General features: G+C 42.4%; 1 protein-coding gene, 2 long non-coding RNA genes and 1 other non-coding gene across 13 annotated transcripts; 2 read left to right on the forward strand and 2 right to left on the reverse strand.

Moving 5' to 3' along the window:
* Positions 1-12,558: 12,558 nt before the first annotated feature.
* LOC110493952 (uncharacterized) lies at positions 12,559-15,949 on the reverse strand. The gene is made up of 4 exons (XR_002469220.3): positions 15,015-15,949; positions 14,602-14,698; positions 14,245-14,464; positions 12,559-13,791 (listed from the first exon to the last, which is right to left on the reverse strand). It is a non-coding gene; the product is annotated as an uncharacterized LOC110493952 (long non-coding RNA).
* Positions 15,950-25,359: 9,410 nt separating this feature from the next.
* trnaq-uug (transfer RNA glutamine (anticodon UUG)) lies at positions 25,360-25,431 on the forward strand. Its single transcript has one exon. It is a non-coding gene; the product is annotated as a tRNA-Gln (tRNA).
* A 2,255-nt stretch (positions 25,432-27,686) lies between these two features.
* Positions 27,687-109,432, reverse strand: LOC110493953 (tensin-2). Of its 10 annotated transcripts, none has more exons than XM_036949970.2 (26): positions 108,662-109,432; positions 92,913-93,021; positions 92,801-92,838; positions 70,217-70,266; positions 61,115-61,298; positions 59,966-60,016; positions 59,689-59,811; positions 59,496-59,560; positions 59,293-59,376; positions 59,002-59,117; positions 58,590-58,650; positions 58,261-58,336; positions 57,810-57,939; positions 48,930-48,995; positions 48,726-48,842; positions 47,138-48,604; positions 46,835-47,000; positions 44,219-45,342; positions 43,878-44,006; positions 43,445-43,537; positions 34,912-34,989; positions 34,604-34,681; positions 34,019-34,187; positions 30,585-30,653; positions 29,952-29,978; positions 27,687-29,539 (listed from the first exon to the last, which is right to left on the reverse strand). In XM_036949970.2, the coding sequence occupies exons 1-26, from the start codon at positions 108,776-108,778 to the stop codon at positions 29,392-29,394; spliced, it is 4,935 nt and encodes a 1,644-aa protein (XP_036805865.2). In that variant the 5' UTR covers positions 108,779-109,432; the 3' UTR covers positions 27,687-29,391. The 10 variants fall into 10 exon arrangements, with proteins under 10 accessions (XP_036805865.2, XP_036805866.2, XP_036805867.2 ...); XM_036949971.2 differs by having other exon boundaries at positions 70,217-70,263; positions 108,662-109,397; XM_036949972.2 differs by lacking the exon at positions 29,952-29,978.
* LOC149975893 (uncharacterized) lies at positions 50,950-57,160 on the forward strand. Its single transcript, XR_016487864.1, has 2 exons — positions 50,950-51,587; positions 56,868-57,160. It is a non-coding gene; the product is annotated as an uncharacterized LOC149975893 (long non-coding RNA).
* Positions 109,433-113,196: the final 3,764 nt, after the last annotated feature.

Consider the following 113,196-nt stretch of genomic DNA (forward strand, 5'->3'; position numbering starts at 1 on the left):
GGTAAGTGGTGATATTAAGTGGTGATATATTGGTGATATTGATAGTTTACATAGGTGGTTTCAGTTCGGTTCACATGTTTTTGCATGATTTATTAAAGGATTAGTGCATATTGTATGTTGGGTCAGTGACATACACGTTGTGTTGGAATTCATGCCATGGTGTGTGTGTGTGTGTGACAGGATTGGGGGATGGGGGTTCGGGTGAAGGGCAGGGGTGTGTCGACAGTGTAAACATAGTAAATGCGACAGAAATGAAGGAAAGATGGAGAGAGGGGCTCCATCCCTGCCCATACAAAGTCACGGGAAAGGGCATGGAATAGGGGGCTGCATATTTATTTTGGAATGTTGATTATGTTGCCTTTCAATGACAATTCATTTCTTAAATGCCTGGTCAATGTCACAATAGTAATACATTGAAGCTTTCGTGGCCTAATCAATCTGATTTAATCTTTCTATTCTGGGGGCTATTTTATTGACCTATTCGCATATTCTGTTAAATAATCTAATGTATCTTCCTATTGTGTGTTTAGAAATAAAATTCCATTTATTTTAAGATGTATATTTTTTTTAAACGCTCAAATTCACTATGCTTGAAGCCAGTGGTAGGGGTTTTTTTTCCTCCAGAGAGAACAAAATGCAACGATATCTCCTTTCAAATCTACTCATACCATGTTGTGTTTATCAAACGTATATTGCAGTCTCATCACCTCTCCAGTTATCCCTGGATCGATCCAGCCATCAGCACAAGGTTAGCACAATGCTGGGGGCCGCTGTCTGTCCCCTCCTCTTCTTCTCCCCCTTGCTGTTTCGGCACGACTGACTGAAGGTTCCACTTCCACCCGGAACCTGGAATATTTTCTGCAACATAACAAATTCCATTAGGTTCCACAGTTTCAGCCCCTCGTCTGTGTGGTTTAAGTGACGAGACACCACATCAATTCAAGTCATACAATAGAATAACTATATTGATAAATTCAATTTACCATATGCCACGTGCAAAATGCCTGTTACAAATAGGAACCGTGTCTAGGCTTACCTATGAATGCATATTATTTTTACCTCATCCAAAACCCTAGAAATACTGCATCTGAGTGTGTTGATATATTGGATTTTATCTCATAATTAAGTGTGAGAGTTAACTTTAGAAGCCATGGCTGTGTGTAGTGGAGAGTTGATCCTTGTCCTGAGGCTTGGGTTGCCTTCAAACTGGCTCCAACTCAGGATCAAGCTGTTCTGTTAATGAGGATTTATTTGGCTCCCTGACACCTCTGTCAGATCCGTTTTCCGGCGCGGCCATTTTGTGTCCTCAAATGCTCACCCAGTAGCCAGGTTGGACGGTAACCAGGTTGGCAGGGAGTGATGAAATAAGCACTAGCTAGCCAGAGTTGAGTGAGTGAGTGGGTGGGGATAGGGCCGGGGCACGTGTGGAGGGGGAAATATAGGCAACGTCAAGAAGTCCGTTTCTTTAACTCACTTCAGGATCACTTCAGACATCTACAAACATTTGTATAAATGATTCACAGAAAGTAGAAAAAAAGGTTTCAAAGAGCGGTAAGCATGTGACCACATTAACCATTTTATATCATGTTTTGTTTTCTTCTTATTTTAAAGCCCGTCTAGGGGCTGATGCTGGAAAGTAACATATGCTCATTTTAGAACGTAATTTTAATCTAGGGACTGAAAAATGTGTATAAAAGCTTGGTGATATGCTATGTTATTATTCAACGTGTCAATGTTTTAATTGTATCTGTTCCTATTCAAATACACATTGTAAATAAATACAGTATTAGGCCTATAGAAGTCATAATATGACATAATAATATAGAGTTATTCGTTAACATAGGACATGGCAAGTATGAGAATATAGAGCTCTGTGATGTGTTGAGTCTCGTTTCTATAGGTTTACCAATCATACAGAATTGTAAAGCTACAGTACAACCTCGGTCTTGAATTGAACGTTGTCAGACCCTCGGAAGAGGGGAATAATTATTACATTGATGAACTGTATGATTTTAAAATCTCTATCCTCCTTGGCAAGAACAAAGAACATTGATCTGAGCACTTGCGAAAAACATGAGCACATTACTAGGTATCTCTCTAGGCTAATATCATTATGATATATGGATATCTTTCGGGGGGAAAATATTTAAAATGTGACAGCAGAATGGTAAACGCATACACTGTGTACAAAACATTAGGAACACCTGCTCTTTCCTTGACGTAGACTGGACAGTAGAGGTCGACCGATTAAGATTTTTCAACGGCGATACCGATTATTGGAGGACCCAAAAAAAAGCCGATACCGATTCAACGGCCGATTAAAAAAAATATGTATTTGTAATAATGACAATTACAACAATACTGAATGAACACTTATTTTAACTTAATATAATACATCAATAAATCAATTTAGCCTCAAATAAATAATGAAACATGTTCAATTTGGTTTAAATCATGCAAAAACAAAGTGTTGGAGAAGAAAGTAAAAGTGCAATATGTGCCATGTAAGAAAGCTAACGTTTAAGTTCCTTGCTCAGAACATGAGAACATATGAAAGCTGGTGGTTCCTTTTAACATGAGTCTTCAATATTCCCAGGTAAGAAGTTTTAGGTTGTAGTTATTATAGGAATTATAGGACTATTTCTCTCTATACCATTTGTATTTCATTAACCTTTGACTATTGGATGTTCTTATAGGCACTTTAGTATTGCCAGTGTAACAGTATAGCTTCCGTCCCTCTCCTCACTCCTACCTGGGCTCAAACCAGGAACACATCGACAACAGCCACCCTCAAAGCAGCATTACCCATGCAGAGCAAGGGGAACAACCACTCCAAGTCTCAGAGCGAGTGATGTTTCAAACGCTATTAGCGCGCATCGGTTCACATCGGTTACACCAGCCTAATCTCGGGAGTTGATAGGCTTGAAGTCATAAACAGCTACTGGCAAACGCACAAAAGTGCTGTTTGAATGAATGCTTACGAGCCTGCTGCCTACCATCGCTCAGTCAGCCTGCTCTATCAAATCAAACATTCCCCCGAGATGACAAGGTAAAAATCTGTCGTTCTGCCCCTGAACGTGGCAGTTAACCAACCGTTCCTGACTTGCCTAGTTAAATAAAGATTAGATAAATGTGTAAAAAATATTGTAATTTATTTTTTATTCACTTCAATCAGTGTAGATGAAGGGGAGGAGACAGGTTAAAGAAGGATTTTTAAGCCTTGAGACAATTGAGACACGGATTGTGTATGTGTGCCATTCAGAGGGTGAATGGGCAAGACAAAATATTTAAGTGCTTTTGAACGGAGTACGGTAGTAGGTGCCAGGCGCACCGGTTTGAGTGAACTGCAATGCTAATGGGTTTTTCACTTTCAAGAGTTTCCCATGTGTATCAAGAATGGTCCACCACCCAAAGGACATCCAGCAAACTTGACAACTGTGGGAAGCACTGGAGTCAACATTGTTCAACAGGGATGCTGGCCTCTTTCAACACTTTTTAGTCCATGCCCCGATGAATTGAGGCTGTTCTGATGGCAGAAGGGGGTGCAACTCAATATTAGGAAGGTATTCCAACTATACAGAACAAAAATATAATTGCAACATGCAACAATTTCATTGATTTTACAGTTTATACGAGTAAATCACTCAATTGAAATAAATTCATTAGGTCCTAATCTATGGATTTCACATGACAGAATACAGAAATGCATCTGTTGGCCATAGATACCTAAAAATAAAAGGGTCTCACAATGGGCCTCTGGATCACATCACAGTATTTTTGTTTATTCAAATTGCCATCGATAAAATGCAATTGTGTTCATTGTCCATAGCTCATTACTACCCATATCATATTCCCACTGCCACCATGGGGAACTCTGTTCACAACGTTGACATCAGCAAATTGCTCGGCCACACAACGCCATACAGACGAACCATCAAACAGGAAAAGCGTCAATACAGGACTAAGATTGAATCCTACTACACCGGCTCTGACGCTCTATTACAGACTACAAAGAGAAACACAGCTGCGAACTACCCAGTGGCGCGAGCCTACCAGACGAGCTAAATACTTTTTATTGTCGCTTCGCGGCAAGCAACACTGAAGCATGCATGAGAGCACCAGCTGTTCCGGACAACTGTGTGAGCAAGACCTTTAAACAGGTCAACATTCACAAAGCCGTGGGGCCAGACAGATTACCAGCATGTGTACTCAAAGTATGCGCGGACCAACTGGCAAGTGTCTTTACTGACATTTTCAACTTCTCCCTGATCGAGTCTGTAATACCTAAATGTTTCAAGCAGACCACCATAGTCCCTGTGCCCAATGAAGCGAAGGTAACCTGCCTAAATGATTACCACCCCTTAGCACTCACATCGGTAGCCATGAAGTGCTTTGAAAGGCTAGTCATGGCTCACATTAACAGCATCATATCCTAGACCCACTCCAATTCGCATACCGCCTCGACAGATCCACAGATGACGTACTCTCAAACGCACTCCACACTGCCCTTTCCCACCTCGACAAAAGGAACACCTATGTGAGACTGATGCTCATTGACTACAGCTCAGCGTGCAACACCATAGTGCCCACAAAGCTCATAACTAAGCTAAGGACCCTGGATCCTGGACTTCCTGACGGGCATGTGGTAAGGGTAGGCGGGTGGTAAGGGTAGGCGGTAAGGATAGGTGACAACATGTCTGCCACGCTTATCCTCAACACTGGGACCTCTCAGGGGTGCGTGCTTAGTCCCCTCCTGTACTCCCTGTTCACCCACGATTGCATGGCCAAACACAACTCCAACACCATCATTAAGTTTGCTGACGACACAACAGTGATCACGACAACAATGAGACAGCCTATAGGGAGGAGGTCAGAGACCTGGCAGTGTGGTGCCAGGACAACAACTTCTTCCTCAATGTGAGCAAGACAAAGGTGATCGTGGACTACAGGAAAAAGAGGACCGTACATGCCCCCATTCTCATCGATGGGGCTTTAGTGGAGCGGGTCGAGAGTTTCAAGTTCCTTGGTGTCCACTTCACCAACAAACTAACATGGCCCAAGCACACCAGGACACTCGTGAAGAGGGCACAACAAAACCGATTCCCCCTCAGGAGACAAACGACTTGGTATGGGTCCTCAGATCCTCAAAAGGTTCTACAGCTGCACCATCGAGAGCATGGTTGCTTCACTGCCTGGTATTGCAACTGCTCGGCCTCTGACCGCAAGGCACTACAGAGGGTAGTGCAAATGGCCCAGTACATCACTGGAGCCAAGCTTCCTGCCACCCAAGACCTATAAACTAGGCGGTGTCAGAGGAAAGCTCCAAAAATTGTTGAAGACTCCAGTCACACAAGACATCGACTGTTCTCTCTACTACCACACGACAAGTGGTATCGGAACGCGAAGTCTAGGACCAATAGGCCCCTTAACAGCTTCTACCCCCAAGCCATTAGACTGCTGAACAATTAATCAAATGGCCACCCGGACTATTTACATTGACCCCCCCCTCCTTGTTTTTACACTGCTGCTACCCGCTGTTTATTATCAATGCATAGTCACTTTACAAATTACCTCGATTAACCTGTACCCTCGCACATTGACTCTGTACCGACTCTGTATTTGATTCAAATTTTTTTTAACTTTAGTTTATTTAGTAAATATTTTCTTAACCCTATTTCTTGAACTGCATTGTTGGTTAAGCGCTTTTTGTACTTGGCGCATGTGACAAATACAATTTGATTTGATGGTCTGCGGTTGTGAGGCCGGTTGGACGTACTGCCAAATTCTCTAAAACAACATTGCAGGTGGCTTAAGGTAGAGAAATGAACATTCAGTTCTCTGGCAACAGATCTGGTGGACATTCCTGCAGTCAGCATGCCAATTGCACACTCCCTCAACTTGAGACATCTGTGGCATTGTGTTGTGTGACAAAACTGCACATTTTATAGTGGCCTTTTATTGTCCCCAGCCAAAGGTGCACCTGTTTAATCAGCTTCTTGATATGCCACACCTGTCAGGTGGATGGATTATCTTGGCAAAGGATAAATGCTCACTAACAGGGATAAACACATTTGTGAACAAAATGAGAGAAATAAGCTTTTTGTGCAATTTCTGAGACATTTTGTTTCAGCTCATGAAACATGGGACCAACACTTTAAATGTTGCATTTATATATATGAAAAAAAAACTGCCAGTTGTGGAACCCTGACATATAGACTTCACAGAAAGGCATAGTCTTCCCTTTCAACATAAAAATGAATTAACACAGCCACAATATAATACCTCCTTTATTGTGTTGCATGTGTTTAAGTGAACTTGGGAGTGAAGAAACTTCACCCGCAGATGGAGACAGGAAGGATGTATCTGTAGCCTATTAAGTTTCTCGTTAACTCCTTACATTGGATTGGAACTTGAATTTAGAGTGAAAGCAAAGAGACATCTATTTTGTCATAAACTGTCATAACTTCTTTCTTTTTTTTACCTCACTCTGGCAATATCATTAGATTTTTTTTACATTTAGCTGTTGAATTAATAATGATTTGTAATATGCAGTGGTGTAAAGTACTTAAGTAAAAATACTTATGTAGTTTTTTCGGGTATCTGTACTTTACTATCTATATTTTGGACAACTTCTACTTTTACTTCATTACATTCCTAAAGAAAATAATGTACTTTTTACTCCATACATATTACCTGACACCCAAAAGTACTTGTTACATTTTGAATGCTTTGCAGGAATGGAAAATTGTCCAATTCAAGAGAACATCCCCTGTCATTCCTACTGCCTCTGATCTGGCAGACTCACTAAACACACATGCTTTGTTTGTAAATTATGTCTGAGTGTTGGACTGTGTCCCCGGCTATCCGTAAATTTAAAAAAAGACCAGAAAATGGTTCCGTCTGGCTTGTTTAACATAAGGAATTTGAAATGATTTATAGTTTTTCTTTTGATACTTAAGTATATTTTAGCTATTACATTTACTTTTGATGCTTAAGTATATTTAAAACAAAATACTTTGACTCAATTAGGATTTTACTGGGTGACTTACTTTTACTTGAGTAATTTTCTATCAAGGTATCTTTACTTTTACTCAAGTATGACAAATAAGTACTTTTTCAACCATTGGTAATATGATACAATTAGTAAATGTACTATCCATTTTCATACTAGAAAGACAGACCCTTATTGTCTTATGCAATTGTTTGCATCAAATCCTTAACATTGTTGAGATTCTTCAACTTGGAGAATGTATATATTGACCACATGATAGAAAACCATAAATGGGTTTAGCACAGCAGTAATCAAAGCTTTTGGCTCTGACCCCTGGCCTGCGACTCCATCTACATAATGTACCTACAACACAGCACTTCTGAAGAAACATCGTATGCTTGCAACAGTTCTGTTTCACTATTGAGAGAACATTAAATAATGGGGTTGTCATAGTGGGTTAGGATTGTAGGTTGATGTGATGCTTTGGTAAGACACATGACCATATACTGCTGTTCCATTGATAGGCGGAAGACATTTTAGCATGAAGTTCAAATGAATAAAACTACTAAGAGACATTATCTGCTCTTTGTGCTGTTATTTTATAGAGGCCATGGCAAGATCTTTAGAGGCTGGCATTCACAGACATGAGAAAAGCAGGGAAAGACAGTCTCAGTTAAAGTTTCTGTGAATGTGTGTTTTTAATAGGGTCTTTCTTCTGTCCCTGTCCAGCTGCACTCTGATCCTCTGTGGTGTCTGTCTGGCTTTGACGGGGATTCTTCTGAGTAGTCAGAAAAAGCTCCATTATAATATAAACACGAATCCACTGGGTATGACTCCTTTCCTCGGGGCAGACTCTGTGATCACACCCAGGAACCAGCATATACTGTCCCCAACCTCAACATCTCAGTTGTTTGTCCCTGAATTAAAGCCCTCAGTGCCCAGAACCATTCTGCATTGTCAAGAAGCTGATATGTCCCATGCCCAAGTCTCACACTGGTCAAATCCTAAGACAAATTCAGAGATGGGTGGCCCGTCTTGGAGTCCAGAACAGTAGCGGTGTGTGGGTAAAATCACTGGGGAAGAAAAAAAAAGCCATATTACAACTTATGTGTTGTGATAATTGCGTTATTTTCTCTATAACTTGTTAGTTCATTTGCCTTGCAACCGGGATATATATAAAGGCCTCAAGCTGAGACAATAAGAAGACAGTGGCAGAATACATTCAACCACACTTTTGTTTTAAAACAAAACTGGATAGCAACCTCTGTCCAAAGCATATTGCATGCAACAAAGAACCGGACAAGCTTTTTTCAACTACAGTAGGTGTAATTGATACACACCCACTACTATATAATACATGTTGAATTTGTTGGGTATTGGGTAACAACTGGTTTGGACAACAGCTAGTGAGCTAGTAAGTTCCCTCCATGTGTAACCAAGAACAAACAAATGGGGGGGGGGGGTTCACTGGACCAACAAAGGGATGGAGCCCATCTCAAAAGCATACTATAGTCCTTCTACAGATTAAGACCTTTGGGGACTAAAATATCTAAGGAATGGATCCAGAACGTCTCTCTGGATCTTTGGTGTTTGTCAACATCACCACCGCGTCAGTTGGTCCATCGCCACCGCATCAATACCACCACAAGTCAATTGGCCCTTTCCTAAATAAGCCATGGGTGGCAATAGGGATTTGGACTTGTGTTTTTACTTAATTCTCCTTACTGGCCAATGATAATAATAATAATAATGTTTACACATGGAGGGAACTTACTAGCTCACTAGCTGTTGTCCAAACCAGTTGTTACCCAATACCCAACAAATTCAACATGTATTATAGTAGTGGGTGTGTATCAATTACACCTACTGTAGTTGAAAAAAGCTTGTCCGGTTTTCCAATTGTTGTTTATTGGTTTCACTCCTGTATTTTATCACTAGATGGAGACATTGACCACAGCACACCAGTACTATCCTGTATGGTCTCTCATTAGCACCACCAGCTGAAGAGTTCTCCCCAATTATCTTCCCCATGCCCTATATGAACTTGTCCATTCCCTTTGATTATTCTGAAGAAGGCCATTGAAGGCCGAAACGTCAATCTTTTAAACTTGTCTAATAAAACAATGTATTTTTAATGTTGAGTGAGTTCTGCACCATTTCCTGTCCAATGATGTCTACACATTTTTAGGTTGCACCTCTCACGTCTGGCGGACATTCCTGCAGTCAGCATTCCAATTGCATGCTCCCTCAAAACTTGAGACATCTGTGGAATTGTGTTGTGTGACAAAACTGTACATTTTAGTGGCCTTTTATTGTCCCCAGCATAAGGTGCACCTGTTTCATGATCACGCTGTTCAATCAGCTTCTTGATATGCCACACCTGTCAGGTGGATGGATTGTCTTGGCAAAAGTGAAATGCTCACTAATAGGGATGTAAACAAATTTGTCTATAACATTTTAGAGAAATAAGCTTTTTGTGCGTATGAAAAATGTATGGGATCTTTTATTTCATCTCATGAAACATTGGTTCGACACTTTATATGTTGAGTTTGGAGTTGATTTGGCGATCACTCACATATTTTTAGCTAGCGGTGGCTAAAGTCAGTACATTTTATATACACATGTATGTGGACACCCCTTTAAAATGAATGGATTCGGCTATTTCAGCCACACCCGTTGCTGACAGGTGTATTAAAGCTAACACACAGCCATGCAATCGCCATAGACAAACATTGGCAGTAGAATGGCCTTACTGAAGAGCTCAGTGACTTTCAATGTGGCACCGTCATAGGATGCCTCCTTTCCAACAAGTCAGTTCATCTAATTTCTGCCCTGCTAGAGCTGCCCCGGTCAACTGTAGGTGCTGTTATTTTGAAGTGGAAACGTCTAGGAGCAACAAGCTCACAGAACGGGACTGCAGAGTGCTGAAGCACATAGCACATAACAATCTTCTGTCTTCGGTTGCAACACTTACTACAGAGTTCCAAATTTCCTCTGGAAGCAACATCAGCACAATAACTGTTCGTTAGGGGGCTTCATGAAATGGGTTTCCATGGCTGAGCAGCTGCACACAAGCCTAAGATCACCATGCGCAATGCCAAGTGTCGGCTGGAGAGGTTTAAAGCTCACCGCCATTAGACTCTGGAGCAGTGGAAACTAAAAATTATATACTTTTCACTCCATACATTTTCCCTGACACCCAAAAGTACTCGTTACATTTTGAATGCTAAGCAGGACAGGAAAATTGTCTGATTCACATTCTTATCAAGAGAACATCCCTGGTCATCCCTACTGCCTCTGATCTGTCAGACTCACTAAACACATGCTTTGTTTGTAAAGGATGTATGAGTGTTGGAGTGTGTCCCTGGCAATCCGTAAATAAATAAATAAACACGAAATTGGTGCCGTCTGGTTTGCTTAATATAAGGAATTTGAAATTATTTATATTTTTACTTTTGATACTTAAGTATATTTTAAACCAAATACTTTTAGACTTATACTCAAGTAGGATTTTACTGGGTGACTTTCACTTTTACTTGAGTCATGCCCATGAATTTGGAATGAGATGATCGACGAGCAGGTGTCCACACTTTTGGTCATTTAGTGTAAGTTATACTAACCCACTGAGCACAGACGTCAGTTCAACGCCTAGTTTTGATATGCATTTGGTTGTCGACTAACGTGAATTCAACGTGAAATCACCATGTCTTTGGATTTACTGTAGGTTAAAAGTTGGATGAAAAAAAGATGAAATGCCCTTACAAGTATGACTTTTTGCAAATCCAATCAGTTTTCCACCTTGATTCAACATCACAGCTGTTTAAAGAAAACCGAGCCATGGATTACAGTTCCTCCTGGTCAATATACTACGTTCAGGGTGAGCAACCATCTAACATAATGTTGTCAAATTCTGAACTTACCCTTTAATGTTGTCCTTTAACTATGCTCAATCAAGGTTTATGTTTATGCCCTTGTTTTTCGATTTTTGGGGGGGTAAATTAATGTACTATCTTAAGTTAGTAAATTAACATGTTCATTGTAACATAAGAATCATGCTCACTGTATTGAGCAAACACACACTTTTCCCACAGAATCAGGTTGTCAAGGTGCTTGGCCACATGGATCAGTGCTCCTGAAACTCTCTCTGGATCCAGCAGTGTGCACTGGGCTCTGGAAGAATATTCAGGAGTCAGTTCAAATGTGGGGTTGGGTTAAGAATAACCTAGGTCAAAAACCAGGGATAAGAGACAGACAAGTGGCAGATCACTTACCTTGCTTTCACTGTAGGTGAAAGATTAGTGGAATCTGTGTGGGTCGCTGGACAGGTAGGATTACTGACAGAAAAGGTGAACAGGTGGTCAGGTGACAGAGGAACGGATGAGACTGAGGCAGGATTTCCTTTAACCATAAAGTGGTATATTTACCGAGTAGTCTGTGCTGCTTCACAAAGGAAACAAATAACATGTATCCAATCAAATTCATAATCAAAGATCAAATCATATCATTCATTATTAACATAATTTAGGGAATTCAACAGTCCAGTTCATTAAGAAGTCAATAGTAATCATCCGTGAGTCATTTAGGCTCGTAAACTATTTATCATAAATCATGAAATAATACAAACAGTGAATGGTTATTCAATCTATAGTCCCCATTAGTTTGATATCAAAGTCGATCAGTTCAGCAAACAATGACGTTTCTCATTTCACCCTTTCAATTGTCTTCATGTGTACATATAATTAATTTCATTACATATTAACATTATCGATTGCATAATTGGCCTATGAGGATCCGTAGGGCCATGATCATTGATAATTCACATTACACAATATGTTTGAAGCGTGCGCTCCAAGCCGCGCTCCGCGGTAATGACTATAAGCAATAACTGATGGCCCACTCCCCCGATCGCCACAGATATTTCAGATGAAAGGTAACAGAGTCGGTGGATTCATGGACGCACAAAACTTCTTGATCAGACGGAGTTAAGGAAGAGAAAGCAGCGAGATCAGGCTCTGACAATTTCCTCCTTTTATGGAGTTGAGATCTGTCGGACATTTCCACCTGACCTAATTAAAGCGCCCCTGGCCCAGCTGAGTAAATGGCAATGAATTAAGGGATTATTCCACCAACTCCATGGGCCTTTTCTACAGTAGGCCTTATAGTTCTGTAGGAGCACAAAGACCAACTGAGTAATATATCCTCATAATACATGAGATGAAATCAGTTCATCGATAAATATCTCAAATAATGTCTTCTTGTCACAGAACTGTCGGTTCTTACCTGCAAGAATGAGATCCCTTCTGCTTTCAGCTCCTCTACAGCTCTGATTGTGTCTGAAGGGAGCAGTATACTTCAGTCTTGTTTAGCCAGGTGTGCTTTCAAATCTCATATTGATGCAGTTGTATCTTTCTATTAGGAGTTGCTATCTTGTAGTCATAAAAAAAAAGGTTAGAATAACTTTGATTCCTATATCGTATCCAATGTCGAACACAGCAGGTAAATTACACCTGCAGCTAATACAAGCTGAATTCTACAGTGTGAGAGCCTTTACCCAGGACAGAATTCACAGTTCTACAAAGCATGTACAAAGAATGTATTTGGTTGAATCATGTAATAGGGAATGACAGTTACAGTATGGCTTTGTGTTTCCATGCAATTGGTCATATACTTAAGGCAAGAAGAGCAAATAATTAACAAATCAATCTTATATAATACAAATAAGAAACATGATTATACTCGACTACATTTGGACTAGGTGTCAGTTTTACTCTCGTGCTTTATCAACAGTTTAAGCATTAAGTTCAAATCAGTCAAGTCTTTATAATATCAGTAGGTGCTCGATTTAAAGGCGCAAAGTGCAGAAATGTCCTGGTTGCCAAAATTCTAATATTTCGCCTAATTTCAGTTTATGTGACAAAACAAGCAATGTACAGTGTAGAGAATAATTGTACCATCTCAACCGCTGTGAAACATCTTTTCATAACCAAAAAGATTGTCTTTTCAGCTGTTTGAAGCTGGTGTACAAGACCGAAAGTAAAAGATACAAAAACAAAACTTAGGAACGGGAAGCATAGAAGTAGCGCACAAAGAACAGCTCTTCCGCTTCTTAGACTTTCTTTCAATGAGAATTGCAGATCTAACACTTACCATTCTATGTGAAGTTGGTCAGGTCGCCCAATAGGTTACATATTTCACCTTCAAAGTTGTGATATGAGACATTATAACTTCCTTATCAGCTCTAACTGTGCTGTTCCTAGACAAGAGGCCTATCAGCTCTAACTATGTTGTTCCACTGTTACAGAGGCCATGGCAAGGTCTTTAGAGGCTGGTGTTCACATCGATTACCAAGGCAGGGAAAAACTCTCTCAGCGAAAGTGTGTGTGAATGTGTGTAGGTGTGAGTTATTTAAAGGGTCATGGAATGACAGCTTTCCTCTTTCACCAGTCCAGCTGCACTGGATCCTCTGGGGTCTCTGGCCCAACGTGAAGGGAATGGTTGAATTTGGTAGGGAATATGACCTGATTTATAATTTAGACCCCAGAGTCCACTGCGTATTCCTCCCTTCCTCCGGACAGTCTCTGTAACCACACCCAGGGTCCAGTCTACACTGTTCCCAACATCAACATCCCAGATGTGTGTCCCTGAGTTAAAGCCGTCAGAGCCCAGGACCATTCTATTGTTATCAAACCTCTCTGGGTTGTCAGGATGCTTCTGCATCCCATCACCAAGTCTCAAAGTGGTCAGATCATCAGACAAGATGAGAGATGGGTGGGCAGTCTTGGGATCCAGAGTCACGGCAGCTAAACAAAGAGAACAGAGATTGTGTATGGGGATTTGCAAACTGCACACTTGGGGCTTAGACCAGGGCAGTCCTCATGCCTCCTTGCAGCATGCCTAAGGCACGTTCACACTGATGAGCAGGGACCCTGGGCATCTTTCTTTCTGTGTTTTTCAGAGTCAGCAGAAAGGCCTCTTTAATGTCTTACGTTTTCATAACTGTGACCTTAATTGCCTACCGTCTGTAAGCTGTTAGTGTCTTAACGACCGTTCCACAGGTGCATGTTCATTAATTGTTTATGGTTCATTGAACAAGGGGAAACAGTGTTTAAACCCTTTACAATGAAGATCTGTTTATTTATTTGGATTTGTACGAATAATCTTTGAAAGACAGGGTCCTGAAAAGGGACGTTTCTTTTTTTGCTAAGTTTATATCTCAAATCATTTCTGCTTATTATTGAGTTATTGGTTTTTACCTGAAGGAATGAGATATCTTCTGCTTTCAGCTCCTCCTCTATTGCTTTGATTGTGTCTGAAAGTGATGATAACCCTCCGATCATCTCATCAATCTTCTTCTTCATCAATTGACTCTTCTTCCTTCAGAGTAGCTAACCTGGCCTCCTCGTCCTCTCGAAGCAACTGGTGTATCTTCTCAAACTCCCCTTTAATCTGCCTTTCTGTGTCCTCTGCTTGTAGCTGCAGACAGCGGGAGGAATATGTGAAATGCTGTTATTACCACAGCAATTCTCACAATTGATCCTCAAATGCACAAAGCCATTCAGCTACAGTTAAATTGCACTGTGGCATTAGACAACATAAGTCAACATTCTCACCTTTAATATGGGTTACTGTTTGATGGCAGGCTAGTTTCACTTTATGGAAGATCTCAAACTTCTTCTGTAAGGGCTTCAATAAAGTCTTGAGTTCCTCCTAGAATATGAAAATTGACACTGCAATGAAGACGGTCAACCTGCTATTATTACTTTGTATGAATCGGATTACTGATTATTAGTGTGTAGTTACTTTCAACAGCATTAAAAGTCACATAAGAGCTTAGAACAGACGTGCAATATACACCTACAGGAGTGGGGAATGAAACACTCACCAATTCTACAATGCAAACATGCTGTCCATAAGGACACCAGAGTTTGTAGGTATGATGAGAAAGTAAACACTAACATTGCTTTTCTTCTGGTGTAAAATGTCAGCAAAATTATGTTGTGGTAATGTTATTATAAGCCCCTACCTTCAAATCCTGTGCAGCTTCATCCATGGGACAGAAATTGTGGTTGGCATGTTTTTTTAGAAGTATGACACACAAAACACACTGGTTGTTTATCATTCAGACGGAAGAGTTTGAGTTTCTCGTGGTGCAGAAAGCAGAGCCCCTCAGGCCCTGCTGAATCTCTCCGATTCTTCTCCTCTAAGAAGGCCTCACACAGTTCCTTTAAAATTAGGTTATGAGGAGGTTCTTCATTTGAGGATATTCTGCTGCAAATTGGACATTCCAGAGAATCATTTTGTTTCCAGAATGCACTGAGACAGACTTTACAAAAGCTGTGGCTACATGACAGGATTACAGGATCCTGGAAGATTACTGCACACTGGACAGGAGAAATCCTTTTCTTGGAGAGAATGTTTGGAAGCCATTTTCTTTAAGAAATCGCTGTCACGATCTTCTGTCATGGCTTCTGAAGGGAGCAGCATACTTCAGTTGTGTTTGGTCAGATGTGCTTTCAAAATCTGAGGATGCAGTTTCCTCCTGCTCTTCGGAGCTGCGATCTTGCAGTTGTAGAAAGTTAGAACAAGTTTGAGTCCTATATTTTATCCAATGTCGAACACAGCAGGTAAATTACACCTGTAGCTGATACAAGCAGAATACTAGTGTGATGGACTTTACCCAGGACAGAGTTATAAAAAAATCCAGTCTCTCACTCACTCACTCTCCCACACACACACAAAGGAGTGTTATCAAGTTCCATATTAGCCAGTGAGCTGGTCTTCTGTCTCCTGTTCAACCCCTTATGTATTTATACAAGGGCCAACAGCTTTTTCCCCCCCAAATCCCAGCTTTAAAAAATATTTTCATACTGACCATATAAAAAGAAGCACTGTGTATTTATTTAATAAATATTCCTCTTTGGTTGAGCATTAAAATGATTATTGGTGACCCTGGCCCTTGACTCTCTATCGCCCTCTGCAGGCTGTAACCACTTACCTACAACACCAGGATAAACTGGAAAAGTTTGTCGCCTATAGTGAGATTGATTGTCTATTTGAAAAATGTAAAAGTAAATGCTACAGCCCACCTTTAGTGGTTTCATGTGACAGAGATGAAAATATTGACTTGAAATTTAGAGGAGAAATGTAATATTACTATTATGCCTTTGGCTACTGGACAATGAAAGGAAGTGGAATCGCAATAGAACATGAGAGAAATGTTGGTTTCAATGGCATATGAGGAAGTCTTTATAAAATAAATATGGTCAGATTTTTCTGAGGTAACGTTGAAACAAAGAAAGACTTGGCTCATAAAATGAAAAAAACAAACAACATCCAGGTAAAAAATAAAATAAAACAATGTTTGTTTACATGCTGACTGCCTCTGCTCAGATTGCAAGGTGTGTGATGTTAATGTTAATTATCCTACATTATATCTGTGAAACATGACTGGCGTTTGGCCTATATGTATATATATATATAATTAAACGTCTCATTAAAGTTTGGCTACATTTTCTATCGCCTCTCATGTCAGCATCGGTGTGGTATGGACATGAAAGGCTGTAGCTAATATACATAGTCTAGCACTTACACTTTGATATGTATGCTAATTATTTATATACATTTACATCGCTTGTGTTTTTCTAAACAGAATAGCTTGTGTTTTTTGGTTTTCTAATCAATTTAATTGTGTATTTTGATTAATGGCCTTGGTGCCCTGGCAGATGATCTTGGTGCCCTGGCAGATGATCTTGGTGCCCTGGCAGATTGGGCACCACTTGAAGGCTAAATGTCTGTGCCCTTAAAATCACGAAATTCCAGTGCTGCCTGGAACATATCCCATTCTGTACATATCCCATTCTGTACAAATCCCATTCTGTACAAATCCCATTCTGTACATAACCCATTCTGTACATATCCCATTCTGTACATATCCCATTCTGTACATATCCCATTCTTTACATACCCCATTCTGTACATATCCCATTCTGTACATATCCCATTCTGTACATATCCCATTCTGTACATATCCCATTCTGTACATACCCCATTCTGTACATACCCCATTCTGTACATATCCCATTCTGTACATATCCCATTCTGTACATATCCCATTCTGTACATATCCCATTCTGTACATATCCCATTCTGTACATACCCCATTCTGTACATACCCCATTCTGTACATACCCCATTCTGTATATACCCCATTCTGTACATATCCCATTCTGTACATATCCCATTCTGTACATACCCCATTCTGTACATACCCCATTCTGTACATACCCCATTCTGTACATACCCCATTCTGTACTTCATCGGACTACTTCCATTCTGAGTGATTCACTGGTACTTACTGTTTGAGCTTTTGTTTGTAATCAGGAAGCAGGAGGATAGAGTCTTGGTCTGATTTGCCGAAGGGAGGTCGAGGGAGGACCTTGTATGTGTTTCTGTGGGAAGAACAAAAGTGGTCCATAGTTTTGGCGCCCCTTGTGGCACATGGAGACATGTTGGTAGAAGTTAGGTAGAACGGATCTTAGTCTTTCCTCGTTAAAATTTCTGCTGCCCACAAGAAACGCCACCTCTGGGTGTGCGGTTTCTTGTTTGTTTATGGGCCCATGCAGTTCATTTAATGACAGGTGGTGTTTGCTTTTTGTGGGATGTAGACAGCAGTGATAATTACGGATGATATCGATCTTGGTAGATAAAAAGTTCTGCAGTTTACCATGAGGTACTCTATGTCAAGTGAGAAAAAGCTTGAGATTTCCTTCTCACTGGAAGCCGCGCACCAGTTATTGTAAACAAAGAGGCACACCTCTCCCCCTTTGGACTTGCCCAAAGCCACCATCTGATCATGATGCTGCATGGAGAAACCACTGAGTTGTATATCCATAGATTCAGTCAGTTAAGACTCTGTAAAGCACAGAATATTGCAGCTTTCAAGCCTTTTTAATAGGAGACTCCCGAATGAAGCTCATCCATCTTATTCTCGAGTGACTGGACATTTGCCAATTAAACGTAGGGGAGTGCCGTTCGATTTTCTCCATCTCAGTCTCACCAGGATGCCAGCATGCCTTCTGCATCTATGCCTACGGCGCTTAGGTATCCCAAACAATTGGGTAAGATCCGGTGTAAGTTTGTACTTCAGGAAGATCACCGGATGGACCACCGCCAGGTAGCGCTCGACAGATACAGGACTGGAACACGTGCCGGCCAGTGTAGATGAGACGTGATGAAAACTTAGTCATGTATCGAAGAACATGTCCCAGAACATATTGGTCCAGATAGTACAAGGCTGTACAGAGGCAGTAGAGGATTTCAGACACGCACAGATTGAGAGCGGAGAAGTTCTGAGGCCCCAAGGCCTTCCCCTCCTGTCACTACCGGCCAAAGGAAATAGACATTGTTTGGGACACTTAGAATGATGTTGGTTACTGCAGGCACAAGGTAGAGCAATGTGATTCATGCAAAAGCAGGATCCAAAGGGACAGGTGGAAGCAGTAGTGAAGTTATTTGCTTTGGATGTATTAATTTCCTTGATATGTCTGTGGTTTCAGTGGACACTGCAAAAAGAGACAAAATAAAAATAATAGTCAGGATTTTCCGTTGTAGAGGGAGCAGTTTCGGTACCGGATGACCAAAAAACGAAATAGAAAATGTTCAATTAATTTCCCAAAGTGACTGAATCAGGCTGGAATTGACATCAACCCTTCAAAGCATACAAAAGAGACCATAATGTTTGAAATCCCAAAATTGGACGTTTGTAAAATGCAAAGTATTCAGGCTAAAAGAACACTTCACTACATCTGATGGTTGATAACAAATGTTACAATTGCCTAACTTATAAAAAGCCATACCTTGGTTGAAGGAGTTCTGTCTGCATTCATGGGGTGGATGTTGTGTGTCAGTCTGAAGAATCAGTGCTTGATGAATCTAAACTTCCATAAACAAATTTTGCAAACAAATACAGCCTCTCATCTGGAGCACGGTATGCTCATGTAGAGGAAAATCAGCACTCATTGTTCCATCCCTGGTTAAAGGGAGCGGGTTATTTTTGCTCTTGGAAGGAACACGACAGTGTATAGGAGTGCATCATGAATAAGACGGTTTATTTTAATATTGAAAGAGGAGAAGACATGGCTGTTTCCAGAGATCTCTCCATCTGCCTGGTCAAAGGATGGTATTATTACACAGGCCATCCACCAACGAGGACCATCAATTGAGATGTTATTAACCAATGAGGAGGATGGATTATGTGATCGTGCACTGAACAAGTGCACGCACCTTTAAACAAAGGCATTGTGTGCATAATAACATTATGCTGTCTATTCTCATACACAACATTCATGACAACTCATCAGTCCATTATTACATTTTACATTCTGTTCACACTCAGGTTGTACATTGTCTAGCTAAGGATTCTCCAACCCTGTTCCTGGAGAGCCACTGTCCTGTTGATTTTCACTCCAACCCTAATCTAGCGCACCTGATTCTAATAAATAGCTTGTTGATGAACTGAATCAGGTTAGTTACAACTGGGGTTGGAGCAAAAACCTATAGGAGGGTAGTTCTCCAGGAACAGGGATGGAGAACCCTGGTCTAGCTCATCATGTTCTTAATAAATAGATTGCCAAGATACGTTGTAAGTAAACAAAAGTCTATGAGCTAAATTATGTTGAAAATATACAAGGATAGAACAGCGGCCTCTGGTAAGACTAAGGGTGACGGTCTATGTATATTTGTAAACAACAGCTGGTGCACGAAATCTAAGGAAGTCTCAAGGTTTTGCTCGCCTGAGGTAGAGTATCTCATGATAAGCTGTAGACCACACTATTTACCAAGAGAGTTTTCATCTGTATTAGCTGGTGGTGATATGTAGCTGTCTACATACCATCAAAAAACGATGCTGGTACTAAGACCACATTCAATAAGCTGCATAGGGCCATAAGTAAACAGGAAAATGCTCACCCAGAGGCGGCGCTCCTAGTGGCCGGGGACTTTAATGCAGGAAAACTGAAATAAGTTTTACCTAATTTCTGACACGGACAAAGCTCTCCCTCGCCCTCCATTTGGCAAATCTGGCCATAATTCTATCCTCCTTTATTCCAGTTTACAAGTAAAAACTAAAGCAGGAAGCACCAGTGACTCAGTCAGTAAAAAAGTGGTCAGATGAAGCAGATGCTAAACTACAGGACTGTTTTGCTAGCACAGACTGGAATATGTTCCGGGATTCTTCTGATGGCGTTGAGGAGTACACCACATCAGTCACTGGCTTCATCAATAAGTGCATCAATGACGTTGTTCCCACAGTGACAGTACGTACATACCCCAACCAGAAGCCATGGATTAAAGGCAAAATCTACAATGAGCTAAAAGGTAGAGATTCTAACCCGCTATGCCCTCCGATGAACCATCAAACAGGCAATGCATCAATACAGGACTAAGATTGAATCGTACTACACTGGCTCCGACACTTGTCGGATGTGGCAGAGCTTGCAAACTATTACAGACTACAAAGGGAAACAGCCGTGAGCTGCCCAGTGACACAAGCCTACCACACTAGCTAAATTACTTCTATGGTCGCTTTGAGACAAGCAACAATGAAGCATGCATGAGAGCACCAGCTGTTCCGGACAACTGTGTGATCACGCACTCCGCAGCCGATGTGAGTAAGGCCTTTGAACAAGTCAACATTCACAAGGCTGCAGGGTCAGTTGGATTACCAGGACGTGCACTCCGAGCTTGCGCTGACCAACAAGCAAGTGTCTTCACTGACATTTTCAACCTCTCCCTGTCTGAGTCTGTAATACCAACATGTTTCAAGCAGACAACCATAGTCCCTGTGCCCAAGAACACTAAGGTAACCTGCCTAAATGACTACCGACCCATAGCACTCACGTCTGTAGCCATGAAGTGCTTCGCGGACATCAACGTCTTGGACTTTCTGACGGGTTGCCCCTAGGTGGTGAGGGTTGGAAACATCATCACCACCCAGCTGATCCTCCACACTGGGGGGTCCCACAAGGGTGCATTCTCAGCCCCTTCCTGTACTCCCTGTTCACCCATGACTGCGTGGCCATGCACACCTCCAACTCAATCATGAAGTTTGCAGACGACACTACAGTGGTAGTCTTGATTACCAACAACGACGAGACGGCCAACAGGGAGGTGGTGAGGGCCCTCGGAGTGTGGTGTCAGGAAAACAACCTCAAACACCCCCCTATCCCCATTGACGGTATAGTACTAGAGAAGGTGGAAAGTTTTAAATTCCTCAGCGTACACATCACAGACAAACTAAAATGGTCCACCCACACAGACAGCGTGGTGAAGAAGGTGCAATAGCGCCTCTTCAACCTCAGGAGGCTGAAGAAATTTGGCTTGTCGCCTATAACACTTAAACTTTTACAGATGCACAATCGAGAGCATCCAGTCGGGCTATATCACCGCCTGGTACGGCAACTGCTCCGCCCACAACCGCAAGGCTCTCCAGAGGGTAGTGCGGTCTACACAATGCAGCACCAGAGGCAAACTACCTGCCCTCTTGGACACCTACAGCACCCGATGTCACAGGAAGGCCAAAAAGATCATCAAGGACAACAACCACCCGAGCCACTGCCTGTTCACCCTGCTATCATCCAGAAGGCGAGGTCAGTACAGGTGCATCAAAGCTGGGACCAAGAGACTCAAAAAAAAGCTTATATCTCAAAGCCATCAGACTGTTAAACAGCCACCACTAACATTGAGTGGCTGCTGCCAACATACAGACTCAAATCTCTGGCCACATTAATAAATGTAATAAACTGATTTAATAAAAGGTATAACTAGTCAATTTAAATAATGCCACTTTAATAATGTCCACATATCCTACATTACTCATCTAATTTGTATTTACTGTATTCTATACCATCTACTGCATCTTGCCTATGCCGCACGTTCGTCGCTCATCCATATATTTATATGCACATATTCTTATTCCTCCCTTTACATTTGTGTGTATAATGTAGTCGTTGTGAATTTGTTAGATTACTTGTTAGATATTACTGCACTGTCGGAACTAGAAGCACAAGCATTGCTACACTCGCCATAACATCTACTAATCATGTGTGTGTGACAAATAAAATTTGATTTGATTTGAAATATTTGGCATGGGTCCTCAGATTCTCAAAGGTTTCTACAGCTCCACCATCGAGAGCATCCTGACTGGTTGCATCACTTCCTGGTATTGCAACTGCTCGGCCTCCGACCGTAAGGCACTACAGAGGGTTGTGTGTACAGCCCAGTACATCACTGGGGCCAACCTTTCTGTCATCCAGAATCTCTATACCAGGCGGTGTCAGAGGAAGGCCCTAAAAATGGTCAAAGACTCCAGCCACCCTAGTCATAGACTGTTCTCTCTGCTACTGCACAGCATACAGTACCAGAACGCCAAGTCTAGGTCCAAGAGACTTCTATACAGCTTCTAACCCCAAGTCATAAGACTCCTGAACATCTAATCACATGGCTACCCAGACTATTTCCATTGTCCCGCTCCCTTTTTACACTGCTGCTACTCTCTGTTTGTTATCTATGAATAGTCACTTCAATAACTCTACCTACATATACATATTACTTCAATTATCTCGACAAACTGGTGCCCCCGCACATTGACTCTGTACCAGTACCCCCTGTATATAGCCTCGCTATTGTTATTTTACTGTTGCTCTTTAATTATTAGTTGAAATTATTTTTAAATTTTTTAAAGATATTTGTATTTATTTTTTTATGTATTTTTCTTCACACCTTGTTGTTTAAGGGCTTGTAAGCATTTACCTGTTGTATTCAACGCATTTGACACATTTTTATTTGATTTGAAATCAAAGATATTCAGTGCCTGTCCGACAATGCAAATAGTCTGAGTAGATGTTCTTGGGGTCTTATAGCTTGGGGGTAGAAGATGTTGAATAAACACCAAGAGGTCAACTAAAAGGTTTCAGCATTCTATACATCATTTTGTAAACAAATACAGGCACAATCTGGCATATGGCCCAAATTACATAATTAGAGTACATTAAGCTTTTAAGCTCTTTTCACACTCAGGTTGTACAATGTATTTGACACAACAAGATACATCTGATATTTGTCTGCACAAACATGTTCAACTGATGCAACTGATGTTTATTGTCAGTTAGAAAAACAATCTGTTAAAGTATCGAAAGAAGGCAACATCGTAAGGAAGAAATACTTTTTTTCCCCACACACGACTGTATACAAAGGTGTTTAGCAGACAACTTTACTCTGCTCACTGATTGGACATTGCATAGTCAGTTGAAAAAAATATTGATTTCTATCTCGTACTATGCAATGCAACTGAGATCCAGGCAATTTTTTGGGGTTGACATACAAATCAACTCAGAAAGAACTTTGTTGCGAGTAACTGAAAGTTTAAGGGCTCCTTCAATGTAGCCTTGAGTTCCTCCATGGAATGAAACATGACACTTACATTTGAGGAAAGTCTCTCTATTCCTGCTTTTATTACTTTTGATATTTATACTGCTGTAAAATGTATAAGTTTCAGCAAAATTAGGTCGTAGTCATAGATTTATTACCGGTATGTCTTATAAGAGTGGGCTTTGCTTATACCTTATAATCCTGTGCAGCTTCATCTATGGGACAGAACTTGTGGTTTGCATGTTTTTTGTTGTTGTTTGACAACTCACAGGCTGTTTATCATTTGGACAGTACAGTTTGAGTTTTACTCTGTGTAGAATACAGAGCACCCCAGACCTGCTGAAGCTCTCTGACTCCTCCCGTGAAAAAGCCTCACACAGTTTCTTTAAAATCAGATTACAAGGAGGTTGTCCTGTTGAGGATCTTCTAGAAATGGGACTGTCCAGAATTCATTGAGACAGGCTTTACAGAAGCTATGGCTACCTGACAGGTGGTCAGGATCCCTTAAGATGTCACAGCACACAGGACAGGATAAATCCTTTTCTTGGAGATAATGTTTGGAAGACATAAAAAAAAAACAATCCTATTCACAATCCTCTGTAATGGCCTCTGAAGTGAGGAGAAATGCCTAACATTAGGCTACTTCACGTTTGTTTAGTCAGACGTGCTTTCAAATCTCAGTATTGATGCCATTTCCTCCTACTCTTCGGGGGTTGATTTCTTGTAGTCGTTGGAGTACGTTTGAGACCTGTATCGTATTCTATGTCGAACATAGATAGCAGGTAAATTACACCTGTAGCTGATACAAGATTAATGTTAGTGTGAGCCGGGGGACTTTATCCTGGAAAGTTGTCACGAGTTCACATGAGTCAGTCACATGAATTGTTAAGTATTTTATGTCTTGATAATGACGTATCACTGGCCAGAACCCTCCCCCAACTCTCTCTCACACACACACACACACATAAAGCACATACACATATTATGGGATTTTACAGTCAGAACATACATTTCTGTCAATGGGAAAGGATGCAATTTGTTTTGTTTGGAATGTTCACAAGTCCCAACAAGTATTTTTATTCACAATTCCCAGCTTTAACAAATCCATAAATACTGCCCATATAAAATATAAGTAGTTTGTAGGCCTAATTAGACCCAAAGATGTATTATTTACTGAATATTCCTCTGGTTGAGCATTATATTACTGGTGACCCAGGCTAACCCTGGGCCGTAACTCTCTAGCCCCCTCTACAGACTATTTACAATTTAAGCCGCAATATTATAGCCAGGGCTAAGAAAGCAGTGCCATCATGTGCATGCAGCAAAACCACACTTACAGCAGAGCTAGCTAGCTAAGCTAATGGGACGAAAAGGACGGCGATTAGAACGTTTTGCCTGCTATAGTATGTCATGCAGAATCCGAGATTCGTCTTCTACATTTAGGGACCTGCTTGTGGGATTGCCTTTTTTGGTTACATTTAGCTAACAGCCAGCATAAATATGCTAGCGTTAGCTGGCTAGCTAATAGCTAGCTAGTGACTTTTGCTAGTTAGGACGAATATCAACACCCTCAGCTAGCTGTTGAAAGCAGAAGCGAAAACGACAAATACATGCCTATTATCGGATGTATTATTTGTTAGCAAGCTACGTAGGAAAGCACTTCGGGAAAAGCTAGCTGCCATGCTTCTCTAATATATGCAGTACGCTAGCTGTTCAACTAAGCTAGCTGATTAATTAGCTTGTTTGGTAGCAATGTCTTTATTTTGCCTAGCATTTCGGCATGCATGTTTTTGCAATTCCACGTTTAATATGTCTGTTGGCAAAATTGCTACTGAATTGCATTACCGACGCACGAGTAGCTAATAACAACATATTGTAAAGAGTTTGACGGCACGTGCATGTACCGGATAAGAACCCAGGTTTTAGCTATTTCTCATGCGAGTGGTCCTATGGTGTAATGGTTAGCACTCTGGACTTTGAATCCAGCGATCCGAGTTCAAATCTCGGTAGGACCTCGTCATTTTGATTGAAAATATCCTAACAGTTACACAAATATTATGGACAGTGAAATTACTGATAGATATCTCAGATGTGGATTTGTTGTCTCCTGTCAAAATTTAAATCTGTACTAGGGCCCCCAAGTTTTCTAAGCAAAAAAAATAGAAAAACTACTTTTTTAAATCATTTGTATTTTCATTGTTGGACGTAAGACTGTAAAAAAGGCAATCTGCTCCAATTGATTTTATTTTAATAAATCTTCTAAAGTATTCCCAAACATAATAGACGTGATCGTATACAAACGTAAACAAGGTTTGAAATTATGTTTTAGTCAAGCATATTTTGGGTTTGCGGTCAAATTTGCAGTCTCCAAATTATTTGTTATTATATTCCAGCCCCCGTCCATCCCCTCAAGAAAAAATAGGCCCGCAGCTGAATCTAGTTGATGATCCCTGCCATAGATACAGTGCCTTCAGAAAGTATTCATACCCCTTGATTTATTCCACATTTTGTGTTACAGCCTGGATTAAATGTATATTTTTTCCTCACCCATCAACACACAATACCCCATAATGATTAAAGTAAAAAAGCATGTTTTAAGAAATCTTAAATACAGAAGTATCTATTTTAAGTAGATGTTCACACCCCAAGTCAATACATGTTAGAATCATCTTTGGCAGCAATTACAGCTGTGAGTTTCTGGGTAAGTCTAAGAAATTTGCACATCTGGATTGTACAATATTTGTACATTATAATTTTTACAATTCTAATAAGCCATTTTCAAGTCTTGCCATAGATTTTCAGGCTGATTTAAGTCAAAACTGTAACTAGGCCACTCTGGAACATGGGTAAGCAATTCCAGTGTATTTGGCCTCATTTTAAGTTATTGTCCTGCTGAAATTTGAATTTGTAACCGTGTCTGTTGGAAAGCAGACAACCACGTTTTCCTCTAGGATCTTGTCTGTGCTTAGCTCTATTCCATAGTTTTTGTAATCCTTAACTCCCTAGTCCTTCCTGATGACAAGCATACCCATAACATTGTGGCCACCACCATGCTTGAAAATATGAAAAGTGGTACTCAGTTATGTGTACCCAACAACTCTTAACTCTTTGTATTCAGGACAAAGTTCATTGCTTTGGCACATTTTTTTCCCAGTTTTACTTTAGTGCTTTATTGCAAACAGGATGCATGTGTTGGAATATTTTTATTCTGTACAGGCTTCCTTCTTTTCACTGTCATTTAGGTTAGTATTGTGGAGTAAATACAATGTTATTGATCCATCCTGTTTTTTCCTATCACAGCCATTAATCTTTGTGAATGTTTTAAAATCACCTTTGGCCTCATGGTGAATTCCCTGAGCGGTTTCCTTCCTCTCTGGCAATTGAGTGAAGACGCCTGTATCTTTGATGGGACTGGATGTATTGATACACCATCCAACTTTAAGAACCAGCTATCTGAGCAGCTTACCGATCGCTGCAGCTGTACACAGCCCATCTGTAAATAGCCCATCCAACTAAATAACTTATCCCCATATTGTTTTTTTATGTTTTTTTTTAAACTTTTTTTGCTCATTTGCACACCAGTATTTCTATTTGCACATTATCATCTGCACATCTATCACTCCAGTGTTAATTTGACAAATTGTAATTACTTCGCTACTATTGACCTATTCATTGCCTTACCTCCTTACCACATTTGCATACACTGTATACAGATTTTTCTATTGTGTTGTTGACTATACTTTTGTTTATCCCATGTGTAACTGTGTTTTTTGTTGCACTGCTTTGCTTTATCTTGGCGAGGTCGCTGCTGTAAATGAGAACTGGTTCTCAACTGGCCTACCTGATTAAATAAAGGTGAAATTATTTTTAAAAATTATGTGACTTGTTGAAAAAATCTCTACTCTTAAACTTATTTAGGCTTTCCTTAACAAAGGGGTGAATACTTATTGACAAGACGCTTTTGATTAATTCGTCAACATTTCTAAAAACATAATTCCACCTTGACATTATGGGGTATTGTGTGTAGGACAGTGACACAAAATCTTTATTGAATCCATTTGAAATTCAGGCTGTAATAAAATGTGGAAAAATTCAAAGGGTGTGAATGCTTTCTGTAGGCACTGTAAATGGTTTACCACCTCTTAACATAGCTCTAGTATGTTTTTATTGGTTCTGAAGGCCTATTAGTATTTAGGTGGATCTACTAAAATCCCTTGGAAATATCACAACATTTTTGTGAGGTAATTGCAATTAAGGCAGACAGAACACATTTTTCCCCAACCCTTTATTTACTACATTTTCAGTTTAAAATATCAATGTTTTTCTTATACTGCTTTGTTATAAACTTTATCAGAGACTGAAAATATATCATAAACTCCATATGAAAAATACAAACAATAAATCATTAATCTAAATACTGCAACGATTGTCATGTAAAACACTCGATAACAAAACAGCACAAAAAAGGTATACGGGAATCAAACCTCAATAATAAAATATTCCTTTACGAAACAAAATATGAGTGCTTGGTTGTCTATGGCTTCAGCGTTATATATGGCTATACAGTATGTTTGGTTTAATACAAAGCAAATTGCAGGTCCAGGAAATTGGATCATTAAACATGTGGCCCAAGATAATCTCTAGTTCAATCTATTCTGTCATAGTTTTCTTTTATCTTGCTGTAGGATGTTCAGCTACGACTCATCTTACAGTTGACTGCAAGGTTCACTAGCAAGTTGATTTAGTTTACATACAGTATTAAATATATTTAGATGTTTGAAAAATACATTTTAGGGGGGAAAATAAGAGTATTTTCTGATTCTTAATGCAAGGCCCATATCACTTTGGACATGGTGAGCTATGCTCACATTTATTAATCGCTACATTGAAGTGCATAACGCACCATTGTTAAATAAATACATAAACATAGTGTAGGAAAGTTCTTCTATGGTTTGGAAAATATTCTTTGGGATATGGTGTGTAAATTTAAACTTTAATTTAAAAACATCAGAGTTCATCATATCAATATAGCATTTAATCAACTCTTCAAATAGCCCTCTTCATATTCCTCTCCATGGGATCACTTTCTTTTCCTCTCTTTGGCATGCCAGCCCAATGTAACCACCTCAGTACTGGCATGATAGAAAAAAACATAAAGACCATGGTCATGCTCATTAGGGCACACAAGGGAAAACATTTTAAAAAGGTTTCGTAACAGAAAATGAAAATGAGTAAGTCCAGGTTATCCTTTGTTTCAATACATAATGAACACGACCCAGGATATGTTGCCATTCCAGTTCAACTATAAATGCAATAAAAATGACTCCGATTCCATTTCTGACATTCCATTACACTCACACATTTACTATAACCAGCTTCTGTGCTGTTTTGTCCAACTCGTCAAAGAGGTTGACTATACAGAAATAACATAATACTGACCAATAAAAAGTGATCTTCCAAATCTGCTTGTGTGCAAACTGGGTAGTCATTGACATTGTACAGGCTTTTTTATAAGGCTTGCCTATTTAAAATTACACATACTTCATAGTCATACAAACATGATTAAATGAAAGGTGATGGCAAACAGTAACTGAATGGACCCCCCAAAATAATATACAGTATATAAAGCTCACCCGGTAGAGGTGGTGTTAATCGACTCACTTAACTGTAGAGGAAAAGCTTAACTCTGTATAACCTCAAAATATATACTCTAACATACCGTCTTGATGGACATGATTCATGTCCAATCCTGTTCCTCTCCTGGACCAGTGGACAGCTATCTTCAATCATGAACACACACAAACACACACCAATTTGCAGACCCATACCCACCACTTTGTACACACATTCACCAATTTGTACACACAAACACCGACAAATTTGCAGAAACACATACCCAACCATTATCGCCCACCAGTTTACACACTGGGACCCACACACTGTTATCCCCTGTTGTGGCTCTGAGGGGCCCTAGCTCATCTGCGTTGCTGCTGGGGCCCCAGCATGACCTTGTTGATAAAGTTGACGATGGCCACAGCTGGCTGCTCCGGGTCCATCTCAGCGAACAGGTGACACACGTTCTCGGATGCGCTGCCCGTCCGCCTGGCCACAAAACCAAACACCCTACAGGAGAGAGGGATGATGAGAGAGAAAGAGGGGGGGGGGGGGGGGGTGAAAGGAGGTGATGAAAGGGGACCAGAAAAAGGATGGCGTAGGAGATTAGTTCAACAGACAGGTGAATCAAAGAGAACAGGTTTTCTGGTTGTTGTTTTAAGATCTATGATGGTAGCAGAGTTCCCTTTTTCAGTGCGCTCATTGTGTTCTTCTAATGAGAATCACAGATATGAGAAGAACCGTGGCGCATCACTTGACTTTAATTCACTTTAAATGATATTTTAAGGATCATTCAATGTAAGGATCAATTTGATAAAAAGTAATATTTTCTAAAAGAGGATACTGTTTGATAAATTGCCATGCACACACACAATGCTATCCACACACACAGACAAGCAGAGAGACACACACATGCACTTACTTGCTTGACTTATCAAAATTAGTCCACCTGAAGCAGACAGACAGGCAGAGAGACAGGGACATAAAGACAAGGCTTAGATAATCACATGGATGCACGAGACAGCTAGAGCTTCTCAAATACACCAAAAAGAGCAGTCATAAAGTTACAGCTGTTGTACTTAACCAGAAAAAAAGTATACTATAGTTGCACATTGCACAAACAGGTTTATACTGTACCAGTATTTAGAAACATTAATAGAAGCCTTCAAGCTGTAGCAGTCATAATAGCTCAATACAGGGTTAATACTGTTATTAACCCTACAACATTTAGCCAGGGTTGGGATCAATTAGATTTGAAATAACAATGAACGAGATGAATTGACCCCAACCCTAAACTACATTGCAACATCTGTTTACCAAATTAAGCAGTGTTTAGAAATGACAAAACACAAGGTCAACTTCGTTACATAGCTAAAGACCCTTATGGTCTGTATTTGCTCAAACACATCATTTGTTACTGTTCGTTCGGTGGTATTCACATAGAAACACGATCTATGTAACAGTGGTTGCATATAGGCATAAAGCCAGTGTCAGAACCTATCGTTCCATGTGTTGTCTAAAGGTTACTCTAACGTTTGCCTGACGTTGGGCCCACCTCTGGTCCTGAGGCTCCACGCTGCTGAAGGTCACACTGTTGATGGGGTAGTGTCTCCTGAAAAAGAGTCTGCATAGAGGAAAAGATAGGAAAGGTGGGTAAAAAGAGATGGGGGGGGGGGGGGGGGGAGAGACAGTCAGAGGATGATAGTGTGCATACCTAAACAAGAAGATTAGATTACATTAAAAATAAATATAAAGAATTTGGTTAGTTATGAGAATGTGCCAGCAATGATAAACATAAGTTATTCTGTACACTCAAAGAAATTCCATGTGACAGAAATATATCATGTAAAAGTATTTTGACACTGTTTAAAATCACTTTAAATTGTTTCAAACTTTTAAAAAGTTGGATAAGATTTGAAACACAGGAATCAAGACATCTATCTACATACGATAGCCATAGGACCTGGAATGGTGTTGGATGGAATAGTGGTCGTTTTACAGGCTCGAGACTATCTTATCAACGTGATCTGAATAACTGATACGTCAGGGAAACTCAAGGGAGGGTGTGTGTGTATGTTAATAACAAGCTGGTGCGCGATCTCTAATCTGAAGGATGTCTTGAAGCTCTGCTCTCCTGAGTTAGAATAGCTCATGATAAGCTGTAGACCATGCTATTTACCAAGAGAGTTTTCATCTATTTTTTGGAGCCGTCTATTTAACACCACAAACCGATTCTGGCACTAAGACCACACTCAACGAGCTGTATAGTGCCATATGCAAACAAGAAAATGCTCACGCAGAGGTGGTGCTCATACTGGCCGGTGATTTTAATGCAGGAAAAATGAAAAACGTTTTACCTAGTTTCTACCAGCATGCCACCTGTGCAACAAGAGGTGAAAAAACTCTAGACCACCTTCACTCCACACAAAAAGACACATACAAAGTTCTCCCTCACCCTCCATTTGGCAAATCTGACAATAAATCTATCCTCCTGATTCCTGCTCACAAGCAAAAATTCAAACAGGAAGTAACAGTGACGTGCTCAATAAGGAAGTGGTCCGATGAAGCGGATGCTAAGCTACAGGACTGTTTTTCTAGCACAGAATGGAATATGTTCCAGGATTCATCCGATGGCATTGAGGTTTGAGTTGAGTTTACCACATCAGTCACCGGCTTCATTAATAAGTGCATTGATGACGTTGTCCCCACAGTGACCATACGTACATATCCCAACTAGAAGCCATGGATTACAGGCAACATCCGCAATGAGCTAAATGCTAGAGCTGCCGCTTTCAAGGAACAGGACACTAACACGGATGCTTATAAGAAATCCCGCTATGCCTTGCGACGAACCATCAAACAGGCAAAGCGTCAATACAGGACCAAGATTGAATCCTACTACATCGGCTTTGACACTCGTCGGATGTGGCAGGGCTAGCAAACTACCAGATTACAAAGGGAAACCCAGCCATGAGTTTTCCAGTGAAGGGAGCCTACAATACGAGCCCTCCCTTCTATGCTCGTTTCCAGGCTAGCAACACTGAACCATGCATGAGAGCACCAGCTGTTACGGACGACTGCATGATCAGCCAATGTGAGTAAGTCCTTTAAACAGGTTAACATTTACAAGCCCGCAGACGGATTACCAGGACGCGTACTCAGAGCATGCGCTGGCCAGCTGGCAAGTGTCTTCAACATTTTCAACCTCTCACTGACCCAGTCTAATACCTACATGTTTCAAGCAGACCACCATAGTCCCTGTGCCCAATAATTCCAAAGTACCCTGTCTAAATGACTATCGTCCCATAGCACTCACATCTGTAGCCATGAAATGCTTTGAAAGGCTGGCCGTGGCTCAAATCAACACCATCATCCCAGACACTCTGGACCCACTCCAATTTGCATACCGCCCCTTTTCAGGTTCACGCTTCTAACCCAAGTCATAAGACTGCTAAATAGTTGGTTAAATAGTTAACCAATAGCTACCTGGAATATATGTATTGACCCTTTTTCACTAACTCTTGACTCATCACATAATCTGCTGTTACTGTGGACACCCCATCAAATTAGTGGATTCGGCTATTTCAGCCACACCTGTGCAATCGCCATAGACAAACATTGGCAGAATGGCCTTACTGAAGAGCTCAGTGAAGAGCTCACTTTCAATGTGGTACCGTCATAGGATGCCACCTTTCCAACAAGTTAGTTCATCAAATTTCTGCCCTGCTAGAGCTGCTCTGGTCAACTGTAAGTGCTGTTGTGAAGAGGAAACATCTAAGAGCAAGAACAAGCTCACAGAATGGGATCGCAGAGTGCTGAAGCGCGCAGGACGTAAAAATTGTCCTTCCTCAGTTGCAACACTCACTATCAAGTTCCAAACTACCTCTGGAAGCAACGTCTGCACAATAAACTGTTCGTTGGGAGCTTCATGTTATGGGTTTCTATGGCCGAGCAGCCGCACACAAGCCTAAGATCACCATGTGCAATTTCAAGCGTCGGCTGGAGTGGTGTAAAGAACTCCGCCATTGGACTCTGGAGCAGTGGACAAGTTCTCTCTGGAGTGATGAATGAAGCTTCACCCTCTGGCAGTCGGACGGGTGAATCTGGGTTTGGCAGATGCCAGGATAATGCTACCTGCCCCAAAGCATAGTGCCAACTGTAAAGTTTGGTCGAGGAGGAATAATGGTCTGGGACTGTTTTTCATGGTTCGGTCTAGTTCCCTTAATTCTATTGAAGGGAAAACGCTACAGCACACAATGAAATTCTAGACGATTCTGTGCTTCCAACTTTGTGGCAACAGTTTGGGGAAGGCTCTTTCCTGTTTCAGCATGACAATGCCCCCATGCACAAAGCGAGGTCCATACAGAAATTGTTTGCCGAGATCGGTGTGGAAGACCTTGACTGGCCTGCAGAGCCCTGACCTTAACCCCAATGAACACCTTTGGGATGAATTGGAATGCCGACTGTGAGCCAGGCCCAATTACCCAACATCGGTGCCTGACCTCACTAATGCTCTAGTGGCTAAATGGAAGCAAGCCCCCACAGCAATACTCCATCTAGTGGAAAGCCTTCCCAGAAGAGTGGAGGCTGTTGTGGCAGCAAAGAGGGGATCAACTCCATGTTAATGCCCGTGATTTTGTAATGAGATGTTTGAGAAGCAGGTGCCCACATACTTTTGGTCATGTAGTGTATGTACTTATCTACCTAAATTACTTCGTACCCCTGCACGTCAGTACTGGTCCCCCGTGTATATAGCAAAGTTATAGGTACTAATTTTGTATTTATTCCTTGTGTTATTATTTTTCTAATTTTCTATTACTTATATATGTTTTTCTCTGCATTGCTGGTAAGGACGCCTTAGTAAGCATTTCACTGTTAGTCTACATCTGTTGTTTCCAAATCATGTGACAAAAAACTTTACTTGATTTTGGATGTAAACAGACAAGGTTAGGCAGGTGTAGGCCTAATCTTAAGCCAGGTAGTACACACCTTCTCTGGCTGTCGGTCAGCGTGATACCCTGAGTGGACACTTTGAAGTGGACCACTGTGGCTGTGGGCCGAGGACTCTGGGTCAGAGTGCACCTGGTCGCCTTGGAGACAGCTTGAGGCCCGGTCAGTGACTCTGTCTCCACAGAGTTCAGGTAGAGTACGTTACAGGCTGGAGGGAGATGGGGATGGAGAGAGGGAGAGAGAAAGAGAGGGGGAGTGAGAGAGATGGGGGGGGGGTGAGAGATGGAGGGAGGGAGAGGTTAGGGAGAGAGAAAGAGAGAGAGGGAGGGAGATTAGGAATGATGGATTTCCATGGATTAACATGAGCAGTATTTAGAGATGGAATTAGGTCATGTCACACCTACACAAGGCAAACCTAACTTGAGAGGAGCTTGCAGAGCTTAATGCAATGATAGACAGTTAGTGTGGATTGACGTAAATGGGATGGGTATATTTGCTAAATCATGCTAGCATTCCACACTGTTTTCCTATCTCTCTGTGGTGATTCAGGTACCTAGAGCCACCACTACTGGCGAAAGCCTGCATTGCAGCTGTATTTGACCCTTGAACTTTTAACTATCTCACCTGCGCCCTGTTTGAGGAGGTCTGCTGCAGTACTGGTGTTGCTGGCACTATGCATCTCCTGCAGCTCTCCAACCAGATCTGGAAAACAGTGATGTTAGGACAACATTCTCCCATGACTCACCTTAAAACCATGCAAACACTGTGTACGTACATACACAACACAAACAAACACACTTCACATGCACTTTCTGTAAATTGTATATTGTGTATTGCACACATATAGTTTATGCACTATTGATATACACATGTAGTATCTGCCCCATATTGTTAGATAAAAAGTGACTCCTTTGAAACATATAGGGATTTACCTTTCTCTGGGATGCACAAGGCACATGGCAGGGAGATAGGAGTGATGGAGTGCTGGTACACTAAGGCAGATAAACTTCCTAAAACACATACGCATATCAGATCAGCACAAGTAGAGGAGACGAGGAAGGGAAGTTCCCATTTTCACAATAAATCAAATAAAATTTGTCACATGCTCCGAATACAGCAGGTGTAGACCTTACCGTGAAATGCATACTTACAAGCCATTATCCAACCATGCAGTTCAAGAAAGAGTTAAGAAAATATTTACTAAATAAACTAAAGTAAATATAAAATAAAAAGTGACAATAAAAATGAGCCTGTATACAGGGGGTACCGATACCGAGTCATTCTGCGGGGGTACAGGTTAGTCAAGTTATTTTGTACATTTAGGTAGGGGTAAAGTGACTATGCATAGATAATAAACAGCGAGTAGCAGCACTGTAAAAACAAAGGGAGGAGGCGGGTGTCAATGTAAATGGGCGGATGATCCATTTGATGAATTGTTCTGCAGTCTATTTAGCTTGGGGGAAGGAGCTGTTAAAACGTCTTGACGTACCCATCCCGTTAGCGGGATCATTTTCATCAATACCCGCTGAATTGCAGCACACCAAATTCAAATTAAATTACTAAACATATTTAATTTTCATGAAATCACAAGTGCAATATAGCAAAACACAGCTTAGCTTGTTGTTAATCCACCTGGTGTGTCAGATTTCAATACAGCTTTTCGGCGAAAGCATAACAAGCGTTTATGTAAGAACATCTCTCTCAGTAGACAAAATATTACAAACACCAAGCAGCCATGTAGATTGGTCACGAAAGTCAGAAAAGCAATAGATTAAATAGCTTACCTTTGATGATCTTCGGATGTTTGCACTCACGAGACTCCCAGTTACACAATAAATGTTCCTTTTGTTTCATAAAGATTATTTTTATATACAAAATACCTCCATTTGTTTGGTGCATTATGTTCAGAAATCCACAGGCTCAAGCGGTCACGACATTCCAAATAATAATATCCGTAATGTCCACAGAAACATGTCAAACGTTTTTTATAATCAATCCTCAGGTTGTTTTTAAAATATATAATCGATAATATATAAACCGTGACTGTCGCTTTTTCAATAGGAGAGGGAGAGACAATGCCTGCCCCACTCTGTTGCGCAAGCAAAACTCTGCGAACACCCAAGTATCCACTGACAGGATGTTATCTTTCTCGCTCATTTTTCAAAATAAAAGCCTGAAACTATGTTTAAAGACTGTTGACACCTTGAGGAAGCCATAGGAAAAGGAATCTGGTTGATATCCCTTTAAAAATGGAGGCAAGGCATCCAATGGAACAGAGAGCTTTCAGGAAATACAGCACTTCCTGGTTTGATTTTCCTCAGGTTTTCGCCTGCAATATCAGTTCTGTTATACTCACAGACAATATTTTGACCGTTTTGGACACTTTAGAGTGTTTTCTATCCTAATCTGACAATTATATGCATATTCTAGTTTCTGGGCCTGAGAAATAGGCAGTTTCAAATGGGTATGTTTTTTAGCCAAAAACAAAAATCCTGCCCCCTACACTCAAGAAGTTTTTAAGGAGCCTATTGGTCCTTACTTGGCGCTCCGGTACCGCTTGCCGTGCGGTAGCAGAGATTACAGTCTATAGCTGTGTTCAAATACCCATACTAATATACTGTATACTACATACTTAATGAGTATATACTACATATCATTAGTTCATTTTAGTATACTGTAAACGGAACAGTATCCTTTCAATTGAGCGTACAAGCTTTTCGGCAGTCTCCCGGAAGTTGATGCTGTTGCTATGCAACCTCTTGCTAGCTAATTAGCATAACACATTACTAGTTAGACATTTTACGACTTCGTGTGTGTTCTTAAATTCAATCTGGAGTGCCAGAGTGCGCTCGTTGTCAGATTGTCCGTTTGTAAATTCAGAGCGCACACTGGACGCTCGGGCCGAGGAGTAGGGTTGATTTGAGCATTCTGACCTTACAACGGCAGTCAAGCACCCAAGCCAACGTTGGCTAGAGTGACCACTTTGACCATTTTACTCGCCTTAGCAGAGCTGGTTAGGCTGTTTTCATGTTATACAGAGCTTTAGTGACTGTTGCTGGCAACAATTTAATTACGCATTTTTGCCGACGTTAACTGAACACCAGCCATATCCAACCGGTGTTGGGCGCGCGTAAATTCATTAATCTGGCTCTGGTACACTCAGACAAGAGTGCTCTGAAATCGGAGAAGATAGCCAAAGCGAATTTATGAAAGCACCCGAATGTCCATTGAGAACCCACAACGACTACACAATTTAGCTAAACTAAGAATAAAGGGAATAATAAAGTTAATAAATGTTGGATAGTTAGATAGCATATAGTTTATATACTGGCAAGTTTGATTTTAAGTGGCCAATTTACGTTAGGTAACTAGCTAACATACCGGTACATACTGCTGTAATGATATGCTGTGGTTCGTAAGGACAGCGATTGTCAGCAAGGTAACTTATTTTAAAAGTAATTACTTGATTACATTGCTCAACATTTGGTTAAAATTTGTCATAATGAGTTAAAGCAATGAATTTGTAAACACTATCGTTGGCTGCATTTTTACCACTATTTTCTTAAAATCTGAAACGATGTGAAGCCACGCCCATTTCCTGAATAATTGCATTATTTATTTTTTGTATTTCACCTTTATTTAACCAGGTAGGCAAGTTGAGAACAAGTTCTCATTTACAAGTGCGACCTGGCCAAGATAAAGCAAAGCAGTTGACACATACAACGACACAGAGTTACACATGGAGAAAAAACAAACATACAGTCAATAATACAGTAGAAAAATAAGTATATATACAATGTGAGCAAATTAGGTGAGATAAGGGAGTAAAAGGTCATGGTGGTGAAGTAAATAAAATATAGCAAGTAAAACACTGGAATTGAAGATTTGCAGTGGAAGAATGTGCAAAGTAGAGATAGAAATAATGGGGTGCAAATGAGCTAACAAAATAAATACAGTAGTGGGAGAGGTAGTTGGTTTGGGCTAAATTATAGATGGGCTATGTACAGGTGCAGTAATCTGTGAGCTGCTCTGACAGCTGGTGCTTAAAGCTAGTGAGGGAGATAAGTGTTTCCAGTTTCAGAGATTTTTGTAGTTTGTTCCAGTCATTGGCAGCAGAGAACTGGAAGGAGAGGCGGCCAAAGGAAGAATTGGTTTTGGGGGTGACCAGAGAGATATACCTACTGGAGCGCGTGCTACAGGTGGGTGCAGCTATGGTGACCAGCGAGCTGAGATAATGGGGGACTTTACCTAGGAGGGTCTTGTAGATGACATGGAGCCAGTGGGTTTGGCAACGAGTATGAAGCGAGGGCCAGCCAACGAGAGCGTACAGGTCGCAGTGGTGGGTAGTATATGGGGTTTTGGTGACAAAACGGATGGCACTGCGATAGACTGCATCCAATTTATTGAGTAGGGTATTGGAGGCTATTTTGTAAATGACATCGCCGAAGTCGAGGATCGGTAGGATGGTCAGTTTTACAAGTGTATGTTTGGCAGCATGAGTGAAGGGTGCTTTGTTGCGAAATATGAAAACAATTCTAGATTCAACTTTGGATTGGAGATGTTTGATGTGAGTCTGGAAGGAGAGTTTACAGTCTGACCAGACACCTAGGTATTTGTAGTTGTCCACATATTCTAACTCAGAACCGTCCAGAGTAGTGAAGTTGGACGGGCGGGCAGGTGCAGGCAGCGATCGGTTGAAGAGCTTGCATTTAATTTTACTTGTATTTAAGAGCAATTGGAGGCCACGGGAGGAGAGTTGTATGGCATTGAAGATCGTCTGGAGGGTTGTTAACACAGTGTCCAAAGAAGGGCCAGAAGTATACAGAATGGTGTCGTCTGCGTAGAGGTGGACTCACCAGCAGCAAGAGCGACATCATTGATGTATACAGAGAAGAGAGTCGGTCCAAGAATTGAACCCTGTGGCACCCACATAGAGACTGCCAGAGACCCGGACAACAGGCCCTCCGATTTGACACACTGAACTCTATCAGAGAAGTTGTTGGTGAACCAGGCGAGGCAATCATTTGAGAAACCAAGGCTATCAGGTCTGCCGATGAGGATGTGGTGATTGACAGAGTCGAAAGCCTTGGCCAGGTCAATGAATACGGCTGCACAGTATTGTTTCTTATCGATGGTGGTTAAGATATCATTTAGGACCTTGAGCGTGGCTGAGGTGCACCCATGATCAGCTCTGAAACCAGATTGCATAGTGGAGAAGGTATGGTGGGATTCGAAATGGTCTGTAATCTGTTTGTTGACTTGGCTTTTGAAGACCTTAGAAAGGCATGGTAGGATAGATATAGGTCTGTAGCAGTTTGGGTCAAGAGTGTCTCCCCTTTTGAAGAGGGGGATGACCGCAGCTGCTTTCCAATCTTTGGGAATCTCAGACGACACGAAAGAGAGGTTGACCAAGCTAGTAATAGGGGTTGCAACAAATTTGGCAGATCATTTTAGAAAGAAAGGGTCCAGATTGGCTAGCCCGGCTGATTTGTAGGGGTCCAGATTTTGCAGCTCTTTCAGATCATCAGCTGACTGGATTTGGGAGAAGGAGAAATGGGAAAGGCTTGGGCAAGTTGCTGTGGGGGGTGCAGTGCTGTTGACCGGGGTAAGGGTAACCAGGTGGAAAGCATGGCCAGCCGTAGAAAAATGCTTATTGAAAATTCTCAATTATAGTGGATTTATCGGTGGTGACAGTGTTTCCTATCCTCAGTGCAGTGGGCAGCTGGGAGGAGGTGGTGTTATTCTCCATGGACTTTAGTGTCCCAGAACTTTTTGAGTTTTTGTTGCAGGAAGCAAATTTCTGCTTGAAAAAGCTATCCTTGGTTTTTCTAACTGCCTGTGTATATTGGTTTCTAGCTTCCATGAAAAGTTGCATATCAAGGGGGCTGTTCGATGCTAATGCAGAACGCCATATGAAGTTTTTGTGTTGGTTAAGGGCAGTCAGGTCTGGACAGAACCAAGGGATATATCTGTTCCTGGTTCTAAATTTCTTGAATGGGGCATGCTTATGGGGAGGAAGGCATTTTTTTTAAATAACCAGGCATCCTCTACTGACGGGATGAGATCAATATCCTTCCAGGATACCCTGGCCAGGTCGATTAGAAAGGCCTGCTTGCTGAAGTGTTTCAGGGAGCGTTTGACAGTGATGAGTGGAGGTCGTTTGACCGCTGACCCATTACGGATGCAGGCAATGAGGCAGTGATCGCTGAGATCTTGGTTGAAAACAGCAGAGGTGTATTTAGAGGGCAAGTTGGTTAGGATGATATCTATGAGGGTGCACGTGTTTACGGCTTTGGGGTGGTACCTGGTCATTGATCATTTGTGTGAGATTGAGGGCATCAAGCTTAGATTGTAGGATGGCTGGGGTGTTAAGCACGTTCCAGTTTAGGTCGCCTAGCTGCACGAGCTCTGAAGATAGATGGGGGGCAATCAGTTCATATATGGTATCCAGAGCACAGCTGGGGGCAGAGACTGGTCTATAGCATTATGGGCCCTAAAGTATGGGAAACTGCGTGTGTACTTCATATTTTGCCGAATGACATCCAGGAACTTTTGGCATACTACATACATACGTTTGGCATACTATATCCATACTGTGACCAATATGCATAATATATACTAAATTCACGTTACAAATAGTACAGGTAATAGGAGTATTCAAACACAGATTATGATTTGGTTGACAGAATTTTTTGGCCTTCCTAGGAAGCTTGGCCCCAGTGATATATTCTGGGCCGTACACACTACCCTCTGTAGCGCCTTACGGTCAGATGCCGAGCAGTTTCCATACCAGGCGGTGATGCAACCGGTCAGGATGCTCTCGATGGTGCACTCTGTAGAACTTTTTGAGGATCTGGGGAGCCATGCCAAATCTTTTAAATCTCCTGAGGAGGAAAAGGTGTTGTCATGCCCTCTTCACGACTGTCTTGGGTTGTGGTTGGACCATGATAGTTCGTTGGTTGACACCAAGGAACTTGAAACCCCCTCCACTGCAGCCCGCCAATGTTAATGGGGGCCTGTTTGGCCCGCATTTTCCTGTAGTCCATGATCAGCTCCTTTGTCTTGCTCACATTGAGGGAGAGGTTGTTGTCCTGGCACCACTGCCAGGTCTCTGACCTCCTCCCTATAGGCTGTCTCATCGTTGACAATGATCAGGCCTACCACTGTTGTGTCGTCAGAAAACGTATTGATGGTGTTGGCTACACAGTTATGGGTGAAAAGGGAGTACAGGCGGGGACTAAGCACGCAACCCTGAGGGGTCCCGGTGTTGAGGATCAGCATGGCAGATGTGTTGTTGCCTACCTGTCAGGAAGTCCTGGATCCAGTTGCAGAGGGAGGTGTTTAGTCACATGGTCCTTAGCTTAGTGATGAGCTTTGTGGGCACTATGGTGTTGAACGCTGAGCTTTAGTCAATGAATAGCATTCTCACGTAGGTGTTCCTTTTGTCCAGTTGGAAAAGGGCAGTGTGGAGTGCAATTGAGATTGCATCATCTGTGGATCTGTTGGGGTGGTATGTGAATTGGAGTGGGTCTAGGGTTTCCTGGATGATGGTGTCAAAGCACTTCATGGTTACCTTGGGCACAGAGACTATGGTGGTCTGCTTGAAACATATAGGTATTACAGACTCGGTCAGGGAGAGGTGGAAAATGTTGGTGAAGACACTCCACGCATGCTTTGAGTAAACGTACCTGGTAGTCTGTCTGGTCCCGCGGCTTTGTGAATGTCTACCTGTTTTAAGGTCTTGCTCACATCGACTACCGAGAGCATGATCAAGCAGTCGTCCGGAATGGCTGGTGCTCTCATGCATGCTTCAGAGTTGCTTGCCTCGAAGCGAGCATAAAAGGCCTTTAGCTCGTCTGGTAGGCTCCCGTCACTGGGCAGCTTGCGTCTGGGGTTCCCTTTGTAGTCTAATAATTTGCAAGTCCTGCCACATCCAACGAGTGTCAGAGCCGGTGTAGTAGGATTCAATCTTAGTCCTGTATTGATGCTTTGCCTTTGATGGTGTAGTGGTATTTCTTCTATAAGCGTCCAGATTAGTGTCTCTAGCCTAAAGCTCGGAGCGGATGTTCCCTGTAATCCATGGCTTCTGGTTGGGATATGAACGTACGGTCACTGTGGGGACAATGTCGTCGATGCACTTATTAATGAAGCCGGTGACTGAGGTAGTATACTCCTCAGTGCCATTGGATGAATCCCGGAACATATTCCGGTCTTGGTTAGCAAAACAGTCCTGTAGCGTAGCATCCGCGTCATCTGACCACTTCCGTATTGAGCGAGTCACTGGTACTTCCTGCTTTAGTTTTTGCTTATAATCAGGAATAGGGGTGGATGGAATTATGGTCAGATTTGCCAAATGGAGGGTGAGGGAGAGCTTTGTATGTGTCTCGGTGTGTGGAGTAAAGGTAGTCTTGAGTTTTTTTCCCCCTCTGGTTGCACATGTGACATGCTGGTAGAAATTTGGTAAAACGGATTTAAGTTTGCCTGCATTAAAGTCCCCGGCCACTAGGACCGCAGCTTCTGGATGAGCATTTTCTTGTTTGCTTATGGCCTTATACAGCTCGTTGAGTGCCGTCTTAGTGCCAGCATCGGTTTGTGGTGGCAAATAGACGGCTACGAATAATAGATGATAACTCTCTTGTAGATAGTGTGGTCTACATCATGAAGTACTCTACCTCAGGCGGGCAATATCGCAAGACATCTTTTATTTTAGAAATAGCGCACCAGCTGTTATTTACAAATAGACACACACCCTGGCCGATGCTCAGAATACCCAGTCAGCTCTATAGTGTCGTCGTTCAGGCACGACTCTGTGAAACGTAGGATATTCTTAATCGTAGATTATCCATTTTATTTCCCAGTGATTGCATGTTGGACAATAGTACTGATGGTAGTGGAAGTTTACTCACTCGCCTACGAATTCTCAGAAGGCAGCTCGACCTCCCACCCCCCTTTTCTCCATTCTTCACGCAAATGACGGGGATTTGGGCCTGGTCTCGAGAAAGCAGTATATCCTTTGCATCGGACTCATTAAAGTACAAATCTTTGTCCAGTTTGAGGTGAGTAATCGCTGTTCTGATGTCCAGAAGCTCTTATTGGTCATAGGAAACGGTAGCGGCAACATTATGTACAAAATAAATTTTAAAAATCCGTTTTCAAACAATGCAACAAAAAAAAAACAAGGAAAATAGCACAGTTGGTTAGGAGCCCGTAAAACATCAGCCATCCCCTCCAGCACCATTATACACTAGAGTCGAGTAGAGCTGTAATGCGCTGGCCTGGTTATGCAGCCACCATAGTTGCTGGAACCGTGCTGTGAAGACAATGTCAACTGAAAATATCTGAGCCAGCTCAGTAGCTCTACAGTTTGGCTCTGCAGTGTATGGTAGTGTGAACAGGGAATTAGAGCAATGATTGACATAAATGTGAGGCCAACAGCGACATCTGCAGGATGGAAATAGGACTCACCGAAATAGGACTCGTTCTGACAGCCCTTTATCTTGACCCCCCGCGAGCCCGTCTCTATGAGGAAATGTCTGACTAGCTGCGCCTGAGAATCGACTGAGACAGAGAATAGGAGGGAGGAAGGACGAGAAAGGGGGGGATAGGGAGGAAGAGAGAGGCAGAATGCGAGGAGGGAGAGAGAAGAGAGAGAAGGAGACCTCAATGAATGCTAGGTAGTTGTAGAAGGCAACCTTGCCATAGTATCAAGAAAAACTATGCTGGTCATAGTAGTGAACAATTGGCATTGCCCAATAAGAACGATCACCCTTTCTTTCGCTTAATCTTCCAACAAAATTAAATGATGATAAAGCAAAACAGTACAAAGTTAGTAAACTGTTACATGAACCAAAATCATGACCTTTGCCTTTTGGGAACAATAAATATGAATTGAATTTACGGCAAGCGTTGTTGACGTTGTTTGAAGGATGGCTGGCCACCTTGAGGGCCAGGCCGTAGGCCCCTTGGAAGGAGTTACTGTCCCGGATCAGGAAGGACCCTGGCTCCTTGTCCTTCAACACAGCGATGGCTACATGGAGGGAGAAGAAACACGTAATATGGAAGAAATTAGTTACTAAGACTTTAATTTAGAAAATATACACTACAACAGTGTTTCTCAACTCAATACGGTACCAGATGTTTCCATATAAACACAGTTGCAATTGACATTAGATCATGTGTTGGGGACTATCCAAATAAAGTGAGACCCTTCAAAACCTCAGAAGAGGCCTGTGCCCTTACCTTGGTCTCTTGAGATGCTAGGCTTGTACCAGAACTTGGAGCTGTCCTGGACAAACTTGGCATTGACCTTGCTGCTCTCCACCACCTCCTCTCTGACACCAGGGTGTGCCAGTCCTCGTCTGACAGATGGGGGCAGCTCCCCCACTGAGGGTGAGAAAGTGACCTGGAGGAGGCTGGACTGAGGAGAGACCCCCATGGGTCCTATGGCACCCAGAGAGGCCCTGAGAAGAGACTGTGAGCCGTAACCATTGGGGGACCCTGGCATGGAGGACAGGCGCCTCTTTTCGGGGAGGGGGGGCTGGGCGGTGGGGATGGTGACGGCGGTGTAGCCCGTGTAGGGGACGTGTGGCACGTTGAGTAAAGGGTAGTAATAGGACGCCAGGGGAAAGGTTGGGGTGTTGTACCCATCCAGGACAGGCGATGGGGGTTTGGGGTCGCTGTCACTCACATGGGTCAGTCTTCGGCCAGCTGGGTCCGTGGCCAATGGAGAGGGCTGAGGGGAGGGGCGTCGCTCTGGGGAGCCAAAGTAAAGGTGCGGAGAGGGAGGGACAGAGCTGGGGCTGGAACAAGGGATCAGGGATGTGCCACTGCCCTTTTTTGACAGGAGGGAGTCACTAGGGAGAGCGGTGCCATTGAGTTGCACTTGGACTGGGCTGAATGAATTCTTTGGGCTCGGGACGGAGGCGGCCTGAGTGGACATCTCAGTTCCGCTAGACCCCTTTGTTTCACTCTCTACGACCTTCAATTCTCCATCTTCAGCTGTAGTTGGAGGTGGATGTACACTTACAGTGTGCACTTGCGTTGAGCCAGTAGGGTTTACGCGTTCATTCGGCATCTGTATGTTCTCTTTAGAAGAAGAGATGTCATCTTGGTTTTGTGTCTCCACCAACGTTGGTGGTGTCGTGGAGTGTCCATTCGGCAGTGTCCATTCGGTTTCTGGTGTGCTACTGTTGCTGTTAGGCTCCCGCGTGGTGGAGTGGGAGGCTGAGGCTTCAGACATTGGGGCCACACTGAGGGACTCTATCAGCTGGGGCCCATGACTTGGCTCCCGGGGGCCTGCTGGAGGACTCCGGTTGGAACCCTCGGTGGGGTCACACATCTTCTCTTCATCTGGCTTCTTCTCACTAGAGCAGAGACATTAGAATGTTAGTTTCTACTCATTGACACATTTAAAAAGCACTAAAGCCAACGTAGAAGAGGTACGTGATGACACAGAACAGGGAAATGCCAACAGTACAGGGAACATAGTATTTGTAAATACAAAAAATGTGTTTTGTGATAAAACCGAATTTAAAGAGAAAGACTGATATCCAAAAGGTTTGTATTCTTTAATTATTATATAAGGTGAAATGTATTTCAAGGAAAAGTGGCATTGCCAGTTGTAATGTATTGACTTCAAAGTCACAGTAATCATTAAATACCCGTTCAGCATACAGTACATCACGTTATCACATAACAGTCAGTTCAAAATATATTGGCACCCTTGATAAAGATGAGTCAAAAATACTGTACAAAATAAATAAAATACTGGCCTTTTTTGTATGGTCAAAAACATTTGGAAATTGTTGTTTTATACTAATACAATTGCACAGAGAAAGAGATTGTGTTTAACAAGTAATATTTATTTTCTCTCAAAAACATGTGGGTAAAAATTATTGGCACCCCTGTTTTCAACACCTCACCTTGAGAGGATAACACAGAGTATTTTTCTCAAATGTTGTATGAGATTGGAGGACACTTTGGGAGGGATCTTAGACCATTCCTCCATACAGAATCTTCCCAGATCTTCCACCTGTGCTTATGGACTGCCCGCTTCAATTCAAACCACAGGGTTTCAATGGGGTTCCAGTCCAGAGACATTGCAAAATGTTTATTTTGTAGTCAATTTCTTTGTGGCTTTTGATGTGTGCTTGGGGCTATTGTCTTGCTGGAAGATCCACTTGTGGCCAAGTTTTAGCCTCTTGGCAGAGGCAACCAGATTTTGGGGCGAAAATGTCCTGGTACTGGACATGATTCCATTGACCTTAACAAGGGCCCCAGGACCAGTGAAGTAAATTAAAATAGAGCTCTTTAGCCACGTACACCAGTGGTGGGTTTTGCATCGAAAGAAAGATGCATATGCAGGAAATAACCCAATCCCTACTGTAAAATTTGGTGGTGGATCTTTGATGTTATGGGGCGATTTTTCATCCACTGTTCCTTGGGTCCTTGTTAACCCAGTATCAGACATTTTTGCTAAAAATCTCCCGCTACCATAACATTTCATTTTTTTTTGACAGCTGAAGAAAGAGCACACATTTCCTTCAGAAAATGTACCTGTTGTGGTTTAGTCATTTATCTTAGATGTAAGTGTTCACTGCAGGCTGACTAGCATCTATTAAGTTACAAATGTCGAACAAATTAAATGCCCAAATCAACTTAAAAAACAACAACCGTTTTGTAGATACTTTAAGAATAGCTGTAAAATAAAATGTTTTGGTTGGTGATTTTTTTTAAAAATGTGAAATAAAATGTGTATGGCCTTTGTAGGGAAAATGCTAAACTGACCAAAGATCAGCAACTAGAGGCAACTTCAGCCTATACCTGGATACATAACAGGAGGTTAAGGCTACCCACCTGTCTTCACTGTGTGCAGGGCTGCTGGTGATAGTTGTGTAGTCTGGATCAGAGTCTGATAAGGGGGTGGGGCAAGCGGGCTGTCCATCAATCTCTGCTTGCCCCAATGACCCCTGGGAAGAAGAGTCCTCCATACCCACACTGTTCTGCACCACCTCTGACACACCTATAATGAGTGAGAGAGAGAAAATGAGGGAGGGAGAGTAAACGAGAGAGGGGAGAGTAAGAGAAAGAACGTCCAGTTAGATCTGATCCATCTAGTGTAAACAGGTGCATAACACAGTACATGTATTATGCACTTACCAGTGTGTCCATCAGTCTGTTGCTGCCGGTCGATGGGTGGTTCCGAGGGGGAGGCACCAGAGTTTGTGCCACCAGGGGGCAGGGGCGAGGCAGACCCGGACTGGTACCCCGAGGCGTACCCCCGGCTCCCGTGGCTCTCCGAGGGGGAGACCTGCTGGTAGGGCTCGCAGGGGCAGGAGTGTAGGGGGGGTTGAGGGGTGTGGTACCCACTACTGCCACGGGGGCTGTCCAGGAGGGGGTGGGGGCTGGGATATCTAGGCAGGTTAGGGCCTAGCAGGAAAACAGAAGGGTCGTGACATTGACCCAGAGGGGAGTGATGGCCTCTATAGGACGACATCCCTCCCACTGAACGCTGCCAAATCTCTGCCTCTCGCTCCGCCTCCCATAGATTCTCGGCCTCCCAAAGCTGAGAAGGCCCCTCCCTCCCCCGCCTCAACCCGGCCTCCCTGTCCCACAGCTCAGAGTCCCGCCCTCGAGCCCAGTGTGGGCTCTGTGGTTGGTCCTGGCGCAGCGGGTGGAAGGCTCTGGCTGAAGCCGATTGGTGCCCTCGCCTGCAGGTGCAGTCCCGACATGGGCAGCCACCAGGGGGAGGAGCCGCCGGTCTGAAAAACATCTCCCTATATGGACTGGAGGGCAGCGATTGGTGGGAGACACGAGCGGAAAGGGGGGCGTGGGCGGGGTAATGAAAGAGCTGACATTCCTCCCCGCCGCAGAAGACCCTATTGGAGGCTGGGAGAGTGTGGGCGTGTGGGTGGATGTGTTCAGGGGCGGGGTAGGGGTAGCAGGGGTGATGGAGACAGGGTAAGGGGGGCGGGGGGGGTTCCCACGGCAACTCGGGCAGGGGATGGGCGCTATGGCGATGGCACAAGTCCAGGTGGGGCGAGAGAGGGCGAGGAGACGCAGGCTGCTGGGAGGGTAAGGCGGGAAGCGTTCGGCTCTTTGGATTCCCCTTGGTTCTGTTACAGCGGTCCATGTAATGTCCATTTGCAAGGCATGGCTCCCTCTCTCTCACCCTCTCCCAACTCGGTGCCTCCCCACACCTCTGACATCTCGGACAGTGGCCAGCTTGAACGCAACATGACCGCTGCTCCCGCCTTGACCCTCCATCCGGCACAGACTCTCTGTCATCCAAAATGGCCGTCTCCCTGTCCCTCTGCCTCACCCATTCCCTCTCTTCACCTTCCCCCTCTATCCTCCTCAGAGGACAGTCCATCTCTTCCTTCTCTTTCTCCAGACGGGGCAGGGGGCGAGGGGGGGGTTCCTCGAGGGTGGAGGAGTGCCCCGAGTCGGAGCTGAGGGAAAGGGGCTGGGTTTGAGGCTGGGCCTGGGAAGGGGGCTTGTTTGTGGAGCTGCTTGGGGGGCATCCGTTGGGAGAGGCCCCAGAGGCACCGACAGAGCACGGTCCCCGACGCTTCTTCACCTGGGCGTACAGACTGCCATCCAGGGGGCCCCGCGTGTGGGAGATGTCTGACAATTAGAGAATGATACAGGATTAGCTGTGAGTGTGTGTGTTCTCTCTGAGGTGTCCTGGTGGTATAGGTTTATGTGTGTGTGTGATATAGTGTGTGCACGCGTGTTTCACCCTTACCCTCAATGCTATCCTGGTGGTGAAGGTTGAAGTTCTCATATGAGTCCCAGCGCACCACAGGGTCTGAAGTGCTGTAGTCCACTGTAACAGAGGGGTCATTCTTACGGTACTCTCGCCCTGTGAAGAGAGAGAAATAAGATATAACACACACGCACGCACGTATAAAAACAATAAGTATGTTGTGTGCACACAAATGAGCAGTACCTTTCATTTTCTCTGGGCAGTAGGAGAAGATAAATTCCACTGTGGCATCTGGAGGGAACCGGTCATCTACAGAGAGATAAACATCACAGAAATCTCTCTCATTTCAGGGTTTTAGTGGCATGGGAAACATATGTTAACATTGTCAAAGCAAGTGAACTAGAAAATAAACAAAAGTGAAATTAACAAAAATGTACAGTAAACATTACAAAGAATCCAGACATTACAAATGTTATGGTATGTGCAAATAGTTAAAGTAGAAAAAGGAAAATAAATAAACATAAATATGCGTTGTATTTACAATGTTGTTTGTTCACTGGTTGCCCTTTTATTGTGGCAACAGGTCACAAATCTTGCTGCTGTGATGGCACACTGGTATTTCACCCAATAGATATGGGAGTTTATCTAAATTGGGTTTGTTTTCAAATTCGTTGTGGATCTGTGTAATCTGAGGGAAATGTGTCTCTGATATGGTCATACATTTGGCAGGAGGTTAGAAAGTGCATCTCAGTTTACACTTCATTTTGTGGGCAGTGTGCACATAGCATGTCTTCTCTTGAGAGCCAGGTCTGCCTATGGTGGCCTTTCTCAATAGCAAGGCTATGCTCACTGAGTCTGTACATAGTCAAAGCTTTCCTTAAGTTTGGGTCAGTCACAGTGGTCAGGTATTCTGTCACTGTGTGTTCTGTTTTTTTGTTAATTCTTTCCAATGTGTCAAGTAATTATCTTTTTGTTTTGTCATGATTTGGTTGGGTCTAATTGTGTTGCTGTCCTGGGGCTCTGTGGGGTCTGTTTGTGAACAGAGCCCCAGTACCAGCTTGCTTAGGGAACTCTTCTCAAGGTTCATCTCTCTGTAGGTGATGGCTTTGTTATGGAAGGTTTGAGAATCACTTCCTTTTAGGTGGTTGTAGAATTTAACGGTCTCTTTTCTGGATTTTGATCATTAGTGGGTATCGGCTTGCATTATTTGATGTTTTACGTTGTACACAGTCTCAATTTGGTGTTTGTCCCATTTCTTTATTCTTCGTTTTAGCCAGATCCTAATTGGTATGTCGAATTTTATGTTCCTTTTGATGGCATAGAAGTCTCTTCTTGCCTTGTTTTTCAGCTCGTTCACAGCTTTGTGGAAGTTATCTGTGGCGCTGATGTTTAGGCCGAGGTATTTATAGTTTATGTGCTCTAGGGCAACGGTGTCTAGATAGAATTTGTATTTGTGGTCGTTTCAACTGGACCTTGTTTAGAACACCATTATTTTTGTCTTACTGTGATTTACTGTCAGGGCCCAACTCTGACAGAATCTGTGCAGAATATCTTGCTCCCGAGTGGCGCAGCGGTCTAAGGCACTGCATCTCAGTGCTAGCGGCGTCATTACACACCCTGGTTCGACCCCAGGCTGTATCACAACCGGCCGTGATCGGGAGTTCAGCGGCGCACAATTGGCCCAGCGTCGTCCGGGTTAGGGGAGAGTTTTGTTCTTAACTAACTTGCCTAGTTAAATAAAGTAAAATATAAAATAAAAAATCTAAATGCTGCTGTAGGCCCTCATTGGTTGGGGACAGAAGCACCAGATCATCAGCAGACTTTTGACTTCAGATTCTAGCAGTGATGGGCCGTCAGGGCCAGCAAGGCCTTCTCTGCTGGCCTAAACATCATCATAATATATACATATTTTAAAAATATATTTTCCCACAAATATGTATTAAATTATTCCCCAGAGTAAGAGTTATACTCTTCATTTCATAGCTTTCCTCTTGGTTGCACTGCTTCCAGCCCCAGGTTGAGATTTGGAGGGCTGGTCTTTATGTTAGATCTTTTATCCAATCATATTCAGCCATCATGTGTTGCCAGGAGTCTAAAATCTGCCCTCAGGCCTTCAGAATCAACAGTGCGGGCGCTTGTAGCTTAAAGTGAATGGAAATTAAAATGTAGTGTCAACCAATCAGTTTTAGAGTTGACTATTGTACGCCAGCTAGCAGGCGTAGTGCGTGCTCGTCTTTTGATTGGATTACCAATATTGAGAGGCAGGTCCTATGGGCAGGTCTACGCAGAACCTCAGAACTAGGAAACTGAATTTGATAAACAAATTAATTTGCGTACTACTAAGCTGTTTTTTCAACCCACAATTGCGGAAGGAGGAGAAGATATCGATTTGGTCGAGGATATAATTATAACGCCATTCTCAAGACGAACTTTTCAAGAAAAGTTAGACATTGTAAGGAGAGGTCGCCCGACGCCGACGCTACAAAGCCTGTCACAGGCAGGAAAGGGGTTCGTTTGCCACTTTCAAAGTTCCAACTACGAGCGCTATCAATGGCTCACAGGCTCCGAGAAGCCCTGCAAACTGCACTGCTGGGAATGCCTATTATTACAATTGAGCGAGAGAGGCGCGGGTTCAGTCAAATCTACGATGACACAGCACGCATCTCAAGTTCACCCAGCGCACGCAGAGACCCAGCACAAGGAGACCCTCGCACATACTACCCAACTCCACAGGCATATTCTGGACAACATTCTTTGCCAGATACGAAACAGATTTCAAGACCACGAAAAATGTATGTTTCTCTCCCTCCTAGACCCCCAGCACGTTCAGACCTACCGGAAAAGAATCCCGCAAACAGCCTTCTCCAGAAAAACAGAGAGTCACGGAACACTATTAAATGTGTATGTATGTTTCGCATTTTATCTCGTTAATATTAAATAGCCTATATATTAACAAAATAAAATGGCAAATAGCCTATGTTGCAAATTATTTGTTTTCTTTCTTTTATTTTCAGTGAATAGTTGTCTTTATCATCACGGTGAAACTGCTTTGGGTGCGACGCAACGCCTGGTTATACTGCGTTTCTGTCTAAATGTATAGTGTCCAGAGCAGTGGCATCATAATGATGGTAATAAGAGGTGGATTAATTCGGGTGGGACTGTGTAGGACCTCACTGAAGGCCCAGGCCCGCCACTGGATTCTAGTAGGGTGAGGCTCGGGTGCTGCAGACTGTTCTAGTGCCCTTGACAATTTGTTGATTTATATGTTGACGAGGGTGGGGCTTAAGCTGCATCCCGGTCTCATCCCATGGCCCTGTTGAAAGACATTTTTGTTTTTTTGTTGCCAATTTTAACCGCACACTTGTTGTTCGTGTAGATGGATTTTATAAGACTTTGCCTTTATTTTGGTTTGTATGTTTTTTAATTCGAGTTTGCAGGGTGAATACATGGTCTGTCGTGTGGTAATTTGGTAAAAAGCCATTTGAAATTTGCCTAGTACATTGTTTTCACTGAGGAAATGTATGAGTCTGCTGTTAATGGTAATGCAGAGGATTTTCCCTATGTTGCTGTTGACACATATCCCACGGTAGTTATTGGGGTCAAATTTGTCTCCACTTTTGTGGATTGGGGTGATCAGTCCTTGGTTCCAAATATTGGGGAAGATGCCAGAGCTAAAGGTTGACGTTAAAGAGTTTAAGTATAGCCAACTGGCATTTGTGGTCTGTATATTTTATCATTTCATTTAGGATACCATCAACCCCACAGGCCTTTTTGGGTTGGAGGGTTTGTATTTTGTCCTGTAGTTCATTCAATGTAATTGGATAATCCAGTAGTTCTGGTAGTCTTTAATTGTTGATTCTAAAATGTGTATTTGATCATGTATATTTTTTTGCTGTTTGTTCTTTGTTATAGGGCCAAAAAGATTGGAGAAGTGGTTTATCCATACGTGTCCGTTTTGGATAGATAACTCAAACTGATAACTGTATCATAAAGTGTCCAATGTTGTTAGTCGTGTGGTTTGGCCTCAGACCACTAAGTGTGAGCAGGGGCTAGCTTGGGCTAGTGGAAGAGTGGGGGTTGGGCCTGTTTGCCTGCTCACGGCCTGGGCTTCAGCAGGCTATAGCCTATGTCATGTATGCTTTTCTTTTAATCTTATATGCATGCATGATGATTTCATTAATCTGTGTCTATATTTCATGTCTATCTATTTTTGTAGCATAACTTAGTGCATTAGCGTGGCTTGGCGGAGCTCTTGAATTTTTTGGAGGTAGACGATGTGAATTGAACCATTTCAAGGAAACAGATTCTGGCGTAACGCAGATATATTTATCATTATTTTATCTGTTGGAATAAACAGCATGTTACAAGATAAAAAAATGTTTTGAAATGTGTACTCTTGAATTATATTTAAAATACATTAACTTGAAATGAAAACAGGGCTTGCTTTAAAAAATCTGTAATGGCTAATGACAAATTGAATTGTAATGTTAGAATGTTAAGACATCATAATCAAAGATGGCAGCTCAAGCCATTTTATTTCGATTTGAAAGTCCATGCCCATTCTATTTCATTGAATCAATCATTTTTTCCCCACATTTCATTTTCTCCATTTAGTTTTTCCTGGCTTCCGTTTTTCCCAGTTTTCACTCTTAAAATCACACATTTTTAACAGAAACTTTTAATTACCAGTCAAAGGTTTGGACACACCTACTCATTCAAGGGGTTTTCTTTATTTTTACTATTTTCTTTATTGTAGAATAATAGTGAAGATATTAAAATCATGAAATGACACAAATAGAATCATGTAGTAATAAAAATAAAATGTTAATCATATCAAATTATATTTTACATTCTTCAAAGCAGCCACCCTTTGCCTTGATGACATCTTTGCACACTCTTGGCATTCTCTCAACCAGCTTCAAGAGGAATGCTATTCCAACAGTCTTGAAGGAGTTCTCACATATGCTGAGCACTTGTTGGCTGCTTTTCCTTCACTCTGCAGTCCAACTCATCCTAAACCATTTCAATTGGGTTGAGATTGGGTGATTGTGGAGGCCAGGTCATCTGATGCAGCACTCCATCACTTGGTCAAATAGCCCTTACATAGCCTGGAAGTGTGTTGGGTCAATGCCCTGTTGAAAAACAAATGACAGTCCCACTAAGCGCAAACCAGATGGGATGGCGCATCGCTGCAGAATGCTGTGGTAGCCATGCTGGTAAGTTGCCTTGAATTCTAAATATATCATTGACAGTGTCACCAGCAAAGCACCCCCACACCAACTCCTCCATGCTTCACGGTGGGAACTACACATGCAGAGATAATCCGTTCACCTACTCTGCGTCTCATAAAGACACAGCGGTTCGAACCAAAAATCTCAAATTTGGACTGATCAGACCAAAAAGGACAGATTTTCACCGGTCTAATGTCCATTGCTCATCTTGGCCCAAGCAAGACTCTTTTTCTTATTGGTGTCCTTTAGTAGTGGTTTCTTTGCAGCAATTCAACCATGAAGGCCTGATTCACACAGTCTCCTCTGAACAGTTGATGTTGAGATGTGTTTGTACTTGAACTCTATGAAGCATTTATTTTGGCTGCAATCTGAGTTGCAGTTAACTCTAATGAACTTATCCTCTGCAGTAGAGGTAACTCTGGGTCTTCCTTTCCTGTGGCGGTCCTCATGAGAGCCAGTTTCATCATAGCGCTTGATGGTTTTTGCGACTGCACTTGAAGAAACGTTCAAAGTTCATGAAACTTTCCGGATTGACTGACCTTCATGTCTTAAAATAATGATGGACTGTCATTTCTCTTTGCTTATTTGTGCTGTTCTTGCCATAATATGGTCTTTTACCAAAAAGGGCTATCTTCTGTATACCACCCCTACCTTGTCACAACACAACTGATTGGCTCAAATGCATTAATTTCACAAATACACTTTTTACAAGGCACACCTGTTATTTAATTGAAATGAATTCCAGGTGACTACCTCATGAAGGTGGTTGAGAGAATGCCAAGAGTGTGCAAAGCGATCATCAAGGCAAAGGGTGGCTACCCTTTGGAAGAATCTCAAATATAACACTGTTTTGGTTGCTACATGATTCCATTTATGCCTTTTCTATTATTCGACATTGTAGAAAACAGTAAAAATAAAGAAAAACCCTTGAATGAGTAGGTATGTCCAAACTTTTGACTGGTACTGTACATTGGGATGATTCACCCACCTGCTGCCTCAGATGTTGAGGAGGTCTCATATCTACAGTACAGACCTTCAGTCTCCCTTCTATCCCCAGGCCCCCGCCGAGTCCAGTCCAGACAGTCTTTGCTGCATGGGAGGGAGACTGTTGTGCAACTCAGCACGTGTTCAACAGCTCAGTTAGTGCATCCAGCTACCTCTCCCTTGCTCTATTCTGTACCAGTGCAGGCAGCCGCCCCCAGTCTCCCAGGGTTTTACATGGAGCAGTACCAGGACTTCTGGTACACATACAGTTGAAGTATGACTTATACATACACTTAGGCGTGAGTCATTAAAACTCGTTTTTCAACCACTCCACAGATTTCTTGTTAACAAAGTTTTGGCAAGTCGGTTATGACATCTACTTTGTGCATGACACGTCATTTTTCAAACAATTGTTTACAGACAGACTATTTCACTTATAATTCACTGTATCACAATTCCAGTGGGTCAGAAGTTTACATACACTAAGCTGACTGTGCCTTTAAACAGCTTGGAAAATTCCAGAAAAGGACGTCATGGCATTAGAAGGTTCTGATAGGCTAATTGACCTCATTTGAGTCAATTGGAGGTGTACCTGTGGATGTATTTCAAGGCCTACCTTCAAACTCAGTGCCTCTTTGCTTGACATCATGGGAAAATCAAAAGAAATCAGCCAAGACCAAGAATTGTAGACCTCCACAAGTCTGGTTCATCCTTGGGAGCAATTTCCAAATGCCTGAAGGTACCATGTACATCTGTACAAACAATAGTACTCAAGTATAAACACCATGGGACCACGCAGCCGTCATACCGCTCAGGAAGGAGACGCGTTCTGTCTCCTAGAGATGAACACACTATGGTGCGAAAAGTGCAAATCAATCCCAGAACAACAGCAAAGGACCTTGTGAAGATGCTGGAAGAAACAGGTACAAAAGTATCTATATCCACAGTAAAACGAGTCCTATATCGACATAACCCGAAAGGCCGCTCAGCAAGGAAGAAGCCACAGCTCCAAAACCGCCATAAAAAAAGCCAGACTACGGTTTGCAAGTGCACATAGGGACAAAGATCATACTATTTGGAGAAATGTCCTCTTGTCTGATGAAACAAAAATAGAACTGTTTGGCCATAATGACCATTGTACTGTTTGAAGGATAAAAGGGGAGGCTTGCAAGCCATAGAACACCATCCCAACCGTGAAGCACAGGGGTGGCTGCATCATGTTGTGGGGGTGCTTTGCTGCAGGAGGGACTGGTGCACTTCACAAAATAGATGGCATCATGAGGCAGGAAAATTATGTGGATATATTGAAGCAACATCTCAAGAAATCAGTCAGGAAGTTAAAGCTTGGTCGCAAATGGGACTTCCAAATGGACAATGACCCCAAGCATACTTCCAAAGTTGTGGCAAAATGGCTTAAGGACAACAAAGTCAAGGTATTGGAGTGGCCATCACAAAGCCCTGACCTCATACTGTAGAAAAGTTGTGGGCAGAACTGAAAAAGCGTGTGCGAGCAAGGAAGCCTACAACCCTGATTCAGTTACACCAGCTCTGTCAGGAAGAATGGGCCAAAATTCACCCAACTTATTGTGGGAAGCATGTGGAAGGCTACCTGAAATGTTTGACCCATGTTAAACAATTTAAAGGCAATGCTACCAAATACTAATTGAGTGTATGTAAACTACTGACCCACTGGGAATGGGATGAAAGAAATAAAAGCTTAAATAATGATTCTCTACTATTATTCTGACATTTCACACTCTTAAAATAAAGTGGTGATCCTAACTGACCTAAGCCAGGGAATAATTTTTTTTACAAGAATTCAATGTCAGGATTTGTGAAAAAAATAGTTTAAATGTATTTGGCTAAGGTGTATGTAAACTTCCGACTTCAGCAGTATCCACATACTCCAGTACAACATCCAGTGCTTTTACGAGTACTTCTGACGGTGTCAATCCTTCTACTACAGGGAGCTGAGGCCTGACTTGGAGGCCCCTTGTCTGACTGAGGAAGAAGTAGTAGTGGAAGAGGCAGCATGGGAGCTTTGACGAGCAGTGGCTCTTTTCTGATGAGGAGATGGAGAAACTGGAGGCCATACTTGGAGTTGAAGTTGGAGTTGGCAGTGGAGATGGGCTTCCTCTCTGCTTCTGAAGTATAAGTTAGAATATTGGTAGGTATATGTTTGCTGTTACATTGTTAATTTTTATGGCAATATGCTATTAGAAAATATTTGTTAAATAATGTAATCCTAACAATTTCGCATTTTCTGAGTCAGATTTCTGTGTGGGTGTGTCTGTGTGAGTGTGCGAGCTAGTGAGAATCTGCGCTTACGTGTCTGTCTGACTGGTTCGGATAATGAGCGATTGTACTTCGTCCTGAAACACAACCATTCCCTTCTCTCTAAACTCCCAGACGTTCACCTCTTATTTTATTTACTTTCATTGAAATCTTATTTTACCAGGTAAGATGAATGAGACTACATTCTTATTTGCAGCAACAACCTGGGGAATAGTTACAGGGGAGAGGAAAGGGGATGAATGAGCCAATTGGAAGCTGGGGATGATTAAGTGGCCATGATGGTATGAGGGCCAGATTGGGAATTTAGCCAGGACACCCTACACTTACAAGTGCCATTGGATCTTTAGTGACCACAGAGAGTCAGGACACCTGTTTAATGTCCCATCCAAAAGACGGCACCCTACACAGGGCAATGTCCCCAATCACTGCCCTGGGGCATTGGTATATTTTTTTAAACCAGATTGCCTCTTACTGGCCCCCCAACACCACTTCCAGAAGCATCTGGTCTTCCATCCAGGGACAGACCAGGACCAACCCTGCTTACCTTCAGAGGAAAGCCATCAGTGGGATTCTGGGTGGTATACTGCTGACCAATCCAACCCCTGGTACCTACCTGCACAGGCCAGGTCTAGCTCTCCTTTGCCAAACCACAGCTGAGCTCCGTGCACCGTACAGGTGTGGAACTGCAGCCTGAACACGGCCTCCCTCTCTGAGCCACGTGGCCGCCGGTGATAGCACTTCACCTGGAGAAAGAGACAAGGAAGAGAAACACAGAGAGCGATCAAGTGGCCACACTATTATTTACACAGACTCTGTGTTTGAGACTTAGGACTTAGGCAATCACATTCTAGTTCAAATCACGTTATTGTCATGGAATATTTGGTGGCAACATGGAGGATAATATGCCTGAAAGTGGATCCATGGCTGAAGCTTTACAGATTCTGGCTGTTGAAAGGGTCAAAGAGAAAAGGAGACGGGACTGGTAGATGAAGACGGAGAGGAGTTGAGTTGGCTAGTTGACTAGTTGAGTGATGACTAGTTTGTCCATTTTGTTAAACACTCACCACGATGTCCCCCTTCAGCAGTAGTGCCGGCTCGAGTGTCACACACAGCTTTCTCGCCCTGGAGCCCTGGGGGTCGCTACACAGAGAGACATGAACATAGTCAAAACACATTCAATCATCTGTAAAACACACCCCCCAAGGTAGTAAAACACAGGCAAACAATGTTCAGTTGGAATAAACACAGACCAGCACACATGTAAACACAAGCGGTAGCACATATGAATAAAGTCCCAACAAAGGTACCCAAGTACCTACTGTGTCTGAAGGTGGAAAGGGAGCACAGTGAGAAATATACTGACCATATGGTATTAACAACATAATTAACTCACTAGATGCCTGATGTGTAGACCAGCTGTAGAGACTGGTAGATCTTCAGGAAAGGATAGTAACCTGCACAGAAAGCGAGTAGGCGTAGGAATGAAGGATAGGAGAGACCGCCGGGGGAGAAAGATTATGCTGATGTGAGGTCATTAAAAGAAGAAGTGGAGGTAATCTAACTCCCCCCATTCAGTGAGAGACGACAAGTTCATGCACATTTCTTTTGTTGAGAAATAATGCACCCAACATCTTAGTTGGATGTAAAATCGCAGGACGGCAAAATTACCTTGGCAAAATTAATGACAGATTTCTTGAGTTTCTTAATCTTAGATTATTTTGAGGAAGTGTATACTGGCTACAGAGTTGAAACAACTCAGATTTGACAGTGTAGTGAACACTGCTACATCACATTGGGACACTGACCTCCTCCTGCTGCCTGGAAGTTGGGCAGGCTGGGGATGAGGACCTGGTGGAGGAACAGAGGCCTGCTGTTCATCCTGATCGCCCCCGACAGCAGACCCCCAAAGTAGTAGATATACCTGGGGAGGAAAAAAGAGAGAGAGAGAGAGATTGGGGCATTTACAATTAAGAGGGATGGTGCATACTCAAACAGGTGACAACCTAGCTGCAACATACAAGGTGAAGGAGAAAAGTTGGGAAGATGGCATGACATAAAAGTGGCGTGACATTAAAAAAAAAGAGCGATTCTCCTGCCTGTTTTGAGAGGGCTGCAGCGAGGAGGACACTTTGTCTTCGCAGAACTTCCTCATGGCCAGAGTGGTCAGGGCCTGGTCCACCCTGCATAGACACAAACATAGCATCAAGAACTCTCTGTACAAGTGTACACACGTGCGGCATCAACATGACTGACAGTATGCATGTGCACACAAACGCCCGCGCACACAGTCATCGCATACCCTGCGGAGATCTTGCTGTAGTGCATGTAGGCCGCCACGATGACCCCCGTCCTCCCCTTGTTTCCCTGTGAGAGAGAAGGAGGAGGAAAGATAAAAAAGAGAGCTATGTAGGGCAACTGGACATATTTGAACAGAACAAACAATACAAACAATGCAAACAGCAGCAACGCAACAGTACAGCCTCTCCTCTGACCTTGCAGTGCAGGACGACCACGTTGCAGGGGTCAGAGGTGAGCCAGGTCTCCATGGCCTTACACATGGCACAGATCTTGTCCAGGGGTGGGGCGTGCAGGTCTGGCCAACCAAAGTCTTCAACCTGAGTTTGGCACACACAGTGAAGTTATCCATCTCTGGATAAACCTTCTATGGGAAGCAGTGATCGTAACCAGGATTTGAGAGCACTATACTAGTGACACTCAATTACAGGTATATTGCACAAATATATTGCATCTCTATGGTGGTCATCCTACCTTGGGGTTGAGTCTGGTGATGTCATGACGCTTCTCAGAAAGGTTTAAGAGCTGGGAGAAGCAGACATTGAGACAAAGAGAAGGGGAAATCACAATGTCACACCCAGTAAGCACACAACCACCACACACCGTTGTCTCAACATTGACCGCAAGTTGTCTGACATAATATGCACAAAACATTACATTAAAGTGCTGGGTGGAACAAAACAATGACCTTTTGTTACAAAAAAACAATATACTGTTTGTATTGCTTCTTTATAACACCATACAGTAACATAGTTAATATACCCGACCGGGCCCTAAGAATGAACAATCGTCACTTGCTAACTATATGAAAGAGTAATGGAAGATGGCGCACCACGAACAAAAATCTTTGTTTTCGTTTTATTAACATTTAGGGGAGAAACAAGTCTTGGCAACAGATTATTATTTTTTTAAACTTTATCATTCAACAAATTGTCTCCTTTCATCGCCATTCAGACCAGGGCCCATACTCAGAGCAGTGAGTGCTGATCTAGGATCAGTTTTGCCTTTTGGATCATAATGAATAAGATTACATGGACAGGGGGGCCCGGGTCCTAGATCAGCACTCCTACTCTGAGACACTCTGTGAATATGTGCCCGGATGTGGACAACCTTAACTTGCGAGGGCCAGTGTGGGTGCAGGTTTTAGCTCCAGTCCAGCAGTAACCTAATTTTAAAACTCAAAGCCTTGATTGAGGACTATGATTAGTTGTAAGTTGTGTAAGGTGTGTTACTGTTTGGCTGGAGCAACAGCCTGCACCTACTGTACATCGAGCCTCGAAGGTTATGTCATCCCACCCCTGGCTGACCGACAATTAACTAACTTTTGGTAGCCACAATAATATACAGGCTTCTTGTTAGTCATATGTATCAATTGATGTACCCAGCACCAAAATCATGTACATTAATACACGCAATGGAAAAAGTACATTAGCACACGCAATGGAAAAAGTTTTAAAACGTTTTGTTAACGGAAAATAAAAATGAGTGTTTCTCATTGGACAAATCCCCAGGTAGTCCTTACCTGTTTCGGTCTACTTTGTTATGTTTTGTGCCTGAACGTTCACATTTTGGACGTGTGAATTGCCTTTCTCCACGTACAGTACTCATTCCCCCCCAACTCACCAGGAACTTGTCTTGGTGTTTGGACTTGAGCATGGCAGCCACTTCCTGTAAGTTGCCACGGTAACATTGTTCTTCCAGATCGGGCAGGAAGAAAACAGAGATGATCCTCTCAGTGATGTAGGTGAGGTCAAAATCATAGTGCCTCGCCATCACTCTCTCCATCGCACACTCCCCACTCTTACTCCTGGAGGAGAGGAGAGGAGAGGAGAGGAGAGGAGAGGAGAGGAGAGGAGAGGAGAGGAGAGGAGAGGAGAGGAGAGGAGAGGAGAGGAGAGGAGAGGAGAGGAGAGGAGAGGAGAGGAGAGGAGAGGAGAGGAGAGGAGAGGAGAGGAGAGGAGAGGAGAGGAGAGGAGAGGAGAGGAGAGGAGAGGAGAGGAGAGGAGAGGAGAGGAGAGGAGAGGAGAGGAGAGGAGAGGAGAGGAGAGGAGAGGAGAGGAGAGGAGAGAGAGAGAGAGAGAGAGAGAGAGAGAGAGAGAGAGAGAGAGAGAGAAACAGTCAGTTCATCTCTATAATGTATTCTATTCTGTGGTTAGCAAAAACTTCAGTCTTAGATCAATTGTCTGGGGCCAATTTAACCTCACCTTTCACGTTAAAAAAAATCATAACCATCATGCTTTTAGGGAATGAGGATCATTTTGTAAATGTGAATTTGACCATTTCCAGTCCCCTTTCTTAGTGGGTCCAGGGTCCATCCCAGAATAATTTATACGTAGAAGGACTAAGGAGCTCACTTCAGGTACCTTTTTAAAAGAACATTCTACTCCAAAATGAATGAAAATAAAATTTAGCTGACACCATCTAAAATATAATATCCACCTCCATAATGACCCCAAAATTATTTTAACATATTGGACCATGCATATAGCCTATGCATGGTTTGCATTATCAGATGTGCCATTAGCAATAAGCATTATCACCTGCAGCCCAACAGATGCAGCATAGGGGCTATAAATACATATGTTGAAGCATGGTGCTTTTCCATCTGCATTTATCCCATTACCCCCATTCGGACATCCTGATTGATATTAGAATGAATCATGATTAAAAAATATATTATTAATAATTATTGTATTACAAAGTATGTCATTGCCCTTTTAAGATGCCATTGCCCCTTCAAGAGCTCTGTTGCTCAGCTGCGCCTAAACCATCACAAACCATCCTAAACCATGCTTGAAACTCTGGTTGTGTGGTTGTAACTGCATTTTTTAAATGATGTCACGTGTGCAATTGTAGGCGTAAAGAAATAAACAAATTAACAATGGAAAGCTGGGATCCCCCTCCAAAAGACAAAAGTGTTCTTCCTGTGATTGCATTAAGACATTTTGTGCATTGACTGCTTGCATAGGCGGAGCATTAGTTTCAAGTTAGGGGGAAGCTAAACAATTAAAAAAATATATATATATAAAAAAAAAAAAAAACACATTTATGATAAAATACTATTCCTAACATGATGAGTAGATTGGAGAGTCATAAATTAGGTTAATAATATAACCCACTGGGCACACCACCACCATTTCAACATGGATAATTGGGTAATATTTGGTTGAGACGTTGATCAATGAGATTAAAACCCATATACATCCACTCAAAAAGAAAGCCAAAAGCTAGCTGAATTTCCAATGTGTTATCACTATGCTTTCAACCATCTAAATGCACAACCAAATTCCACTGGAAAAACAATGTCGGATTTTTGGTTTGGCTGTCACCCAGATGTCTATCTCTGCACTTCCAACCATTTAAAAGCACAGCAAAGTTAAAATGGGACTACAATGTAAGATATTATGTTTATTTATACAACAGATGAATGAATGTAATGATCACTGTGCTTCATCTAATAGCAGAACCAAATGACTTGGATTGCAGTTAAAACTACAGTGCTTTCAGAAAGTATTCACACCCTTCTTCCATATTTTGTTGCGTTACAGCCTGTATTTAACATGATTCAATTGAGATTTTTGTCGTCATAGGCCCCATTATGTCAAAGTGGAATGATGTTTTTTTTTTTTAATGACAAATTAATTCAATTATGAAAAGCTGAAATGTCTCGAGTCAATAGGTCTTCAACCCCCTTGTTTTTCAAAGCCTAAATAAGTTCAGGAGTAAAACCTTTGCTTAACAAGTCATTTAATAAATTACATGGACTCACCCGGTGTGCAATAATAGTGTTTTGAATGACTACCGCAATCTCTGTACCCCACACATACTACTATCTGTAAGGTCCCTCAGCCGAGCAGTGAATTTCAGACAGATTCAACCACAAATACCAGGGAGGTTTTCCAATGCCTAGCAAAGGGCACCTATTGGTAGATGGGTGAAAACATTGAATATCCCTTTTGAGCATGGTGAAGGTTTTAATTACACTTTGGACGGTGTATCAATACACCCAGTCACTACAAAGATACAGGTGTCCTTCCTAACTCAGTTGCAAGAGGAATGACTTTAAAACAGTTAGAGTTTGATGGCTGTGAAAGGGTCAAATGGAGGAAGTCCAGGTCTGGCCAACCAAAGTCTACAACCTAATACATCTCCTTCGAATGTTCAAATGTTGTTGCTTTGACAACCAAACACAATTCAATATCATTACATTTGAAATGAACCAGAGCTGGAAACCCTAGGCCTATTGTATTGTCTATTTTTAGTTGAATTCTGGGTTGAATTGGAACAATGGCTGTTGATGACTGCAAAAGATATCTAGGCCTAAAGAGAATTATTGATGATATGACTGTATGGTCACATTTCATTTGCACTGTTAAACCTACCCTTTGGAATGACTTCGATAACAACAGTGAATCTATTTAGTTTTTAAGAGGAGATCTTTATGGTAGCACATTGGTAATAGTCAGTGACAAATATCATGGCTGGGCTTGGTTAAAACCTTGGGTGGGAGGCCAAAGGGTAGCTGTAGATAGATCAAATTCTCCACTAGGAGGTACTTCCCAGTCTAGTTTTTTTTCTGACGTTGGATAGAACGTTGAAGATCTGACGTTGTTTTGAAGGTACAAATTCACCATATTTCGTACAAGGTTTTTCTATGTTGAACTTTCACCCTCAAAACAAGTTTATTTTAATTACACTTTTTCAAAATCCAATATATTTTGCACATAGATTCCACATCACAATACGTTGACAGATTACATCGAAACAACCTTGATTCAACCAGTTGTGCCCAGTGGGAACTGACTCACTGTTAGCAAAAAAAAATACCGTTCTGCTTTTCCTCTCCTTTCTTAGCACACATCCAGAGCTCAGCCCCAGCTCGAGGGAAATGTTTTAGGAGGAGCCAAGAGAAATATGAGAAAAAAACATGGCCTTTTATAAACATATTTCATGCAATTCCATGCCACTTTTATTCCATGACTGAAGACAATAGCAGAACTTTAATAGCACAAAAGTGACAGGGTAGGCTACTCTGCTAACACGGACAAACTAAGATCAACAAAAAACTGCCTCGTCTTTGAACGCAACCATCTAATCAAGACCTATGAAAATGGGATACATGTTGTAGACTATGATGTCCATCTACCCTGGAGGAGGAAATTATTGTCCCAAAAAAAGCTTTCCAGGAGCACGGACTCGCCCAATGATAGACAGTGAATATGCGCACTCACCGGTGATATGGCCGATGCCATCGGCTATAGTGCCAATACGATAAGCTACTGTTAGCTCAATAACCTATTGCGAGTTCAGGATTTTGATAGCCTAACTAAAGACCAGTTCGTTTTTTCTTTGTCTCCTCTTTTTTCCCCAGCCACAGTATCTTGAAATACTACGATAGGCTTAGGCTTATTTTAGATGCTTTTCACCAACAGCCGCAAATCAACAATCAGCTATTTACCCAAATTGCGTGCTTATACCTTGGCGATTTAAAACAATCCACAGCTATTTAAAAAAGCTATAAAAAAAAAGAAGCTAATGATCTTCTGTGCCTAAATCATGCTCTCTGGTGGATTTAATGTATTTTTGTATAAACAGGAGTAATTATATGGCAAGTTAAATTCCATTTAGCCTATTGGACACGACACCTGTGACTGCTTGGACCTCAGAATACATGTTTCCCTTCCTATCCGGAGTGGGACAGAAAAATAACCTCTACCTCATCAAAACAAAGGAGCTGATCGTGGACTTCAGGAGACAGCAAAGGGAGCACGCCCCCATACACAGACGAGGCCGCAGTGGAGAAAGTGAAAAGGTTCAAGTTCCTTGGCGTACACATCACTGATAATCTGAAATGGTCCACCCGCACAGACAGTGTGGTCAAGAAGGCGCCTCTTCAACCTCAGGAGGCTGAAGAAATTCGACTTGGCCCCTAAGACCCTAAGAAACCTTTACAGATGCACCATTGAGAGCATCCTGTCGGGCTGTATCACCGCTTGGTACGGCAACTGCACCGTCCGCAAACGCAGGGCTCTCCAGAGGGTGGTGCGGTCTGCCCAACGCTTCACTGGGGTCATACTGCCCTCCGGGACACCTACAGCACCCGGTGTCACGCGAAGGCCAAGAAGATCATCAACGACCTCAGCCACCCGAGGTCAGTATATGTGCATCAAATCTTGTACCGAGAGACTGAAAAACAGCTTCTATCTCAAGGCCATCAGACTGCTAAATAGTCACCACTAGCCGGCCTCCGCCCGGTACTCTGCCCACAACTTCAGTCATTGTCACTAGGCGGCTACCTCCTGGTTACGCTAACATGCACCTTAGAGGCTGTTACTCTATGTACATAGTCATGGAACACTGGTCCCTTAAATAATGTTTCCATACTGTTTTTACCCACTTCATACATACAGTGCCTTGCGAAAGTATTTGGCCCCCTTGAACTTTGTGACCTTTTGCCACATTTCAGGATTCAAACATAAAGATATAAAACTGTATTTTTTTGTGAAGAATCAACAACAAGTGGGACACAATCATGAATTGGAACGATATTTATTGGATATTTCAAACTTTTTTAACAAATCAAAAACTGAAAAATTGGGCGTGCAAAATTATTCAGCCCCTTTACTTTCAGTGCAGCAAACTCTCTCCAGAAGTTCATTGAGGATCTCTGAATGATCCAATGTTGACCTAAATGACTAATGATGATAAATACAATCCACCTGTGTGTAATCAAGTCTCCGTATAAATGCACCTGCACTCTGATAGTCTCAGAGGTCCGTTAAAAGCGCAGAGAGCATCATGAAGAACAAGGAACACACCAGGCAGGTCCGAGATACTGTTGTGAAGAAGTTTAAAGCCGGATTTGGATACAAAAAGATTTCCCAAGCTTTAAACATCCCAAGGAGCACTGTGCATGCGATAATATTGAAATGGAAGTAGTGTCAGACCACTGCAAATCTACCAAGACCTGGCCGTCTCTCTAAACTTTCAGCTCATACAAGGAGAAGACTGATCAGAGATGCAGCCAAGAGGCCCATGATCACTCTGGATGAACTGCAGAGATCTACAGCTGAGGTGGGAGACTCTGTCCATAGGACAACAATCATTCGTATATTGCACAAATCTGGTCTTTATGGAAGAGTGGCAAGAAGAAAGCCATTTCTTAAAGATATCCATAAAAAGTGTTGTTTAAAGTTTGCCACAAGCCACCTGGGAGACACACCAAACATGTGGAAGAAGGTGCTCTGGTCAGATGAAACCAAAATTGAACTTTTGGCAACAATGCAAAACGTTATGTTTGGCGTAAAAGCAACACAGCTGAACACACCATCCCCACTGTCAAACATGGTGGTGGCAGCATCATGGTTTGGGCCTGCTTTTCTTCAGCAGGGACAGGGAAGATGGTTAAAATTGATGGGAAGATGGATGGAGCCAAATACAGGACCATTCTGGAAGAAAACCTGATGGAGTCTGCAAAAGACCTGAGACTGGGACGGAGATTTGTCTTCCAACAAGACAATGATCCAAAACATAAAGCAAAATCTACATTGGAATGGTTCAAAAATAAACATATCCAGGTGTTAGAATGGCCAAGTCAAAGTCCAGACCTGAATCCAATCGAGAATCTGTGAAAAGAACTGAAAACTGCTGTTCACAAATGCTCTCCATCCAACCTCACTGAGCTCGAGCTGTTTTGCAAGGAGGAATGGGAAAAAATGTCAGTCTCTCGATGTGCAAAACTGAGAGACATACCCCAAGCGACTTACAGCTGTAATCGCAGCAACAGGTGGCGCTACAAAGTATTAACTTAAGGGGGCTGAATAATTTTGCACGCCCAATTTTTGATTTGTTAAAAAAGTTTGAAATATCCAATAAATGTCGTTCCACTTTATGATTGTGTCCCACTTGTTGTTGATTCTTCACAAAAAAATACAGTTTTATATCTTTATGTTTGAAGCCTGAAATGTGGCAAAAGGTCGCAAAGTTCAAGGGGGCCGAATACTTTCGCAAGGCACTGTATATACTGTATTCTAGTCAAGGCCTATCCTATTTAACCATTGCAATACTACTCTTCAGATATACTACATATTCTATCCATATCCTGTCTATACATCCCATCGCGCACACACATACATATTCAAGGATTTTTCTTTTTCCTATTTTCTACTTTATAGAATAATAGTGAAGACATCAAAACTATGAAATAACACGTAGTAACCAAGTGATGAACAAATCAAAATATATTTTATATTTGAGATTCTTCAACGTATGTGTCAGGAATTCCCCAGGGTAGCTGTTTAGGCCCCTTGTTTTTTAAATCTTTACTAACGACATGCCACTGGCTTTGAGTAAGGTCAGTGTGTCTATGTATGCGGTCGACTCAACACGTCAGCTGCTACAGCGACAGAAATGACAGCAACACTTAAAGAGCTGCAGTTAGTATCGGAATGGGTAGCAAAGAATAAGATAGTCCTAAAAATGTACAAAACTAAAAGCATTGTATTTGGGATAAATCATTCACTAAACCCTAAACCTCAACTACGTCTCGTAACGAATGATGTGGAAATTGAGCAAGTTGAGGTGACTAAACTGCTTGGCTGTGCTGGTTTGGCAGAAGCTAATGGGGATCCCTAATAAATACATTGCATCCGGGAAGTATTCAGACCCCTTCACTTTTTCCACATTTTGTTAATTTACAGCCTTACTATAAAATTGTTTTCCCTCCTCATCAATCTACACACAATACCCCATAATGACAAAGCAAAAACAAGTTCAAACTACATTTTTAACTGAAATATCACGTTTCCGTAAGTATTCAGACCCTTTACTCCGTACTTTGTTGAAGCACTTTTGGCAGCGATTACAGCCTCGAGTCTTCAGGGGTATGCCTGGCAAACCTGTATTTGGGGAGTTTCTCCCATTCTTCTCCGCTGATCCTCTCAAGCCCCGTCAGGTTGGATGTGGAGCGTCGCTGCACAGGTGTTTTCAGGTCTCTCCAGAGATGTTCGATCTGGTTCAAGTCCGGGCTCTGCCTGGACCACTCAAGGACATTCAGAGACTTGTCCCCAAGCCACTCATGCATTGTCTTGGTTCATGCATTGTCATTGACCCCCAGTCTGAGGTCCTGAGCGCTCTGGAGCAGGTTTTCATCAAGGATCTCATCAAGGATCAAGGATCTCTCTGTACGTTGATGACGGAGGCCACTGTTTTCTTGGGGACCTTCAATTCTTCAGAAATGTGTTGGTACCACAGGTAACACAATCCTGTCTCAGAGCTCTACAGATCATTTCTTTAACGTCATGGCTTGGTTTTTGCTCTGACATGCGCTGTAAACTGTGGGACTGAGGTGGGTGCCTTTCCAATCAATTGAATTTACCACAGGTGCACTCCAACAAGTTGAAGAATCATCACAAGGATGATCAATGGAAACAGGATGCACATAATGGCAATTTCAAATCTCATAGCAAAGGGTCTGAATTTGCTTTGTCATTATAGGATAGATGTCTTTTTTCTTCTACCCCATTTCTTCTCCTTTCATTTCATGGTATCCAATTAGTAGTAGTTACAGTCTTTTCTCATCGCTGAGTCCATACGGACTCGGGAGAGGTGAACGTCGAGAGCCACGCATCCTCCGAAACACAACCCAACCTAGCCGCACTGCTTCTTGAAGCCAGCCACACCAATATGTCGGAGGAAACACCGTACACCTGGCGCCCTGGTCAGAGTGCACTGCGCCCGGGCCGCCACAGGAGTCGTGAGTGCACGATGAGACAAGGATATCCCTGCCGGCCAAACCCGGACGACGCTGGGCCAATTGTGCGTCGCCCCATGGGCCATCCCGGTCGCGGCCAGCTGCGACAGAGCCTGGGCTCGAACCCAGAATCTCTGGTGGCACTGTATGTTTTGCGACCAATAAAACTGTATTTGATTTCATAGATCTTGTAAATTGGATGTGCCTCAAGATGAATATTGATCTCTCATAGAACACACAACAAGCTGTGAGTGCACGATGAGACAAGGATATCCCTGCCGGCCAAACCCGGACGACGCTGGGCCAATTGTGCGTCGCCCCATGGGCCTCCCGGTCGCGGCCAGCTGTGACAGAGCCTGGGCTCGAACCCAGAATCTCTGGTGGCACTGTATGTTTTGCGACCAATAAAACTGTATTTGATTTCATAGATCTTGTAAATTGGATGTGCCTCAAGATGAATATTGATCTCTCATAGAACACACAACAACAAGCTGTGTAGGTAAATAGGTAAACTATTCCACTATGGGGTTGTCTGATTTTGTTTTAATAACATTACAAAAATAGCAGCACTGGAAAGTTAAATCTTAACTAATAAAGTATAAACTTTGAATTACTTTGCTAGTAGCTACAGTAGGCTACACCGCTATTTGAGTTGAGCGCCCTAGTGGTGCGTGTTATATAATATTTAGTTCCCTTCAGCTGAACATCGGAGTGTCAGCATAAATCATGCATGTCAGTGCAGTACACACAATGTAACAGATGTGTATTTATTTGAGAATACAATTATTTTGACATTTATTTCGCAGAACAGACATGCTTCTGTTTGAAGCGGACATCTCCAAAACGTCCATATGATGGAAATCTGTCGGAGAGACAGACAACTTTAACCAGATTATATCACTGGCCTCATTTATCACTCTCTGCTATTGATTGAATCAAGTCCTTTACTACAGAATATAAAAAGCATTTGGTACCTGGGAAGGAAGATCCTCTTCTTATGGGACAGGGACTTAGTAGACCCCTGCTGAGAAAAAGGCATAAAGAGAGAGAACACATTACTAAAGTTGTACAGTTCAAAACCATAGAAATAAGAATGATACAGTGCCTTCGGAAAGTATTCAGACCCTTTCACTTTTTTCCACTTTGTTACATTATAGGATTATTCTAAAATTTTGTAAATAGTCCCCCCCCCCTCATCAATCTACACACAATACCACATAATGACAAACCAAAAACAGGATAAGAAATGTAAAAAATTAAACGGAAATATCACATTTACATAATTATTCAGAGTCTTCTTGGGTATGACGCTACAAGCTTGGCACCCCTGTATTTGGGGCGTTTCTGCCATTTGTCTCTGCAAATCCTCTCAAGCTCTGTCAGGTTGGATGGGAAGCGTCGCTGCACAGTTTTTTTCAGGTCTCTCCAGAGATGTTCGATCTGGTTCAAGTCCGGGCTCTTGCTGGGCCACTCAAGGACATTCAGGGACTTGTCCCCAGCCACTCCTGCATTGTCTTGGCTGTGTGCTTAGGGTCGTTGTACTGTCGGCCTGAGGTCCTAAGCGCTCTGGAGCAGGTTTTCATCAAGGATCTCTCTGTTCTTTGCTCCGTTAGCTAATTTTAGCTAATTTTTCCGAACATATTTTCTTATTTTGTTGCTTGTTTTGTCTCCCATTCAGCATTTCAGTTTTCCTTTCTTTTCTTTTCAATGTAAAACATGTACATTTAAATATTTGTAGGATACATTTTTTTCAGCAGCTTCTGCTAAATTTTTGAACTCTTTCTTACCCTTTTCAAACATGTGGAATGTGCCACCTTGAAAGAGTCTTGGTTAAGGCATGTTTGACCGTAAGGGTTCACAAAACCTTCTCTGGAGCCAGTGAACAAGCATTTTACATGTCTGTAAAGGAATGCCGCTTCTGAAGTGGGACTAACATCCATCACTACCATAAACACAACACAGCACATCAATAAGCAACATGTATTGTCATCAGGGAAACAGTACAGAACCTTCTATGCTGTAGCAGAATTCTGCTGTCTGAAAGGGTACAGACGCGGGCGGCACTCATTAAAATTGTCTGAAGGTTATCAAATGTCACTATCGACACGTTACTGTAGTGGTGTTCTATGTCTGTAAAGCAGTGGTCACCAACCGGTCGATCGCGATGACTAGAGAGAGATTCAATGAATACAGCAAAGAGCTGCTATGTTATGAGTTATGGTTTAAGTTATTCGGAACTGTCAACACTTTGTTCAACACTTTTATAAGCCCCAAAATGCGCGTTCTCCCTACTTCCACTCACGCCACAACCAGCGACTGCAATAAATAAGTATAGCTACTTGAGTTTTTTTTTAAATCAACCGGAAGACTGCCCCCTTTTTCTCAGAGGAGGGAGAGTGGAGAAACAATGAGTCGGGTGCAGAGCATGTGAGCGGTGTGGTTGGAAATTCCGCTCATGGAGCAGTGAGTCCATTCCTACCGCTCTGCTAAAACCTTTCTGCGCTCACAGGAAAGAAATATGCCTTCGATTTATTCATTAAAATCACAATTTAACCAACGCCCATATAAACTCGTAAAAAAAAGAAACGTCCTCTCACTGTGAGCTGCGTTTAGTTTCAGCAAACTTAACATGTGTAAATATTTGTATGAACATAAAATTAAACGACAGACAAACTGAACAAGTTCCACAGACATGTGACGAACAGAAATTGAATAATGTGTCCCTGAACAAAGGGGGGGGGGGGGGGGGGGGGGGGTAAAAATCAAAAGCTCCCAAGTGGCGCAGTGGTCTATGGCACTGCATCTCAGCTAGAGGCGTCACTACAGACAACCTGATTCGAATCCAGACTGTATCACAACCGGCTGTGATTGGGAGTCCCATAGGGCGGCGCACAATTGGCCCAGCGTCGTCTGAGTTTGGCCGGTGTAGGCCGTCATTGTAAATAAAAATGTGTTCTCAACTGACTTGCCTCGTTAAAGGTTAAATAAATGCAATTTTTTAAAAGTAACAGTCAGTATCTGGTGTGGCCACCAGCTGCATTAAGTACTGCAGTGCATCTCCTCCTCATGGACTGCACCAGATTTGCCCGTTCTTGCTGTGAGATGTTACCCCACTCTTCCAACAAGGCACCTGCAAGTTCCCGGACAATTCTGGGGGGAATGTCCCTAGCCCTCACCCTCCGATCCAACAGATGTGCTCAATGGGATTGAAATCAGTGCTCTTCACTGGCCATGGCAGAACACTGACATTCCTGTCTTACAGAAAATCAGCCATACTGCTCGTTCTGTGCGTGGTGGCATTGTCATGCTGGAGGGTCATGTCAGGATGAGCCTGCAGGAAGGGTACCACATAAGGGAGGAGGATGTCTTCCCTGTAACGCACAGCGTTGAGATTGCCTGCAATGACAACAAGCTCAGTCCGATGATGCTGTGACACACTGCCCCAGACCACGACGGACCCTCCACCTCCCGCTCCAGAGTACAGGCCTCAGTGTAACGCTCATTCCTTTGACGATAAACGCGAATCCGACCATCACCTCTGGTGAGACAAAACCGTGACTCGTCAGTGAGGAGCACTTTTTGCCAGTCCTGTCTGGTCCAGCGACGGTGTTTTTTTCCCCATAGGCTACGTTGTTGCCAGTGATGTCTGGTGAGGACCTGCCTTACAACAGGCCTACAAGCCCTCAGTCCAGCATCTCTCAGCCTATTGCAGACAGTAAGGCGCACTGATGGAGGAATTGTGCGTTCCTGGTGCGTTCAGGCAGTTGTTGTTGCCATCTGTACCTGTCCCGCAGGTGTGATGTTCGGATGTACCGATCCTTTGCAGGTGTTGTTACACGTGGTCTGCCACTGTGAGGACGATCAGCTGTCCGTCCTGTCTCCCTGTAGCGCTGTCTTAGGCGTCTCACAGTAAGGACATCGCAATTTATTGCCCTGGCCACATCTGCAGTGCTCATGCCTCCTTGCAGCATGCCTAAGGCATGTTCACGCAGATGAGCAGGGACCCTGGGCAACTTTCTTTCAGTGTTTTTCAGAGTCAGTAAAATGGCCTCTTTAGTGTCCTAAGTTGCTAGCATCAAAGCTATCACCGCTGCTCTTTCCCTCCCTCTGACTGACCATCAGATGCAGGCCCTCAGCTAATTATGCTCACTCAACTGTGCCTCACTAGTAATAAAACAAATGTATAATTTTTTTAATGGTCTGAGAAAAATAACATAGACAGGGCAATTCAGTCATAGCCAATATGCAGTGATAATGTATTGGGCCTATAGCCTACTGCACAAACCTCATTGCTACAGAACTATTAAGGCCTAGGCTTACGTTTTTTTAAGTCATGTTTAAAATTAAATCTGAGTGGTAAATCTCGGGCTTGGATTTTGACTCAAAGTAATCTCGACTCAGAAAAGGTTGGTGACCACTGCTGAAAAGGGTCTCTCTCTCTCTCTCGATCTCGCTCAACAGCTGGACAGGAAATACTGCTGCATTCATGCTGTCATCACAGATTTCGCCTTCCACATGACAGACCAGTGGGGAATGACGCCAGACTGTCACACACACAGATATATGCACTGCACGGATATACAAACTGCATCATGTCCCAGAGAGGCAGAAATTAATCTGTCGAAACTGCTTTGTAGTCCTACACTGAAATGTGCCGTATACTATACTTCACAACCTGTGATAATACAGAATGTATGTAGTCATCGATGTTCAATGAATGAGGCGCAGTAAGTGAGCAAGTGCGCACTGCACACATTGGAGAGAATTACAGCCCTTATGTCATAATTGATTCTGTTTGGTATTTCACACTTGTTAAGCCTGTTTAAGACTAACAATCTATTAACATTTTTCAATTCGATCTGTTTATTGTTACAACTAGAGGGTACACTGCCACACCATCCCTCCTCATCTGAGGGAGGGAGGGGGGAGTACAGGGGTAGAGTTGGGCCAAAATAAACACCAGATTACGTCTCTCTCCCTAGCTGGCAATTAGACAGGCGTTTACTGAATGCACAAAGGCCTCCTCTTCATTCCTTATACGTATGACCAAATGTGAAGATAGAAAACACAAGCCAATATACATTTACAAAAGCACCAAGCACAAAATGCACACTGTCCCATACAGACACACACACACATATACAATACCAGTACACTGGTATTGTACTGGACTCCCTTTTGCCTCCAGAACAGCCTAAATTCTACTGATAGGAGTGGAACCCAGGGTGGTCTCTGCTGCAATAGCCCATCCGTGACAATGGCCGATGAGTTGTGCGTTCAGATGCCGCTATTTGCCTGTTTGTAGGCAACCTGATAGCTTGCACGATTCTTGCCATTCTCCATCAACAAGCTGTTTTCACCCACAGTACTCCCACTGACTAGATCTCAACCCTAATCGCTTGTTTTGCCCATTCTAACATTCAAACAGTATCTGAATGCATCAATGCATGTCTGCCTGCTTTATATAGCAAGCCACTGCCACGTGACTCACTGTCTGTAGAAGCGAACCATTTTTGTGAACGGGTTGCGTACCTAATCAACTGGCCACTGAATGTATGTTCATGTGTGTACAGTCTTCGTCTTTGTCATCTTTGTGTGTGTGTGTGTGTTTTCTTCTGTGTGTGTGTCCTTGTGAATCTGGAATGAAGAGGCCTCAGTCACACGCACATAAGCTGTGTACCAGTTTTAAGAAATCAATACCATATGGTTAAGCGCTGTTGTTTTACAGACTACTGCACACACGTCAATATCAGTGGACCACAATGTACAGTAAAAAGGAGCCACAGTAACATACTGACCCTAACTGAGTACAGGGGAATGATATTATACCCATATAAACTCATCTCTGCCGTTTTGTGATTAGACTAAATCTAAATTAGACTAACTCTAATCTTAGTTTTAGACACAATGCAGATGACTGGAATGAAAACATGTCAGGGAAAAATGTGAAGAGGGGTGATATGAAACTAAACGGAGTCGGAAAGAGAAGACCAGAAACAAGAACAGGGAGGGGGACAGGGAGTGAGGGATGGAAAGAGAGATGGAGGGGAAGGTAGAGAGAGAGAACGCAATAGAGGATATGGAGATATTAATAGAGAGATGTATACAGTGCATTCGAAAAGTATTCAGACACCTTGACTTTCCCCCCATTTTGTTACGTTACAGCCTTATTCTAAAATAAATTACATGTAAAAAATACATCCAAATACCTCATCAATCTACACACATTACCTCATAATGACAAAGCGAAAACAGGTTTAGACATTTTTGTATTTAGACCCTTTGCTATGAAACTCGAAATTTGATCATCCTTGAGATGTTTCTACAACTTGGAGTCCACCTGTGGTAAATTCAATTGATTGGACATCATGACTTGGAAAGGCACAAACTTGTCTATATAAGGTCCCACAGTTGACAGTGCACATCAGAGCACTTCAACCCTATACTATAGGGCTGTATCACAGCCTGGCACAGCAACTGCAGAGCTTGCAACTGCAGGGCTCTCCAGAGGGTGGTGCGGTCTGCCAAACGCATCACCGGGTGCAAACTACCTACCCTCCAGGACACATACAGCACCGGATGTCACAGGAAGGCCTTCCACCCGGGTAGCAATATATGGCAGCACAATAGAGGCTGCTGCGCTATATACCTAGACTTGGAATCACTGGCCACTTGAATAATGGAACACTAGTCACTTTAACAATGTATAAATATTGTTTACATACTGCTTTACTCATCTCAGATGTATATACTGTATTCTAGTCAATGCCACTACGACATTGCACAATCTAATATTTATATATTTATTTTAGATGTATTGTTGTTAATTGTTAGATACTAATGCATTATTGGAGCTAGGAACACAAGCATTTTGCTACACCAGCAATAACATCTGCTAAATATGTGTTTGTGACCAATAAAATTTGATTTGTCCATAGCGCTCCAAGACAGGATTGTGTCGTGGCACATATCTGGGGAAGGGTACCAAAACATTTCTGCAGCATTGACGGTCCCCAAGAACACAGTGGCCTCCATCATTCTTAACTGGAAGAAGTTTGGAAACACCAAGAATCTTTCTAGAGCTGGCCGCCCGGCCAAACTGAGCAGGGAGGGCCTTGGTCAGGGAGGTGACCAAGAACCTGATGGTCACTCTGACAGAGCTCCATAGTTCCTATGTGGAGATGGGAAAACCTTCCAGAAGGACAACCATATCTGCAGCACTCCACCAATTAGGCCTGTATCGTAGAGTGACCAGACAGAAGGCTCTCCTCAGTAAAAGGCACAGGACAGCCCACTTGGAGTTTGCCAAAATGGCACCTAAAAACTCTCAGACCATAAGAAACATTCTCTGTTCTGATGAAACCAAGATTGAACTGTTTGGCCTGAATGCCAAGTGTCATGTCTGGAGGAAACCTGGCACCATCCCTACAGTGAAGCATGGGTAGCAGCATCATGCTGTGTGGATGTTTTCAGAGGCAGGGACTGGGAGACTTGTCAGGATCGAGGGAAAGATGAACAGAGCAAAGTACAGAGAGATCCTTGATGAAAACCTGCTCCAGAGTGCTCAGGACCTCAGACCGGGGCGAAGGTTCACCTTCCAACAGGACAACGACCCTAAGCACACAGCCAAGAGAACGCAGGAGTCCCTTTGGGACAAGTCTATGAATGTCCGGACTTGATCCCGATCGAACATCTCTGGAGAGACCTGAAAAAAGCTGTGCAGCGACACTCCACATCCAACCTGTCAGAGGATTTCTTTATTTAATCTTTATTTAACTAGGCAAGTCAGTTAAGAACACATTCTTATTTACAATGACGGCCTACCCCAGCCAAACTCCGACAACGCTGGGCCAATTGTGTGCCCCCCTATGGGACTCCCAATCACGTCCGGATGTGATACAGCCTGGATTCGAACCAAGGACTGTAGTGATGAATCTTGCACTGAGATGCAGTGGCTTAGACTGCTGTGCCACTTGGGAACTTGAGAAGATCTGCAGAGAAGAATGGGAGAAATTCCCCAAATACAGGTGTGCCAAGCTTGTAGTGTCATACCCAAGAAGACTTCAAGGCTGTAATCGCTGCCAAAGGTGCTTCAACAAAGTACTGAGTAAAAGGTCTGAATACTTTTGTAAATTTAATATTTCAGCTTTTTCTTTTTAATAACCATTTTTGGCTTTGTCGTTATGGGGTATTGTGTGTAGAATGATGAGGGGAAAACATATTTTATCCATTATACACTGCCTCCAGAAAGTATTCTTACTCGACGTTTTCACATTTTGTTGTGCAACAGTCTGAATTCAAAATGGATGATTTTTCTCACCCATCTACACACAATACCCCATAAGGGCAAAGTGAAAACATGTTTTAATGTTTTGCACATTTATTGAAAATGAAATGTATTTACGTAAGTATTCACATTCCTGAGTAAATACTTTGTAGAAGTACCTTTGGCGGCAATTACAGCTGTGAGTCTTTCTGGGTAAGTCTAAGAGCTTTTCACACCCGGGTTGGTTGTCAAATTGGTTGTTGGATCATTGTTAGACAACCACTTTCAGGTCTTGCCATAGACTTTCAAGTAGATTTTAATCAAACTAACTCGGCCACTCAGGTACATTCACTGTCTTCTTGGTAAGCAACTCCAAGGTTGATTTGGATTTGTGTTTTTAGGTTATTGGTTTTAGGTTATTGTCCTGTTGAAAGGTGAATTAATCTCCCAGTGTCTGGTGGAAAGCAGACAACCACGTTTTCCTCTAGGATTTTGCCTGTGCTTAGCTCCATTCTGTTTCTTATTTTTTTTTACACTGAAAAACTCCCCAGTCCTTAATAATTACAAGCATACCCAAAACTTAAAATACATTTAAAATGTTAGTCACATGCTACCGAATAAAACAGGTGTAGACCTTAGTGAAATGCTTACATACAAGCCCTTAACCAACAATGCAGTTAAGAAAAAATACCTAAAAAAAAGAAGAAATAAAAAATAAAAGAGCAGCTGTAAAATAAAAACAGTGAAGCTATATACAGGGAGTACCGTTCCAGAGTCAATGTGCAGGGCACTGGTTAGTCGAGGTAACTGAGGTAATATGTACATGTAGGTAGAGTTATTAAAGTGACTTTGCATAGATAATAAAACAGAGCATAGCAACAGCGTAAAATACGGGGGGGGGTGGGGCAATGCAAATAGTCTGGGTAGCCATTGGATAAGAAGTTCAGGAGTCTATGGCTTGGGGGTAGAAGCTGTTTAGAACCCTCTTGGACCTAGACTTGGCGCTCCGGTACCACATGATGTGGACACCTAGGAACTTAAAGCTCTCAACCTGCTCCTCCACAGCCTCGTCGATGAGAATGGGGGTGTGCTCGGTCCTCCTTTTCCTGTAGTCCACAATCATCTCCTTTGTCTTGATCTGAATTCCTCCCTATAGGCTGTCCTGTCATTGTCGGTGATCAGGCCTACCACTGTTGTGTCATCGGCAAACTTAATGACGGTGTTGGAGTCATGCCTGGCCATGTACTCATGAGTGAACAGGGAGTACAGGAGGGGACTGAGCACGCACCCCTGAGGGGCCCCCGTGTTGAGGATCAGCGTGGCGGATGTGTTGTTACCTACCCTTACCACCTGGGGGCTTCCCGTCAGGAATTCCAGCATCCAGTTGCAGAGGGAGGTGTTTAGTCCCAGGGTCCTTAGCTTAGTGATGAGCTTTGAGGGCACTATGGTGTTGAATGCTGAGCTTTTGTCAATGAATGGCATTCTCACATAGGTGTTCCTTTTGTCCAGGTGTGAAAGGACAGTGTGGAGTGCATTAGAGATTGCATCATCTGTGGATCTGTTGGGGCGGTATTGGAGTGGGTCTAGGGTAGTGGTGTTGATGTGAGCCATGACCAGCCTTTCAAAGCACTTCATGGCTACAGATGTGAGTGCTACCTTATTGTTTTTGGGCACAGGGACTATGGTGGTCGGATTGGAACATGTTGGTGTTACAGACTCGGACAGGTTGAAAATGTGAGTGAAGATACTTGCCAGTTGGTCAGCGCATGCGAGGAGTACATGTCTTGGTAATCTGTCTGGCCCTGAGGCCTTGTTAATTTTGACCTGTTTAAAGGTCTTACTCGCATCGGCACCGGAGAGCGTGATCACACAGTCGTCTGGAACAGCTGATGCTCTCATGCACGCTTCAGTGTTACTTGTCTCGAACCGATCATAGAAGTAATTTAGCTCGTCTGGTAGGCTTGTGTCACTGGGCAGCTCTCGGCTGTGCTTCCCTTTGTAGTCATATAGTAGTTTGCAAGCCCTGCCACATCCAACAAGCGTCGGAGCCGGTGTAGTACGATTCAATCTTAGTCCAGTATTGACGCTTTGCCTGTTTGATGGTTCGTCGGAGGGCAGAGCAGGATTTCATATAAGCTTCTGGGTTAGAGTCACACTCCTTGAAAGCAGAAGCTCTACCCTTTAGCTCAGTGTGGATGTTGCCTGTAATCCATGGCTTCTGGTTGGGGTTTGTACAGTTGAAGTCAGAAGTTTACATACACTTAGGTTGGAGTCATTAAAACTACTTTTTCAACCACTCCACAAATCTCTTGTTAACATACGTTAGTTTTGGAAAGTCGGTTAGGGCATCTACAGTGGGCTCCAAAATTACTGGCAATTCTCAAATACTTAAAAAAAATAACAATATAATTATAGAGATACATTCAAAATACCAACATGTGAGAAATACTGTACTTTATTCATGTTTCAATGGATCCCGCCAAAATCATACAATTATTTAATACAAAATACATTTCACCAAAATCAATTTTCATAATTATAGGCACTCCTCATTTAGTACTTGGTGCCACCACCTCTGGCAAGGATAACAGCGTGGTCTTTTCCTGTAATGTTTTTCAAGGTTAAGGAACACATTTGGTGGGATTTTGGACCATTCCTCTATGCAGATCCTTTCAAGATCCTTCACATTCTTGGGATTGCGCTTATCAACTGCCCTCTTCAACTCAGCCCACAGGTTTTTGATTGGATTTAGGTCCAGCGACTGAGATGGCCATGGCAGAACATTGATTTTGTTGTCACAGAACCATTTCTGTGTGGATCTTGAGGTATATTTTTGGTCATTGTCTTGTTGGAAAGTCCACATATGGCCAAGTCCCAGCCTTCTGGCAGAGGCAACCAGATTGTCAGCCAAAATTGCCTGGTACTTGGTGGAATTCTTTACGCCATCAATCTTAACCAGTGCCCCTGGACCTCTGGAATTAAATCAGCCCCAACACATCACTGACCCACCACCATATTTCACCGTGAGTATGAGGTGCCTGTCCTTGTATGCATCTGTTTCGAAGCCAAACATGCCGATGCTGTATCGTTCAATTTTGGTCTCATCTGACCAGAGCACCTTCTTCCAATCATAATTTAAATTACACTTGGCTAACTCCAAGCGCTTGAGTCTGTGTCTTGGGGTCATTAAGGGCTTTCTTTTGGCAACCCTTCCAAAGAGCCTGTGGTTGTGGAGGTGGCGTCTGATGGGGTCACCAGGTTTAAAAAAGCACCAAGACGCCACCAAGGCCTGGAATTCTTTCACGGTGATTCTTGTGGATTTTGTTGCTTCTCACCATCCTCCTCCCTATCCTGGACGCAAAATGCATTTGCGTCCTCTACCCGTGAGGTTTTCAAATGTTCCATATCTTTTGAATTTATTTAAATTTGCCCTGACAGTGTAATCGTTTGTGGATCTTCTTGTAGCCATTACCAGATTTATGAAGGGTTACGAACATCTGTCCCTTCTGAATTGCCAGTTCTATTCTTTTGTTCATGGTGTTGGATGACAAAAGGATATTGCATGCGTTACCCCATTTTTTTACCCTAGTGGAAAAGGAAGTGATGTAATGGCTCAATATAGTTTCTTAACACTTAGATAAACTTAAGTGGAATTTACAGTGCCTTGCGAAAGTATTCGGCCCCCTTGAACTTTGCGGCCTTTTGCCACATTTCAGGCTTCAAACATAAAGATATAAAACTGTATTTTTTTGTGAAGAATCAACAAGTGGGACACAATCATGAAGTAGAACGACATTTATTGGATATTTCAAACTTTTTTAACAAATCAAAAACTGAAAGATTGGGCGTGCAAAATTATTCAGCAGCCCCTTTTACTTTCAGTGCAGCAAACTCTCTCCAGAAGTTCAGTGAGGATCTCTGAATGATCCAATGTTGACCTAAATGACTAATGATGATAAATACAATCCACCTGTGTGTAATCAAGTCTCCGTATAAATGCACCTGCACTGTGATAGTCTCAGAGGTCCATTAAAAGCGCAGAGAGCATCATGAAGAACAAGGAACACACCAGGCAGGTCCGAGATACTGTTATGAAGAAGTTTAAAGCTGGATTTGGATACAAAAAGATTACCCAAGCTTTAAACATCCCAAGGAGCACTGTGCAAGCGATAATATTGAAATGGAAGGAGTATCAGACCACTGCAAATCTACCAAGACCTGGCCGTCCCTCTAAACTTTCAGCTCATACAAGGAGAAGACTGATCAGAGATGCAGCCAAGAGGCCCATGATCACTCTGGATGAACTGCAGAGATCTACACCTGAGGTGGGAGACTCTGTCCATAGGACAACAATCAGCCGTATATTGCACAAATCTGGCCTTTATGGAAGAGTGGCAAGAAGAAAGCCATATCTTAAAGATATCAATAAAAAGTGTTGTTTAAAGTTTGCCACAAGCCACCTGGGAGACACACCAAACATGTGGAAGAAGGTGCTCTGGTCAGATGAAACCAAAATGGAACTTTTTGGCAACAATGCAAAACGTTATGTTTGGCGTAAAAGCAACACAGCTCATCACCCTGAACACACCATCCCCACTGTCAAACATGGTGGTGGCAGCATCATGGTTTGGGCCTGCTTTTCTTCAGCAGGGACAGGGAAGATGGTTAAAATTGATTGGAAGATGGATGGAGCCAAACACAGGACCATTCTGGAAGAAAACCTGATGGAGTCTGCAAAAGACCTGAGACTGGGACGGAGATTTGTCTTCCAACAAGACAATGATCCAAAACATAAAGCAAAATCTACAATGGAATGGTTCAAAAATAAGCATATCCAGGTGTTAGAATGGCCAAGTCAAAGTCCAGACCTGAATCCAATCGAGAATCTGTGGAAAGAACTGAAAACTGCTGTTCACAAATGCTCTCCATCCAACCTCACTGAGCTCGAGCTGTTTTGCAAGGAGGAATGGGAAAAAATTTCAGTCTCTCGATGTGCAAAACTGATAGAGATATACCCCAAGCGACTTACAGCTGTAATTGCAGCAAAAGGTGGCGCTACAAAGTATTAACTTAAGGGGGCTGAATAATTTTGCACGGACAATTTTTCAGTTTTTGATTTGTTAAAAAAGTTTGAAATATCCAATAAATGTCGTTCCACTTCATGATTGTGTCCCACTTGTTGTTGATTCTTCACAAAAAATACAGTTTTATATCTTTATGTTAAAAGCCTGAAATGTGGCAAAAGGTCGCAAAGTTCAAGGGGGCCGAATACTTTCGCAAGGCACTGTAATTCCTGGTTCAATTTTGGTAGATGTTATTTACAATAATATTTAAGGATGCCATTAATTGTGAAACCTTGATATGGAGGACATTGATTTTTAATTAAATCAATAAATTATTTTGTTGGGTTCCATTTAAACATTAATAAAGTAAGGTATTTTTCACATCTCCATAATTATATTGTTTAAGTATTGTTTGTGCATTGCCAGTCAGGGGTGCCAGTAATTTTAGAGCCCACTGTACTTTGTGCATGACAGGTAATTTTTCAAACAATTGTTTACATATTATTTCACTTATATGTCACTATAATCACTATTCCAGTGTGTCAGAATATTACATATGCTAAGTTGACTGTGCCTTTAAACGGATTGGAAAATTTCAGAAAATGTCATGGCTTAAACAAGCTAATGAAGCTAATCATTTGAGTCAATTGGAGGTGTACCTGTGAATGTATTTCAAGGCCTACCTTCAAACTCGGTGCCTCTTTACTTGACATCATGGGAAAATCAAAAGAAATCAGCCAAGACCTCAGAAAAAAAAAGTGTAGACCTCCACAAGTCTGGTTCCTCCTTGGGAGCAATTTTCAAACGCCTGAATGTACCATGTTCATCTGTAAAAACAATAGTACTCAAGTATAAACACCATGGGACCACGCAGCCGTCATACCGCTCAGGAAGGAGACGCATTCTGTCTCCAAGAGATGAACGCACTTCGGTGCGAAAAGTGCAAATCAATCCCAGAACAGCAGTAAAGGACCTAGCGAAGATGCTGGAGGAAACAGGTACAAAAATCTATATCCACAGTAAAACGAGTCCTATATCGACATAACCTGAAAGGCCGCTCAGCAAGAAAGAAGCCACTGCTCCAAAACTACCATAATAAAACCAGACTACAGTTTGCCTCTGCACATGAGGACAAAAATCATACTTTTTTGGAGAAATGCCCTCTGGTCTGATGAAACAAAAATATAACTGTTTGGCCATAATAACCATCGTTATGTTTGGAGGAAAAACGGGGAGGCTTGCAAGCCGAAGAATACCCATCCCAACCGTGAAGCACGGGGGTGGCAGCATCATGTTGTGGGGGTGCTTTGCTGCAGGAGGGACTGGTGCACTTCACAAAATAGATGGCATCATGAGGCAGGGAAATGATGTGGATATATAGAAGCAACATCTCAAGACATCAGTTAAAGCTTGGTCACAAATGGGTCTTCCAAATGCACAATGACCCCAAGCATACTTCCAAAGTTGTGGCAAAATGGCTTAAGGACAACAAAGTCAAGGTATTGGAGTGGCCATCACAAAGCCCTGACCTCAATCCCATAGAAAAGTTGTGGGCAGAACTGAAAAAGCGAGTGCGAGCAAGGAGGCTTACAAACCAGACTCCGTTACACCAGTTCTGTCAGGAGGAACGGGCCAAAATTCACCCAACTTATTGTGGGAAGATTGTGGAGGGCTACCCAAAATGTTTGACCCAAGTTATACAATTTAAAGGCAATGCTACCAAATACTAATTGAGTGTATGTAAACTTCTGACCCACTGGGAATGTGATGAAAGAATTAAAAGCTGAAATAAATAATTTTATCTACTATTATTCTTACATTCTTAAAATGAAGTGGTGATCCTAACTGACCTAAGACAGGGAATTTTTACTAGGATTAAATGTCAGAAATTGTGTGAAACTGAGTTTAAATGTATTAGGCTAAGGTGTATGTAAACCTCCGACTTCAACTGTACATACGGTCACTGTGGGGACGACGTCATCGATGCACTTATTGATGAAGCCAGTGACTGATGTGGTGTACTCCTCAATGTCATCAGAAGAATACCGGAAGATATTGCAGTTTGTGCTAGCAAAACAGTCCTGTAGCTTAGCATCTGCTTCATCTGACCACTTTCTTACTGACAGAGTCACTGGTGCTTCCTGCTTTAGTTTTTGTTTGTGATCATAGTCCGTCTATTTTGTTATCAGTTGATTGTACGTTGGCGAATAGGACTGATGGTAAAAGTAGATTACCCTCCCGGCGACGGATCCTAACAAGGCACCCGGATCTTCGTCCACGATACCTCAGTCTCTTTCTCCTGCAAATTATGGGGATGAGGGCCTTGTCGGGCGTCTGAAGTAAATCCTTCCCATACGACTAGTTGAAGAAAAAGTATTCCTCCAGTATGGGGTGAGTAATCTCTGTCCTAATATCTAGAAGCTCTTTTCGGTCATAAGACTTGGTGGTAGTAACATTATGTACAAAATAACGCAAAGAAAAATACACAATAGGTTATGGGATCGTAAAACGGCAGCCAGAGAGAGAGGACTGTGCCTGATTGTTTACTGCTGGGCTGAGGGAGCCGCTGCATCTCTTTCGAACACCATCATTAGACCCTAACAGCCCTAGCCACAGCACTTCACCCACTCCACTTCTCCAGGATGAAAAGAGAGAAACAGAGACGAACGGAAGATGAGAGCGAGAGAGAGGTCGGGAAAGTGAGAAAGTCAAAGACGAGAGGGAAAAAAAGGGAAGAGAGGGTGTGTGGGGGTCGAACAGGATATAAGAGAGAAATGAAACAATATGAGATAAATGGAAATGTAATATAAAAGAACGAGAGATTAAAAAACATATTTCATCATTTACATTTCTATGTGTTCTACTGAGAGACATTAACTAACCATGCGCCAAGATGCCATTATAAAAGTGATGGTAGAGATTAGGGGTGTGAACGTTAAAATATTTAAAAAAAAATTGAGATTCTTAACAATTAAGTAAAAATTAGAATCCCCCACAAAATTTCAATCACAGTGCAGTTATCACAAAACATATGTTCGGTGTTATAGCCAAACTAGACAATAGGCTAGTTTGGCAAAAGGTAGACTCAAAGATACAGTACGAAGTAGATGGAGAAAGTAAACAGCATAGTGGGTAAATTTCCACAACAACTAAGAGTGATGAAGCGCCAGGCCCTGGTGCCCTGGCTACCACCCTGTGAACAGCGTGAAGCAAACCCGTGCACATGTGTGTGTAACTGTATGAGAGCAAAGTGTTGCTCACTTATCTCAATATCCTAGTCTATAGAGCCCCACAGTTGAGGTGTCATCATTTCAATCACCCACGTGGGTATATGCTCCTAAAAACCAATGAGGAGATGGGAGAGGCAGGACTTACAGCATGTCGAGCATCACAAATAGAACCAAGTTCTATTTTAGTGCCTGGCTACGCAGACTCTCGTTGACGTGCACGAGCAGTGTGGGTGCAATGATTGAATAACATGTATGTGTACATTTATTTTCCAACCCGAGCAGTGTGGTCCGTATGTAAGGCTGTAACGTGAAAAAGTGAAGGGGTCTGAATACTTTCCGAATGCACTGTAAGACCGCTGACATTTTCAGGATAATGCCATGTTGCTCGAATTGACACCAAGCTTCGAACTAACTAGATGTAGGGGATGGCTAATTGCTACTGCCTTCCTGAGCTCTAGAGGAACTGTTACCCCCAGATCCAGATGCCTTGGCTGTCACGGTGGAATTTCCACTGTCACATTTGAGTGACCCTTTTTTTTGGTAAATGGACTATTGGGTTTTTCATAATGGTCATTGGCTGTGACTTTATGTGGTGCTTTTTTTGGATCAGGTCTCTCAGTAGCAGGAGGGTGAAGGGCAAAATCAAGAAAGTGGCTGGGAATTCAGTGGGAGAAAACTAATTCTTACTGTTTGAGTCAGAGGTTACACTGACTGTCATCCAAGACAGAACTGACACAACTTCCAGTTGCCAAGGTAAAAAGAGAGAGGGAAGAGAGAGGAAGAAGTGAGTAACCAGCCAAAACCCTGAGAATATTCTTTATGACAGCAGTTCAGAAAAATGACACTTGGTAACCCTCTCAAGCATCTTCACTTCTCTAACCAATGTCTTAACGAGTTAAAGAGACTTTGGTTTCAGACAACGCCAACATTTCATTAAGAACATAGGCTAGATTTAGGAGCTGTGTTGCTGTGGCTAAGTAAGTATAAATCTCCGCCTGTCTGTCTGTCTGCCTGTCCCGTAGGATCTTATGTACAGGGGCTACAGTAAAATTTAGACTAACCACAGTCTTGCCCGGCATGTACCCCTACCCCCACAACCCTTGCCCCAAATAAACACTACTATAATGAGATGACAAAAGACAGAGATTAAGATAATGCACAAGAGGTCGGGGGGTATTAAGAGGCATGGGGGAGGAGAGAGATTGGAGAGGGAACTGGGCACACAGAGCTGGGAGGGAGAGAAAGCTTGGGGGAGAAGGCAAGAGAGCAAGATTGGGTAAAAGTAGAGGGGAGACCTCGGGGTCTAGCCAGAGAGAAATAATGAGAGAGAAAATGAGAGGGGGAGAGAGAAAGAGCGAGTGAGTGAGCACTGGGGGGGAGGGGGGGGGGGAGATCAACAGCTGATAATGTCTGTCCAACCATCGAGAGCAGACAGATTTTGCAAGCTATTTTGATAGACCTCCTCATTTTAGATCCCCGCTCTGAGCGCTCATTGGGTCATTTGTTTGTTTATTCATCCGTCAACTCCGATCTCCACTTGCCTTTCTCGTAACGGCTATGACAAGGTGGGCAGACCGTGCTATGTCATGTCCGTTGCACACAAACGTGCCGCTCTTTAACCCTTTTATGCTTCTGGATATTCCCATAACTCGCGTAGTCAACTTCACAGGCAAAAAAAAGCTACTATGCAGGATTCATGGAAATGAATGAAACCCTACAAAACCCCATAAGCCTCAGTGCTACCAGAGGCACTGACATGGCCCCAGCACAGAAAATAAAAACCCTACCATCCCTGTAACATTAGATAGCTATTGTTGTCTGTATCTTCCAGCTCAGCTACACAGGAAATTAAAAAAAACACTAGGTAAGTATATAACACACATAGTTGTGCGCGCGGCGCATGCACGCATTCTGCCTTTATTGCTTCCGTACTCAGCGGGTAGAGAGCTTAAGCCATTAACCCACTATGGTGCATGCAGCATCCACCACAGTGTACACCCCAAGGCGTACACGCAGCGGCTGGAGCTGGAACGGTGGCAGAGATGACAGTGACAATTATGTGACGGTGACGACTCTGCACTGTTACAAATAAGCTCAACACCGTGACATTTGTCCTTTCAAATGAAACCAATCCACTTCACCTCCTCTGCTATTGAGCTCGAGCACTAGAGAGCTGTATCTGTATTGACAGAACTATTTCTGTCTCGTAATCGATATAACCTTAAATACACTTCGAGCTTGCAATCAAGGGACAGGATGTGTCCCTTGTAGTGGTTGCGATAACATCCACTCACGTCCGTGTCTTTGACATGCTGCCCAAGGTACAGTATTCCACATGAGCGAATCTCACCCCAACCAAGACACTCTGCTACTACTTATATGTCGCCCTGGTATTTTTCTTAAATAATACATCAAAATATATTGTATAATACATGTAGAAAGCAGGTCATTGCACGGTGAAATCCACATTCATAGTGCACAAAGTACTTAAGTATGAAAAATGGAACCAACTCCAAAACTAGGTGATGTTTTTGACTCTTCTATAAAAAATCCATCCATCCATTATCACATAATAGAGTAACATATCACTGTAATCTCTACCTCAATTCATTTGTCAACAGAGCAGTGCATTATTTGAACAGCTGACAAAGTGTGTGCATCATGATAATCTGTAGCTCGCATGACCAGAAGCAGTTGGTTCACAGATGTTAGGGCAGCTGACTGTTTCCCAGCCATTCTGTTCTTCTGTGTCCTCTCAAACAGAACCTTCCACACACATCTGAGGTGCGCTTCCCCAGCGCTTTCTCCCGTTCCCAGTTTTGCTGTGTGATGTACAGCAATGCTCAATCTATATACTCAATAGCCCATACTCTCTTCTAGTCATGTCTGCCAGCCTTCATATCGAATAGCTAAGGGTTCAATATCAATCTATTGCTCTATCAACAACAAACACCGAGAGGGGAAGACTCAGAGTATAATCTTTCCCTTCAGTGCCCACTATAAACTCCAGACTACTCTATAGCATGAATGAACCACTGAAATAGTTTTACCTTTCAGCAAGGCGCTTCAGTTCCCCCCTCGCTCTTTCTCTTCAACCTCTGTCACCGACAAGCCTCTCTGTAGAGAGATGGTGATACAGTCCCGCTTTCTCTCTATCCCTCTCTCTCTCTGACTGCAACACACGCGATACAGTACTTTTCTACCTCCCTCTCACACACACACACACACAGTCCAGCTGTGACAGTACACCCACACACACAGACACACCCTGGGCACCAGTCCAGAGTCAAAGGGCTCTGGTTTCTGACGCTCTCTTCACTGCCCTGGGACGAGACACTGATAGAGGGAGGGAGAGATGAAGAGGCAGAGTTGATGAGAGAGAGCCCGAGAGAGAGAGAGAGAGAGAGAACTTAGGGGAGAGCTTAATGCCCCACATCAGAAAAACATCCCCATTCGAAATGGCAACATCTGGAAAAACTACTTTGAAACCGATATGAAAATCCAGAATGGCCGAAATGTAACGAGACTCAGATCAAATGAGTTGATACATTTAAAAAAATGAAACAATTAAAGACCAACAAAACCCCTTAGACATACCCATCACAATAACAGCACTGAAAGAGAAAACCAAAGTGTGGTAAAGCCTGTGGGCCAGACACCATCTGCAATAAGATGAAGAAAAGCTGCAGGAAGCCATGCTCAAACTCTTCAACCCAGTGTTGAATGGAGGATACATTCCAGAAATATAGAATAAAGGCATGACACACATGTTGAAAAGTAGACCAATTCTACCCTAATAATTATTGCAGTATCTGCAAGACCAGTAATCTAGGGAAGGTTTTCTGCAGCATAATAAATATGAGAATACAGACCTTCCTCACAAAAAAAGTTAAGTGCATGTCAAATTGGCTTCTTACCAAAACAAACACCTGACAACATCTACACCCGTTTTAAAAAATATGTTTATCAGTCCACAAAGGGTAAAATATTTGCCTGCTTTATTGACTTCAAAAAGGCATTCAATTCCATCCAGCATAAAGGTCTCTTCCTCAAACTCATCCAAAGTGGAATTGGAGGAAGAACCTGTGAGGTTATTAAATCATAACACAACACTGAAAATAAATGTTGTGTTCAAATGTTTTTTTCTTTTCACAGTGGCGAGGGGGTCACTCAGGGCAGCAATCTGAGCCCAACACTGTTTAATATCTACAGTGGGGTCTGGAATTATTGGATCCCTTGATAAAGATGAGTCTTTTTTTGCTATATGCATTTAGCTGCTAAATCGTGGCCACCACAACATTAATCATCTTTGGGATGGTAAAACAAACTTGCAAACTTAAACCAGATATAAAGTATGTATAAAAGATAGTGGGGCAAAATATTTTGAAATAAGATCATCCTTGAGAATAATCACCCCCAATGATTTTATGTTTGAGTCAGTCAGATAGCATAAAAACAATTGAAGGAAATTTGCTTTAAAACTGTACATTTTCTCAACCCCATGGCAAAGTGTGTATAATTGAAGGAAATTTTCTTTGAAACTGCAATTTTTCTCTCAGCCCAATGGCAAAATGTGTAGAATTTGGGGGAATTAACTTTAAAACAGCAAAATGTTGTCCCCGAGGCCAAGAGGAGGGCCTCTAAAACCACACCATTGGCCACTCCTAAAAGGTTTTATGAGATTGGACAACAAATTAGGATGGACCTTACACCGTTTCCGTATACAATCTTTCCAGATCCTTGATATCCATCATCTGTGCCTCTTCAATTCAAACCACAGGTTTTCAATGGGGTTCATGTCCGGAGACATTTCTTTGTGGATTTTGGGGTTACTGTCTTGCTGGAAGATTCCCTCAGCCTCCTGACAGAGGAAACCAGGTTTTTGGCTAAAATCCCCTGGTAATTGGTAAAGTTCATGATGCCATTTACCTTAACAATGGCCCCAGGACCAGTGGAAGTATAAATTCAAATAAATAATAATTTAACTAGCATGATCATAATAACTGTGTCTCCCATAGGTAGGGTACCACTACATTCAGTCATGCCTATATAAAAAAAAATGTATTGACAGGTACAGAGAGCAATGGTGAGGGAGGAGAGCGAGTAAAAGAGAGAGGAGCAGAGAGAGAGCGTGCTGTGAAGCTTTTAAACAACATTTGTAGCCTTGTCTCGTGTCCCTCATGTATTTATGTATACTCCCATATTGGAGCTGTCAAATCATTCTCTCTCTCTCTCACACCCTCTGTCTCCAGCTGCCACACACTTATTTGCGCTGGCCTTCAATCGCTCCTTCACCGGCATCCCGAGAACGCCCGTTATTTCTATATTTACCTACTTAGTGTCCTTTTCATATTGATCATTACTCACCGTGATGCGCGCTCCACTCCTCTCCGTGTCACAAGCCGCTGTTGTTTTTGGTCATGCTACCGTTACTATAATACCACAGAGGAGTACCACCAAAATATATAATCCTCTTTTAATGCATGGTGAGTTAGACAACAGCTGGTGTGGAGTCACACTCCATTATATTTTGAGTGTGTGTGTGTGCGTGCTTGAAGAGGCACACGATTATGTTTGAGTGCGTGTGCGTGTGTCGGTCTGTGTGCGTGTGACAGAGAGAGAGTGAAATGTGGTGGTATGTGGTAGCATGTCAAATACAAGGTTGCAAGCCAACAGAATGGGATTTGAGGCTGTACTAGTTCCTGTGCAGGAGTGCTGGCTGTCTTAACTAATTAGAGAAGAGGGGCATTTTCAAAACAATGTGGCATAAGCTGGGGACCCGGGACAAGACGACGAGGGACGGACACACACCTGTTCTCTCTAGCATGGTCACCTTGCTGCTTAGTGTGCTTCTTGTCCCTCAATGTCATACCAAGCCATGGTGGTGTTGCTAGGTGGCAATTTCAGGGTAGTGTTATGGTTAGAGTAAGTGGTTAAAAGGTAGAGTCCACAATATTACATCATACAAAGCAGGGCAACTTCCTGCGTACACTAATGCTCATCCCACTTTGTGCTCCTCCTCGCAGCTTGAGGCTTGCCCACACTGGGAAAAAGCCAATAGTGGCAGTCTTGGCCGATCTGAATTCCCAATTTTATTCAGGGCGGAAAACTACATTTCTTACTGGACAAGTTCCTGTAGTACTCCCTGTTTAAGTCCATTGTCTCCCGTTTGCCAAATTAATACAATCCTTTTGATGATTTCTGTAAACAGGAAGTCACCCAGGTATGTGTGATAATGTCATCATGCGGAGTGTAACTTTCAAATCCCATGTGGTCAGAAATCTTACCGTCCTTTCTGGCATTGGACTACCTGGTAATCCCAACCAGCCCCCCTAGTGAGCTACTACTAAGCCAAAGAGAGACAGGCAATAAAGTTGTCTCATTAAAGAGCGGAAGCCAGCAGTAATTTGTCCTTCCTATGTTTTCTTGTCCTCTCTAACCCGACTGCTGCAAGTGAACCTGAACGCTTGTGTTGACTGTCTGACCACCCAGTCAGTCAACAACTCACCACTGCCCCACTCTGATATTTTAGTTCTAAGTGCTGTGTGTGTGTGTGTGTGTGTGTGTGTACGAAGTCTGTAAATCGGAAGGAACTGTTGGCAACCTCAGCCCATAATCCAATGTCATTTTGGGCCACTTGGCATGTAATAGTCAGTACTGTATCACAACATGCCCTTTGCTCACGAAGCATGCCAAGAGGTAATTACATTTCTTGGCATCCTTCAAAAACATAGCCAGTAGTTTTTAACAGCTTCCCTCTTATATATACATCTAGACCATGCTAGCCTTGTCCTAGGTTTGTCTAGTCCTTGCCAATTTATGGTATGGTGATAACAACCATAGTAGATGGCGAGACAGCGCAAACAGATCTAGGACCAGGCTAGAATCCCTTCAAAATATTAACATTTTAGAGGTTTCTATGATGAACCTTGTGGACCACACAAAAAAAGATTTACTCTAGACAAGCAATTTTTATTTTATAGATGGTTCAAGACCTACCTTGGCGTCACATTTTTTATGAACGGCTGTCTTGCACTCTGCAATGAGACAAAAGAGACCGTGTGAGAGTTGGTTGTGTGTGTGTACGAATTGTGTTACACTCGGTACTCACCCTTACAGAAAGCCCCAGGGATGTTGATGGTCTGTCTACACACTTCGCATGGTCGTTTCTTCCTACAGCTCTTCTCTGTGAACGCATGGGACACGGCTCCTTTACCAAGCTGTAACAGAACACAGTGTAGCGTAGCATGACACACACAATGAGATGGACTGTTGGCATTTCTGCACCCAAATATACCAACTGTGTCAAATGTAATAGTACAAAGGTCATTGGTATACTGAGAACATCTGGGAATATTTGTGCTCAAAACTGACATCCAGAAGAGTATGTCCGGTCACGGACAATATGACAGATAGAGACTGTGATTCAAAGTGCTTAAGTCACATATACAGGGTTGTAGGTGAAGTACAGTGAAAATCTAAGGCTTCGAGCTCCAACAAGCAGGACAAAGTGAAATAGAAATAGCACTATTTTCATAACAACAATGATGGGAGTGATTAATAAATACATGTCCATTGGTGTGGAGGCAGAGTAAAGACTGTTGAGGGGGTGGGGTGGGGGGGGGGGGGGGGGTGACCATTGAGCGGCAAAAACAAACATTTCAATAAAAAAAATAAAACATCAAAAGTGCTGAGTGTCGTTGGGATGGGGCAGAGTAAAAGTCTGTTGGGGGGGGGTCCATAGTGGGAGCAGCAGGAGAAAGAACGTCCATAGTAAGGTGGGGGGGTTCATAGGGGGAGGGGGAGCAGGTAGCTGACTAGTGGTGGCTATTCAGCAGCCCGATGGTCTGAGGGTAGAAGCTATTGGCCAGTCTTTAAATGTTTTGCCATGATGCTCCTGCACTGCCCACATCTGAGTGATTGAAGCGGGGAGGACAGGTCTTGGCTCGGGTGGCTGGTGTCCCTGATGATATTCTTGGCATTCCTGCGACACATGGTGTTGTAGGTGTCCTGTAGGGCAGGCAGTGTGCACCCAATGGTGCGTTCGGCTGCACATATCATGGCATGGCAGCCCCGTTGATGATATATCATTTGATAGATAGTGTGAGGATGGTGTGTGCTGCTGTACTCACCTGTGCTTGAGGTGAATATATGTGTGTGTGTCTATATGTCTGTCTTCACTCTTTGTGTTACAGGTTGAAGGGATGGAGGGATTCAGACTAGAGAGAGAGACACACCACTACCATTTTCCTTAATACAGGGAGAGAGGTGGATGTTTGCACAGCTGCCTAGACTGGCACAGTGCAGTACAGGCACCCTTTCAGTGGAAACCTATACTAGACAGTTGGCACTGTCAACAGGCACCAGAGACAACTAGAACACCCCAAAAATGTTGCTCAAATGATAATCTAATCTGTTAAATGGTGGATCAAAACCCACAGTTTGTGGCTAAAGCTTAGCAGTTACTGGCTAGAAATATGGCTTTGTTCATTTGTGGGTCGCAATAACTTGAAAAGCTTTGTGAGTCACGTCGCAAAGAAGTTTGGGAGCCACCGAGCAAAGCCGAGAAGAGAGGCAGAGAGAAGAGAAGTAGAGACAAGAATGGCTTGGTTCATTGAGAGAACATCATTTGTCAGAAAACTAAAATGGGAATGGATGTCGGGTTTCATTCCATTGCTGCTGCTCATTTTACAAGTGGACATTTGCACAAACAGCCTTGACATTGGAAGATTGATGGCTAGTCCAATAAGCCAGATCAAAACCTCCAGGAACATTGAATGGACTACATAAAAACAGCTGCTTACGCATGCATACAAGCATGGGATTCAGACTCACCTGCCTACAAGATACAACACTTATTTTAAGCAACACAGTTACACGTATACACATATTTCAACAGAAACCAAAACCTACATTCATACACAAATGTATGCACACAGTCCCTGTGACGGTGTAACTATACAATCTACATCTTCTACTGACTCAAAATCCATGCTTTTTATGCACTCTCAGAGGACAAAGGCATGGCAAGAGTCTGAGAACATCCGAAAGCGGTGTCACCTGATTGTGCATGAACCTCATTGAGTCATTAATCTATCCTCCCCAGAAGGGAGGGGGGGAGAGTGTGGTCTGGGTCAACAACTAACACCAACTCCAGTAACAAACACCTTTATTTATTCACTCACTCCATCACCTTTATTTATTCACTCACTCCATCACCTTTATTTATTCACTCACTCCATCACACGGCACACCTCTTCCGTTGGCCGCCCTTCCCTCCCTCCATCCATCCATCCCACGGCACACCTCTCCATTGGCCGCCCCTCCCTCCCTCTATCCATCCCACGGCACACCTCTTCCGTTGGCCGCCCTTCCCTCCCTCTCCCTCCATCCATCCATCCATCCATCGGCACACCTCTCCGTTGGCCGCCCTTCCCTCCCTCTCACTTCATCCATCCCACGGCACACCTCTACGTTGGCCGCCCCTCCCTCCCTCTATCCCACATTCTAAGAGGAAGCATATGCAGCTTTGCTGTGATTTAAAAGGTTGCTTTAAAGTATGTGTGTGTGTGTGTGTGTGTGTTCTATCAAGATCAATAGAGTTCATGTAGACCACTGAAGTTGTCCCTGGCTTGTTTTTAACACGCAATGTTGTTAAAATAGCATGTTCAACAGCATAGTGGTAATCCTACAGACATTCAGATGGCCAGAGCACAGTGTGAAAACACATACAATGATATATATATATATATATATATATATATATATATATATATATATATATATATACACACATACATATATATATATACATATACACATACACACACATAGTGCCTTGCGAAAGTATTCGGCCCCCTTGAACTTTGCGACCTTTTGCCACATTTCAGGCTTCAAACATAAAGATATAAAACTGTATTTTTTTGTGAAGAATCAACAACAAGTGGGACACAATTGTGAAGTGGAACGACATTTATTGAATATTTCAAACTTTTTTAACAAATCAAAAACTGAAAAATTGGCCGTGCAAATTTATTCAGCCCCCTTAAGTTAATACTTTGTAGCGCCACCTTTTGCTGCGATTACAGCTGTAAGTCGCTTGGGGTATGTCTCTATCAGTTTTGCACATCGAGAGACTGAATTTTTTTCCCATTCCTCCTTGCAAAACAGCTCGAGCTCAGTGAGGTTGGATGGAGAGCATTTGTGAACAGCAGTTTTCAGTTCTTTCCACAGATTCTCGATTGGATTCAGGTCTGGACTTTGACTTGGCCATTCTAACACCTGGATATGTTTATTTTTGAACCATTCCATTGTAGATTTTGCTTTATGTTTTGGATCATTGCCTTGTTGGAAGACAAATCTCCGTCCCAGTCTCAGGTCTTTTGCAGACTCCATCAGGTTTTCTTCCAGAATGGTTCTGTATTTGGCTCCATCCATCTTCCCATCAATTTTAACCATCTTCCCTGTCCCTGCTGAAGAAAAGCAGGCCCAAACCATGATGCTGCCACCACCATGTTTGACAGTGGGGATGGTGTGTTCAGCTGTGTTGCTTTTACGCCAAACATAACGTTTTGCATTGTTGCCAAAAAGTTCAATTTTGGTTTCATCTGACCAGAGCACCTTCTTCCACATGTTTGGTGTGTCTCCCAGGTGGCTTGTGGCAAACTTTAAACAACACTTTTTATGGATATCTTTAAGAAATGGCTTTCTTCTTGCCACTCTTCCATAAAGGCCAGATTTGTGCAATATACGACTGATTGTTGTCCTATGGACAGAGTCTCCCACCTCAGCTGTAGATCTCTGCAGTTCATCCAGAGTGATCATGGGCCTCTTGGCTGCATCTCTGATCAGTCTTCTCCTTGTATGAGCTGAAAGTTTAGAGGGACGGCCAGGTCTTGGTAGATTTGCAGTGGTCTGATACTCCTTCCATTTCAATATTATCGCTTGCACAGTGCTCCTTGGGATGTTTAAAGCTTGGGAAATCTTTTTGTATCCAAATCCGGCTTTAAACTTCTTCACAACAGTATCTCGGACCTGCCTGGTGTGTTCCTTGTTCTTCATGATGCTCTCTGCGCTTTTAACGGACCTCTGAGACTATCACAGTGCAGGTGCATTTATACGGAGACTTGATTACACACAGGTGGATTGTATTTATCATCATTAGTCATTTAGGTCAACATTGGATCATTCAGAGATCCTCACTGAACTTCTGGAGAGAGTTTGCTGCACTGAAAGGAAAGGGGCTGAATAATTTTGCACGCCCAATTTTTCAGTTTTTGATTTGTTAAAAAAGTTTGAAATATCCAATAAATGTCGTTCCACTTCATGATTGTGTCCCACTTGTTGTTGATTCTTCACAAATAAATACAGTTTTATATCTTTATGTTTGTAGCCTGAAATGTGGCAAAAGGTCGCAAAGTTCAAGGGGGCCGAATACTTTCGCAAGGCACTGTATATATATATATATATATGTGTGTCCAGACTGTTATATTTGGGGTAACTTGGCATGTTTACTAAACTGCCACTGGACTCATCAGAATGGATGGATCTGCCATTATGACTGTATTTGTTACCGGGAGAGATGACTAATCTGTAAGTTTCACTCTTTTTCTCACTCTGTCTTTCACTCCCTCGCTCCAGACCCATCCCTGTCTCTCATTAGATACTAGGCATACATCTTTTATTAGATCCATCGGCTGGTATACTGTTATATAACTCATGATTAGGGCTGCCTCCTAGAATCAATTTGAGTTAAGCAATTCAGTGTCCATCCTTTTAAAAAGAATGGTCAATGTCAAGGGAAATGATCTGATGAATCTGGAAAAAGAAACACTGAAGAAACAATTTGAGTGGCGTACACACAATGTGAACTCGCCTACACCCTTGGCAAAGACCAGTGACTTAACTTGTTTCTTTTGTAACTAATACTTTCCATCCAAGGAAAATTTGACTATTACATAACACATCTAGGAAGCCATCCAGGAAGCTCAAGTGACACAAACTCAAATGAAATAAACTGTTGGGTGAAACTGGACAAAGTTAAGTGGGATGATATACATTATATTTCACAAGCATAGCATATACAGTTGAAGTCAGAAGTTTACATACACCTTAGCCAAATACATTTAAACTCAGTTTTTCACAATTCCTGATATTTAATCCTAGTAAAAATTCCCTGTTTTAGGTCAGTTAGGATCACCAATTTATTTTAAGAATGTGAAATGTCAGAATAATAGTAGAGAGAATGATTGATTTCAGCTTTTATTTCTTTCATCACATTCCCAGTGGGTCAGAAGTTTACATACACTCAATTAGTATTTGGCAGCATTGCCTTTAAAAATTGTTCACCTTGGGTCAAACGTTTCGGGTAGCCTTCCACATGCTTCCCACAATAAGTTGGGTGAATTTTGGCCCATTCCTCCTGACAGAGCTGGTGTAACAGCCTCCTTGCTCGCACACACTTCTTCAGTTCTGCACACACATTTTCTATAGGATTGAGGTCAGGGCTTTGTGATGGCAACTCCAATACCTTGACTTTGTTGTCCTTAAGCCATTTCGCCACAACTTTGGAAGTATGCTTGGGGTCATTGTCCATTTGGAAGAACCATTTGCGACCAAGCTTTAACTTCCTGACTGATGTCTTGAGATGTTGCCTCAGTATATCCACATAATTTCCCTGCCTCATGATGCCATCTATTTTGTGAAGTGCACCAGTCCCTCCTGCAGCAAAGCACCCCTATAACATGATGCTGCCACCACCATGCGTCACGGTTGGGATGGTGTTCTTCGGCTTGCAAGCCTCCCCCTTTTTCCTCCAAACACAACAATGGTTATTATGGCCAAACAGTTCTATTTCTTTTCATCAGACCAGAAAGAACGATCTTTGTCCCAATGTGCAGTTGCAAACCGTAGTCTGGCTTTTTTAATGGCGGTTTTGGAACAGAGGCTTCTTCCTTGCTGAGCGGCTTTTCAGGTTATGTCAATATAAAAGGAGACAGAACGTGTCTCCTTGCTGAGCGGTATGACGGCTGTCTGGTCCCATGGTGTTTATACTTGAGTACTATTGTTTGTACAGATGAATGTGGTACCTTCAGATGTTTGGAAATTGCTCCCAAAGATGAACAAGACTTGGAGGTCTACACTTTTTCCCTGAGGTCTTGACTGATTTCTTTTGATTTTCCCATGTTGTCAAGCAAAGAGGCACTGAGTTTGAAAGTAGGCCTTGAAATATATCCACAGGTACACCTCCAATTGACTCAAATGGATGTCAATTAGCCCAATCAGAAGCTTCTAAAGCCATGACATCATTTTCTGGAATTTTCCAAGCTGTTTAAAGGCACAGTCAACTTAGCGTATGTAAGCTTCTGACCCACTGGAATTGTGACACAGTGAGTTATAAGTGAAATAATCTGTCTGTAAACAATTGTTGGAAAAATGACTTGTGTCATGCACAAAGTAGGTGTCCTAACCGACTTGCCAAATCTATAGTTTGTTAACAAGACATTTGTGGAGTGGTTGAAAAACAAGTTTTAATGACTCCAACCTAAGTGTATGTAAACTTCCAACTTCAACTGTACTGGTAGTATAGTATTCTACAATTCATATTGAAGTATGATAGCCTATAGTCTAGTGGAGTATAGTATGGTATAGTAGAAATGTTGAATGGAGTCGAGGTTCGTGGTTGTTAAAGAGCATTAGGTTAACCGTTAAGAGTACAATAATGAGGAAAACCGGTAGAAATTAGAGTCATGTTGTCTTCACTCGCTTTTGCAAGCAGGTAATAAGAAACTGAAACCCAGATAAATAATCCATAATAATCTAACACAGAAGTGTTTACTAGTGACATGTTTTGCAGACATCCACACCCAAGTACACGTTTTTCAATTAAAATGTCGAGATAAATAATAGTTGGCTGATGGTGATTACAGCGCAAGTCCTTACCTTAATCATCTCGCAATTTGGTCACCTTTTAGAACCTGTGCAATTATTCATATATCATTAATGACATCAAATATACAGAGGTAAAGTTGGTTTTACATTCACACATTTGGACATTCAACAGACATTTGCCAAACGCCATTTAAAATTGTAAAAATCATTAACGTTTTCACTGATTATGACAGAATCATCAGGCTAGGTATGATTTATTCTATAAATGTCTAGCATCATTTTTGTTTTGAGTAAACATTACAGATTGCATTTGATATAAATACATAAAATCTATTAGATGCCATTTAAAGCGGTATAAATCAATAACTAATTCACAGTTTGTCACAGAAACCTCAAACTAGGTATAATTCTTTATATAAATGTCTAGCATACTTTTACAACTTCTGTTTTGAGTAAAAATTCCAGTCTTGATTTGATAGAGTGCATGTGGTCAAAGTTCTAACGAGTCTGTTAAACCCTATTAGAAGGGGCCTGGCATAAAAGTCTGCATCTTCAGTCATATTAAATTAGATTACAGGAAAAAACTACGGGATGAAGGGGTCAGGCCTGACTAACAAAGAAGTGGATGGATCAAGAGGACCAAGACAACCAAGAGGATCAACATGGACATTCCACAGTGGAGATCAGGAAAACTCAGAGTGAACCATAACATACACTACTATTCAAAGGTTTGGGGTCACGAAATTTCAGTTTTTTAATAATAAAAAAAGAAAAGCAAGGTTTGTGTCCATTACAATAACATCAAATGGATCAGAAATACAGTGTAGACATTGTTGTAAATCACTATTGTAGCTGATTTTTATTGGGATATCTACATAGGCATACAGGAGGCCCATTATGAGCAACCACCACTCCTGTTTTCCAATGGCACATTGTTAGCTAATCCAAGTTTATCATTTTATAAGACTAGTTGATCATCAGAAAACCCTTTTGTAATTATGTTAGCACAGCTGAAAACTGTTCTGATTAAAGAAGCAATAAAACTGGCCTTCTTTAAACGAGTTGAGGATCTGGAGCGTCAGCATTTCTGGGTTCGATTACAGGCTCAAAATGTCCAGAAACAAATACCTTTCTTCTGAAACTTTTCAGTCTATCCTTGTTCTGAGAAATGAAGGCTATTCCATGCGTGAAATTGCCAAGAAACTGAAGATCTCGTACAATGCTGTGTACTACTCCCTTCACAGAACAGCGCAAACTGGCCCTAACCAGAAAAGGAGTGGGAGGCCCCGGTGCACAATTACTATAGTACCTGCAAAACACCTGTCTCAATGTCAACAGTGAAGATGCGACTCCGGGATGCTGGCCTTCTAGGCAAAGTTGCAAAGAAAAAGCCATGTCTGTGGTCTTTTGCCCACCTTAATCTTTTCTTTTTATTGGCCAGTCTGAGATATGGCTTTTTCTTTGCAACTCGGCCTCAAGGCCAGCACCCCGGAGTCGCCTCTTCACTGTTGAAGTTGAGACTGGTGTTTTACGGGTACTATTTAATGAAGCTGCCAGTTGAGGACTTGTGAGGCGTCTATTTCTCAAACTAGACACTCAAATGTACTCGTCTTCTTGCTCAGTTGTGCACCGGGGCCTCCCACTCTTTCCTGTAATCGAACCCACAAATGCTGATGCTCCAGATACTCAACTAGTCTAAAGAAGGCCAGTGTTTAATGATCAATTAGCCTTTTAAAATGATAAACTTGGATTAGCTAACATAACATGCCATTGGAACACAGGACTGATGGATGCTGATAATGGGCCTCTGTACACCTATGCAAATATTCCATTAAAAAGAAATCTGCCGTTTCCAGTCATTTACAACATTAACAATGTCTACACTGTAGTTATGATCAATTTGATGTTATTTTAAATGGACAAAAAAACTATTTTCTTTCAAACAAGGACATTTCTAAGTGACCCCAAACTTTTGAACGGTAGTGTACATATATACTGTATATATTAGCATGGGTATTGAAAGATGGTTGATAACAAAAAAAAGTACATGTTTTGTTTTTGGACTAAATGTATACATTATGATTTGCCTCTGAACTGTATGTGAACCCCTCTGCAATCTACTTGCACTAACCATTAAACACTAGGGCTTCCACTAGGCTGTCCCTATGCTATTTGCTCTCTTTCTCTCTTAAACTGCTAAGACAGCCTACGTGAAAATGTGTTTTTTCACAAAAGATAATTAAAAAAATATATAAACTGGCCCAAATCAGCTCTACATAATTCAGCAGGGAGGTGTGCAACTACCACACATTATACCAGTGGAGAAACTACATCATCTACATAGATGTTACCATATCCCTTTCAATTCACATTCCTTACAGAAACAACTATTTACAAACCTTTTAAAATGTCCAGAAAGACAGGGGTCTTAGAAGGGTATTGATACTTTAAAATACATATTTTATGTGAATGGATGTGGATGAAAGAATTCTGCCAGTGTTTTAATGTCCTAGTTTCATGTTTTTTTTATTTATTTACCTCCAACTCTATATCCAAGTGAGCCTATGAGGACCTTGGGGATCAGATTGACCATTATACCCATTGATCAAACGTATAATAGACAGACACTGCTCAAAATGAGTTGTTTGTGATATCTACACTCAGTTGCCACTTTATTAGGTTCACCACCCTATTCACAAAAATACATTGCTCCTATATACACCAAGTCCCATGGTCTTGGCTTGCTAGACACTAAAGCATGCAGAGAAGTATTCAGGTATTCTGTTACTGTTTGAACTTTAGAATGTGCAAAATGACAGCAGTCTGATGGTCTTTTCTAACTCAGAAAAGTTCCAAAACTTGTACTGACTGTAATAAACTCCAACTGGACTTACCTCGAACAGTCCATCTCCTTTCCCAGTTTCATCAACAATTTTGAATTCTCGCTGTTCCAGATGCAAAGGGGGTTGTACCTAATAAAGGGACCACTGAAACTATAGACTTTCCAGAATGTGTTCTGGGAATACGGGGTATGAAGCATTTGGCTGTAAGTGTTGAATCTATTACCTCAGGAGATGGTACCGTTCAAGCTTGTCTGGGGATGACAAAGGACTTCAACAAAGCCAAAATAGAAAATGATTGGAAGGGGCCTCTTTGCTGTTAAATTAGAGACGTATTAATCAATGACTGTTGTGCCTTGTAACTACTTTAAAAAGGTGGAACTGTTGCACTAAAAATGCAAACATTGATTTGGCATACAATTTAAGGTTGTAAACATTGTACAACTTTATGTAAACATTGTCTAACTTCATATAGAACAAATTGCACTTGAAATGAACATTTCTTTAAAGTTATTGCAAATAAATGCATATTTTCACTTTTTCTGCGACAATCAATTAGTTATTGATTTCTTCATCTTTCAATGCAACATTTTTAGATTTTATGTATTTCTATCAAATCAAAACTAATGTTAACTCAAAACAAAAGGTATTTTATAGATGTTATGTATTTCTATCAAATCAAAACTGGAATTTGTGCTCAAAATAAAGGTTGTAAAAAGTATGCTAGACATTTATAGAATAAATCATATCTAGTTTAATGATTCTGTGACAAACGATGAATTAGTTATTGATTTTTACATTTGTAAATGGCTTTTGGCGAATGTCTGGCGAATGTCTGTTGAATGGTCTGTTGAATGGTATGTTGACTATCCGACTATAAAACCAACTTTACCTCAGTGTCAAATATTCGTCTTGTCATTACTCATCCTCTTTCAGATCTATTCCCGACGTAGGTGGATTTAGGGCCACAACAAACCCCAGAGGATTGTTTTACAGATTTGACTAAATCTATTGGCCAGGTCATACTAATAAGGGAGTTGCATAAAAATGTGTTTGATTGACGATGTAGATTTATATGAACCAATGTGAATAATATTACCGCATGTGTACATTTTTAAAACATAAAAAATACGATCAATTATTCACACTATATCTATCATCTCTGCATGTCATGTCACTGTTTTCCACAAGACTACGAGTACAAAATATTAGACAAGGGCGGCACCTAGTGGTGAGAAAGGAGAAGAGAACCAGAGAAGCCACATTGCATACCAAACAATGTAGAGAAAACCTCTCTCCATGGGATTCAAACTTTTCAATTATATTGATCGATTTGACTGGTTTTGCATGAGGAAGATGTATTAAATCCCCCACAAAAGAGTACAATTAGGGCCTTTCGTGAATGTGGTTCCAATCAAATCGTATGTCACACTCGCCGAATACAACTGCTGAAGACTTCACAGTGAAAAGCTAGCCTACGAGCCCAAAGCAACAATGCAGAGTTTAAAAAATGAAAGAGTAACAAGAGAGGAATAAAATACACAAGAATGGAGCTCTATACAGGGAGTACCAGTACCAGATCAATGTGCAGAGGTACAAGGTATTTGAGCTAGATATGTACATGAAGGCAGGGTAAAGTGACTATGCATCAGGATTGCTAATATTAAGAGTTGAACAAGGAACGCAGCACTAGTGACAATGATTGTATTTATGTGAGTGTATTCGTATGTTTGTGTGTGTATGTAGTGTATGCGAATATGTGAGTGTTTTGTGTGGGCATGTCAACTAGTGTGTTTGAATATTTATGCAATCAAGAGTAGCTTTAAATTTAATTTCACATTTTTCTTCCACTTTGAGAGTTTGTGTTTTGTGTAGATCGTTGACACAGAAAGATTTTAATCCCACCTTGTAACACAACAACATGTGGAAAAAGTGAAGGGGTGTGAATACTTTCTATAGGAACTGTACACCCCAGTTGTCCCAGTAGACTTGCATGACTGTTTGTGAAATTTCTGGATTTGAGCACCCCACCCCTTTCGTCATACTCCAGCCAAAGGCTAGCTCATTCCCAAGGCATCTCCAACCATTACAGCCTCAAAGCACACAGCCTCTAATATGGAGATGGGAGAGGAGCGGCTGGTGCCAGTGATTCATACATAGTGGATGTCCTTATTACCGTCGGGTAGATGTGTTTTTTTTGGTGTGTGAACAGCAAGCCAGCATCCACATCTCTCCCACACACACTTGGATATTTACTCTTGCATGCACACAAACACACTGCAGCACACATACTACGCTACACTATAGTCACACACCATATGCACACACAGGCCTACATAAACCTCTCCAAATACACTACCAGAGACTCCCCTTTCCACAAAGTGTGTGTGTGTGTTCTCAGTGACAGCCTGTTGCTGACGACATGCTGAAGTATGGGTCCTGGCTTTGGGTAACACACACGGAAGGGACAGGAGCAGGTGGGGAAACCAGAGGTACGATCCTACGATGTGTATTTATATCCCCACATTCCATGAGCAGAAGAGTGACACCTCGAAAAGAGCCATGAAACTCCCAGAATAGGTACAGGAACACGGGCGCGTGTGAATCCGCCTGGTCAACGAGCACCTTATTTTTGGCTGGGGTTAAATACGCATGGCACCAAAAGAAAAATGTCAATGGCATTCAAGAGAGCAATGTGCATTGGACACAATGCAATACCTGTGGATTGGAGTATTGCAATGTCAACTTTGCCAACAAACATGACACATTATACAAACAAATGATTATACAAACAAATGATGCATGTATAAACCCATGCCAATGTTTCTTTCTCTAGGGCAGGGGTATACTGCTGCTTCTCTGTTCTACCTGATAATTAGCTGTACCCACCTGGTGTCCCAAGTCTAAATCAGTCCCTGATTAGAGGGGAAGAATAAAAGCAAAGCAGTTGAACTGGCATCAAGGTCCAGGTTTGAATTTGAGGGCTGTAGAGCATCAGCCAGGTATTGATACAAGTATTAACAGCATGCGCAGCTGAGCTGGTCAACTGTCACAACCACACCCTCATACCATAGTATTTTCCCTGTACTGCTATCAGGAAAACAAAAACAATAGAACAGCACTCACACAGATGATCGTATTCAATGATTGAATTCTGATTGATGACACGGGCCTTAATCATGTAAAGAAATCGTACATACATGCACTTCACATTTTTGGAACAGACTAGTAAAGACACACTTGGAGCCATGTTGCAATGTGGCTGCTCCTAAATACGGCTACAGCAGACATGCAGACGACACGACGCATAGGAGAGTAACGGACACCACTTCCCCTTCAACTTTGATCACCAGGGAACAGACATGATTAACCCCCTTCGATCCCCTCCAACTATCATCCCCCGCTCTCTCTCTCTTGACCTCTAATCCTGACCGGTATATGACCCCATCTGAAAGTGAACTAAATGGGACTACTGACATTGCGTGCGGCGAATACTGGGGATACTTTAATACCTTTGACTAAACACGGCAGGGCTAACATTTTGGTGCCTCTAACCTTTTCAGTTGGTGGCACCAGCCCATGATTTGGTGGCAATCGCCCCCCCCAAAATGTGCACAGCGTCACACAACAAACAATTTGAGTAGACCTAATAATTTTATAAAGCAATTCTCAATGCTTTATTAAGAAGTGCAATAGACTACAGAGATTCAATGAAGACATTTTTACATCTAACATGTTCAAGCAGAAATGCATGATTCAAATATATTTTGATAAGCAACCTTATCCAGGGTTGTCATGAATTTTGGGTTGACAATTAAAAAGGGAAAGGGGGATACCTCGTCAGTTGTACAACTGAATGCTTTCAACTGAAATGTGCCTTCCGCATTTAACCCAACCCCTCTGAATCAGAGAGGTGCAGGGTGCCTTAATCGACATTGCTCAGGGGCAGAACACCACATCAGGCCATATTAGTTATATTTTACTGTCACAATAGGGCTCCAGAATTTGTGCCAATTCCCCACCTGAGGAAGTGCCAACTCAAAACATAGTAGCTAGATCACTAACTCTAAATATAACACCTACTGCTAGTAGCTATGTATAAATCTAACAGTTAATGTAATGTCATACAAAAAAACTAAAACGTTGCAATGAGGCCTAGTGCACTTTCATTGACCAATGCACATTTTCATACTCCACATTTCTAAGCCATTTCAAACATCTTGATTGTAAAAACAAAACAAAAAAAAAAAGTGTGCTTTGATCGTTGAGAAATTATAGATTATACCTACAGAAAGCTGAGACCATCCTCTCTTTGGTGTGGACAAGTAGTTGCTTCCAAAGTTGTAATCTTTCCCCGAAATTGCATTTTAAAATGTTATATCATCACGAAAAAACGTGGGGGAGGTTCTCTTCTGCACTGTTCAACCAATCCAGTAAATGTGGAGGAGGAGTTAAGATGGAATGTTGCCATTGTTAACGTCTAAAAGCAGAAGTCACGTCACAGTCTGTCTTTCCATTTTCACTGAAAACTGGAACATCCGGTTGGTCGGAAGTCAGCAGAGGGTATTGATTGAGGTGACCAGGTAGAATGTACCAGACCTCTGCCAAACTAGGATCATAGTGTCTACGGTGTAGAACTGTTGCTGTTTTTTTAGGCCAACAGGTGTACGTACATTTGGAAAATATTCAGACCTTCACTTTTTCCACATTATGTTACAGCGTTATTCAAAAAACGGATTAAATATATTTTTCTATATTTAATCCATCTACACACAGTACACCATAACGATAAAGCATTTATATAAGTAGAACATTTACTAAGAACTTTGAAGCACCTTTGGCAGCGTGTCCAGCCTCGAGTCTTCTTGGGTATGTCGCTACAAGCTTGGCACACTGTATTTGGGGAGTTTCTCCCATTCTTCTCTGCAGATCCTCTCAAGCGCTGTCAGGTTGGATGGGGAGTGTCACTGCACAGCTATTTTCAGGTCTCTCCAGAGATGTTTGATCTTGTTCAAGTCCAGGTTCTGGCTGGGCCAGCTCTAGGAAGAGTCTTGGCGATTCTAATTCTTCCATTTAAGAATGATGGAGGCCACTGTTTTTGGGGATCTGTGTCTTGACACAATCCTGTCTCGGAGCTCTACGGACAATTCCTTTGACCTCATGGCTTGGTTTTTGCTCTGATTTGCACTGTCAACTCTGGGACCTAATTGAATTTACCACAGGTGGACTTCCATCAAGTTGTAGAAACAGCTCAAGGATGATCAATGGAAAACAGGATGCACCTGAGCTCAATTTTAAGTCTCATAGCAAAGGGTCTGAATACTTATGTAAATAAGATATGTTTTATATTTGTAATACACTAGCAACATTTCTAAAAAACTGTTTTCGCTTTGTCATTATGGTGTATTGTGTGTAGATTGAGGACATTTTTTAAATTAATCAATTTTAGAATAAGGCAATATAAAATGTGGAAAAAGTCAAGGGGCCTGAATACTTTCCAAATGCACTCTAGGTTTTTGTTCCAACCCAGAACTAACAATATCAGATTAAACTAATCAGGGTGTTGATTGAGGACCATGATAAGTTAGATCAAGTGTGGTACCCATGGGCTGGAACAAACACACTATTGCACACACTCCTAAGCCTCCAGGATCTGACGTTGAGACCACTGATTTGAATTTCAATCCAAACCATTTGAGAGTGTGTTTCTGTTATATCGCACATCATGACACTATCCACATGCCCCATTTCCATAGGGTAGGTTTCAGGTGACACCTTATGGGCTGAGACTCCGGGTCCTGGCTAGAAATATTGATTCTGTTTACATATGATGGGTCACCAGACAACTCCAAAAAGCAGTAGGCGAGTCACTCACGTTACAATCAATCAAGAACTTGGAAGTTTTGTACTTTTTATTCATCCTCAAAATATTGTCTCCTGAGGGGGAATATACATCTGCAGGCGCCTAAAACAACGAACAGTATTGTATTCATACATCTTTGGATGAGTGGCCCCAGCGTGAATAGAACCCACAACCCTGACGTATGTAGCATGCTCTACCAACTGAGCCACAGAAGGGTTACACTTTTAGAGTGTTGCAGACAGAGATGTCAACAAGTGCCGCGCTTACCTCAGCCAGCTGTAGGATTTCAACGGGGATATTGTGGATTGCTACTTTCGGGGATCCCTCAGGTTCCGGAGCGCATCTCTTTCTGCTGCAATGCTGGATACTGTGAATACACCCCATTGATCCTCTGGTTCTGTCTTCTCCTTTTTCAGATTTGATCCACAAGTCAGTTGTCCGGATATCCCAAGGACCTGCTTTCCGTCTTACTCCTTAGGCTCCCCTAGTTTTTTTCAATAGGGAATCACTCTTTTCCTCCTTTTCACGCTAGTACAGGGAAGCTGGGTCCTACCTTGCTTCTTTGACACCCCAAAACTCCTTTCCTCCCTGTGAGCCCTCACACCCCTGTCCAAGTTGATCTTCCTCTCTCTCTACTCAGCCAGGACTGGAACCGTCACAACATTAACTCAGTCCAGCCCCCCGTCTTTCCTTCACCACACGTCTCTCCCTCTTCTTTCAGAAAGCACAGGGCCCGCTCTCTCGCACCCTCCTGCCGTCGCTCTTGCCGTTCCTGCACCCTTCTTTCTTCTGTCAGCCTGTACTTTTACACCATTCTCTCTCCCTCGCTAGCGGTTGTCCTTTCCCTCCCAGCATGCACAGACCCTTCACTCTCTGCACTTACACTCTTCTCTGGTTGCCCTCTTTCTCCCCTTTCCGCCTTCAAAGAAACACCCTGCTCTCTCATTCCCCCTCTCCTCTTACAACCCTCTCACTAGCTGTTCACCCTGCCAGCCTGCTGCACAAACAGTACACTCTTCCCCTCTCTCTCATTTCTCCACCCCCCCCCTTTCCACACAGCTGTTTAGGTCAGGCTGACTTCAGGCCCTTCCCTTTTTCTTGCTGTGTTCAGCCTCTCTCTCTCTCTCTTTTCCTCCATCATTCCCCCTGAGATTAGATGGCGCCGCTCAGTGCGACACCCTGTCGACCCACCGGACTCTGCAACTTAGCACATGAGGGGTGGGCATACACAGTGCAATGGTTCTATCCTACTATTTTTCCTCTCATGTCATGGGTAAGCGACTAGATAGTACCTCACAAGCCAAAACCTTGTGCACCAACCCAGCAACTCTGCATGAGGAGAGAAGACACACTTTGCCTTAACATCCCTCTCAACTGAAAACAATAATAGGCTCTGTTCCTTTAGATCTGCGTAGAGTAACACAGGGATTTAGGACCTCCTCGGAGAGCCAGCTGGTATTCCGCCAAGCCATCAGGAATAACACCCCACAGCAGAGCAGGAGAACAAACACAGTTAACACACGATCAGCCCCCCCCCACACACACACACACTGACTTGCATCTGCTGCAGTAGAGAACTACTAAAACTGTGAGATACACAAACAGACTAGTCTCAAATTAGCCCAATAAACACACGCACATACATACAGCCACGCAGGGTACGGGGCAACAAGAGGTTGAAATACAAAATGATTGCATCCGAGTGCAAGAGAACATTCAACACACACACACACACACACACACACACACACCTCCCCCTGGAGTGATGATACACACACACAACCTATTGCCTGTCAGCATTCCTGAGGTAAAACATAAACACGCTGAAGGTTGTTTTTAGCAGAGGGGTCTGGGACCCTCCTGTCACTGTCGAGACAGGCCTGAGGGAAGGGGACGGGGACACAGCAGGACCCTCCACACCTGCCACCAAGAGTCCTGTACCCAGCAGGGGGTGAAGAGTGTTCTCCACAAAAGAAAAATCATGTTCAGGACTAGAGGTCGACCGATTATGATTTTTCAACGCCGATACCGATACGGATTATTGGAGGATACCGATTAAATCGGCAGATTTTTTTCATTTATTTGTAATAATGACAATTACAACAATACTGAATGAAAACTTATTTTAGCTTAATATAATACATCAATAAAATCAATTTAGCCTCAAATAAATAATGAAACCTGTTCAATTTGGTTTAAATAATGCAAAAAACAAAGTGTTGGAGAAGAAAGTAAAAGTGCAATATGTGCCATGCAAGAAAGCTAACGTTTAAGTTCCTTGCTAAGAACATATGAAATCTGGTGGTTCCTTTTAACATCAGTCTTCAATATTCCCAGGTAAGAAGTTTTAGGTTGTAGTTATTATAGGACTATTTCTCTCTATACCATTTGTATTTCATTAACCTTTGACTATTGGATGTTCTTATAGGCACTTTAGTATTGCCAGTGTAACAGTATAGCTTCCGTCCCTCTCCTCGCTCCTACCTGGGCTCAAACCAGGAACACATCGATAATAGCCACCCTCGAAGCAGCGTTACCCATGCAGAGCAAGGGGAACAACAACTCCAAGACTCAGAGCGAGTGACGTTTCAAACGCTATTAGCGAGCATCGGTTCACATCGGTTACACCAGCCTAATCTCGGGGGTTGATAGGCTTGAAGTCATAAACAGCTGCTGGCAAACGCACAAAAGTGCTGTTTGAATGAATGCTTACAAGCCTGCTGCTGCCTACCATCGCTCAGTCAGACTGCTTTATCAAATCATAGACTTAGTTATAACATAACACACAGAAATACAAGCCTTGGGTAATATGGTCGAATCCGGAAACTATCATCTCGAAAACAAGACGTTTATTCTTTCAGTGAAATACGGAACCGTTCTGTATTTTATCTAACGGGTGGCATCCATAAATCTAAATACTCCTGTTACATTGCACAACCTTCAATGTTATGTCATAATTACGTAAAATTCTGCGGCCCAAACTGTTGCATATACCCCAACTCTGCGTGCAATGAACGCAAGAGAAGTGACAATTTTACCTGGTTAATATTGCCTGCCAACCTTTATTTTAGCTAAATATGCAGGTTTAAAAATATATACTTCTGTGTATTGATTTTAAGAAAGGCATTTATGTTTATGGTTAGGTACACATTGGAGCAACGATACGCACCACATCGATTAAATGCAACGCAGGACACGCTAGATACACTAGTATTATCATCAACCATGTGCAGTTAAGTAGTGTTTATGATTGATTGTTTTTTATAAGATAAGTTTAATGCTAGCTAGCAACTTACCTAGGCTTACTGCATTCGCGTAACAGGCAGTCTCCTCGTGGAGTGCAATGTAATCAGGTGGTTAGAGCGTTGGACTAGTTAACTGTAAGGTTGCAAGATTGAATCCCCCGAGCTGACAAGGTAAAAAAAAAAAAATTGGTTGTTCTGCCCCTGAACGAGGCAGTTAACCCACCGTTCCTAGGCCATCATTGAAAATAAGAATGTGTTCTTAACTGACTTGCCTAGTTAAATAAAGATTAAATAATGGTGTAATAAATAAAATCGGCCAAATCGGTGTCCAAAAATACAGATTTTCGATTGTTATGAAAACTTGAAATCGCCCCTAATTAAATCGGCCATTCCGATTAATCGGTCGACCTCTATTCAGGACCACACCTGAGGGGTAGCTAGCTAATTTTGCTAAGTAACTAGAGGGGTATTCTACAAATCAGGTTTAAGGAGCTCTAGCGAGGCAACTTTGGTCAACTCGGAGTTCAACTCGTGATAACCAGTCATACAAATGTGGTTAACTTTTTAGTCAGGTAAATTTCTATGGCAACAAATCCTTGAGAACTAACCTGCTCCCGAGCAGGCTCAGTCAACACTAACTCCATTTATTCTGAGTCTGACCTGCAAGTTGAGAACAAATTAAAATCAGATTCCCTCTCTCTCGCAACGATTGCATCACTATCCCCTTCATTTCAGGAAGACCGATTAAATATTTGATTAATAATTGTTGTTTAATTAAAATGTTTAAAATACCTAGTACATTATTTATTAATAACAGAATGCATTTGAAACTTCATACAGGTAACACTTAACAATATTCTCTAGGAGCAGTAGTGTCTGGGCTAGAATCTATTCTAGGTTCACTAAAGTAGAATTTGACACAGGCACAAGGGTTGTATTAAAAAAAAAATGTTTAACTGCACATTCATCAACACACATACAGTATAATAACACAGTAAAAAATGGTCTCAGTCCTAAATTGAAAAGTATCTGTGTGTGTTCAGTTTGTAGACCTACTACCCGGGTAGAGCCCATGTGCATGTTGGAGCTCTTATAGATACCAAGATTGATCCAATTAATAAGTGTGTCCTCAATGAGATGGATTGAAGAAAATACATGCTAGCTCAATGGCTTTTCTCAGTTACCATGCAACTGCAGTAGAAAACAAGCTACGTAACTCACCGGTTTCCACATGGATTTTGACAAAAAAAAAGAAATGTTGAAACACTGTTCTTGAAGATTGGTTTTGTTTCAAGACACACCGTCTTGAAACAAAACCAATCTTCAAAACAAATAAAACTTGGCTTCTCACTCAAGGGCTGATAAATGATATAATATACAATACTATAGCGCCCTCTAGGGCCAAATTCTCTATATTGAATCAGGAATACCCTAATTTTATCTGGCTGTAAATTGTCTGGGTTAAATCCTCCCCTTCCGAATCTGCATGCGTCCCTGCATGTACTAGACGTCTTAAGTCGGATTCAACTGGCTTATGTCGGGGGAATGCGTAAACTC

This window comes from Oncorhynchus mykiss, chromosome 17 (assembly GCF_057628025.1).
Source record: "Oncorhynchus mykiss isolate SJ-2025 chromosome 17, ASM5762802v1, whole genome shotgun sequence".
Classification (NCBI taxonomy): Eukaryota; Metazoa; Chordata; class Actinopteri; order Salmoniformes; family Salmonidae; genus Oncorhynchus; species Oncorhynchus mykiss.

Excerpts from the sequence above, each read along its gene's own strand:
- LOC110493953 (XM_036949970.2), bottom strand. The coding sequence starts at position 108,778 with ATGGGGTGTATTCACAGTATCCAGCATTGCAGCAGAAAGAGATGCGCT. Across the intron at positions 92,839-92,912 it reads CCCTGGGGCTTTCTGTAAGG|AGTGCAAGACAGCCGTTCAT; the intron begins GTGAGTACCGAG and ends GTCTCATTGCAG. Across the intron at positions 59,118-59,292 it reads CTGCAGCCCTCTCAAAACAG|GTATATCTACTACTTTGGGG; the intron begins GCAGGAGAATCG and ends TTTCCTCCCCAG.